The sequence below is a fragment of the Balaenoptera borealis genome (assembly GCF_965194805.1).
Source record: "Balaenoptera borealis genome assembly, chromosome: X".
NCBI classification, from domain to species: Eukaryota; Metazoa; Chordata; class Mammalia; order Artiodactyla; family Balaenopteridae; genus Balaenoptera; species Balaenoptera borealis.
In genome coordinates this window covers 44600101-44719018 of record NC_138881.1, presented here as the reverse complement: position 1 = coordinate 44719018, position 118918 = coordinate 44600101, and the positions used below count along the sequence as shown (strand labels likewise).

General features: G+C 39.3%; 1 protein-coding gene and 1 long non-coding RNA gene across 2 annotated transcripts; both read right to left on the bottom strand.

Annotated features, from left to right (window-relative positions):
- Nucleotides 1-12350: 12350 nt before the first annotated feature.
- On the bottom strand, nt 12351-12914 carry LOC309620146. The gene is made up of 3 exons (XR_014239445.1): nt 12865-12914; nt 12477-12567; nt 12351-12399 (listed from the first exon to the last, which is right to left on the bottom strand). It is a non-coding gene; the product is annotated as an uncharacterized lncRNA (long non-coding RNA).
- A 30169-nt stretch (nt 12915-43083) lies between these two features.
- On the bottom strand, nt 43084-103104 carry BMP15 (bone morphogenetic protein 15). The gene is made up of 3 exons (XM_082376038.1): nt 91586-103104; nt 78140-87563; nt 43084-61366 (listed from the first exon to the last, which is right to left on the bottom strand). Exons 1-2 carry the CDS (start codon nt 91911-91913, stop codon nt 86707-86709), a joined length of 1185 nt encoding a protein of 394 aa, XP_082232164.1. The 5' UTR covers nt 91914-103104; the 3' UTR covers nt 43084-61366; nt 78140-86706.
- Between the last annotated feature and the right edge of the window lie 15814 nt (nt 103105-118918).

The window sequence follows — 118918 nt, the reverse complement described above, 5'->3', positions numbered from 1 at the left end:
GGAAAGGTGGAGAGAGAGAGAGAGACACAGAGATACAGAGAGACAGGGAGAGAGGGAAAGGTGGAGAGAGAGAGATACAGAGAGACAAAGAGAGAGAAGCTATTAAATACCTTGCTTTTTCCTCAAGATCCCCTCCAGGCGCAGCTGCGGTAGGTTCACTGAAAAAAAAATAGTGACACTTTCAGACATCAGGGACCAGACCCTGCCCTGCCCCCCGCCCAAACTCCAACTTCTGGGAAGGGACTTGCTTGATGTAACGTCCAAGGTCTTGTACAGACCCAGGAGTGACCTGAGTGTCTTCTATCCCATCCCTTTTGCTACTAAAGATCACTCTGAGACCAGCCCTCTCCCCTATGTGTTCTCATATTCTCTGTAAGTGCTAAAAGGCATGGCTTTTTACAAATGGCAGTGTGAGTATGGTGCAGGATGAACATAGTTTTACACAAACTTTACATTGCATCGGAGAGCTACGATAACAAAGATGTAAATATACCAAGTCAGGTAGGGATAAGGGCTATAAAGAAAAAGAAGCAAGGTAAGGAAGAGAGGAATGATCGGGTAGGAGCAGCTGCTATTTCTTCGATGGGAAGATAAGTTAAAATCTGTATAAGGAGCTGAGGTTTGAGCTGAGAGCTGAATTCCTAGAGGCAGTAGGATGACATCAAGGGTGAAAAGCACTACAGACAGAAGAAACAGAGTGAAAAGTCCTGAAAGTGAATGTGTGCTCTGTGTTTGTTGTCATTTTAGTGGAAGGGGGGCTGGGGTGAGAGGTAGAAGTTGAAGCCAAAGAGGTGGCAGGACACCCAAGTGGGCCTTGGGGACCACATTTAAAAATCTGTGTGTCTGCCGGTCAGAATGGCCATCATCAAAAAATCTAGAAACAATAAATGCTGGAGAGGGTGTGGAGAAAAGGGAACACTCTTGCACTGTTGGTGGGAATGTAAATTGATACAGCCACTATGGAGAACAGTATGGAGGTTCCTGAAAAAACTAAAAATGGAACTACCATACGACCCAGCAATCCCACTACTGGGCATATACCCTGAGAAAACCATAATTCAAAAAGAGTCATGTACCAAAATGTTCATTGCAGCTCTATTTACAATAGCCAGGACATGGAAGCAACCAAAGTGTCCATCATCGGATGAATGGATAAAGAAGATGTGGCACATATATACAATGGAAAATTACTCAGCCATAAAAAGAAATGAAATGGAGGTATTTGTAATGAGGTGGATGGAGTTAGAGTCTGTCATACAGAGTGAAGTAAGTCAGAAAGAGAAAAACAAATACAGTATGCTAACACATATATATGGAATCTAAGGAAAAAAAAAAAAAGGTCATGAAGAACCTAGTGGCAAGATGGGAATAAAGACACAGACCTACTAAAGAATGGACTTGAGGATATGGGGAGGGGGAGGGGTGAGATGTGGCAGGGTGAGAGAGTGTCATGGACATATATACACTACCAAATGTAAAATAGATAGCTCGTGGGAAGCAGCCCCATAGCACTGGGAGATCAGCTCGGTGCTTTGTGACCACCTAGAGGGGTGGGATAGGGAGGGTGGGAGGGAGGGAGATGCAAGAGGGAAGAGATATGGGAACATGTGTATATGTATAACTGATTCACTTTGTTTTAAAGCAGAAACTAACACACCATGGTAAAGCAATTATACTTCAATAAAGATGTTAAAAAAAAAATCTGTGTGTCTGGAATCCTGGGTTGAGGGCGGACATGGGGAGTTACAACTTAGAGATGCCATGGGGCATCGCTGTGTTCTTCTCGAACCACTTACATGAATCTAATTCCTTCTGTTTGGTCTCCCAGAGGGCATGGACCTCTCTCACCTCATCACTGGCTTTCTGTTTCACTGGGCCAGAGAAGAGAAAGCCAGACATTGGGTAAGCAAAGCACTCAACTCTGCTCCCCCTCAAATTGCTGCATTTCAAATGACTTGACAGACATCCCCAGATTATGCAGATGAAGAAACAGAAGCTTCAAAGACCAGGCCCTTCTCTCTGAGCTAAGCCAGCCAGCCAAGGTCCCTGAGCTCACATTTTTGAAACTCCTTAATCCGGTTAACCAGGTCCTCAATCCTCGGATCCAGGCTTTCTGCTGCAGAGGGAATGGAAAATTGAGCTGGAGACAGCCAGCCATCTGAAGTAGGTGGAGATGGGGTGGGTGTTTACACAGTGTCCATCCTGCTTTCATTCAATATGCATTTATTGAGTATCTCCTGCATCACAAAAGATGTGCAGGACCTTCATGGGCTTCTGTGATGAGTGGTAGAAAAGGACAGTGAACAGAAAAACAGATCACGATATTTGACATCCTGTTGATAACTGTGTTGTAAAGTAACAATAATAACACAAGGCATACGGAGATAAAGAGTGAAGGGGTGGCAGGTGCTTCTTTAAGTACAGGAACAACTTTCTGGGCCCCAACTAACGAAGATGAGCAGACTCTACAATTCTCAAGGAGGGGAGGGTGTGGGGACATTTCCAGGCAGAGGGAACAGCAAAATGAAAATGCCTTGAGCTGGGGAGGAAGGAAGTACATGTTCCAGGGTACAGGGAGGATACCAGGTGAGCAAGTGGAGAGTACCAGGATGTGAGGTGGGGTGAAGGGAGAAGGGAGATCCTACAAGGCCTTGTGAACCGAGGTAAGGGCTTCTGGATTTTACTCTGTGTTGTGGGAAGCCAATGGAGAGATCTCCCTGCAGCCTCATCCTATTAAGATCCCTGACAAGGGTTGGGGAAGAACATGACAAATCTGTGACTAAGGGATTGGCCCCATTAGATAAAAGGAAAAAATGCTGCCCCCTTGCATGCCAGGTGGCAGATTGCAAACCCCATCCCCCCGAAAGGGAGCACACTGCCTCTTGGAGAACTCTTGCCACGGTCCTCTTTAACTTAATCTCTTCACAAGTTTCCCAGTTTCAATGATGTGAACTGAGAAGCATCTCTCCTCTTGCCCCTCTGGCTCCAGGATCATCAGTGCAAAGCTGGGCGTCTAAGCTTGAGGAAAAACATCCCAACCATCCCTGAGCCCTCTACCAATTCCCCAAGAACTCCTGGGCCTCAAGTACCCAGTTTTTCTGTAAGCCAGGGTTCTACCTGTGGGACACAGACCTTACAATTCTACTTCTGAGATGGGATTTAAACAAAACAAAACAAAACATGGAAATATAAGGAAAACACATCCCATCCATCTATTTAAAAAATACCCAAGGCCTTAAAATGCTCATCTCAACTCATTTTCTAGGTTGGATCCTCAACTCCTCGCATGGTAGGAACTAGGCGTCTTCATCTCTGCATCTGCCCAGGGCCAAGCCCACAGAACCCATCAAGAGTCCACAGAGTTATAAGCGCAAGCAAGGGATTTCTGAAGTCACTAACTGCTTATATGACCTTTGGGCCACAGAGCACTCTCTGAGGTGCTAATAATAACTTCTAATACCACCATCCCTGGGGCATTTTGTTTTCATGAGGTTAGGTGGTTTCTGAGGTTCCTGTCCTGTGGCCTCTCTACCTAATTTCTGCCCAGGGAGCAGGCCTGATGTGCCATTGAGGAAGAGGTGCCAAAATTCCTACTTATCTGGTTTTGGCTGACTTACCACAGCGTTTTAAACTAAGAATGGACTTGGCAGAATTCCTTTGCCCTAGTTCTGCTGTGGGCTCTGGGCTCATGTCATCTCTGTCACACAGCACAACAAAAGGAAGGTGCAAAGCCATCTACATGGTTTTCTGCCACTTGTGTATTAAAAAATGTGGGGAAGTATATATATTTATACCTATATATATTTTTACATATTTATATATAAATATTTATATATATTTATACTTCTCCATACTTGTATATATAAAAAGATCTCTGGGAGGATACATAAATTATCTAATAACAGTTGTTACTTGCCTGCCTGTGGGGAAAGCAAATGGGAGACAAGAGTTTAGGGAAATCATTTGCCATCTATCCTATCTAACTTCTTGAATTCTGAATTGGTTCAAAGAATTAAATTTTAAAATAAAAGTAGAATGGAATAATTTCCTGAGGTTTGAATTGTGAAGCTCTGAATCGTGTCCCCAAACCCCAGACCCGGACCCAAGCACAAGGAGACACATGACCTTGCTGCAGCTTTTCTACCATCTCTAGAAACTCTTCTATCTTCTTTGAGGTGGATTTCCCTGTGGAGGCAAAAACCAGAATTACAGGATCTTCTGAGTATGAGAGGGAAGTGAGGAAAGGGCCAAATCCATCTGGAAGTAGAAGGAAGGGACCCTAGTGGACTTTTTAAAACAAGCCCAGGCTTCCCAATATTTCAGATCCAAATACTTCAGAATGAATCTCTAAAAATTAAAGGTATTCTCTTAGAAATCCAGAACTTTATTATAACGGCCAAGAACATTCCTTAATATCATCCCAAACCTAAACCTATACAAATGTTCATGATTGTTCCAAAAATTTCTTTTAACAGTTGGTAGGTGCAACCATTTCTCAGTGTAGGGTTGGCAACAGATGTGACCTTCAGCCCTCCAGCCCATTATACTCCCCACCTTATTTCTAGAGTCAGTCACAAGCTATGGCTTAGTGTATTCTCATGTATTTCCCTAGGATGGTGTCATTATTTTATGACATCTGCTCAGGACAGTAGAAAAGATGTAATAAAATATTTTTAATTATAGTGCTTTAAAGGGAGTGTAGAGGAATTGATGAAAACAAGAAAGGCAGTAAGTCAATGACTGTTGAAGGTACAAAGGGCTTCATTATACATTATTCTCTCTACTTCTCTTTGAAATGTTTTAATAAAAATTATAATGGCATATCTTCTGAGGGATGAAATATAATTATGGGAGATGGTTATAGGATCCTATTTTGCAATGCTCTACCTTTTCTGAATAGCAATTTTCAGAAATTATCTAAAACAAAATGCACTAGCTATTAATTCCATAGGAAAAAAAATCATAATCCAAAAATAAAGGGAAAAATGTATTTGTGATAGTAGACATTCTTTTATTTTTTTAATTTATTTATTTATTTTTGGCTGCATTGGGTCTTTGTTGCTGTGTGAGGCCTTTCTCTAGTTGCGGCGAGTTGGGGCTACTCTTTGTTGTGGTGCGCAGGCTTCTCATTGCAGTGGCTTTTCTTGTTGTGGAGCACAGGCTCCAGACACGCAAGCTTCCGTAGTTGCAGTACGTGGGCTCAGTAGTTGTGGCTCGTGGGCTCTAGAGCACAGGCTCAGTAGTTGTGGCGCACAGGCTGTTGCTCCATGGTATGTGGGATCTTCCCAGACCAGGGCTTGAACCCATGTCCCCTGCATTGGCAGGCAGATTCTTTTTTTATATATATAATTTTAAAAAATTAATTAATTAATTTTATTTTTTGGCTGCATTGGGTCTTTGTTGCTGCACGCAGGCTTTCTCTAGTTGTGGTGAGTGTGGCTACTCTTCATTGCAGTGCACAGGCTTCTCATTGCAGTGCCTTCTCTTATTGCGGAGCACAGGCTCTAGGTGTGCGGGCTTCAGTAGTTGTGGCACACGGGCTCAGTAGCTGTCTCACAGGTTCTAGAGCGCATGCTCAGTAGTTGTGGCACATGGGCTTAGTTGCTCCACGGCATGTGAGATCTTCCTGGACCAGGTCTCGAACCCGTGTCCCCTGCATTGGCAGGTGGATTCTTAACCACTGCACCACCAGGGAAGTCCCAATAGACATTCTTGATTAAGAAATTCTTAAAAGACTCTATGCAACATGTGGACACTGGTTTGAAAAAATCTCACTTGTGAAAGCGATTGTGAGGACAAGGGAGGAAATCTATATAGGGGCTGCTTGAAAGATAATGATATTGGGGAATTGTTATGTTTTTCAGTTGTGGTAGTAGTATGATTCTTCTTGAGGAATATGTTCTTTTATTAAAGAAACATACTAAAATATTTCAGAGGAAATCAAAAGGATTCTATAATTATTTACTTTTAAATATTTAAAAAATAGTTGTATAAAAATACGGTAAAATTAACAAGATCGAAATCTAGGTGACAGAGTCAGAAAATGGTGATGGTGCTAACATGGTCTATCAATCTCTCTTAATCTACTCTTAGAAACAAAACAACTAGATAGCAAAAACAAGTATTACCGTCAACATTTATAATGCAACATGATGATACACTATTCTCATAGACCTTAAAATGCACATAGGTGGAGACAAATCACCACTAGCCACAGGACCTGTTGGCATCTGTGTGACAGTAAAACAAGGAAATAATGGCACAGAATCTGATGGACCTAAGACATGAGAAGAACAAGATAGCCAGCAGATATTCAGTGGAAAACACAGTAAGTCAAGATGAGAAAGGCAGCTGAAAGCGGTAGTGGTTTTGCCTTCTCCAATAACGGGTGAGTGTAAGGGACCAAGGTAAAGACAGCTGGAGCAGTTTAAACACTAAGCCTGTGGGAGGTGGCCAAGATGGTGGAGAGGAAGACCCTGAGCTCACCTCCTCCCACAGGCACACCAAAACTACAACTATTTACAGAGCAACTATCAATGACAAAATCCTGAAGACTAGCAGAAAATATCTTCTAAACAAAAAGATATAAAGAAGGAACCACAAGGAAGGATTCCATAAACCTACCTAAGGAGGTAAAAGAACTATACCAGAAAACTATAAGACACTGATGAAAGAAATCAAAGATGACATAAACAGATGGGGAGATATACCATGTTCTTGGATTGGAAAAATCAATATTGTGAAAACGACTATACTACCCAAAGCAATCTACAGATTCAATACAATCCCTATCAAACTACCAGTGGCATTTGTCACAGAACGAGAACAAAAAATCTTAAAATTTGTATGGAGACAAAAGACCTCAAAGAGTCAAAACGATCTTGAGGGGAAAAAAAACAAAAACACAAAAAACGGAGCTGGAGGAATCAGATTCCCTGACCTCAGACTCTACCACAAAGCTACAGTAATCAAGACAATATGGTACTGGCACAAAAACAGAAATATAGATCAATGGAACAGGATAGAAAGCCCAGAGATAAACCCACGCACCTATGGTCAACTAATCTATGACAAAGGAGGCAAGGATATACAGTGGAGAAAACACAGTCTCTTCAATAAGTGGTGCTGGGAAAACTGGACAGCTACATTTAAAAGAATGAAATTAGAACACTTCCTAACACCATACACAAAAATAAACTCAAAATGGATTAAAGACTTAAATGTAAGACCAGACACTATAAAACTCTTAGAGGAAAACATAGAAAGAACACTCTTTTTGACATAAGCCACAGCAAGCTCTTTTTTGATTCACCTCCTAGAGTAAGGGAAATAAAACCAAAAATAAACAAATGGGACCTAATGAAACTTAAAAGCTTCTGCACAGCAAAAGAAACCATATACAAGACGAAAAGACAACCCTCAGAATGGGAGAAAATATTTGCAAATGAAGCAACTGACAAAGGATTAATCTCCAAAATTTACAAGCAGCTCATGCAGTTCAATATCAAAAAAACCAACAACCCAATCTAAAAATGGGCAGAAGACCTAAATAGACATTTCTCCAAAGAAGTTATACAGATTGCCAACAAACACATGAAAGGATGCTCAACATCACTAATCATTAGAGAAATGCAAATCAAAACTACAATGAGGTATCACTTCACACTGGTCAGAATGGCCAGCATCAAAATATCTACAAATAATAAATGCTGCAGAGTACTTGGAGAAAAGGGAACCCTCTTGTACTGTTGGTGGGAATGTAAATTGATACAGCCACTATGGAGAACAGTATGGAGGTTCCTGAAAAAACTAAAAATAGAACTACCTTACGATCCAGCAATCCCACTACTGGGCATATACCCTGAGAAAACCATAATTCAAAAAGAGTCATGTACCACAATGTTCATTGCAGCTCTATTTACAACAGCCAGGACATGGAAGCAACCTAAGTGTCCATCAACAGATGAATGGATAAAGAAGATGTGGCACATATATACAATGGAATATTGCTCAGCCATAAAAAGAAACGAAATTGAGTTATTTGCAGTGAGGTGGATGGACCTAGAGTTTGTCATACAGAGTGAAGTAAGTCAGAAAGAGAAAAACAAATACCGTATGCTAACACATATATATGGAATCTAAGAGAAAAAAAAAGGTCATGAAGAACCTAAGGGCAAGACGGGAATAAAGACACAGACCTACTAGAGAATGGACTTGAGGTTATGGGGAGGGGGAAGGGTAAGCTGTGACAAAGTGAGAGAGTGGCATGGACATATATACACTACCAAATGTAAAATAGATAGCTGGTGGGAAGCAGCCGCATAGCACAGGGAGATCAGCTGGTGCTTTGTGACCACCTAGAGGGGTGGAATAGGAAGGGTTGGAGGGAGACGGAAGAGGGAGGAGATATGGGGATATATGCATATGTATAGCTGATGCACTTTGTTTATATAGCAGAAACTAACACACCATTGTAAAACAATTATACTCCAATAAAGATGTTTAAAAAAAAAAACTACAATGAGGTATCACCTCACACCAGTTAGAATGGGCATCATCAAAAAATCTACAAACAATAAATGCTGGAGAGGGTGTGGAGAAAAGGGAGCCCTCTTGCACTGTTGGTGGGAATGTAAATTGATACAGCCACTATGGAGAACAATATGGACCTTCCTCAGAAAACTAAAAATAGAATTACCATATGACCCAGCAATCCCACTGCTGGGCATATACCCAGAGAAAACCACAATTCAAAAAGACACATGCACCCCAATATTCATTGCAGCACTATTTACAATAGCCAGGACATGGAAGCAACCTAAATATCCATCGACAGATGAATGGATAAAGAAGATGTGGTACATATGTACAATGGAATATTACTCAGCCATAAAAAGGAACAAAACTGGGTCATTTGTAGACATGTGGATGGACCTAGAGACTGTCATACAGAGTGAAGTATGTCAGAAAGAGAAAAAGAAATATCATATATTAACGCATATATGTGGAATCTAGAAAAATGTTAAAGATGAACCTGTTTGCAAGGCAGAAATAGAGACACAGATATAGAGAACAAATGTATGGATACCAAGGTGGGAAAGGAGGGGTGGGATGAATTAGGAGATTGGGATTGGCATATATACATTAATACATATAAAATAGATAACTAATGAAAACCTGCTGTTTAGCACAGGGAACTCTACTTCACTTTGCTGTACAGTAGAAACTAACTCAACATTGTAAAACAGCTATACCTCAATAAAAACATAAAACTACATAAGCAACCAGAAAACAGTTAACAAGATAAAAATAGTACATACCTATTAAGAATGACTTTAAATTTAAATGGACAAAATGCTTCAGTCAAAAGACATTGATTGAAAGAATGAAATTTTGCCATTTGCAACAACATGGATAGACTTGGAGGCTATTATGTTAGGTGAAATAAGTCAGACAGAGAAAGACAAATACTGTATGATATCATATGTGGAATCTAAAAAATAAAACAAACTAGTGAATATAACAGAAAAGAAGCCGACTCACAGATATAGAGAACAAACTAGTGGTTACCAGTGGGGAGAGGGATGGGGGGAGGTGAAAATAGGGGTAGGGGATTAAGAGTTACAAACTATTATGTATAAAATAAGCTACAAGGATATATTGTACAAGACAGGGGATATAGCCAATATTTTATAATAACTATAAGTGGAGTATAACCCTTAAAAATTGTGTATCACTATATTTTATACCTGTCATTTATATAATATTGTACATCAACTATACTTCAATAAAAAAAAGAATGAAATATTGCCATTTGTGACAACATGATGGATGGATCTAAACTATATTATGCTAAGTGAAATAATTCAGACAGAGAAAGACAAATACTGTATGATTTCACATATGTGGAATCTAAAAAACAAAAGAAATGAACAAACATAACAAAACAGAAACAGAATCATAGATAAAGAGAACAAATGGGTGGTTGCCAGACGGGAGGTTTATAGAGGGAGGAAAGAAATAGGTGAGGGATATTAAGAGGTACAAAATTTCAGTTACAAGAGCAATGTTGCAGGGATAACAAAACTCCACAAATTGATCTATATACTCAGTGCTATCATAATCACATTTCAGCAGGCGGTATTCAAGACATTGACAAATTGGTTTTAAAAGCATATGGGAATGAAAAGGACATAGAATAGCCAATAAACTTTTAAAAATAATAGAGTTGGAGTACTCGTAGTACCTTATTTCAAGACTTATTATAGAGCTGCAGTACCGGGACAGTGAGGTATTTGCCTAAGACAGACAAATAGATCCATGGAACAAGACAGATCCAGAAATAGACCTAGGCATATATATATGGACAACTTATTTTCAGCAAATGTTAAGACAATTCAATGGAGAAAAGACAGTCTTTTCCACAAATGGTGCTGGCACATTTGGATACCCATATGCAAAAACAAACAAAAAACAAAAAACCAAAAAAGTTGGAATCACAACTCACAACATATAGAAAAAATAACTCAAAGTGAATCACAAACCTAACATTAAAACATAAAACTGTAAAATTTTTAGAACACCCAAGAAAACAGGAGAAAACCTTTGTGAACTTGGGTTCGGTAAAGATTATTTAGATACAAAAGCAAAGCAGTATCCATAAAAGAACAATTTGATAAACAGTACTTCAAATTTTTAAAACTGTGCTTAAAGACACTGTTTACAGAATAAGAAGACAATCTGGAGACTGGGAGAAAAGCTTTGCAAAACATTTATCTGATAAAGAACTTGTACTCACAACACAAAACAAATTCTCAAAACAATAACAAGCAAGCAAACAAACCAATACAAAATAGGCAAAAGGTTTGAGCAGACACTTCACCATAGAATGGTGATGGCAAATAAGCGCATGAAAAGATGCTCAATATCATTATTTGCTAGGGAAATGCAAATTAAAAACACAAGATATCACTATACACTTATTTAAATGGCTAAAATTAATAATGCCAGCCATGCTAAGTGTTGGTTAGGCTGTGGGAAATCTGGAATGTACACACTACTGGTGGAAATGTAAAACGTAAAAATTTTAAGTAGTACGACCACTTTGAAAAACCATTTGGCAGATTCTTAAGAAATTAATCATAATCTCAGCCTGTAACCCAGCCATTCCCATCTTAGGCAATTACCCACAAGTAAAACTATGTCTATAAAAAGACTTTTCGCCAAATATTCTAAGCAGCATTATTTGAGTAGACAAAATCTGAAAACAACCCGAATAAGAACACCTGAACAAATTGTATATTATACAATGGCTTACTACTCGGGAGTAAAAAGGAATGCGCTATTGATATGACCATGAATGAATTTCAAAATGATTATGCTGGTGAAAGAAGCCAGACCAAAGAATGCATATCACATTGTTCCACTTATTTTAAAAATGTCAAAATTTCAAACTGATCTACAGTGACAGAAAGCTGATCAGTAGCTGTGGATGGTGGATAGAGAGGAGGGTGAATTACAAAAACGAACAATGTGGGCTTCCCTGGTGGCACAGTGGTTAGGAATCCATCTGCCAATGTTGGGGACACGGGTTCGAGCCCTGGTCCGGGAAGATCCCACATGCTGCGGAGCAACAAAGCCCGTGTGCCACAACTACTGAGCCCACGTGCCACAACTACCAAAGCCCACGCGCCTAGAGCCTGTGCTCTGCAACAAGAGAGGCCACTGCAATGAGAAGTCTGCGCACCGTAACAAAAGAGTAGCCCCCGGCTCGCCGCAACCAGAGAAAGCCCATGCACAGCAACGAAGACCCAACGCAGCCAAAAATAAATAAATTAAATAAATAAATTTTAAAAGCTTAATATGCCATTATTTTAAAATTCATTTTTCGTAGTATTAGTATTTTATCCAGAGAAAGCTTCCTTCTTTAACTACATCCCTCACGCCTAAGCTCGTCTCTGCCGGATATGAAGTCCAGACTATTTTTCCTTGCCCACCTCCCAAACTTGTCACTAGAGGGAGGTCCTCCGTGGCCGCCCACTCTCCTTACCCTTAACCTGCTCAGTCAAGTCCATTGCTCCTGGAGCCCCCGATTTGGACATTCCTGAAGTTCCCGCCGCGATCCAGTGTTTTTTTCTGAAGATCCTCTCGCGTGCCTTGCCGTCCCCTCTGCTGGTGATTGGACCAAAACCCCGCAAGGGGTGGGTGCTCTGAAGCCCAAGCCTGCGCAGTGTACTTCCAGTCCTTTGTTAGTATCAGAAGCCCAGGAGCAAGAAGAACTAGTAGTTGGTCTCGGCAAGCGGCAGGTTATCTGGTGTGAGGAAGATGGAGAGTAAGAGTGCCAGGCGTATGTCCTCACCTGCTGTTCTGCGTCACCAGCTGTGCCTGTGTTGGGGGCTCCTGGGGAACAGATGGGGCCATTGTGGTGGGGATGCTGAGGAGCCCCCTGGGGGAGAGGGGAGGGGCTGGGGCCTCACCGAGAGGGGCGGGCAGGGCCTCCCTGCTGAGGATTTCTTTGTACAGTTCCTCCGCCTGCTGGTACTTGTTCTGTTTCAGGTAGGCTGAGGCCTGCGGGGAGGGCATAGCCTGGGTGATCTTGGCTCAAATCTGGGAGCTTCCCAGGCCCCAGCACTGCACCCAGGCACATCCTTCCAGCCCCCGCAGGAAGAAGCACAGGTTTACACCACACTCCAGGCCTCGGCCGACAGCAGGGTGGGCTTGGAGCCCAACCCCACCACTTCCCGTAGAGTAGGTGACTTCCTGACTCAGAGCAGGAACCTGTTCCCCACTCTACCTTGAGCCAGTGACACACCACTCTGTGCCTCAGTTTCCTCATCTGCAAAATGGGGCAACAGGAGCACCTACCTCATAGGGCCCTTGAAGAAACGGACAGTACAGGCAAAGTCCTAAGAAGGGGGTTTAGCTCAATAAATGCTCTCATCTGCAAAAAAAAAAAAAGAGTGCCAGGCGTAGATGCTTGTGGTTTGGGACAACTTAAGCACAGGATTCTCTTTTAAAATCGTCTCAGGCAGGCCGTGGGCAATGGTGTCTTTTACGTCTGGTCACCACCACCCCCCAAGCAGGCACTGTCTTCCAAACAGAATACCCCTTTCATCCAGAAGTGCCAGCCGACTGCCAGTGGGACCTTAGCAGGCCATGGATAATTCAGGCCAGTAATCTCCTCAGAAGGCAAATCTCTGATGTAGAGCCGAGGGTAGGCTGTCCAAGAGTAAAGGTGCAGCCCCTGCCAGAGGCTGGAATATCACTTGGTGGGGGGCTGAGGAAAGTGGGGCAAGGGTTTACCAAAGGCAGAAGGAATTCTCTCTGGGGGGCATCCAGCACGTCATGTGGTCTACAGTCATGCGGATTCCTTACCCACATTGTGTCCAGACCCTCAGAAACTGCCCTCCTGAGTGCAAAAGTTCCAGCCACAGGACCCTCTAGCAGTCTTCCTCTTCTCCCTCCCAACATGGTGCAGAGATAAAGGGTCAAAGCTGAGGCTAGTCCCTCTTCAGCTTGCTTCACATAGTTTCAGTTTTCAGAGATACATACATAAGTCATTATGGCTGGGTCACTTCTGCAAAAGCCAGGTGGGGAGGCATAGAGCCACTCCTATTATGTCTTCACCCAGGGGGTGTTTGTTCAGCAATTACAGTATATAAGGCCAGTTCTAAGAGACAGACCTACTTGGGTTGTCTTCATCCATAATAGGTGTGTAATACCAAATAAGTGAAAATGTATTAGATATAATTATACTCAAAGAGAAGTATCAGGGTAATATTAGTCTAAAAATAAGTAATGTTTCCTCCTCTTCCATTTTCTGGAAGGCATTATGTAAAACTGGTGTTAATTATTTTCTGAATGTTGGGTAAATTCTTCAGTGAAACCATCTGAGCCTGGAGATTTCTTTTCTGTGAGCTTTTTTCTATTAAAAATTTTTTTCCTTCTAGTTTTATGGAAATACAATTAATATACAGCACTGTATAAGTTTAAGATGTACAGTATAATGATTTGACTTACATACTTCATGAAATGATTACCCCAATAAGTTTAGTGAACATCCATTATCTCATACAGATACAAAATAAAAGAAAAAGAAAAAAAATTTGTATTTGTGAAGAGAACTCAGGATTTGCTCTCTTAACAACTTTCACATATAACATACAGCAATGATAATTATATTTATCATACTGTACATTACCTCCCTAGTACTTATTTACCTTATAACTGAAAAATATGGAATGCTTCACGAATCTGTATGTTATCCTTGTGCAGGGGCCATGCTAATCTTCTCTGTATCACTGAAATGAGCACTGTTGATCTTCCTTTTATTAGGTTGTCAGAGCTGTTTGCATATTCTAGTTACAAGTCAATTGTTGGGTATGTGTTTCGCAAATTATTTTTTCCCAGGCTCTCACTTACCTCTTCATTTTCTTAACAGTGTCTTTGGAAGAGCAAAATGTTTTAATTTTGAAGTTCAATTTATTGATTTTTTTCTTTCGTAGTTTGTTTTTTTGTGCTGTAATCAAGAAATTTTTGTGAAATCCAAGGTCACTAAGATTTTCTCCTATTTTTTTTAGAAGTTTTATAATCTTAGCTCTTTTAAAATTTTTTAATTGAAGTATAGTTGCTGTACAACATTATATGTTACAGGTGTATAATATACTGACTTTGGGGGTATGATACCAAAAGTGCAAGCAAGAAAATAAAAAATATACAAGTGGATCTACATCAAAATAAAAAGCTTCTGCTCAGCATAAGAAACAATTGACAGAATAAAGAGGCAAGCTGTGGAATGGGAGAAAATATTTGCAAACCAAAAAGATAAGGGTTTTATATCCAAAACGTATAAGGAACTCATACAACTCAATAGCAAAAAAGCAAATAATGTAATTTTAAAATGGGTAGAGGACCTGAATAGACATTTTTTTTTCCCAAAGAGGACATACAAATGGCCAACAGGTACATGAACAGATGTTCAACATCACTGATTATCAAGGAAATGCAAATCAAAACTACAATGAGATGTCACCTTCCACCTGTTAGAATGGCTATCATCAAGATGACAAGAGATAACAAGTGTTGGCAAGGATGTGGAGAAAAGGGAGTCCTTGTGCACTGTTGGTGGGAATGCAAATTGGTGCAGCCACTAAAAATACAGTATGGAGCTTCCTCAAAAATTAAAAATAGAACTATCATATGATCCAGCAATCCCACTTCTTTGTATATTTCCAAAGGAAATGAAAACAAGATATTGAAGAGATATCAACACTCCCATTTTATTGCAGCATTATTCACAATAGCCAAGATATGGAAACAACCTTAGTGTCCATCAGTGGATGAACGGGTAAAGAAGATGTGGTATATACATACAACAGAATGTTATTCAGCCATGAGAAATGAGTAAATTCTGCCATCTGTGTCAACGTGGATTGACCTTGAGGGCATTATGCTACATGAGAATGTCAGAGAAAAACAAATACTATACGATCTCACTTATATGTGGAATCTAAAAACATAAAACTCATAGAAACAGAGAGTAGACTGATGGTTACCAGGGGCTGGGTGTAGGGGAAATAGGGAGATGTTGGTCAAAGTGTACAAACTTTCAGTTATAAGATGAATAAATTCCAGAGAACTCATGTACAACGGGGTGAGTATAGTTAACAATACTGTATTGTAAACTTGAAAGGTACTATGAGAGGAGATCTTAAATATTTTTACCATAACACCAAGAATAACAGCAAAATGATAATTACATGAGGGGAAGGATGTGCTAACTAACCTGATTGTGGTAAACATTTTGCAACATACATGTGTAACAAATCATTACACTGGACACCTTAAACTTACACAATATATAGGGCAATTATATCTCAATAAAGCTGGGGGAAAACATAAAATCCCTCCCAAACGAAAGAGGCAACACTAATACGTATTACCACTCACCACAGGAATACATTTTCTCTAGCCCAGACTAATATTGCAAATTTTTTTATTTTGCCATCTGATATGTGAAAAAGTATAATTCATTATTGTTGTTTGTGGTTGCATTATTTCTTTATACAACCATTTATAATTATAATGAATGCTTCTGAGAATATTCTGTGTTTATCCTTAAGCATTTCACTATTGTTTTTTTTGGATTTACTAAATAGTTTGCATAAAATCATTATATATTTCATATGTTTATCTTTGGCATTTTTATACATTTCAAATATTTCTTTCCAATTTGTCTATTATCTTTACCTTTTTAGTTGTAAGATTTCTAAAAAAAAAGTTTATGCTTTCAGATTGATCAGTCTTCTCCTTTATGATGACTTTTATCTTCTTGAAGAAATCCTTCCCTATCTCTAGGTCATAAAATTAGTCTCTTATTTATTTTCTAAAAAATGTTTATAGTTTTGATTTTACATTTAGGTATTCAACCTATCTTGGTTTTATTTTTGTGAATTATATGAGAGATAAGCACACTTTTTCCCCAAGTGAATAACCTATTTCCCATTACAATAAAATATTCCTACTTTTCCCCATTGAGTTAAAATGCCATGTTTCTCAAAAACAAATTTCCATATCTAATGAGTCTGCTTCTGACACCTCTCTTTTCTCCCACTGATGCAATTTTCTATTAACAGACCATTACTGTACTCTTTTTAGAATTACTAGAGCTTTGATCCCTTGTTGTCAAACTACCCACAGTATTTAACTTTTTTTTCAGATTGTCTTCTCGTCTGTTTTTTATGACAGAAAAATTTTTAAATTGGCTTCTTAGGTTTCTTTTTTAAAGTTATTTTTTTTTAATTGTTGGTATATTGTTTAGGATTGTCTTGAATTAATGGATTAATTTGAAATATCAATCCATCTCAAGACACATGGTATATTTCTCAATCTATTATATATATATATGTATATATATATATATGTATGTATGTATCTTTTTTTACAGCCTTCAGTAATGTTTTATGCTTTTCTTGTTGTTCTGGCATATTTCCTATATGATTGTTTAAATATAATTTATGGATTTTTGACTGTTACTAGTGTATAGAACAACACTTGCTATTTGTATGATGATACAGTAGTCTTCCTAGGTTGTTTAATTTCCTTACTAGCTCTAAAAGTTTATTGGTGGCTTCATTTGGATCACCTACATAGAAAATAAATTCATATCTTTTATATATAGACTTATTAATTGCCAAGATGTCCAATACTAATGAATGGTAATGGCAATTGTGGTCACGATTGTTTTGGATATTAAGTACAGTGATTGGTATATCTTTTGATACATTCAATTTTTTATATAGTTAAGAACATTCTCTTCCAAAAGTTATTAATAACAAATATTCAAAGTTCTGTAACTATTGAGATTGTTACCCACACTATTTCTATTTTCTCACCTCCTAATCCTCTTCAATCCACGGCAAAATAAGTTTTAGCTTCAGCACTCCACTGAAATTGTACTTACCAAGGTCCTTACTGGCCTCCATGTTGTTAAATCAACTGGACACCTTTTAGGGCCAAGCTTTGCTTTGCCCATCTCAACTGTATGGACCACTCCCTCCTTCTACGAATATTCAGTTGCTTGATTTCCATACACCTAGATGTAATCCTACTTCTGACTAATATTTCTCCTCTCATTTTACAGCTCTGCTTCCCCTAACCAACATTTAACTGCAGAAGATAGATCTGACTCCTCTTCTCTCTTCAGTTTGCACTCCATGGATGATCAAGAACTCCCATGTTTTCTATTACTAAATAAATATATGTCTATGAGTTTACATTATGCGCTCAGTACACATACCTCATCCTAGTCAGATGTTATGATTACTGAGATGCCACACTCATTGATTAAATGCTCTATTAAGCTCAATAAGTACTATTAAGTGCTGACTAAAGCCCTTTGGGCAGGAAATTTAAACCCATTCCCAGAATATGTATTTTTTCATATGAGAGTGAACTATTGGCCCTTCCAGGATGGAAGGGAGCCAATGTAGCCAATTTGCCACCAAATGACCATTTGATTTCCTTAAAGAATGGTGCTATATTGGGGGTTTGACATTGGAGTCTCTTTTTAAAAAATATATTTTACTGAAGTATAGTTGATTTACAATGTGTTAACTTCTGCTGTACAGCAAAATGATTCAATTATACACACACACACACACACACACACACACACACACATTCTTTTTCATATTCTTTTCCATTATGGTTTATCAAGGATATTTAATATAGTTCCCTGTGCTATACAGTAGGACCTTGTTTTTTATCCATTCTATGTATAATAGTTTGCATCTGCTAATCCCAAACTCCCAATCTATCCCTCCCCCACATCCCTCCCCCTTGGCAACCACACAGCTCTTCTTTATGTGTGTGAGTCTGTTTCTGTTTTGTAGATAAGTTCATTTGTGTCATATTTTAGATTCCACATATAAGTGATATCATATGGTATTTGTCTTTCTCTGTCTGACTTACTTCACTTAGTATGTTAATCTCTAGGTCCATCCATGTTGCTGCAAATGGCATTACTTCATTCTTTTTTATAACTGAGTAGTTTTCCATTGTATATATGTACCACAACTTCTTTATCCATTCATCTGTGGATGTACATTTAGGTTGCTTACATGTCTTGGCTATGGTGAATAGTGCTGCTATGAACATAGGGGTGTGTGTATCTTTTTGAATTATAGTTTTGTCCAGATGTATGCCCAGGAGTGGGATTGCTGGATCATATGGCAACTCTATTTTTAGTTTTTTGAGGAACTTCTATACTGTTTTCCATAGTGGCTGCACCAATGTACATTCCCACCAACAGTGTAGGAGGGTTCCCTTTTCTCCACACCCTTTCTAGCATTTGTTACTTGTAGATTTTTAAATGATGGCCATTCTGACCAGTGAGAGGTGGTACCTCATTGTAGTTTTGATTTGCATTTCTCTAATAATTAGTGATGTTGAGCATGTTTTCATGTGCCTGTTGGCCATCTGTATGACACTGGAGTCTTACTGGCCAGTTGGATATTCAGAGGTGACATTAGCTAGATAAGCATTGATAGATTAGAGGCCATTAATAGCCTCCATCCCTGCCATCATGGCCACTGCATTCATATGTCCATTGTACAGGCACTGGGACGGCTGATGAAAGAGGCTAGCTGATGTCTTTTGTCCACTTGGTTGTTTAGTGCCTATTGTATGGTGGATGCTCTGTGGTTTGTGTTAACCTGTGATACCAAGAGTTGTACATTTCATGTACGTTCCCCTATATCCATCTACATTCCTCAAACCCCAGAATTCCTTGTCACCAATCTTCCAATCTTTTTCTTTTCAGGACCCTGACCAGCCAACTAGAACATTCACCACTGTCATGTGTCAATATATTCTAACCTCAGGCTACTTCTCTTTCCACACAAAGTGGATGGTCAGGTGTACTCCCTGAAGCTCTGCCCACTGGTTGGATTTTACCTCTATTCTTTCTTCTTAGGACACTCCTGAAAGTGACTGTTATGCACCTCCCATCCATTTTTAGCGTGCACTCACATACCACATACTAATCCAACCCACCTATAAACCAAGCTCAGGATTGTGCCTCCTTCTTCAGCTTTTGATACAGGGCTTCCCATGTGAGCATAGATGTGAGCCTAGAAAGGAGCACTGTTGCAAGTATGGTGAAATGAGGTTCTGGGTCACCTGCTTATGAAACATACTGGTCCTGCGTGAGCTCAATCCTAGATATACCATTTCCAATTTATGACAGATTGCTTCTAGACCTTCCTGACCTTAAGACTTAGTGATTCTAATAGAGCTTAGCTAGTGATGGGCATTTCTGGCCACATTGTCACTTGGTAGCCCATGGTCAAGTCTTTCATCTCTACCGGGGCCCAGTGACACACCATGAGTTGTTTCTTAAAAGGCAAATAATTCTCCGTTGCCTATGGCATGGCCCTGACTCAGAATCCCAGGGACCTGTCTTGTGGTTCTTCACTGGGGCTTACCATAAGCTCCAAACTGCGTATTTTCGCACTGCTTACACCTCAGACACCATAGAGTCTACTGAATCATATGGCCAAAGTAGCAGAACTGCTTGCACTACAGCATGGTCTTGTTGCACAGCAGGAGACTAATATAATAAGTAACTTTGTTTCCTATCTCCCTGTTGGGTTAGCAGAGACTTTCTTAGTTCTCCATTATGGTCTAAGGACATCCTTTGCTCAATTTACTTTCACAAGTGCGCCTTCCCATAAATCTTTTGCACTTCTAATTCCATTTCAGTATCTGCTTCTTGAAAAACTCAGCTGGCACAAATATTGTTGTCCTTTCCATGAGATTGCAATTTTTATGATCTCTTTTCTTATTGGAATATAAAAGAATTTTTTTTTACCACATCAATGGCTGCATGCCATGTGCACATTCATCTGCTCTAACGATGATACTATGTCCAGCAAGATGGCTGTTATCCAGGCTATGACATAAGATTGAATTTACAGTAGACTACAATCATCCTCCAGGATCCATCTGGTTTTGTAGCGGACAGCCTGGTGAATTAAATTAAAAATATGATAGGATCCATCACCCTTATATTCCTGAGAGTCTTAAGGATTTCACATTCTCCACTATTTCCCAGGGATGTGATAATGTTCAATTTACTATCCTGGCTAGGGTAAGGGAGCAATTTCAGAGGCTTACATTTGGCCTTCCACATAGACAAGGACCCAATGTGGAGATAATGACAAATGCCAAGTATATCTATCCCAATTTTACATTTGGGATCTGGGAGATTACCACTGTGTGAATCTTCAGATCCAAGTACCCACTGAAACTATACCTTGGCTAGGACTCCATTTATTGGTTCCTCTATGCCCCACTCTAACAGCGGGGCTGTGATGACACTGCAGATCTCCAGGTATCAATGTCAACACAGACTCTGTGTCCAATAATCCTTTAAGTGTCTGAGTATTCCTCTTTCCTCAGTGAACAGGTATCTGAATAGATGACCATAGGTCCCTTTGGGGAAAGACAGGAAGAGTCCTTACTGTGTATACTTGCCATGTTGTTGTAGGGACATGATGTCCTCTTTAGTCAGTGTGTTTAAGGGTCTAAAAACTGATTTAGGTGTAGAAACTGGCCAAGTGTTGTTGCCTTTTTTATTTGAGTGACTGCCATCAGCGTCCTGGTTATCCATACTTGATTTATTCTGTTGGCAAAAGCTGAGTAGTAACCTTGTCAACTCTCCATCTATTTTCCCTTAAGGAGATCATGTTCTATTAATCATCTCCATAATTCTTTACATGTTAGAGCTCCCTGGATGCCTTTGTGACCTTAACTATCATTATGGTAATGTGAACCCTTGACTTCTGGCAGCTAAGCATTGCCACCCTGCCTCTGTTGTTTCAGGGTCTTATATTTCCAACGTTATCAACAAGACAATCTCTTTAACAGAATCTCCTACAGTCATCTATGTCGACAGAAGAGAGTCACTATGAAACTTATTAGTGATTCCACTACCTCCCTCAGCAGTGTATTTTTTATGGCCTCAGTAAATGGTGTGTCCTGTGAGTTTTTGCATGGAATGTAATCATGGGAGGGGGCATGTTCATATCCCTGAGCCCTTTAATCCCTTCCTTCGTTATATCCCACAACAATTCTGGCATTTCAATTTCACTTAGCAAGAGTCATTATGTTTTCAATGTTTCTGGGAGCCATCCTACTAATGAGTCTGCACTATCTACTGGTGTCATTAGCAGTAAGTCTTGTATTGTAGGAGAACACTCCCAAGTGGACAAATTCTTGCTTATATAAGTTTAAGTTATGGCCCCTTGATCAAGCACCCTTGTAATATGGTCCTATCCATACTCCCCCAACTCCTTTCAGTATATACAGGCTAGGTTTTGCAGTCCATTTGGGGTATATTCCCTTTCCTTCCTAGTAAATTAGATTATGCCCCAGACGGGTTATGCAATGTCTTAACTCTAGTTATAAGTCTAGTGATCAGGAGCAGAGGTGCCTATCCCACGGGTCAGAGTCTCAGTCCTGCCTTAGTTGGAGTTTTACTGTCTTTGAGGTTTAGCCGCTCTATTAAGTCCTGGGCTTGTTCTACTTGGCTTTCTCTGCCTATCACTACAAAAGATGAGAGTTTCTTTGTATTATACCAAAGATGCTTCTGGTTTTCATGTTTGGCTTTAAGTTGCCTGTTACTCTCAATTGCTCATTATCTTTCTGATGGTTACCAATGATGCTTACCAATAGCCATCTAATCCCTTTATCTTTAAAATTACTGTTATATCCGTAAGTCTCAAACAACTAATATGCCTGCTACCACATCCCCTTCCATTGGTATACACTCCTAGTTTACTACTAATGAACGTTTTAATAACTGAACCACCACCTTGTTCCAGAAGGTGGCTGTGCTCCACCTGTCATCAATGATGGGGTTCTCATTGCAAGCTAGGTGGTGAGTGATCCAGCTCCAAATCCCATCTCATCACTTGCTTTATCAGAGCACTCCACTTCTAGTTCCAACAGTCATAGCTTGGGCTTACTGGAAACAGAGCTTGAGGTTGCGTTGAAGATGCAAGATTGCATTGAAGATCTATGTTTATTATAGATCATTCCCTGTGAAGGTAAAGGGAAGAAAGTAGGATTGGGTAGAGGGATAAGTTAAACTGTAGTGCAAGTCCAACAAAGCCTTGGGCAAATATAGCCCATCAGAGTGCCCCCTGTTGGACCCAAATAACCAGACCTTTATACCTCTTTCTTGCTCAGTCAGATGTGGGCTACCAGGGGAAGGGTGTGATCTCAGGCATGGTGGCTTTCTGCAGCTGAGCCAGACTCTGAAGGAACAGATATGTGGATGCTGTCTACTGACAACACTCCCTGTGGCTGGGCATTAAGTCCTTCCTTGAAAGGAGATCTGGGACATACATCTCCATGTCTACCACATCAAGTCTTATCAGCTATTCCTCCTAATGATTTCTTGCCCCTATCCACCTCTTTATACCTCCCTTATCACTAGCCTCGCCAAGTCACTATTATCTGTTTCCTGAATGATTACAATACTCTTCCAGCTGGTCTTCTTGAATCCATTTTTGCATCCTATCAATCCATCCTTCACACAGAAACCAGAGTGATCTTCCAACAATATGAATCTAACCATGGCACTCCTTTGCCTACCCATTGATCTCATGATGAAGTCTCAAACTCTTGACATATCCAACATGGTTTTGAAGGATCATGCCTGGCCTATCTCTCCCATGTTTTCTATTACCACTCTCCCTTCTACTCACTATGCTCTAATCATACTGAATGTATTGCTTTTTTCCTTCCAGTTTTATTGAGATAAAATTGACATACAGCACTGTATAAGTTTAAGGTATACAGCAAAATTATTTGAGTTACATACATCATTAAGTAATTATCACAAGTTTAGTGAACATCCATCATTTCATATAGGTACAAAGTTAAATAGGAAAAAAAAAGGAAAATTTTTTTTCTTGGGATAAGAACTCTTAGGATTTACTCTCATAACAACTTTCATATATAACCTACAGCAGAGTTAATTATATTTATCACGTTGTACATTACATCCCTAATACTTATTTATCTATTTATCTTATAACTGGAAGTTTGTACCTTTTGACTGACTTCATCCAATTTCCTGTAACCACAACTCTGATCTCTTTTTCTATGTTTGTTTGTTTTTGTTTTTGAAATATAATTGACCTACAGCACTATGTTAGCTCCAGTTACACAGCATAGTGATTTGATATTTCTTTACATTTCAAACTGATCACCATGATTTGTCTACCTACTATATGTCACCATACAAAGATGTTACATAGTTATTGACTATATTCCCCACACTGTACATTTCATACCCATGAAAATATTGTTTTTTATTCTAGCTCCTATAGGCCCAGGTCCTTCCTGGCTCAAAAGCTTCCAAAGAACTATGCTCTCAGCTTGAGGAGCACCTGCCAACTGCTTTGTCCACTCTTCTTTGCCTGACTCTCATATTCACCTTTCCACTTTCAGTTTAATTGCCACTGACTCAAACAAGCTCTCCCTGATCCTCCTACACTAGGGCAAGACCTGTGATATTCTCTCATAGTTCCCTGTACTTTTAACATATATGTTAATCTCAGTTTTAACCACTCCCTATGACTACTTTAATGGCTGCTTTCCCAGATAGACTAAAAGCTCAATGAGGGCAGAGACTTGGTCTGGTTGTTTACTCTTGTGTCTGCAAGCCTACACTATATACACAAAATATATTTGCTCCATTCCTTGACATAGAGCTTCTTAACACTTTCCTTTGGACCTGTAATCTTGGTTCTCATCCTCACGTAATTTAATGTGGGCCTTCTCCATGCTGGTCTATAGTTCCTTAAATAAAACAATAATAATTAGTATTATAACAAAAGAGATCACCAATAATGATTTAACATCCCAACTGAAAATTCCATCCCCTCCACAGAACAATAACCAAAACGATTGCTGCAAAGCTCAAAATGGTCCACCCTCACCTTGCTCTGACTCTATTCAAATGAATTCTCAATAATCACTGTTTCTTGTTGTTTGTGCCTTATCCAAAACATGCCTTGCCCAATAATATTTATTGTCTATTTTTTTCAATCTGTTCTTTATTTTTTTTTAATTTTATTTTTTTATACAGCAGGTTCTTATTAGTTATCAATTTTATACGTATTAGTGTATATATGTCAACCCCAAACTCCCAATTCATCCCACCACCACCCCCCCATCCACTTTCCCACCTTGGTGTCCATACATTTGTTCTCTACATCTTTGTCTCTATTTCTGCCTTGCAAACAGGTTCATCTGTACCATTTTTCTAGATTCCACATATATGCGTTAATACACGATATTTGTTTTTCTCTTTCTGACTTACTTCACTCTGTATGACACTCTCTAGGTCCATCCACATCTCTACAAATGACCCAATTTTGTTCCTTTTTTATGGCTGAGTAATATTCCATTGTACATATGTACCTCATTTTCTTTATCCATTCATCTGTCGATGGTCATTTAGGTTGCTTCCATGACCTGGCTATTGTAAATAGTGCTGCAATGAACATTGGGGTGCATGTGTCTTTTTGAATTATGGTTTTCTCCGGGTATATGCGCAGTAGTGGGATTGCTGGGTCATATGGTAATTCTATTTTTAGTTTCTGAAGGAACCTCCATACTGTTCTCCATAGTGGCTGTATCAATTTACATTCCCACCAACAGTGCAAGAGGGCTCCCTTTTCTCCACACCCTCTCCAGCATTTGTTGTTTGTAGATTTTCTGATGATGCCCATTCTAACCGGTGTGAGGTGATACCTCATTGTAGATTTGATTTGCATTTCTCTAATAATTAGTGATGTTGAGCAGTTTTTCATGAGCCTCTTGGCCATCTGTATGTCTTCTTTGGAGTAATAGCTACTTAGGTCTTCTGCCCATTTTTTGATTGGGTTGTTTGTTTTTTTAATATTGAGCTGCATGAGCTGTTTATATATTTTGAAGATTAATCCTTTGTCCATTGACTCGTTTGCAAACATTTTCTCCCATTCTGAGGGTTGTCTTTTCGTCTTGTTTGTAGTTTCCTTTGCTGTGCAAAAGCTTTTAAGTTTCATTAGGTCCCATTTGTTTATTTTTGTCTTTATTTCCCTTACTCTATGATGTGGGTCAAAAAAGATCATGCTGTGGTTTATGTCAAAGAGTGTTCTTTCTATGTTTTCCTCTAAGAGTTTGATAGTGTCTGGTCTGACATTTAAGTCCTTAATCCATTTTGAGTTTATTTTTGTGTATGGTGTTAGGGAGTATTCTAATTTCATTCTTTTAAATGTAGCTGTCCAGTTTTCCCAGCACCACTTATTGAAGAGACTGTCTTTTCTCCATTGTATGTCCTTGCTTCCTTTGTCATAGATTAGTTGACCATAGGTGCGTGGGTTTATCTCTGGGCTTTCTATCCTGTTCCATTGATCTATATTTCTGTTTTTGTGCCAGTACCATACTGTCTTGATTACTGTACCTTTGTAGTATGGTCTGAAGCCAGGGAGTCTGATTCCTCCAGCTCCATTTTTCTTTCTCAAGATTGCTTTGGCTATTTGGGGTCTTTTGTGTCTCCATACAAATTTTAAGATTTTTTGTTCTAGTTCTGTAAAAAATGCCATTGGTAATTTGATAAGGATTGCATTGAATCTGTAGATTGCTTTGGGTAGTATAGTCATTTTCACAATGTTGATTCTTCCAATCCAAGAACATGGTATATCTCTCCATCTGTTTGTGTCATCTTTGATTTCTTTCATCAGTGTCATAGTTTTCTGAGTACAGGTCTTTTACCTCCTTAGGTAGGTTTATTCCTAGGTATTTTATTCTTTTTGTTGTAATGGTGAATGGGATTGTTTTCTTAATTTCTCTTTCTGAGCTTTTGTTGTTAGTATACAGGAATGCAAGAAATTTCTGTGCATTAATTTTTTTTAAGTAATTTATTTATTTATTTATTTTTGGCTGTGTTGGGTCTTCGTCTCTGTGCGAGGGCTTTCTCTAGTTGTGGCAAGCGGAGGCCACTCTTCATCGCGGTGCGCAGGCCTCTCACTATCGCGGCCTCTCTTGTTGGGGAGCACAGGCTCCAGATGCACAGGCTCAGTAGTCGTGGCTCATAGGCCCAGTTGCTCCACAGCATATGGGATCCTCCCAGACCAGGGCTCGAACCCGTGTCCCCTGCATTAGCAGGCAGACTCTCAACCACTGTGCCACCAGGGAAGCCCGTGCATTAATTTTGTATCCTGCAACTTTACCAAATTCACTGATTAGCTCTAGCAGTTTTCTCGTGGCATCTTTAGGATTATCTATGTATAGTATCCTGTCATCTGCAAACAGTGACAGTTTTAACTCTTCTTTTCCAATTTGTATTCCTTTTATTTCTTTTTCTTCTCTGATTGCCATGGCTAGGACTTCCAAAACTATGTTGAATAGTAGTGGCCAGAGTCGACATCCTTGTCTTGTTCCTCATCTTAGGATGCTTTCAGGTTTTCACCAGTGAGAATGATGTTTGCTGTGGGTTTGTTGTATATGGTCTTTATTATGTTGAGGTAGTTTCCCTCTATGCCCACTTTCTGGAGAGTTTTTATCATACATAAATGGGTGTTGAATTTTGTCAAAAGCTTTTTCTGCATCTATTGAGATGATCATATGGTTTTTATTCTTCAGTGTTTTAATATGGTGTATCACATTGATTGATTTGCATGTACTGAGGAATCCTTGCATTACGGGGATAAATCCCACTTGATCATGGTGTATGATCCTTTTAATGTGTTGTAGGATCCTGTTTGCTAGTACTTTGTTGAGGATTTTTGCATCTATATTCATCAGTGATATTGTTCTGTAATTTTCTTTTTTTGTAGTATCTTTGTCTGGTTTGGTATCAGGGTGATGGTGGCCTCGTAGAATGAGTTTGGGAGTGTTCCTTCCTCTGCAATTTTTTGGAAGAGTTTGAGAAGGATGGGTGTTAGCTCTTCTCTGAATGTTTGATAGAATTCACCTGTGAAGCCGTCTGGTCCTGCACTTTTGTCTGTTGGAAGATTTTTAATCACAGTTTCAATTTCGTTACTTGTGATTGGTCTGTTCATATTTTCTATTTCGTCCTGGTTCAGTCTTGGAAGGTTTCACCTTTCTAAGAACTTGTCCATTTTATCAAGTTTGTCCATTTTATTGGCATAGAGTTGCGTTTAGTAGTCTCTTAGGATGCTTGGTATTTCTGCAGTGTCTGTTGTAACTTCTCCTTTTTCCTTTCTAATTTTATTGATTTGAGTCCTCTCCCTTTTTCTTGATGAGTCTGGCTAAAGGTTTATCAATTTTATTTATCTTCCAAAGAACCAGCTTTTAGTTTTATTGACCTTTGCTATTGTTTTCTTTGTTTCTATTTCATTTATTACTGCTCTGATCTTTATGATTTCTTTCCTTCTACTAACTTTGGTTTTTGTTTGTTCTTCTTTCTGTAGTTCCTTTAGGTGTAAGGTTAGATTGTTTATTTGAGATTTTTCTTGTTTCTTGAGGTAGGATTGTATTGCTATAAGCTTTCCTCTTAGAACTGCTTTTGCTATATCCCAGAGGTTTTGGATCGTCGTGTTTTCATTGTCATTTGTCTCTAGGTATTTTTTGATTTCCTCTTTGATTTCTTCAGTGACCTCTTGGTTATTTAGTAAGGTATTGTTTAGCCTCCATGTGTTTATGGTTTTTATGGTTTTTTGCCTGTAATTTATTTCTAATCTCATAACGTTGTGGTCAGAAAAGATGCTTGATATGATTTCAATGTTCTTAAATTTACCAAGGCTTGATTTGTGACCCAAGATGTGATTATCCTGGAGAATGCTCTGTGTGCATTTGAGAAGAAAGTGTAATCTGCTGTTTTCGGATGGAACGTCCTATAAATATCAATTAAATCTATCTGGTTTATTGTGTCATTTAAAGCTTGTGTTTCCTTATTAATTTTCTGCCTGGATGATCTGTCCATTGGTGAAAGTGGGGTGTTAAAGTCCCCCACTATTATTGTGTTACTGTCGATTTCCTCTTTTATAGCTGTTAGCATTTGCCTTATGTATTGAGGTGCTCCTATGATGGGTGCATATATATTTATAATTGTTATACCTTCTTCTTGGATTGATCCCTTGCTCATTATGTAGTGTCCTTCCTTGTCTCTTGTAACATTCTTTATTTTAAAGTCTACTTTATCTGATATGAGTATTGCTATTCCAGCTTTCTTTTGATTTCCATTTGCATGGAATATCTTTTTCTATCCCCTCACTTTCAGTCTGTATGTGTCCCTAGGTCTGAAGTGGGTCTCCTGTAGACAGCATATATATGGGTCTTGTTTTTGTATCCATTCAGCCAGTCTATGTCTTTTGGTTGAAGCATTTAATCCATTTACATTTAAGGTAATTATTGATATGTATGTTCCTATTCCCATTTTCTTAATTGTTTTGGGTTTGTTTTGGTAGATCCTTTTCTTCTCTTGTGTTTCCCGCTTAGAAAATTCCTTTAGCATTTGTTGTAGAGCTGGTTTGGTGGTGCTGAATTCTCTTAGCTTTTGCTTGTCTGTAAAGCTTTTGATTTCTCTATTGACTCTGAATGAGATCCCTGCTGGGTAGAGTAATCTTGGTTGTACCTTCTTCCCTTTCATCACTTTAAATATATCATGACACTCCCTTCTGGCTTATAGAGTTTCTGTTGAGAAATCACCTGTTAACCTTATAGGAGTTCTCTTGTATGTTATGTGTCATTTTTCCCTTGTTGCTTTTAATAATTTTTCTTTGTCTTTAATTTTTGTCAATTTGATTACCATGTGTCTCTGTATGTTTCTTGTTGGGTTTATTCTGCCTGGGACTCTCTGTGTTTCCTGGACTTGGGTGGCTATTTCCTTTCCCATGTTAGGGTAGTTTTTGACTATAATCTCTTCAAATATTTTCTCGGGTCCTTTCTCTCTCTCTTCTCCTTCTGGGACCCCTATAATGTGAATGTTGGTACGTTTAATGTTGTCCCAGAGGTCTCTTAGGCTGTCTTCATTTCTTTTTATTCTTTATTCTTTATTCTGCTCTGCAGCAGTGAATTCCACCATTCTGTCTTCCAGGTCACTTATCCGTTCTTCTGCCTCAGTTATTCTGCTATTGATTCCTTCTAGTGTATTTTTCATTTCAGTTATTGTATTGTTCATCTCTGTTCATTTGTTCTTTAATTCTTCTAGGTGTTTTTTCTTTAATTCTTCTAGGTCTTTGTTAAACATTTCTTGCATCTTCTCGATCTTTGCTTCCATTCTTTTTCCGAGGTCCTGGATCATCTTCACTATCACTCTTCTGAATTCTTTTCCTGGAAGGTTGCCTATCTCCACTTCATTTAATTGTTTTTCTGGGGTTTTATCTTGTTTCTTCATCTGGTACATAGCCCTCTGACTTTTCATTTTGTCTATCTTTCTGTGAATGTGGTTTTTGTTCCACAGGCTGCAGGATTATAGTTCTTCTTGCTTCTGCTGACTGCCCCCTGTTGGATGAGGCTCTCAGTCATCACTTTTGTATCTCAATATCTTTTCCAATTAAAGCAAAAACAGGAAACACAGGAAATTACCCAGAGCCATTCTGTTAATATATCTCAAAAAGTACTACTGCAGTTTATATGCACATACCCCAATGGGGAAAAAAAACCCCATCATTTGCTCAGCTGCCTAATTTTACATTCTGTGATGCTGGTACCTACAACTACCACAAAATGCATAAAATTTCACTGTGGTAATAATATTCAACAACAAAATTAACAAGAGTACCTAATTGCAGTTTCATGTTCACTTTATTGAGCAACTTCCTCACTGTGGCATTTTTGCAGCTCTCCATAGGTGCTCATAGCTTTTCTCTCTTCTGAAAAATCCTCTCTTGAAACTAAGAAATTCCCATTAGAAATTAGCTCCCAAGTGCTTTTAAATACCAGGAGATAAGATACCCATGTTGGTCTGCAGCCAAGTCTGGGACCAGCAAACCTTCAGCCTATATCTGCCCACTGCTGTGTAGGAGTCAGGATTAATGGTGAGTGACAAATCATCCCATCCCTCATCCTGAAATGTTGCAGGGGACAGGAGAATTTTTACTGCTTGTAAGAAAGAAAGGGAAGGATTACCTAATGAAGCATGAAATCTCTTTAAAATGGTATAAAACAAAATTTCAGGTATTCTATCATCACCCAATTACTACATCAAGGTGAAAGTGGCTTCATTTCTGCAAAGCATACACATATACACAAATTTAAGAGAATATTTCCTGACACAGATGTAGAGAACAGATATATGGACACCAAGGAGGGAAAACTGCTGTGGGGTGGGGATGGTGGTGTGCTGAATTGGGCGATTGGGATTGACATGTATACACTGATGTGTATAAAATTGATGACTAATAAGAACCTGCAGTATAAACAAACAAACAAACAAAACAACTAATACTAAACTTTCATTGGGTTATTTGTATGGAAATATGTTAATATAAATGTTTCAGACATTACATGAAATTTCTAAAAATCTTATATGTTCTGGTATAATGTTATAAGTCATAATTCTAGTTATTACTTTAAAATGTATATCTCAGAAATAACTAAATTTCCTTGTCAATTGCATTATTATGAACTTTCATCAAAAAAAAAAAAGAGACTATCTCCAACATTTAGCTATTTATCCTCTACTTAATGAAGATTCAGTTCCTAATAGCATTTTGAATTGAAACAGCCATGATGTTTTTTTTATAATGTCAACAATAGAAATACAGCAGTCATAAAAAACCACTGACACACTCGTATGGTTTGAATTGTTTAAATTCCCATGAAGGAGCAGACGAAAAAGGAAGCCAAAAGTTTATTTCACAACAATTTCTCACCTTTATATTCACACTGAAATATTCATCTCTCCCCACTATGAACACAGCCACACATTTAAAATTTGCTGAAATTTACCCAATAGGGATTTACTCATCCAGCTAAACATTATTCTTTTTGTTTTTATTTGCCTAGGAAAAAACCAACCTCCCTGAGCTCCCAAGTTCACAGGTAAAAACTACTCACAGGGCATTTCCTATGATGCACTATAGTCATCTGTTTTCAGGGTTGTCTCCCACACTAGCCTGAGAGACTCTGGAGCAAGGAGACTATGATTACACCATTCTGCATCCTCGGCACCCGGGACAGGCTCTGGACCAATGTATTTTCTCTGCCTTTCTTTAAAGCAGTGGTTCTTTAAGTATGGTCCCCTAACTAGTGACACTAACCTTGCCTCAGAACTTGTTAGAGAGATGCAGATCCTTCGGCCCAGACCTGACATACTGCATCAGAAACTCTGGGAGTTGGAGCCCGGATACCTGTGTTTTAATAAGCCCTCTACATAGAGCATGCATTCCAATGAGTGTTCAAGTGTGAGAACTACTGCTTTAAAGAATAAACACCAAATCTCAAGACAATGAGAATTACATATCGTAAAGACTCTGATTTATCTAAATGTTAAGGATATCACTATAGTTTTTGCATCATAGGAATATTCTGTTCCAATTATGATGAGCTTACTTACTAGGGGCTACCAAGTATTCTAAACAAATGGAGATGTATACTATAATCATGGATTACAAGTGTCAACATTGTAAAAATATAAATTCTCTCTACATTAATCTACAGATTGAATACAATCCTATTCAAAATCCGATAACCTTTTTGACCGAATTTGTGGAATTTGACATGTTTCTAAAATTGATATAGAAATTCAAAACATGAAGAGTAGGTAAACAATATTGAAAAATATGAATAAAGCTGGAGCACTTACACTACCAGATGTCATGAACTTTTACAGGGCTATTGTTATTGAGCCAGCATGGTATTCTTACGAAGATGTGGTCAACTTCATTAATCATCAGGGGAATGAAAATTACAACCACTACTCACACCACCAGAATGGTAGTACATAACTCAGGCTGGGGAGAATGTGAAGCAACCCTGCTGGTTGCTGTGAAGCAGTACATTGCTGGTGGGAGGGTACATTTGTAAAAATTTGTGAAGAAAAAACATTTTGGAGGGAACTCCCTGGTGGTCCATTGGTTAAGACTCAGCACTTCCATTGCAGGGGGCACAGGTTCAATCCCTGGCCAGGGAATTAAGACCCTGCAAGCTGCGATGTGCAACCAATAAATAAATAAATAAAATGGTGATTAAAAAAACATTTGGGAAAACTTTTAGGCAGGCTCTACTAAAGCTGAACATATGTGTAACCTATGACTCAGCAATTCCAATGGAAGAGGAGGGGGAAGAGGAGAAGAGTCTGTTATCTTAGAATGCACAAACAGGTTATGAAATAGAAGGTAGGGATTTCAAAGTGCCCCAGTGAGATAGGATTATCCCCTAACGCTTAAAATTTATCATCATCATCTGGGTTCATGGAAGTATCAGTACACAATATGGGGGCACTTTGTCTCAAAGACTATAGCCTGGCAACTAGCTCATGAAGGGGAAAGCCCTTTTCAAGAGAAAGGGCCTTATGGGGTTGTGCAAAAGAGCTCTGGAGTTATCCTCTTCTGCGGGTCACCAGGAAGGCAGCCCCTTGCTCCAAAATGGGCCTCCCTTCATTCCCTCACATCACCAGAAAGGCCTTCCAGAAAAGGTCATTAACTCAGCCCCTAACATGTTCCAAGCCTTCCCCGTCCAGATGTGCAGATGCCCACTCTCCATTGACAACTGACTCAGATTTAAGTAGAAGGTATCACACAACCTCCTCCATGAAATACTATTTCAAAATCAGCATCCTTGTGGGGTGGATATCACTGCCTTAATTGTCATCGAAGACTTCAGAAATGGCAATTTGAGAGCCCCAGGGGCTTGTAGGTGTTCCTCAGCACTCAACCTGACCTCTGCATGACACCATGGCCTACGTATCCTCAAATGGGTATCCTGTCTCTGAGATGCATGGGTTTCTATCTCACGGCCACCACCTTGTGACCTCCTTCAGCTGCTAATACCCACTGGCCCTTATCCCACTGAGATGGAAAGAATAGAGGTGTGCGTGTGTGTGTGTGGGTGTGTGAGTGATAAGGCTGCCTAGGAAGGGACCTCAGTTTTCTTTGTACCTGAGGTCCTTGCACAGTGCCTGGACACTGCATAAGTGATTGAGGAGTGACTGGAGGAGCCAGCATGCACCCAGTGTTGAAGAAAGAGGCCATCATTTCCAGGGTAATCACAGTGGAAATAGCGGGAGTGCTGTGAACAGCAGTCACTCATCATTCTTCTCTGGTCATTTAAGCAGGATCACTAATCGTTTCCACTTAAGCTTACATGCTGAAGGGTAATTTAGCTGTATGTCTTTAGAAGGTCCTGTCACCAGGCTTCAGCCTGATTTATGAGAAAAATTTCCCAGGTTCCTTTGCTTTGTCTTCCTCTGGGTTGAATCCAAAGCAGAAAATAGTGAAAACAACTCCTAAAGATGGTATATTAGGTCAGGGAAGCAAAAATATGAAAGTAAGAGGCGCCAAGCTCCCTACCCAAGTGGATTGTCTGATTATTGAAAGAATAAAACCCAGTCATGAGGAAGACCCTAGTCTGAGAACATTTTCAAAGAAGGGAAAACACAGGTGTTGAGACAGAGAATCCGTTGTGTTCTGAGGTATTGAGAAGCTTTCCATTAAAGGCAGTAGCAGAGATCTCTTTCGTAGAAGGGAGTTGGGAGCTGGGCCAGAAAGCAGGGAAGAGACGTGGATTAGCAGAGAGTAGGAAGCCAAGGCTTGTGAAAAATCCTGAGAGAAATGGGGAGTTGGAACAGAGTGTGTATCTGTGTATGGGAAGTGACGGTTAGGGATAGGTAAATTGATGAAATAAGAAAAATGATTGTGAGATACACCAAGGATGCAGGAGGGCATGCGTTGTTGGCAGTGCTTGAAAGCCAAGCACAAAATTAGAGTCCATGCAGGCAGATACCTGTACAGAAGCACGATGGGTGGCCTGCATCTGAAGAAGGCTCGCCCAACACAGGGCTTCCCAAAGAGTTCATAAGGGAGCCCTAGCATTCTGCGGGTGTCAGGGGTCACTAAACTGAGAAGGAAGAAGAGGTGCTGGCTGGGCAAGAGCCTAGGTTCACGGCCCTCCCTTCAGTTACAACTGCTCTGCCATCCTTGTTTTCATGGACTGGGGTACACAGTGAAATTATTGCTAGCCTATTTGGGGGAAATTATTCAGGTGGATAAAGGGATTATACTAATAAAAAATTGGAAACAACCGTATGCCATTTTTATATGAGTACTGGCCTCAAAGGACCATAGACCCAAGTTTACCCACCACATCTCTAATCAGGATAGCATGAGAACCATTTAGATATTTTGCAAAGCTGTCAGCTGCTTAAAGAGTGAGGACAGGGAGTAGAGGAGTGTTTTCTTTTTTTTAAAGGGAAATGAGTGTTTTCTTTTTTTTTTTTTTAGCCTTGGGCTAAAGAGATCAGTGTGGAAGGAGGGCTTATCTTCAGACAACAAATAGATAGAGCAGAAAAGATAGGATGCCTAGACAATGAAACTTCAGTGTGTATGGTGGGAGAGTAAGTGAAGGAAAACTGGGGATGACAGGTGTTTTGGGGCACAGAAAGAGGCAGGTTGCCTCAGTCATGGAAGGATGAATTATAACGTCAGGTATGACCATCTTATTGGCTTTCTGATTTTGGATTTGGAGAATATAATTACCTTAACTGTAGCATTCCAAGCAACTTACATACTAATGTGGGAAGAGCATTAGACTCTAAGCTATTTGTCTCTGAGCACATCAGGTGGCCAAATTACTGGGTCTATGATTGTCTAATACCAGTTCCAGGGTTCATAGTACAAGTGAAGACTAGAATTCAGTGGTATTCTGAATTTAACATTAAACTCTAACACAGTAGAATAGAAAATAAACATATGAAAATACATTAATCTTCATTAATCATTAGGGAAACTGTAAAAACCACAAGGTGATACCTGTCAATTGAAAAAATGCACAACTTAAAAGTTGAGAATTATGTTTTATTTGGCAGGCAAAACTGAGGACTTAACCCTGGGACACAGCCTCTCAGATAGCTCTGAGGGACAGCTCTGAAGACGTAAGGGAGGAGCCAGGACATATAGGAGTTTTTGCAACAAAGACCAGGCAGTCAGAACATCAAAAAATTACTGTTAAAGAAAATCAGATATCTCAAGGAAAGGAATTTAGCACTTTTCTATGTATGGGAAGATGCAAACTTCAGGGCTCATTGAGATCATTCCTTTGATAATGTACCTCAGTTATCTGGGGCCAGTATCCTGTGCTATCTCATCCTGAGTCTCCTGAGGATGCACTGTTGGTGGGTGGATGCAGTTGCTGATGGCTTGATGGCAGGCAATCCTGTTTCTATCCTGAGTTGCCTCAGGGCTCACTATTGGGGAGGCTGTAATGTGATGGCTTGATGGCTGCAACATCTTTTGTTTACTGATATGGCAGGCAACATTTTTTCACTCACATACTTTTACACAAACACCAGAATTGCTAAAATGAAATAAAAGAAAAACACCTTTTCTTTTCTGGTGAGGATATAGAGCAATAAGTATTCTCTTGTACTGCCAGTGAGAGTGGAAGTTGGTACAACCACTTAAGAAAACCATTTCCCTATGTTTACTAAGCTGAATAAATGCATGCCCTATGACTCAGCCATTCAACTCCTGGTATATATTCCACAGAAATTGGTATATATGTCCATGAAAGAACATGTAAAGGGGTGATCATAGCAGCATTATTTATAACGATCATAAACTGACAGCAACTCAAAGCTCCAGCAACAGTGGAATGGATAAACTGTATCACAGAGACACTGAGCAACTATTTCTGCTCTCCTTATCAAACAAGTTGCTTGGTTAAAGTTTATTCGTATTTTGTTGGTTTTTCACAATTAAATGTGTATTGCTTTAAAATAGTACTAAAACAAAAACCAAAAGAGTGAAATCCACATAAATCCTATACTTATTATTTCTATTGAAGGGAAGGTTCTGTGGTTCCATGCAAAAGGAACTTTGAATATTTGATCTTTCCAGGCCACACTGCTCAGTAAATCCCATGGTTTCCTATCAAAGTCCCCAACCTTAAGAGCTGCCCTCATAGGGCTCAGATAATTCCTTGTGCCTCTTCCATTTTCCACAGATATTTCAAGTTCATTCACTGGAAAGGACATGGGTTGTGAAGTCTATAATGCATTCCTATTTCTGAACACATCCTTCTCTCGTGCCAGCCTCCCTGCAATACTGCTCTTACAAACTCACCTGTTCTTCATCCACATGGGAACATCTATGTGTCCTGTTGCCCTTCACATGAGTGGCTTACTCAATTTCAGCATGATGGGCACTGAGTATTCAGAAGTACCTGCTGTACGGCTGCTGGGAATCAGAGACTTCCTTGAGGTTGACCTTGGGCTGCCTGGAGCACTCTTGTATTCTCTGCTCCTCTCACTAGGGTAGGCTTGCAGCTGACCTTTGAAACATTAGACCCCCATGACATATACACTGATTAATGCTATTTACTGTCTAGGATGTCTGAGGCCTTCTGTGGAAGTGGAGAAACCCTATCTTTGTGAGGGAGTGGTAGGAAAACTACCTTGGCATCCCTGCGTGGGTTAAGGAGACCAGCCAATCCTGAGCTTGTAAAAGTGCCAGATGATGCCAGCATGATGTAAGTACAGTCCCCAAGGTACTTGCTGATTTTTTATTGTAAGCCTTATCCTTTCTCCACCCTTCTGCCTGTATCCCACTGCTGAAGCTGACTTGCAGATCCTGTTTTTGGGTGTGGGCAACGAGTGGCATGCCCACTCTATAAGGGCTATGAACTGAGAAAGGGCAGAAATGAACTTTCCTTGCTGATGTCAACTATTTTCTGAGAATGGGAGAAGGGTGTGAATATGAACAAATTCCATGGAGGGGAGAGTATGGTACAACTGTCCCATGGAAGGTTATCATCCTCCAATCTTTGGAAATATTCCCCCATCTGGAAACTAAACTGGGTTGGAGTGGGATATTAGAGGTGGAAATATATATTGGAAGTTTCTTACTCAGAAATATGGATAATATGTTAACCAGGAATAGTACCATAATCTGAATTGAACCCTTTCCTCTGGCCTCTACATCCCAACCATGTCCACCACCTTTGCACCTCATAAGCAGTTGCTTTTGAGCTAGTTTTGTTCCTTTCTCTGATTTACAGCAGTTTCAAAGATTGCTTTTATTACTAAATATATTCATCATGCCTCAATAATTTATCTCATTTTCCAAAAAGCAGGAGCTGCTGATCTCTGATTTTCACATAATTCTTTCCTCACCTTTCTTAAATGATCTATCAGTGACAATTTTTACAAAGCTGTTATTCTCTCCCAAAGCCTAACATCTTTAAATGCTTGGGTCAAGTGGTCAAACAATTTCTAAGCAATAGTGATGACTACAGTACCTGCCAGGCTGCCTTACTACATTTCCGTAGATTGGCTAGTAAGGAGACAAGGAGCCCAAGAGGATTTAGGCAGTTTATTACACAGCAGGCAGCATGAGCATGAGCTTCACGTTCACATTAGTTCCCGCTGGTTCCTAAGTCCTTCATGGTGTCTTGTGTCACAGCTGAGGAACTCTGAATTTAGGAATCCCCCAACCTTATAAGGATACTGCTAGCAAATTGCCCATACTATGCCCTAGAGGAAAACATTATCATTATTATTCTGGTTAGGAGATAAATCTGTCCTCTGACTCAGAGAGAGACGTTAACTTTATCACTCTGGAATGTCTGAGAAGGGAAGTCAGACATTATTACCCTGGAATGTAAGCAAATATGCTCCTTGAATGGGAGCAGCTCTGCAAACATCTTTGATAAAAACTGTCAATGCCATTCACTCAGATGTGCAGAAACACCAGGTCCACGGAGAATTATCTTCCAATAGTTTGTCACTTCCTACATGGTTTGAGTTTTATCACCTTATTTGCAACAGGAACCACCTTCAGGAGGAAAAATATCACTTGGATCAAAGAAAAAAAAGACATTTAAAAATTTTAACATTCCATCTTAATAAAACCTCTCGGTAAACTATGAACAGAAGATACACATCCTTAACTTGATAAGCATATAAATGATAAAGAAACAGTATATAAGATGGTGAAACACTAGGATAATTCCAGCTAAGGTAAGGCAACCTGGATGCCTGATAGCACCATTTTGGTAAAGATTGCACTGGAGGTCCTATTCAATTCAATTAAAAAGGAACAAAAGCAAAAATAAATATAATAGAGAGATTGAATGTATAGTATGAAGACTATAGTAAATAATACTATATTGAATGATGGAAATTTATTAAGATAGTAGATTTCAGATACTCTCATCACACACAAATAAGTGGTAATTTTGTGAGGATATAACATGTTAATTAGTTTGACTGTAGTAATCATTTCACTTTGTATATGTATATTGTCATTACGTTGTGCACTTTAAATAGATATAATTTTATTTTTTAAATTGCCCCAAAAATAGGAAGAGCAAAATTTTATCATGTTGCTCCAAAAATTTGATTGTCCACCAAGAGAAGTGAAATGTAGGTGAAGCAATAGAAAAATACCAAAAGTTAAAAAACAGCACTTATTTAGTTGGAATTATGTCAAATAAATATATGAAATTCTATAGTTTTGTAATATGTGATCAGTCACAAAATGGAAAATAGTAAAAAAAAAAAAGAGTGCGTTTAAAACAATTATGAATTATGTCTAACAATAAACTTACGAAAAGTGTTCCATTGCTAAACAAAAGAACATACAAAACTTTACTGAAAGCCAAGAAAAATCTGAACATATACATATATCATATTCTAATAAGACCTGCATGACATATGAGAAAATTTTAAATTTTATAATTGACCTTAAATGTGATTTAGATGCATATGCATGGCTATATAAGAGATACATAACCAAGGTAGTACTGAAGAAAAGAAAATAATAAGTGTGAAATTGCCCTCAGTAATAGTAAACTTAATGCAGCAATTAAGCAATGTGATTCTGGCATAAGAATTGGCAAATTAATTAATGAAAAATATAGCGGGTCCAGAAATCAATCCAGGTATACGTGAAAAAGTCATATATATGCCATAGGGGAAGGAAAAGAAAAAGAAACTGGAAGAGATCATCTGCATTCTAGAGAAGCAACAGAATTAATTTCTGCAGGAAATTTTCTTATCTCTGAAACAGATGAAGCCCTATAGAGCCACATCACCTCCACCCCGGCTATCAGCTCTGGAAGATCCCAGGGAGGGATGGCCAACTGAATCCAGTGGCATTTCCTTATTCTTTCTCAGGTGACTGGGAGATAAGGACCTTGGTTTGAGATGGGGAGGCCTCAGACCAGCAAAGGATCCTAAGCCCTGACTGTAGCTAAGGGGATGACCCTAACATGAGGACAAAGACCATACTAACACCATATATATTGGACCCTATAGAGTCTGGTTGGTCCCTGCTCTCACCCCTGGGAGGTCCCAGGAAGGACTGTCAGGATGAAACTCCCCAACTTCCTCCTCAGAGTTCTCCTGGAGGTGAGAGCTAAGGTCTGAGGGGCAGGCCTCAGGTCAGCAGAGAAGAAGAAGCCCATTCTATTCCAGGACTCAAGTTGAAGGCTCAGGGGACCACCCACTCCGGAACAGTGAGGATATCACAGAATCCCACCCCTGCTGTCAGCCCCAGAAGGGCCCTGGCAGGGGTAGCAGAATGAAGTGGGTTTTTTTTTACTTCCTTGCAGAGATCTTAGGGAGGTGAAGCCTTGGTTAGAGAGGTGGGGGTGTTCAGGTCAGCAGATGAGAAGGAACTCATTCCCTGCCAGGAGCCAAGACGGGGATGCTGAGTGGGAATGAAAGGGACAACCCACTCCAGAACAGAGGGTGTCCCACAGAGTCTGATCCCTGCTATCAGCCATGGGAGGCCCCAAGCAGTGCTGCCCTTCTGAAGCTTCCCCTCACTTCCTCCTCAGGGGCCTTTGTGAAGCTTGGACTTGGTCTGAGAGGTCAGCCTCAAGTCAGCAGAGGGAAGAGTCCTAGATCCTGCCAAGAATCTAGGTAAGGGACTTGAGAGGGGATTGAGGACACCATCCAAGCCAGAAGGGAAATGGGTGTGGGGGAAGGTGCACAGATCCTCATTCCTGATATCTGCACTCAGAGGCCTAGAGTAGAGCTGACTGGAAGACATACATGATATTTTCTACTTTTTTTGTGAGGTGGGGCCTTTGTCTGAGAGGAGAAGCATCAGGTCAACAGAGGAAGGAATCTCAGGTCCTGTTAGGGGTCAAGGTGAAGATTTGCCAAATTCAGCAGTTCCTAAGCATCCTGACATCTGACACCAACTTCAAGTTTGAGAGTCCTCAAGACCATCCTCAGGTTTGATAATTCACTAGAAGGACTAACAGAATCCACTGAAAGCTGTTATACTCACAGTTATGGTTTATTGAAAAGATACAGACTAAAATCAGCCAAGAGAAGAGATGCATGGGGCAGAGTCCAGGAGAGTTATACACATTCCACATACAGAGCTTCCAGTTGTCCTCTCCTCATGGAGTCGTGGACAGTGCTAATTTCTGCTGACAGCAATGTGTGAAATATACATGGAACATTGCTAACCAGAGAAGCTCAATTGAGCCTTGGTGTCCTGAGCTTTTATTGGAGCTCAGTCATGTAGATGTGGTGACCACCCATGTAGCTAACTTTTCCTTCAGCTCCTCTTGAGATGGGACTCATACCATGTGCCCCCGCCCACCATAAAGCATTGCTAGCATAGACTACTGGTATGGCCCAAGGCCCCCAAATAAACAAAGACACTTTTATCAGGCAGGACATTCCAAGGGCTTAGGGATTACCTCCCAGGAGCCACAAGCAAAGTTCAGACCTTTCTTTGGGCAAGGTTAATTCTTTACCACACCACAGTACCCACAGAAGGATGAAGGGGACCACCCATCCGTGACCAGAGGGGTCCCCACAGAGCCCCACCAATGCTGTCATTCCTGGGAGACCCTGGGCACAGCTGCCTAGTGGAGGACCCCCCTCACTTCCTCTTCTGGAGTCTCATGGAGGTGATGCCTTCATTTGAGGGAGCTGGCCACAGGTCAGAAGATTGGATGGAGCTCAGTCCCTGCCTTGAGTCAAGGTAAGGTCCTTGACTGAGGACTGAGGGGACTGCTCACCCCAGATCAGGCAAGAGCCCACATAACATGGCACCTGTTGTCCACTCTGGGAGTGCCTCCCTGCTGCTTCCTTTTCAGAGGTATCCAGGAATTGAGAGCCTTGGTCTGAGGGGCCAGGTCTCAGGTCAGCAGATGGCAGTGGGTGCAGTTCCTGCCTGGAGTTAAGGTGAAGATCCTGAATGAGGACTGAGGGGACTACCCACCCCATAACACAGTTGGCCCAATAGAACCCCATCCCTGTTGTCAGCCCTGAGCCCTGGGAGATCCTGGGAATTACTGCCTTTAACTTGAGGTATCTCTTCACCTCCTCCTTGGAGTATCAGGAGATGGGCCAGCAAATAAAACAGGATATTTCTGGCTGTGAGCACCTTCAGAGCCCAGGAAATAGAGCTCAAGCTCTTCACTAACCCTGCCAAGTAAAGTCTTGGTGTCCAGGAGTATGAGGGACAAGGTAGGCAGCCATGACCCATGAGACTAACATGCACACAAGAAGGCTAAATCTACCCCAGTCCTTCCATATATTCTCACACCTCCACAGGAAATGGGGAGAGATCATTTAATCTTCTCTCCTAATTCTGCTATAGACATATGGGGGTTTGGGGTTGAGGAGCAGACTTGAGCATTCTCTGTGGAGAGTGGGGAGGGTGGTGGTTTAAATGGAAACAGCCTCAGTTGAGGGAGACAGGCCCTGCCAGGAGCCAAGGTAATGACCCCTGAATGTGGACTGAGCGCCCCACCATCTGCAACTACTTCTGTTAAGGCTGGGAAGCACAGGACAGGACTGGTAGTCTGAAGCCTGAGAAGCTTCTTTACTTTCTCTTTAAGGGTCTCAGGGGACAGGATGATCAGAAGGACCAGAGCCTTGCTAAGGTCTAGATCAGTATTCTGAAGTACAAAAAGCAGTGATGGCCTTCTTCCAAGTCATGGTGGAGATTCCTTGCTGAGGCCACTCACACCTCCTTCACTTCATCCTCCTGTTGCCATTTCCACCCTTCCTCTGGGTCCGCATCTCCAGCCCTGCTACCCACATTCTTCTCAAGACCCCTACAAGAGGCCTGCTTCAAGGTCAGAAGAGTTGATGCAGAGTCCACAAGAAATGCAAGAGTTGATGCAGAGCCCACAAGACACCAGAGTTTTCTCTCTCTCCCCATGCGCATGCACTGAGGAAAGGCCACGTGAAGACACAGCGAAAACGCAGCTGTCTGCAAGTTAGGAAGAGAGTTCTTACCAGAAAGTGACCATACTGTCACCCTGATCCAGCTACCAGCCTTCAGAACTGTGAGAAAATAAATTTCTGTTGTTTAAGCCACCATGGTATTTTGTGATGACAGCTCCACCATGGTATTTTGTGATGACAGCTTAATCAGATTAATAAAGTATTCCTATTACACTTGGGTAAATTAGTGATTTATCTGTTGTTTAGTATCTTTTAGCGTGTTGTCTAAATAGAATGTTCAATTCACTTCAGAATCTGTAGATTTACGTATGGAATGGGTCAAACGTTCTATTGTTCTTTCCCAGATATTGAGTAAAAGTTTTGCTATTTTGGGAAAGTTTCTATCATATTCTGTGATATGGAACAGATTACATGGTATTGAAAAAGGCTGCTTCTTGTGCAAGAAATTCACCAGTAAATAGTTGGGAATAGGGGAGAAAAATATAAGTATGATTATATCCTGGCTTTCCCCTTCTCTTTTAGTTTGTTGTTTTTCAAAATTGATATACACATGGATTTGCTTAAGTACTCAAAAATATAGAGAAAATAAAACCTGATAAATTAAACATAATGCCCATTTTATCATTTATTCATCAAACACTGATTGAATATTTGCTATGTGTAAGTGAATTTGCTAAGTGTTGGGGGTATAAGGATATATAATATATCACCAAAGACGAAGGTAGGAAATTGTAAGCCTCAAACTACTAATATTGGTTAAAGGGGATAGTGTAGGAAGAAGGTAAGAGGAAGTAGGGCAAACTGCTTTAATTGTTCACAAAAAATCCCAAGTGTGCCAGTTAATTACAGACACATACACACACATATTTGTATGAGTGTGTGTATATATAGAAAAAGAGGTACGTTAAAGGATTGTCACTATATTTGCTATTGCTGTCATTACAAACTACTACAAACTTAGTGTCTTAAAACAAAACCCATTTATTATCTCACAGTTTTCATGGTCAGAAGTCTGGGAACAGTATGGCTTAAATGGGTTCTCTGCTTAGGGTCTCAAAAGGCTGAGATCAAAGTGCAGGCAGGGCCACATTCCTTTCTGGAGGCTCTGGGGGAAGAATCTGCTTCTAAGCTCATTCAGATTTTTGGCAGAGTTTAATTTCTCGTGGTTGTAGGACTGAGGCTCCCATTTCTCACTAGCTGTCAGCCAGGGTCCTTCCTCCCAGGAACTTCAGACTGCCTGCATTCCTTCTCACATGACTCCATCCTCAAAGAAGCAACAGCTTATTGAGTCCTCGTGCCTCCGATTTTTCTGACTTCCTTTTCTGTTTCCACCATGTACTTTTAAGGGCTCATGTGATTACAGCAGGATCACCTTAAAAATCCAGGATAATCACTCTATCTTAAGGTCAACTGACCAGTAACTTTAATTACATCTGCAAAGTCCATTTTGTTATGTGATACAACATATGCATGGGAATGAATAACACTAAGGAGTGAAGATTATGGGGGCCAAGCTTGTGCCTCTCATAGTCAGCAAAATATTAATTGCTATCACTTCAAAGTAGAGAAATTTCAAAGTGGAGAAATACTTTGAAATGATCCTTACTTTTACTCACATGCATTCCTGAGTTGTTTGAATTTTTAAAATAATTCACATGTACTAATTATAATCAGGGGGAAAAAAGCTATTTATTCCATAGGGAAATAAAGTACACTAGGGTAAGAGGCCTGACTCTTCATTATGGATTATTGTTTGGTGGTGTGTGTGGGAATTCTACAGCTACCCAGTAGCCTTGCATCTAAAGGATGTTATTCCACTCTGTTACTCCCTAGCTTAAGATTATTCAATTGCTTCCCTCACTTTCACAGTCTGGGAAATGGCAAGATCCATTTTTGTGAATTAAAGCCTAGGTGGGTATCTGTATATCACTCCATCCCAGGTGCCCAAGATGGTGTACTGAGCCTTTGAAGCAGGTCACAGGGCTTGAATTTTCCAGGCCATTTCCAAGAGAAGATCATTTCAGCAGAGTCCTATGGAGATAAGCAGCCCCAGAAAAGCCCGTGTTTTCACCATCCTTTGGAAGAGAACAGGGGGACTAGTTCCCAAGTATCATGTGCCTGGTTAACAGGCCAATGTATTTCCTTCCCTGGCCACTCTCAGGCCCATGCAGAGGGAGAGGAGAGCAAACCCATATGTCTGCTGGTATTTTCAAGGTTAGAGGTTAGCATTTCCGGGAATCCAGTCTTCCAGGTCAAAATGATTTCCGTTTTCGCATAAGAGAGCATTATAAATGAGATCGTCAGGGAATGAAGCAAGTGCTGTATGTCCTTTTTGATAACTGGTGAGGTGACTGACTTGAATACTTTCTGTGGAGGAAGGGAAGTGTCGAATGTCCCACTACGAGCTTCGTGGGGTTACCCTCAAGTTACGAGCTCATCACTGTATGGGGATGAGCAGAGCTCTGAAATATAGCCAGGGCCATTCTTGGCCACAGCTGAGCACAGGCTGCACAGAAGACCTCTGTTCTGAGCAGGAAGGGTCTATTTGGGGCAGACTTTGCAGAGACACTATGAATTTTCCTAATATGGGAGGGGCCTACTACAGGTCTTCTTTTAGGTATAGGGTAGAATATAACTCCATGTAAGGAAAATGAAAAAAAATGTTGACATGTGGCTATATTTACACATCTAAATATCTAGCTCTGCAGGGAGTATAGGCTGGAGCGTTCATAGTTGTTACCTCCGGCAGTGGTGTTGGGGGTCAGGAGAATATGAGGGAGATCATCCTCATTTTACACTCATTTTTGCCATCTGAAATTTTTAACAGGTGCTTGTATTATGGAAGAGAGTGGCATTAATATCAAGGCCTAGCAGCTTGTCCCTTGGTTTTGTGAGACCTGTCCCTCTTCCCTGGTCTGTGGTCATGATCAGAGTCTTGGCAGTGTCTCCCAACCTTTGGCTGGACTCTCAGTGCCAGGCTCAGTAGCCTCTGCTGTTCGAAACATTGTTTGCTCCCTCAAATGGCAAGTTCTGCATGGAGCCCGTCACACCAACTAAGAACTTAGGGTAATTAGATGAGCTCTTTCATCCTACAGAAAGTGAAAAGCAATTCAGACTTACCATATGGGAAGGCAAGCAGCAAAATCACCAGTTGTACGTCATGCTTCAGGAAGATGTGATGAGCAGGGAAGTCTAGAGGGAATCCCTGGCAGCCACCAGTTGAGTTGCTTACTGTGCAGAAAAAAAGTAGTGAGTGGTCTATACCTTGCAATGATCTGCCTTGGCACACCCTTAGACTGCAGAAAGGACCTTGATCAAAAGTTGATATATTTCTGATGTGTGGCTCAGATCTCCTCATCATTCTTTCTCTAGTTTTTCTTTTTGCTGGGCCTCCTGGCCTTGTCTGAAATTTCCAGACTCAAAGTCATGTTTCAGCTTTGCTGAGCAGAATGGTAACAACAACAAAGCCCCAAACTGAAGAGATGATGTTGGAAATACTTCCATTGCATTTAATTGAGCTAAAGCCTACTGTTGTTTTTCAAATATCTAGTAGCCTATTATGGTTTGTAAAAGAAAATATACAAAAACACACTTATTATATGGATATGAGATTATTTTTATTGTGAGATATAATATTATATTATAGATATACACACGCATGTCTGTATATGTCAAGAAGTAGTCATTAGACCCTCCCAGATGTTTCCTGTGTTTCTTTCCCACTCACTAAGTCTTCATTTTTAAGGATAGCATTAAATATGTATCAGTAAATGGCAGTATACGATATAAAACATATGTGTGCACTCAAATAATAATTACAAAGCATACACTTGTGTAACTATGACCTAATTTAAAGATTACGTCATGTAATTTATAAACCCTTAGTGTGCCCCTTCTCAAATATATCCCCACTCCATCAAACCTAAAGGTACCCCTTTCCTGGCCTTTGTAAAAATCTTTACCTTGCATTTATTGATATTTGTACCATCTTCACATACACCCTTAAACACGATAGTTTTGTCTGTTCTTAAACCTTTTAATATGCAATCATACTCTATGTTTACTCCTTTTGACTTACTAATTTTGCTCACTCTAATAAAAGTTGTTTATCTTGATGCTAGTAGCTATAATTTCCTCATTTGTTATTGTTGCATAAATTCCATTCTATGAACATTCCAAAATATATGCACCAGTTCTAATAATGAGGAGTATTTGTGTTGTTTCCAGTTTGGGAGTATTACAAATAATGATGCTACAAATAGCATAAAATAACTTCACATTAAAAGAACTCTCAGAGATATTTGACACTTTAGTTCTCAGTATTTCTAATGTCTTAAATGACAGCTTTACTATTTAAAAAAATTCTTATACATGTATAACCAAAAGTAAGAGATTTTTAACTTTTGACAAAAATGTTTAATGTTCACAGAACAATCATAATTTTTCCTACTGATTATTACAATTGCTCTGCATAGCTTCAGCTTGAATGGTCTTCAACTACCACGCAAACAAAGACTGCCTGTGCTATTGAGTATCTTCCTACCTTTTTCTTCCTCTTTGGTATTCTTGACCTACTGCACTACTGCATAATATTTAAAATCACCTTGTCAAATGTCACATACAATGATTGTTGGGATTTTTGTTTGTGATTACATTGAATCTTTAAAATAATCCAGAGAGAACTGATATCTTTACGATATTGAGTTTCTCAGTCAGTGAACATAGTAAATTTCCCTATTTGTTGAACCATTATTATCCGTATTGCTTTCCTATGTATTAGTTTGCAGTTTAGTTTGCAGTAACAAAGTATCACAAACTGGGTTGTTTAAATAACAGGACTTGATTGTCTCATGATTCTGGAGGCTAGAAGTCCAAAATCAAGGTATCAGCAGGGTTGGTTCTTTCTGAGGGCTGTGAGGGCGAATCTGTCCCATGCCTCTCTCTTTTGCTCTTTTGCTTGTCTTCTCCTTGTGTGTCTTCACATGGTCTTTCTTCTATGTATGTTTCTTTTTCCAGATTTCCCCTTTTTATAAGGACACCACTCATACTGGATTAGGGTCCACCCTAATAACTTTATCCTAACTAATTATAACTGCAATGACCCTATTTTCAAATAAGTTCTCATTCTGAGGTACTGGGGGTTAAGGTTTCAACATATGAATTTAGGGCGGTGGTGAGGGGTACAATTCAACCTACAGCAGCATCTCTGAATAAAGTGTTATAATTTTTCCACATAGGTCTTTACTTTCTTAGATTTATTCTCTGGTATTTGTGTCAGTTATCAATTTATTGCCTCTCAGCTTGGAATGATACTTTAATATATGCTCTGTGATAAAAAATGTATTAATAATTCCATTAAGCATTTCTCCTTTTAAGTAAGCACAGTGTTAAGCTTTCCCAGTAGATGGCAATAGAGGGACATTGAAAGAGAGGCTTTCCTTCAAGTTCCAGCTGCGGCAGGGTGAGTCCACTGTGTAAGTGTGAGGTCAGCTAGTAGACTTCTGCCCCAGCCACAGGCCCAGAACTCAGGATCCCTCAATGACCTTGCAGCTTCTGTCTAGCAATAATCTGTCCACGGAACCTCTCAACACAGAAATGGGAACACCTAAGACTCTCTATGCCAGAATGCTTCTTTTTTTTATGTTTTTAAAAATTTTTATTTATTTATATTTTTAATCATGTAACATTTTTATTTATTTTTATTTATTTTAACTGGAGTATAATTGCTTTACAATGTTGTGTTAGTTTCTGCTGAACAATAAAGTGAATCAGCTATATGTATACATATATCTCCTCCCTCTTGGACCTCCCTCCCCCCACCATCCCACCCATCTAGGTCATCACAGAGCACCGAGCTGAGCTCCCTGTGCTGTACAGCAGGTTCCCACTAGCTTTCTTACCAGCATGTTTACTCAAAGGCTTCCCTCCTGTGCCTGTATCCCCGAAGGCCACTCACCCACACCAGTGCTCTGATTCTTCTGCAGGCCACAGCACAAGCCTGCCTGTGGCCTGAAGGGGTCCCATCCTCTCTATCCACCCACTGTACATCCAAGTGACCAGTTTACTGATCACCTTCTCCCTGCCTATGCTCCAGAGGGTTGTATTGCCTTCTACTTGTCCAGAGACTGTAGACCAGTAGCAGCCTGGCTAAACCAGCCAATTTCTCTGCTATATAGAGGATTGGACTCTTGGCCCTAGGGTATCATATAGAGTTTCTTAATATCTTATAGTTCTTTTTTCACAGCTAATAATAATTTGTATCAAATTTACCCTCTTTCTTCTGCTGTGTGATGTGTCTTTCCTGATTAGACCCATACTGACATAGTACTTCATATTTCTGATGAAATTGTTGTTCTTACATTTCAATTTTATTCATTCTCTATCTCTCATTTGCAGATGTATAGGGCTGCAAATTATATATATATATATATATATATATATATATATATATATATATATATATATATTCCAATATCCATAGTTTAGTCTATAGATTATTTTGAATTTTCTAGTTCATAATCACGTCACCTATGAGTAACGATAGATTTATCTCTCCATTTATAACCCTTATACTTTTTATTATTTTTGCCTTACTGAAAGAATTAAGATCTCCAGTAGCATTGTCAAGAGGAACTATTTCTCAATCTCAAAAGGAAAACTTTTAATATTTCACCATTTAGAAGGATGTTGTAGGGATTTTTAAGATAAACTTTATTGGGTTAACAAAGTTCCTTTCTATTCTTAAATATCTGAAAAAAATATTATGAATGAAGCTTGACTTTTGTCAGACATTTTTTTTACTGCATGTATATGATTTCCATGCTCTTTTCTGTTAATATGGTGGATTACAATAATTTATTTCCAACCTTGGTCTTGATGTATCACTTTGTTTATACTTGCTGAATTTATTTGCTAATATTTTCTTGATGATTTTTCAGCTATTTTCATGAATGTAATTCATCACTTACTCTCCTTTACTTATAATATGCCCATTGCCATATTTACTATGAAAATTATTCTTACCCCACGATATGAATTGGGGTAAGGATAATTCTTACATATGTTATAATTCTTACCTCTCCTATGTTCCTTGGAAGGCTTTGTAGAAGACTGGGATTATTTTCTCCTTTAATATTTGGTAGGCCTAGAATATTTTATTTTTGCTTGAATTATTTTGGAAAGATTTTTAAAAATACTTATTCATTTGTTTTAATGGCTATAGTCTATTCATGATTTCTGTATCTTCTTGAATCACGTTTGTTAAGTTACATTTTTCAAATTAAAAAAAAAATCTTTATTTATTTATTTATTTGGCTGTGCCAGGTCTTAGTTGTGGCACACGGGACCTTTGTTGCTGGTTCAGGATCTTTGTTGCAGCATGTGGGATCTTTAGTTGCAGCATGCGAACTCTTAGTTGCAGCATCTGGTATCTAGCTCCCTGACCAGGGATCGAACCCGGGCCCCCTGCACTGGGAGTGCGGAGTGTTAGCCACTGGACCACCAGGGAAGTCCCTCAAATATTTATTAATTGATTTAAATTTTCAAGTAGGTTGTCATAAAATTTTGCATATGTTCTCATTATTTTTAAGTTTTTATTTTGATATATCACATATATACAAAATGTGAAGGAAATATAGATATGCATATAAAAATGAACACCTATAGATTGCCACCAAGGTCAAGAAATAAAACATTGCCAACATTCTTGAAATCCCCATGTGCCTCTTCCTTGCTACGTGCATCACCTTAACTCCTTGAAGTATCCACTATTCTTTTTTTTTAAGAAGAAATTACTTCTTTTCTTTGCTTTGTAATTTTCCTACATATACATATCTCTGAAACAATATAGTTTCATTTTCCATGTTTCTTAGATTTATATAAAAGAAATCAGAATGTATGTGTAATTTGTGTTTGGCTCAACTTACCCAACATTATATTTGTGAAAAAAATTCATGTTATTGCTGCATAATGTTCCATTATATTAACATACCAAAATGTATTTGTGCAGCCCACTGTTAATGGACATTTGGGATTTTCCAGTTTTTAGCTATCATGAAAAATGCTGCTATTAATATTCACGTCTATGTATCCTTCTGCACAGATGCATACTTTTCTGTTAGGTACATACGTAGAAATGAAATTAGTGAGTCATAGGAGAGTGATAGTGAGTCATAACCTCAATTCTGCTAGAAAATGCCAAAATGTTTTTCAAAGTGGTTGTATCCTTTTACACTCCTGCCAGGAATATGTAAAAGTTCTTGGTTCTCCACATTGGTGACAACACTTAGTATTGTGAGATATTTTCATTTTGAGCAGATAGATGGTTTTCTCATTGTGGTTTAAATTTGCTTTTCCCTGTGGGGTCTGGATCAATAAGGAGGAGTAGGAAGATCCTGAGCTCACCTCCTCCCACAGGCATACCAATATTACAACTACTTACAGAGCAACAGTTTCTGAGAATGACCTGAAGACTAGCAGAAATGATTTTTCACAATTAAAAACACGAAGAAGGAACCACAACAAAATGGGTATGAGGGGTGCAGATGTGTTCTAGCCAGGAACCACACCCCAGTGCAGCAACCCACAAGGAGGAGGAAAATCACAACCATGGAAGTCCTCCCCAAGGAGCAAGGAATCTGATCCCCACATTTTGCTCCCAAGCCCAGGGGACCTGCACCAGGAAGACGAGCCCTCAAAACATCTGGCTTTGAAAACCAGCAGGACTTATGTTCAGGAGGGTCAGAGGTTATAGGAAACTAAGACTCTACTCTTAAACGGCATGCACAAAAACTCACTCACTCTGAGTCACAGTGCAGAGATAGCAGTTTGAAAGGTGCCAGGGTCAGACCTACTTGCTGATCTTGGAGAGCCTCTAAAAAGAGACGGGGCAGCTGGCACTCCCCTTGGGGACATAGATGCTGGCATCAGCCATTTTTGTGATCTCATTCTACTGTGCTGACACTGGTGCTGGTGGATCCCATTTTGGAATCCTCCTTCTAGCTTATTAGTCCTGGGGGCATGCCACGCCCACCAGCAAGTCTACAGCAGTTGTGTACCACTGGGCCACACAGTCAGCTGTCCCCGAAGGAGTTGCATGCTGCGGGGCCTCACAGCCTGCTGCACTGGGGGCCTGCCCCACCAAATAGTGCACCCATAGCAGTTGCACACCATTGGGTATCACAACCAGTTGCCCAGAGGCCTGCCTAGCCTGCCACCATGCCAGCAGTAGTAGCATGACACTGGCTGCACAGCCAGCCATGATGGGGGTCTGCCCTACACACCCATGTGCCTGGAGGAGTTGCATGCTGCCAAGACTCACAGCCAGCTGCAGTGGGGGCCTATCCTGCCCACCAGCAAGCTTGCAACTGTTGCATGCTGGTGGATCTAATGGACAGCTGTGCTGGGGGCCTGCCTTGTCTACCAGTGTGTGCATAGCAGTCAGCCTTGCCACAACAGAAAGGCACACACAACCCACATAGGGAATACTCTTGAAGTATTTGGCTCTGGTGGCCAGAGAGGACCATGCTGCTAGGCCCCATAGGACATCTCCTACAAAAGGTCACTTATCCAAGATCAGGAGGTGTAATGAAACTACCTAACAAAGAAATAAACACAGAGAACTAGGCAAAATGAGGAGATAGAGGAATATGTCCCAGATTAAAGAATAGGACAAAACCTCAGAAAAAGAACTAAATGAAATGGAGATAAGCAATGTACCCAATATACAGTTCTAGGGTATGATCATAAAGATGCTCACCAAACTTGGGAGAAGAATGGATGAGCACAGTGAGAACTTTAACAAAGAGGTAGAATATACAAAAAGAAACTAATCAGAGTTGAAGAATACAATACCTGAAATGAAAAATACACTATAGGGAATCAACAGTAGATTAGATGATATAGAGATCAGTGATCTGGAAGACAGAGTAGTGAAATTACCCAAGCTGAAAAGAAAAAAAAAAAGAATTAGGAAAAATGAAGATAGTTTGAGGGACTTTTGGGACAGCAACAAGCATACTAATATTTGCATTGCAGGCGTCCCAGAAGGAGAAGAGAGAGAAAAGGGGGCAGAAAACTTAGTTGAAGAATTAACAGCTGAAATTTTCCCTGATCTGGAGAAAGAAACAGACATCTAGGTCCAGGAAGCACAGAGAGTCCTAAACAAGATGAACCCAAAGAGGTTCATAACGTGACAAATTATAATTAAAATGTCAAGAAATTAAAGATGAAGAGAGACTCTTAAAAGCAGCAAGAGAAAAACAACTAGTTACATACAAGGGAACTCTGAGAAGACCATCAGCCAACTTTTCATTAGAAACTTTACAGGCCAGAAGGGCATGGCATGACTTATTCAAAGTGGTAAAAAGGAAAAATCCTACAACCAAGACTACTCTACTTGGCAAGGTTGTCATTCAGAATTGAAGGCAAGATAAAGAGTTTTACAGACAAACAAAAGCTAAAGGAGTTTATCAACACTAAACCTGTCTTACAAAAAATGTTAAAAGGACTTCTTTAAGAGGAAGAGAAAAGGCCATAACAAGAAATATGAAAATTATGAAAGGCAAAATCTCATTGGCAAAGGCAAATATACAATAAAGATAGTAGATCAACCACTTATAAAGTTAGTAGGAAGGTTAAAAGACAAAAGTAGTAAAATCATCTGTATCTACAATAAGCAGTTAAGGGATAAAAAATTGTAAAATATGACATCAAAAACATAAAACATGGGGAGATTAAAAATGTAAGAGTTTTAGAATGCATTGGACTTAAGAGATCATCAACTTAAAATGCTCAGTTATATACACAGGTTGTTACATATGAGCCTCATGTTAATCACAAACCAAAAATCTATAATAGAACCACAAAAATAAAGAAAAAGAAATGCAAACATAACACTAAAAATAGTCATCAAATTACAAGGAAGGAGAGCAAGAGAAGAGGAAAGAAACAGAGAAGAACTGCAAAAACAACCAGAAAATAATTAACAAAATGGCAATAAGTACATACTTAGCAATAATTTTTAAAAGTAAATGGATTAAATGCTCCAATCAAAATACATAAGGTGGCTGAGGGATTAAAAAAAATAAGACCCATTTATATGCTGCTTACAAGAGACTCACCTCAGATCTAAAGACACACACACAGACTGAAAATGAAGAGATGGAAAAAGATATTCCATGCAAGTGGAAACAAAAAGGAAGATTTTGTCTGATATTTTGTCTGATATAGCAATACCTAGACAAAATAGATTTTTTAAAAGGCTATAAGAAGATAGTAAGAAGAACATTACATAATGATAAAGGGATCAATCCAACAAGAGGATATAACATTTGTAAATATCTATGCTCCCAACATAGGGACACCTAAATACATAGAGCAAATATTAACAGACATAAAGGAAGAAATAGACAGTAACACAATAATAGTAGGAGACTTTAACACCCTGCTTGCATCAATGGTTAGATCATCCAGACAGAAAATCAATGTGGAAACATTGGTTTTAAACTATACTTTAGACCAGATGCACTTAATAGATACATACAGAACATTCCATCTGAAAGCAGCAGGATACACATTCTTTTCAAGTGCACATGAAACAATCTCCAAGATACATCACATGCTAGGCCACAAAAAAGTCTCAGTAACTTTAAAAAGATTGAAATTGTATCAAGTATCTTTTCCGACCACAATGGTATGCAACTAGAAATCAATTACAAGAGGAAAACTGGAAAACACACAAACACGTGGACGCTAAACAACATGGTACTAAACAAACAACCAATTGATCAATAAAGAAATAAAAAAGGAAATAAAAAAATACTTTGAGACAAATGAATGGAAACAAAATGTAACAAAATCTACAGGACACTGCAAAAGCAGTTCTAAGAGGGAAATTTATGGTGATACGGACTTATCTCAAGAAACAAGAAAAACCTCAAATAAACAATCTAACATTACACACAAAAGAACTAGAAAAAGAAGAAAAAACAAAGCCCAACGTGAGTAGAAGGAAGGACATAATAAAGATCAGAGTGAAAATAAATGAAACAGAGACTTAAAAAAAAACAATAAAAAAGGTCAGTGAAACTAAGAGTTGGTTCTCTGAAAAGATAAACATAATTGATAGCCCTTTAGCCAGACTCATCAAGAAAAAAAGAGGGCCCAAATAACTAAAATTGGAAAAGAAAAAGAAGTTACAACCAACACAACAGAAATACAAAGGATCATAAAAGATTACTATGAACAATTATATGCCAACAAATTGGACAACCTAGAAGAAGTGTATAATTTCGTAGAAAATGTACAAACTTATAAGACTGAATCAGGAAGAAACAGAAAATCTGAACAGACTGATCACTAGTAGTGGAATTGAATCAGTAATAATAATAATAATAATAAACTCCCAACAAAAGTACAGGAACAGATGGCTTCACAGGTGAATTCTACAAAACATTTAAAGAAGAGTTAATACCTATCCTCCTGAAGCTATTCCAAAATATTGGAGAGGAAAGATCACTCCCTAATTTGTTTATGAGGCCAACATTACCCTGATACCAAAACCAGAAAAAAACACTACCAAAAAAGGAATTTACAGGCCAATATCCCTGATGAACATAGATGCAAATCTTCAACAAAATACTAGCAAACCAAATACAAAATAAATTAGAAGGATCACACACCACGATCAAGTAGGATTTATCCTAGGGATGCAAGGGTGGTTCAATCAATGTGATCACCAAATCAATCAACATGATATACCACGTTAACAAGACAAAAGATAAAAATCTCATTATCATCTCAATAGGTACAGAAAAAGCATTGGAAAAATCCAACATCCGTTTTTGATAAAAACTCTCAACAAAGTGGATATAGAGGGAACATACCTCAACATAATAAAGGCCGTATATGATAAACCCACACATAACATCAAATTCAATGGAGAAACGCTGAAAGCTTTACTTCTAAGATCAGCAGTAAGACAAGGATGCCCACTTTCTCCATTTTTAACCAACATAGTATTGGAAGCCCTAGCCACAACAATAAAAAAATATGAAGAAATATAAGGAATCCAAATTGGAAAGGAAAAATTAAAACTGTCACTATTTGCAGATGACATGGTACTATATACAGAAAACCATGAAGACTCCACCAAAAAAACTATTAGAACTAATGATTGAATTCAGTAAAGTTGCAGGATACAAAATTAATATACAGAAATCTATTGCATTTTGATGCACTAACAATGAACTGTGACAAAGAGAAATGAAGAAAACAATCCCATTTACAATTGCAACAAAAAGAATAAAATACCTAAGAACAAATTTAACCAAGGAGGTGAAAGTTCAGTACTCTGGAAATTCTAAGACATTGAGGAATGAAACTGAAGATAACAAAAATAAATGGAAATATATAACGTGTTCATGGATTGGAAGAATCAATATTGTTAAAATATCCATACTAACTAAAACAATCTACAGATCCCATGCAATCCCTATCAAAATACCAGTGGTGTTTTTCACAGAACTAGAACAAATAATCTTAAAATTCTTATGGAACCACAAAGACCCCCAATAGCCAAAGCAAACTTGAGAAAGAAGAACAAAGTTGGAGGTATCATGCTCCCTGATTTCAAACTATACTGCAAAGCTATAGTAATCAAAACAGTATGGTACTGGCACAAAAACAAACATATAGATCAGTGGAACAGAATACACAGCCCAGAAATAAACCCACACTTATATGATTAATTAATCTATGACAAAGGAGGAAAGAATACACAGTGGGTAAAAACAGTCTCTTCAATAAATGATGTTGGGAAAACTGGACACCTACAAGCAAAATAATGAAAATGGACCACTTTCTTACACGATATAAACTCAAAATGGATTAAAGACTTAAATGTAGAGGAGGAGCTTCAAGATGGTGGAAGAGTAAGACACAGAGATCACCTTCCTCCCCACAAATACATCAGAAATACATCTACATGTGGAACAACTCCTACAGAACACCTACTGAACGCTGGCAGAAGACCTCAGACCTCCCAAAAGGCAAGAAACTCCCCACGTACCTGGGTAGGGCAAAAGAAAAAAGAAACAACAGAGACAAAAGAATAGGGATGGGACGTGCACCAGTGGGAGGGAGCTGTGAAGGAGGAAAGGTTTCCACACACTAGGAAGCCCCTTCGCGGGCGGAGACTGCAGGTGGCAGAAGGGGGAATCTTCAGAGCCACGGAGGAGAGCGCAGCAACAGGGGTGCAGAGGGCAAAGCAGAGAGATTCCCGCACAGAGGATCGCTGCCGACCAGCACTCACCAGCCCGAGAGGCTTTTCTGCTCACCCGCCGGAGCGGGCGGGGGCTGGGAGCTGAGGCTCGGGCTTCGGTTGGATCGCAGGGAGAGGACTGGGTTAGGCTGCGTGAACACAGCCTGAAGGGGGCCAGTGCGCCACAGCTAGCCGGGAGGAAGACCGGGAAAATGTCTGGAGCTGCCGAAGAGACAAGAGACATTTTCTTGCCTCTTTGTTTCCTGGTGTGCGAGGAGAGGGGATTCAGAGCGCCAATTAAAGGAGCTCCAGAGACGAGTGCGAGCCGCGGCTATCAGCGCGGATCCCAGAGACGGACATGAGACGCTAAGGCTGCTGCTGCCGCCACCAAGAAGCCTGTGTGCAAGCACAGGTCACTATCCACACCTCCCCTCCCAGAAGCCTGTGCAGCTTGCCACTACCAGGGTCCCGTGATCCAGGGACAACTTCCCTGGGAGAATGCACGGAGCGCCTCAGGCTGGTGAAACATCACACTGGCCTCTGCTGCTGCAGGCTCGCCCCACATCCGTACCACTCCCTCCCCTGGCCTGAGTGAGTCAGAGATCCAGAATCAGCTGCTCCTTTAACCCAGTCCTGTCTGAGGGAAGAACAGACGCCCTCAGGCGACCTACACACAGAGGCGGGTCCAAATCCAAAGCTGAACCCCAGGAGCTGTGCAAACAAAGAAGAGAAAGGGAAATTTCTCCCAGCAGCCTCAGGAGCAGCGGATTAAATCTCCACAATCAACTTGATGTACCCTGCATCTGTGGAATACCTGAATAGAAAACGAATCATCCCAAATTGAGGAAGTGGACTTTGGGAGCAATGATATATATATTTTTTTCTCCTTTTCTCTTTTTGTGAGTGTGTATGTGTATGTTTCTGTGTGTGATTTTGTCTGTATAGTTTTGTTTTTACCATTTGTCCTAGGGTTCTGTCTATCCGTTTTTTTTTGTTGTTGTTCTTATTTTTTATTATTTAAAAATTTTTTTTCTTAATAATTATTTTTTTATTTTTTATTTTAATAACTTTATTTTATTTTATTTTACTTTATTTTATCTTATCTTCCTCTTTCTTTCTTTCTTTATTTTCTCCCTTTTATTCTGAGCCATGTGGAGGACAGGCTCTTGGTGCTCCAGCCAGGTGTCAGGGCTGTGCCACTGAGGTGGGAGAGCCAAGTTCAGGACACTGGTCCACAAGAGACCTCCCAGCCCCACATAATATCAAACAGCGAAAATCTCCCAGAGATCCCCATCTCAACACCAAGACCCAGCTCAACTCAACGACCAGCAAGTTACAGTGCAGGACACCCTATGCCAAATCACTAGCAAGACAGGAACACAACCCCATCCCTTAGCACACAGGCTGCCTAAAATCATAATAAGGCCATAGACACCCCAAAACACACCACCAGCCGTGGACCTGCCCACCAGAAAGACAAGGTCCAGCCTCATCCACTAGAACACAGGCACCAGTCCCCTCCACCAGGAAGCCAACACAACCCACTGAACCAACCTTAACCACTGGGGACAGACACCAAAAACAATGGCAACTATGAACTTGAAGTCTGCAAAAAGGAGGCCCCAAACACAGTAAGTTAAGCAAAATGAGAAGACAGAGAAACACACAGCAGATGAAGGAGCAAGGCAAAAACCCACCAAACCTAACAAATGAAGAGGAAATAAGCAGTCTACCTGAAAAAGAATTCAGAATAATGATAGTAAAGATGATCCAAAATCTTGGAAATAGAATGGAGAAAATACAAGAGACGTTTAACAAGGACCTAGAAGAACTAAAGAGCAGAAAAACAGTGATGAACAACACAATAAATGAAATTAAAAATTCTCTAGAATGGATCAATAGCAGAATAACTGAGGCAGAAGAATGGGTAAGTGACCTGGAAGATAAAATAGTGGAAATAACTACTGCAGAGCAGAATAAAGAAAAAAGAATTAAAAGAAATGAGGACACTCTCAGAGACCTCTGGGACAACATTAAATGCACCAACATTCGAATTATAGGGGTCCCAGAAGAAGACGAGAAAACGAAAGGGACTGAGAAAATATTTGAAGAGATTATAGTTCAAAACTTCCCTAATATGGGAAAAGAAATAGTTCATCAAGTCCAGGAAGCACAGAGAGTCCCATACAGGAAAAATCCAAGGAGAAACACGCCAAGACACATATTAATCAAACTATCAAAAATTAAATACAAAGAACAAATATTAAAAACAGGAAGGGAAAAACAACAAATAACACATAAGGGAATCCCCATAAGGTTAACAGCTGATCTTTCAGCAGAAACTCTGCAAGCCAGAAGGGAGTGGGAGGACATATTTAAAGCAATGAAGGAGAAAAACCTACAACCAAGATTACTCTACCCAGCAAGGATCTCATTCAGATTTGACGGAGAAATTAAAAGCTTTACAGACAAGCAAAAGCTAAGAGAATTCAGCACCACCAAACCAGCTTTACAACAAATGCTAAAGGAGTTCCTCTAGGCAGGAAACACAAGAGAAGGAACAGACCTACAATAACAAACCGAAAACAATTAAGAAAATGGTGATAGGAGCATACATATTGATAACTACCTTAAATGTAAATGGATTAAATGCTCCCACCAAAAGACATAGACTGGCTGACTGGATACAAAGACAAGACCCGTATATATGCTGTCTACAAGAGACCCACTTCAGACCTAGGGACACATACAGACTGAAAGTGAGGGGATGGACAAAGATATTCCATGCAAATGGAAATCAAAAGAAAGCTGGACTAGCAATTCTCATATCAGACAAAATAGACTTTAAAACAAAGACTATTACAAGAGACAAAGAAGGACACTACATAATGATCAAGGGATCAATCCAAGAAGAAGATAGAACAATTGTAAATATTTATGTACCCAACATAGGAGCACCTCAATACAGAGAAGAAGAGCAAAACTTTCAACAAAATTCAACACCCATTTATGATAAAAACCCGCCAGAAAGTAGGCATAGAGGGAACTTTCCTCAACATAATAAAGGCCATATATGACAAACCCACAGCCAACATCATCCTCAATGGTGAAAACCTGAAATCATTACCACTAAGATCAGAAACAAGACAAGGTTGCCCACTCTCACCACTATTATTCAACATAGTTTTGGAAGTTTTAGCCACAGCAATCAGAGAAGAAAGAGAAATAAAAGGAATCTAAATTGGGAAAGAAGAAGTAAAGCTGTCACTGTTTGCAGATGATATGATACTATACATAGAGAATCCTAAAGATGCTACCAGAAAACTAGCTAATCAATGAATTTGGTAAAGTAGCAGGATACAAAATTAATGCACAGAAATCTCTTGCACTCCTATACACTAATGATGAAATATCTGAAAGTGAAATTAAGAAAACACTCCCATTTACCACTGCAACAAAAAAGCATAAAATATCTAGGAATAAACATACCTAAGGAGACAAAAGACCTGTATGCAGAAAATTATAAGACACTGATGAAAGAAATTAAAGATGATACAAATAGATGGAGAGATATACCATGTTCTTGGATTGGAAGAATCAACATTGTGAAAATGACTCTATTACCCAAAGCAATCTACAGATTCAATTCAATCCCTATAAAACTACCACTGACATTTTTCACAGAACTAGAACAAAAAATTTCACAATTTGTATGGAAACACAAAAGACCCTGAATAGCCAAAGCAATCTTGAGAACGAAAAACGGAGCTGGAGGAATCAGGCTCCCTGACTTCAGACTATCCTACAAACCTACAGTAATCAAGACAGTATGGTACTGGCACTAAAACAGAAATATAGATCAATGGAACAGGACAGAAATCCCAGAGATAAACCCATGCACATATGGTCACCTTATCTTTGATAAAGGAGGCAAGCATATACAGTGGAGAAAAGACAGCCTCTGCAATAAGTGGTGCTGGGAAAACTGGACAGCTACATGTAAAAGAATGAAATTAGAACACTCCCTAACACCATACACAAAAATAAACTCAAAATGGATTAAAGACCTAAATGTAAGGCCAGACACCATCAAACTCTTAGAGGAAAACATAGGCAGAACAGTCTATGACATAAATCACAGCAAGATCCTTTTTGACCCACCTCCTAGAGAAATGGAAATAAAAACAAAAATAAACAAATGGGACCTAATGAAACTTAAAAGCTTTTGCACAGCAAAGGAATCCATAAGACGAAAAGACAGCCCTCAGAATGGGAGAAAATATTGCAAATGAAGCAACTGACAAAGGATTTATCTCCAAAACATACAAGCAACTCATGCACCTCAATATCAAAAAAACAAACATCCCAATCCAAAAATGAGCAGAAGACCTAAATAGACATTTCTTCAAAGAAGATATAGAGATTGCCAGCAAACACATGAAAGAATACTCAACATCATTAATCATTAGAGAAATGCAAATCAAAACTACAATGAGATATCATCTCACACTGGTCAGAATGCCCATCATCAAAAATTCTAGAAACAATAAATGCTGGAGAGGGTGTGGAGAAAAGGGAACCCTCTTGCACTGTTGGTGGGAATGTAAATTGATACAGCCACTATGGAGAACAGTATGGAGGTTCCTTAAAAAACTAACAATAGAACTACCATACGACCCAGCAATCCCACTACTGGGCATATACCCTGAGAAAACCATAATTCAAAAAGAGTCATGTACCAAAATGTTCATTGCAGCTCTATTTACAATAGCCAGGACATGGAAGCAACCTAAGTGTCCTCTGACATGTGAATGGATAAAGAAGATGTGGCACATATATAGAATGAAATATTACTCAGCCATAAAAAGGAACGAAACTGAGTTATTTGTAGTGAGGTGGATGGGCCTAGAGACTGTCATACTGAGTGAAGTAAGTCAGAAAGAGAAAAACAAATACCGTATGCTAACACATATATATGGAATCTAAAAAGAAAAAAGAAAAAAAATTGGTCAGAAGAACCTAGGGGCAAGACGGGGATAAAGATGCAGACCTACTAGAGAACGGACTTGAGGATACAGGGAGGGGGAAGGGTCAGCTGGGACAAAGTGAGAGAGTGGCATGGACATATATACACTACCAAACGTAAAATAGATAGCTAGTGGGAAGCAGCCTCATAGCACAGGGAGATCAGCTCAGTGCTTTGTGACCACCTAGAGGGGTGGGATAGGGATGGTGGGAGGGAGGGAGATGCAGGAGGGAAGAGACATGGGGACATATATATATGTATATCTGATTCACTTTGTTATAAAGCAGAAACTAACACACCATTGTAAAGCAGTTATACTCCAATAAAGATGTTAAAAAAATAAGAGTTAAATGTAACCATAAAATTCCTAGAAGAAAACCATAAAATTCTTAAGCAGTAAATCTTTGACATTGATTTCTTAGCAACATCTTTTTAGATCTGTCTCCTCAGGTAAGGGCAATAAAAGCAAAAATAAACCCATGGGACTACATCAAACTAAAGTTTTTTTGCACAGCAAAGGAAACCATGAACAAAATGAAAAGGCAACCTACTGAGTGGGAAAAGATATTTGCAAATGATATATCCCATAAGGGGTTAATATCCAAAATATACAAAGAACTCATACAACTGAGTATAAAAAAATCCCTCAAAACAAAAAAACTGTCTGATTAAATAATGGGCATAGGACCTGAATAGACATTTTTCCAAGGAAGACATACAGATGGCCAACAGACACATGAAAATATGCTCAATATCACTAATTATCAGGGATATGAAAATCAAAACCAAAGTGAGATATCACCTCACACCTTTCAAAATGGCTATTATCAAAAAAACAACAAATAACTATTGTTTTAGACGTCATGGAGAAAAGGAAACCCTTGTACATGTTTGTGGGCATGCATATTGGTGCAGCCACTATGGAAAACAGTATGGAGGTTCCTCAAAAAACTGAAAATAGAACTACCATACAATCCAGCATTTCCACTTCTGTGTATTTACATGAAGACAATGAAAACACTAAATCAAAAAGATATATGTACACTTGGGTTCATTGCAGCACTATTTACAAAAGCCAAGATATAGAAGCCACCTGTGTCCATCAATGAATGTATAAAGAAGATGTTTTATAAATATTGAAAACCAAGCAGGACCCTATGGGGCCTTCCTAGGACAGACCTCCTAGGCCTTCCCTGAATTCCAAAGAATAAATTTTGTCAGAGAAGTGGGAAAATGCAGAAACAAAGAAAAACAGTCAAGCAAGACAAAATAATATCAGTTTAGCCATTAAACAAATTCAAGGACATTTAGTTCCTTTTCAAGGGCTATAGATAATATTCTGAGCCAAATTCTTTGATCCTTTTTGCAGATATTGAAACCACCACCAGGTGGAAGAAGTTAACTGTATGCTGCTCACAAGCACATTAGACCCAAGACTGGTTGGAACCAGAAGGTTGATGATGTTGACTCCCCATTATCTCACCACCAACCAATCAGCAGACCTTCCATGAGCTGATCACACACCCCGCAACCCTCTTCCTCACCCTATCTTTAAAAAGCCTTTCCCTGAAAGCCACTTGGGAGTGCTAGCTGCCTGGGCTCCTTGCTTGGTACCCTGCAATAAATGCTGCACTTTCCTTCACCACAACCTGATGTCAGTAGATTGGCTTTACTGTGCTTGGGTGAGCTGACCCAACTTTGGTTCAGTAACATTTTATATATATATATATATATATATATATATATATATATATATATATATATATATATATATATATATATATACACACACACACACACATAGACACACATATATATAGTTATATGTATATAATATATATATACATATATATTTCACACACACACACAGAATATTATTCAGCCATAAAAAAGAATGAAATCTTGCCACTTGTGGCAAAATCGATGGATCTGCTATTTTGCTAAGTGAAAGAAGTCAGAGGAAAACAAATACCATACGATTTCTCTAATATGTGGAATCTAAAAAACAAAACAAATGAACAAACAAAACAAAACAGAAACAGACTCATAGATACAGAGACCAAATTGGTGTTTGCAAGGGGGAGGGAAGAACAGACAATAGTTGAAGGGGATTAAGAGGTGCAAACTTCCAGGTATAAGTCACAGGGCTATAATGTACACGTAGGGAATATTGTCAGTAATATTGTAACAAATTTTGTATGGTGACCAATGGTAATTGGATTTATTATGGTGATCATTTCGTAATGTATAAAAATATTGAATCAGTATGTTGTACACCTGAAACTAATATAACATTGTGTGTTAATTATAACTCATTTTTTAAAAAGAGTTAAAAAAAACTCCTCTCCTCTTTCTTGATAAGTTTGTTCACCAGGAGGTTGAGTTTGGTGTAGATGTGAACCTCATAATCTGACTCCCTCAGATAGATCTGTCATTTACTGTCTGGGCTTGCCATATGAGGACTGTAATTACCTTACCTGGCACTCCCTCCACCCACCAGGAGGTGACGTGGACCAGAAACTTGGGGTGGGGTAGGGAGGATAGATCAAATGTGTAAGGGGGGGGCAACAATATCCTAAATAAGGGAGCTGTGAGAGAATATCCCTCCTCTCACATCTTTCTGGAAAGTTACATGACTCAAGGACATGGGAAGATAATTTCTTTCAGGAGGTTTACTGGTTATCCAAATTTTTAATAGGGGTGTGATCATCACCAGAAAGTATTATTTGCCTTTTGCTCCCCAGGAATGACCAAAGAGCAAAACCCAAATTAAACAAAACAAGACATTGTTATCTGAAGTCAACAGCAATCTCCCCGAGTCCTCCTAGCCTAACCTATGGAGTAAAGCTTTACTTGGAACAGTCTGTATTCTTGAAAAAAATTATATAAATTACACCTGTTCCTTTGGTTATGCATTCATTCAACACTGTTCAAGGCAATATATACATGTAGCAAATCATCGTATTGTACATGTTAAACTTACACAATGTTATATGTCAATTATATCTCAATAAAGCTGGAATAAAAAGTGCATTAACATTGGCTTTTGAGCAAGAAATTATAGCAGAATTTTCTTCCAACTCTGTACCAGCCAAATGGACCTTCAGCTAGAGTTAGGAACATATGATTCTGGAGGTAGTACTTAGGTCTTTAACTATGGCACTGTGGCCCACAATTAGCACCCTAGTTTTGTGCAAAATGTTCATATCTTGAAAAGATAAAATTAGAGGAGGGAACAACCATTTCTCTATTTAACATGAGAGTTTGAACTTAAGGCCAGGCTGAGAGCAGATCTAAAATGTGTGTTTTGAAAGCCATCTTTGGAAAATAGACCCTCTTTTTCATGAGAATGGACCCAGTGCAAATGACAAGAACCATAAATACTGTTGTTCCAAATTTTTTGTATTGACAACTTCTCTAGACTCCAGGAGACTTTTTATGGAGAAGAGGACCTTAGAGCATACTTGGAAACCTGAGCTCAGGTCCAGTCTGTAGGAAAACAGTGATTAATCTATAGAAAAATGGTACTGTCCCACCCCTATGCTACCATCTCACTCTAACACTCGCCATGTTGTCTGTCACAAGCAAACACAGGGACTCCATGAGATCTGGAAACTGTGTCATGATGTAATAGTAAGATTAGAGAAAGAGCACTGGATGAACAAAGAAAAAGCACTGACATTACTGAGCCATTACTGTCTGCCACACCCTTCACATCCATTTACTATTCACCACAATCCTATGAGATGGGTACTATTTTTCCACACAAGAAGTTGAGGCATGTAGATGTGAAGTAATTTGTCTAAGGTCAAAGGGTAAGTGCAAGAACAGGGACTCAAACCCAGGTTTGACTGACTTCAAAGTCATACATTTTCTGTGGTAGCATTAGGACATCATAATTCCACTCATAGGAGTGGCATCCTAATACCAGCTGAGTGGCTTAGAGTATGAGAAATATCCTTCTCTTGGGGCCTCAGGTTCTTCATCTATACAGTGAAGAAGTAGATATAGAGTTGGATTTCTAAGTGCTCTTTTTTTTCTGATCCCATTTGATTATCACATCATCCTATGAAAGAAATTGGGCAAATATTGTCTCCATTTGATAAATGAAAAATGGAAGTTCAGAGAGGTTTTGGGTCTTGCACACAGTCACATAACTAGTTTCTGGGAATCAGACTGAACCTATGTTTCTGAACTTCGAGAATGAAGCATCACAGGCCACTGGTCAAGATCATGTGATCCTCTGTTTCTTCTCACCATGGGAAAATTCCCCATTCCCATAGACCAGGGCTCCCATGAATAAAATGTTTGCACATTATAGTATGATCTGAAATCCTCACATATTTTCTCTGAATCTGAATAAGTCATCAGTTAGAGGTTTGTTCTTGCTGTTCCAGAGATAGAATAACCCATGACTGACACCTTTTTCCAAAGGGTTTTGATAGGAAGAAGTGATGTTTAAAATGCAAGAGCCTATTGTATATACTAGATCCTGGACATTATTTCTGCAGTTTCTAAGCTTGTTTGATAATCATAATACCTAGAGAACTTGTTAAAAACACAGATTCCTACAATCCACTGAGAGCTGCTGATTTGGAATAAGAATATGAATTTTTAATAAGTCCCCACACACAGTGGATCTTCGCCATGAGCTAGGGCTGTTTTTTAATCAGTATGGCTGACTAGTTGGTTTTTGGGCAGTGTACATTCTGATTGGTCAGAGCACATGCCATACCAGTTGTTAAATATTCTGAACACAATCAGCAAGGTAGAGGTCAATATGTTCATCTGAGGAACTAACGTCCCAGGAAGCTCAATAGCTTGCAGAGATATTAAGCAGGTAGGGTGGGGAGGTGAAAGTATAGCATGCTCATTTTTTTCAACTGCAATAAGTGGTCACTGTCAATGATAGCAGACCACAGAGTGTGTATCAGTCAGGGTTCTCCAGAGAAACAGGACCAATAGGAAATATATAAATAAAGAGATTTATTTTAAGGAATTGGCTCATGTGATTATGGGGGCTGGCAAGTTCAAAATCTATAGGCCAACAGGATAGAAACTCAGGCAGGATTTCTATGTTACAGTCTTGAGGCAGAATTCCTCCTTTCCCAGGAAACCTCAGCTTTTGCTTTCAAGGCTTGGATCAGGTCCAAGCACATTATCAAGGGTAATTTCCTTTTTTTTTAAGGGTAATTTCTTTTACTTAAAGTCAACTGATTTTACTTGAGAAAGAAGAAAAAAGCTTTAGGCAACTTGCTCCCTGATTTCAAACTGTATTACAAAGCTACAGTAATCAAAACAGTATGGTATTGGCATAAAAACAAACACACAGATCAATAGAACAGAATAGAGGACCCAGAAATAAACCATGTATACATGGTCAATTAATTTATGACAAAGGATCCAAGAATATAGAGTGGGGACAGGACAGTCTTTTCAATAAATGGTGTTGGGAAAACTGGACAGCCACATGCAAAAGAATGAAACTATACCCCTACTTTACACTGTACCCAAAAATTAACTCAAAAAAGTCTTTAGATTTGAATGAAGGGGTGAAACCATAAAACTCCTAGAAGAAAACATAGGTGGTAAGCTCCTTGACATTGGTCTTGGTGGTGACTTTTTTTTTCTTTTTTTTGAGATGACTCTAAAAGAAAAGGCAACAAAAGCAAAAATAAACAAGCGGGACTGCATCAAAAAGAAAATCTTCTCCACAGCAAAGGAAATCATCAACAAAATAAAAAAAAACAACTAAATGGGAGAAAATATCTGCAAATCATATATCTGATAAGGTGTTAAGATCCAAAATATATAAAGAACTCATACAGCTTGATAGCAAAATACAAAAAAAAACACCAATCCAATTAAAAAATGAGCACAGGACCTGAATAAACATTTTTTCAAAGAAGACATACAGATGGCCAACAGGCATATAAAAAGATGCTCAACATCACTAACCATCAGGGAAATGCAAATCAAAACCACAATGAGATACCACCTCACACCTGTCAGAATGGCTGTTATCAAAAAGAAAAGAAATAACAGGTGTTGGCAAGGATTTGCACTGTTAGTGGGAAGATTAAAAAGGGGGAGCGAGTTCTGTACACCCTCCGAGCATTAGGAATTACCTTTCCTGATCCTCAAGACAGTAATAGAGGACTTCTGGAGCTCTTTGTCTGTGCCATTGTGCCCACTTCTGTGTTTCAGGCTGTGTTAAGACTATGGGATACTAAAGGGGGAAAAAAAGGTTAAAAATGGTAAACTTACTGCTAAGAGGGTGATTCTAATTCTGGTATGCATTCTTAAAAAACTAAAAATAGAAGTACCGTATGACCCAGCAATCCCACTCTTGGGCATATACCTGGAGAAAACCATAATTCAAAAAGATACATACACCCCAATGTTCATTGCGGCACTATTTACAATAGCCAAGACATGGAAACAACCTAAATGTCCATCAGCAGAGGAATGGATAAAGAAGATGTGGTACATATATACAATGGAATATTACTCAGCCATAAAAAGGAACAAAATAGTGCTATTTGCAGAGACTGTCATACAGACTGCAATGTTTATATGAGTATGTGGAACCTATAATTTTGATATAAAGGAAAAATCATTATTTTTTTGCTCCTTTCTTCTGCCATTACTTTTTCCCCTTCACCTGCCAAAGCTATTGTTATTCCCTAATTTAAAGAAAAAGTACAAAATGTGTGCACCTTATTGTACATAAATTTTATCTCAAAAGAAACAAGGAACTGCAAAATATTGATCTCTAGTTAATTATATGCATCCAATAAAATATTCAGATGTAAAAAGAAGAATCTAATTCATGTATTTGTAGACTTGTTTATTCTCCTTTTTCCATGGAAATTTCAGTTCTCAGAGGGCAGAAATTCTCTTAGTCTTTCTTGTTCACTGCTGTATCCTCAGTATATAGCATAGCACTTTACACATAGTAGATTCTAGATGTGGCACATATATACAATGGAGTATTACTCAGCCATAAAAAGAAATGAAATTGAGTTATTTGTAGTGAGGTGGATGGACCTAGAGTCTGTCACAAAGAGTGAAGTAAGTCAGAAAGAGAAAAACAAATACTGTATGCTAACACATATATATGGAATCTAAAAAAAAAAAAAAAGGTTCTGAAGAACCTAGGGGCAGGACAGGAATAAAGACGCAGATGTAGAGAATGGACTTGAGGACACGGGGAGGGGGAAGGGTAAGCTGGGATGAAGTGATAGAGTGGCATGGACTTATATATACTAACAAATGTAAAATAGCTAGTGGGAAGTAGCCACATAGCACAGGGAGATCAGCTCGGTGCTTTGTGACCACCTAGAGGGGTGAGATAGGGAGGGTGGGAGGGAGACGCAAGAGGGAGGAGATATGGGGATATATGTATATGTATAGCTGATTCACTTTGTTATAAAGCAGAAACTAACACACCATTGTAAAGCAATTATACTCCAATAAAGATGTTAAAAAATAAATAAGTAAAAAAAATAAAAATAAAAATAATTTGTTCAGTGAATGAACATCTTTTGTATCTTACTTTTATGCATACATTTTAAAATTGTAAAACATTTTTGGTAAAGGCTATGTTTAGTAGGGCTTAATATTCTGTTTCATTAAATGTATTTCAACAACATCACCTCAAGAGCTGCTTCATTGCATTGGGTGCTTTTGCATGAAGTGGCATAAGAATCTGCATTCAGCCATTCCTCCAGTATCTAATTTGCTTTGCGCTGGAATTATAATCTTGTCTTCAGTCATCTTGTCATTTTCTCATCCTTTTAAGATTTTAGATGTCTTTTCATAAAGCATTTCTTCACTGAAATCATCTTGTTTATTAGATTACTTGATTATTTTTATGCTTACCCCTTAACAATATAAGCTTCAGAATTGCTATTTTGTTCACTGCTCTATCCTTAATTTCCAGAACAGGCACTCCATCAATGTTTGTTGAATGAATACATCATATTTAACTTCTTCAATTGCCTCACTTGTAAAACAGGGATGGTACTACCTATGTCATTGACTCTTAGAGAGAACAGTAGTGCTGTATCATGACGTGGATGCTAGAGGGCATATGAGACGCTGTGACTAGCTAAGGGTCTGGTTGCTACATACCAGCTTCCACAGCAACGCTAATTCAAATCTGTGTTTCAGCAAAACTGCAAACTCTAACCTGAAGTTGAACATTGGCATTGCACTTATATAGTTAAAACTGCAAGTGTGAAATCCCAAAGTGTTGTTTCCACTCCATACGAAGACAATGAGTCCTGTAAAGAACTTTATATGCTGGGAAATAGGGGTGAAATCGATTATGAAACACCTCATTTCTAAAATCAGGGAATTTCAGAACTTGGGCTTGATGTAGTGGGCACTGGAAATAATTTTAAATTTCTGAGCAGGGGGGCAGTGTTATAAAAATGGTGTTTGCACGAAGACTGCCTCCATGTCCTACCTGTCGTCTGCCGCACGTGGTGGGGTGTCTCTCCAGGACCTTGCTTCAGGCGTGTAAGCTCTCCCATCCTGTAAACCACTGATGTCTCAAAAAAATGGTGTCTGTGTGTGAGTATGTTTTTCATTGCCAAAGGAGAACCAACAGTTCCATGCTATTGATTCTGGTGGTGCTGTTGGTCAGGTAAATGGGAAGAGTAGGTAGGTTCTTTGTGGGACTTTCAGTATTGGGAAAAGCTTCCCAGCAGCAGTGTTTGGTGGTGGGGGAGGGGTGTGGAACAGAGTAGGGATGAGGGACTTTTTTGTAGCTGTGTTTGTTTGCAAATTTAGACTATTTTGCTATGTTTCATGATAGGTAAAATGCCAATAATATAAAGGTATTATGTGTTCTAAGCCTCCTCCCTTTCACACACATTCCTTGAGGCTACCTCAGCTTGGGTAGCTCTTTGCTTTTCACTCAATAATTACCTTTCTCAGTATGCTGCAGTGAGCTTGGAAAGTACTGATGTCTCATTCAGTGATTCATCCTATTTACTGCCTAATTTAGAAGGACAGTGAAAGCACTCATAATTACTTTGTGATTTTCCACATTGACAGCTTAGCTAAGATATGGCAAGTCCCAAAGTAATTCAAGTATTTTCAAGTTCTCTGCAGCCTGGCAGAGTGCGTGTCTAGAAAGAGAGAACTTTACAGGGATCCAGTCTTAACACTAGACTCTCCAGCAGTCTTTGCTGTCATTCCTCTGCCAAGCTAAGAGCTATAAGGAGACTTCCTTAATCTTCTGCCTCCACCTGAATTGGCTTGTCAGGAAGATGGCCACCTTAAGTCTAAGGTCTAGACTTTACACAAAGGTATGCTTTGGGAGCATCCCTAAAAGAACTCCTGCCTCCAAATCCCTCCCCCACTATCTTGCCACACTGCCTAAACATTCCAACTGTATGAATTAATTCCTGTATGACATTACCAAGAACATATGCTAAAATTATTTATAACAAGGAGAAAGATAACTTTAATTCTGGAAGGCATCCTTTTTTGTCCATGTAAAAAATCTATCTTCATCATGATTCTTTCCATAGCCTAAAGAAATTACAATTTAACTTCTAAAATTCCTTCTTTTAGATCCATGCTTTTTGCATCTACATGACTCCTGGTTTGAAATACAAACTCTGTTTAAGTTAGGAGTTAAGCCATTTGAAGCCATGGGTATCTTGGGATGCATTAGTGTGGCAGAGTGGACAAAACCCAGGCTTAAGTCCCGCATATCTGGGTTTGAATCCCTGCTATACCAGTTAGTAACTGTGTGGCTTTGGGAAAGTCCCTTTAACTCTTTGGGTTTCAGTTTCCTGAGGATGGTGTTACTTAATTCTTAGGGTTTGATTAGGAGAGGGAAAGAGAAGAGAGGGCCAGTTTATGTGGGTAATGTAGAGCTATTGTGTGGCCAGCTTTAGAGTCTCCATAATTTCTCTGTAAGAGGTTGATAATGGGGTGAAAAGAACAAAAGTGGTGGGCACAGGCTAGGGGGCTTGCTTGTCCTGTTTTAATGTGGCATCATACTGTTTTTACTCATATATCTATTGGGGGTAGCTAATGCTGATGTGGAGGAGAGGGGCTAAAGCCCTCCAAGTTTCCTGCTGTCACTGGATCTCAAGAACAGGCCAGGGCTTCCCTGGTAGCACAGTGATTAGGAATCCGCCTGCCAATGCAGGGGACACGGGTTTGAGCCCTGGTCCAGGAAGATTCCACATGCCATGGAGCAACTAAGCCCGTGTGCCACAACTACTGAGCCTGCACTCTAGAGCCTGCGAGCAACAACTACTGAGCCCGCGTGCCACAACTACTGAAGCCCGCGTGCCTAGAGCCCATGCTCCGCAACAAGAGAAGCCACCGCAATGAGAAGCCTGCGCACCTCAACGAAGAGTGGCCCCTGCTCGCCGCAACTAGAGAAAGCCCACACGCAGCAACAAAGACCCAACACAGCCAAAAATAAATTAATTAAATACATAAATTTATTTAAAAAAAAGAACAGGCCAATATCAAAAGAGGTCTTGAATACAAATTTGCTGACTTCACACTATTGCAGAGGTCTCTACCTAGGATGCTGCTGCTGCTGCTAATAATAATAGTAATAATAGTAATAATAGCAACAACAATAACAACAAAACCAGCTAATATACAGCTAACATTTATATAATGATTATTAATGTGCAAGGTATTGGTTTAAGCACTTTAATTCGATTTCATCCTCCCAAAACCCCTAAGAGGTAAACACAATTGTTATCTACATTCTATAGATGAGGAATGTCATCTGTTGGATGACAGATATATGACAAAGGTAGGAAACCTCTTATTTTTTAGGTCATTTGTAGGCAGGACTCTGATCTCTCTCCTTGAAGTATAATTGACATATAGCATTATATTAGTTTCAGGTGTACAACACAATTCAATATTTTTGTACATTGCAAAATGCTGACCATAATAAGTCTAGTTAACATTTGTCAGCATACATAGTTAGTTTTTTTCTTTTTTCTTTTTTATGATGAGGGCTTTTAAGACCTACTCTTAGCAACTTTCAAACACGCAATACAGTATTTTTAACAATAGTCACTATGCTTTTGATCCCCCGTTCACTTGTTTTGTCCATCTCCCCCTGCCACCCGACAACCACCAATCTGTTCTCTGTATCTATGAGCTTAAGTTTTGTTGTTGGTTGGTTGGTTTTGTTTTTAGATTCCACATATAAGTGAGAACATATGGTAGTTGTCTTTCTCTTTCTGACTTACTTCACTTCGTACGATAATCTCTAGGTCCATCCATGTTGCTGCAAATGGCATTATTTCGTTCTTTTTAATGGCTGAGTAATATTCCATTGTGTATATATACCACATCTTTTTTATCCATTCATCTGTTGATGGACACTTAGCTCTCACTTGCAGTATTTGGTTTCACATTCTATGGTCTAGTGCAAGCAGTCCCAACATATTTGCCATGAAGGATTCTATAGAATGTAGTCATCCTAGCCACCTGGAGATGATTGGTAGACCCATGCCATCTAATGGTTTTGCCACAGCCTCACTTACAGCTTCAAAAACATTATCTTCAGCTGGGTTTGAGTAAGGGTCTGAAAAAAAAGGAAAAAGGAGAAAGTAGATTCAATCTAGTGCTCAATCCCATCTCACCCACCTCCCAAGGCTTAATATTGTGAAGTTCTATCAGACTTACCAGCTGAGGTGCCAGCAGCAGTAGTAGCAGCAAAACATGTCATGATTCCAGTAAGGTATAATATGCATATAGTGCCAGAAAAGAATCCTGGCAGATTTCAGCTGAGTTTCTGTTATTTCAGTGAGAAGTAGTACAGTTACACTAAGCTTCCTTATGCTCCATAGCCCATCCCCCCACTCCCACTCTTGAGATTGCTCCTCCTACCTAACAGACATTGTTCAAGTATTTGATACATTTCTGGTGTATGGAAATCCCTTTGCCTCTGCCTCTCTGACCCAAACACCTCCCATCTCCTTTCTCTGATATTTTTCTGTTGGTACTCCCAGGGTCAGATAAAAGCACAAGGTTTAAGGTTAATTTTCCACTTGCTGAACATAAAAGCACTCAAAATCACAAAGATGAGAAAGTGATAAAAGCATTTGATTCCCATGTGTAGGGACACCGTCTTCCTCCACATTAACTCTACTTGCAAACGAATTCTAGCAATGAACTCTAGTTGCAAATGAGACTGCATATTGGACAGATGGATGGATAAATGAATAGATGAATGGATGAATAGATAGATGGACATATATAGGTTTATATCCATCTATAAATAAATCTATATATGTAGAAGGTGGGATATACGTGTAGGTATGCAGAAAAGCATAAAAGTATATAAACTCTCTGGTTTCTAAGTCTATTTAAAACTTAGAGAATGATTAGATATAGCTGAATTATAGGGGTCCTAGAAGAAGAAGAGAAAAAAAAAGGGACTGAGAATATATTTGAAGAGATTATCATTTAAAACTTCCCTAATATGGGAAAGGAAATAGTTAAACAAGTCCAGGAAGCGCAGAGAGTCCCATACAGGATAAATCCAAGGAGAAACATGCCAAGACACATACTAATCAAACTATCAAAAATTAAATACAAAGAAAAAATATTAAAACCAGCAAGGGAAAAGCAACAAATAAAATACAAGGGAATACCCATAAGGTTAACAGCTGATCTTTCAGCAGGAACTCTGAAAGCCAGAGGGAGTGGCAAGACATATTTAAAATGATGAAAGGGAAAAACCTACAACCAAGATTACTCTACCCAGCAAGGATCTCATTCAGATTCGACGGAGAAATTAAAAACTTTACAGACAAGCAAAAGCTAAGAGAATTCAGCACCACCAAACCAGCTTTACAACAAATGCTAAAGGAACTTCTCCAGGCAGGAAACACAAGAGAAGGAAAAGACCTACAATAACAAACCCAAAACAATTAAGAAAATGGTGATAGGAACATACATAGCGATAACTACCTTAAAAGTAAATGGGTTAAATGCTCCCACCAAAAGACGTAGAATGGCTGAATGGATACAAAAACAAGACCTGTATATATGCTGTCTACAGGAGATGCACTTCAGACCTAGGGACACATATAGACTGAAAGTGAGGGGATGGAAAAAGATATTCCATCCAAATGGAAATCAAAAGAAAGCTGGAGTAGCAATTCTCATATCAGACAAAATAGACTTTAAAATAAAGACTATTATAAGAGACAAAGAAGGACACTACATAATGATCAAGGGATCAATCCAAGAAAAAGGTATAACAATTGCAAATATTTATGCACCTAACATAGGAGCACCTTAATACATAAGGCAAATGCTAATGGCCATTAAAGGGGAAATTGACAGTAACACAATAATAGTAGGGGACTTTAACACCCCACTTTCACCAGTGGACAGATCATCCAAAATGAAAATAAATAAGGAAACACAAGCTTTAAATGATACATTAAACAAGATGGACTTAATTGATATTTATAGGACAATCCATCCAAAAACAACAGAATACACTTTCTTCTCAAGTGCTCATGGAACAGTCTCCAGGATAGATCATACCTTGAGTCACAAATCAAGCCTTGGTAAATTTAAGAAAATTGAAATCATATCAAGTATCTTTGCAGACCACAACGCTATGAGACTAGATATCAATTACCGGAAAAAAACAGTAAAAAATACAAACACATGGAGGCTAAAAAATACGCTACTAAATAACCAAGAGATCACTGAAGAAATAAAAAAATACCTAGAAAAAAATGACAATGAACACACGACTACCCAAAATCTATGGGATGCAGCAAAATCAGTTCTAAGAGAGAAGTTTATAGCAACAGAATCTTACCTCAAGAGACAAGAAACACCTCAAATAAACAACCTAACCTTAAACCTAAAGTAATTAGAGAAAGAAGAACAAAAAAAAAAATGCCAAATTTAGCAGAAGGAAAGAAATCATAAATATCAGATCAGAAATAAATGAAAAAGAAATGAAGGAAACAATAGCAGATATCAAAAACTAAAAGCTGTTTCTTTGAGAAGATAACAAAATTGATAGACCATTAGCCAGACTCATCAAGAAAAAAAGGGCAAAGACTCAAGTCAATAGAATTAGAAATGAAAAAGGAGAAGTAACAACTGACCCTGCAGATATAAAAAGGGATGACAGATTACTACAAGTAACCATATGCCAATAAAATGGACAACCTGGAAGAAATGGACAAATTTTTGAAAAGCACAACCTTCCAAGACTGAACCAGGAAGAAATAGAAAATATAAACAAACCAATCACAAGCACTGAAATTTGAGGCTGTGATTAAAAATCTTCCAACAAACAAAAGCCCAGGACCAGATGGCTTCACAGGTGAATTCTTTCAAACATTTAGAGAAGAGCTCACACCTATCCTTCTCAAACTCTTCCAAAATATAGCAGAGGGAGGAACACTCCCAAACTCATTCTACGAGGCCACCATCACCCTGATACCAAAACCAAAGATGTCACAAAGGAAGAAAACTACAGGCCAATATCACTGATGAACATAGATGCAAAACTCCTCAACAAAATACTAGCAAACAGAATCCAACAGCACATTAAAAGGATCATACACCATGATCAAGTGGGGTTTATCCCAGGAATGCAAGGATTCTTCAATATATGCAAATCAATCAATATGATACAGCATATTAACAAACTGAAGAATAAAAACCATATGATCATCTCAATAGATGTAGAAAAAGCTTTCAACAAAATTCAACACCCATTTATGATAAGAACCCTCCAGAAAATAGCCATAGAGGGAACTTACCTCAACATAATAAAGGCCATATATGACAAACCCACAGCCAACATCGTCCTCAATGGTGAAAAACTGAAACCATTTCCACTAAGATCAGGAACAAGACAAGGTTGCCCACTCTCACCACTACCATTCAACATAGTTTTGGAAGTTTTAGTCACAGCAATCAGAGAAGAAAAAGAAATAAAAGGAATCCAAATCAGAAAAGAAGAAGTAAGCTGTCAGCGTTTGCAGATGACATGATACTATAAATAGAGAATCCTAAAGACTCTACCAGAAAACTTCTAGACCTAATCAATGAATTTGGTAAAGTAGCAGGACACAAAATTAATGCACAGAAATGTCTTGCATTCCTATATACTAATGATGAAAAATCTGAAAGAGAAATTAAGGAAACACTCCCATTTACCATTGGAGCAAAAAGAATAAAATACCTAGGAATAAACCTACGTAAGGAGACAAAAGACCTGTATGCAGAAAACTATAAGAAACCAATGAAAGAAATTAAAGATGATAAAACCAGATGGAGAGATATACGATGTTCTTGGATTGGAAGAATCAACATTGTGAAAATGACTATACTATGCAAAGCAATCTACAGATTCAGTGCAATCCCTATCAGATTACCAATGACATTTTTTACAGAACTAGAACAAAAAATCTTAAAATTTGTATGGAGAGAAAATAGACCCCGAATAGCCAAAGCAATCTTGAGAAAGAAAAATGGAGATGGAGGAATCATACTCCCTGGCTTCAGACAATACTACAAAGCTACAGTAGTCAAGACAATATGGTACTGGCACAAAAACAGAAATATAGATCAATGGAACAGGATAGAAAGCCCAGACATAAACCCACGCACCTATGGTCAACTAATATATGAAAAAGGAGGCAGGGCTATACAATGGAGAAAACAGTCTCTTCAATAAGTGGTGCTGGGAAAACTGGACAGCTACATGTAAAAGAATGAAATTCGAACACTCGCTAACACCATACACAAAAATAAACTCAAAATGGATTAGAGACCTAAATGTAAGACTGGACACTATAAAACTCTTAGAGGAAAACATAGGCAGAACACTCTATGACATAAATCACAGCAAGATCTTTTTTAATGGAAAGTAAAACAAAAATAAACAAATGGGACCTAATGAAACTTAAAAGCTTTTGCACAGCAAAGGAACCATAAACAAGACCAAAAGACAACCCTCAGAATGGGAGAAAATATTTGCAAATGAAGCAACTGACAAAGGATTAATCTCCAAGATTTACAAGCAGCTCATGCAGCTCAATATCAAAAAAACAAACAACCCAATCCAAAAATGAGCAGAAGACCTAAATAGACATTTCTGCAAAGAAGATATACAGATTGCCAACAAACACATGAAAGAATGCTCAACAGCACTAATCATTAGAGAAATGCAAATCAAACTACAATGAGGTATCACCTCACACCAGTCAGAATGGCCATCATCAAAAAATCTAGAAACAATAAATGCTGGAGAGGGTGTGGAGGAAAGGGAACCCTCTTGCACTGTTGGTGGGAATGTAAATTGATACAGCCACTATGGAGAACAGTATGGAGGTTCCTTAAGAAACTAAAAATAGAGTTACCATATGATCCAGCAATCCCACTACTGGGCATATACCCTGAGAAAACCATAATTCAGAAAGAGTCATGTACCACAATGTTCATTGCAGCTCTATTTACAACAGCCAGGACATGGAAGCAACCTAAGTGTCCATCAACAGGTGAATGGATAAAGAAGATGTGGCACACATATACAATGGAATATCGATCAGCCATAAAAAGAACCGAAATTGAGTTATTTGTAGTGAGGTGGATGGACCTAGATTCTGTCATATAGAGTGAGGTAAGTCAGAAAGAGAAAAACAATACCGTTTGCTAACACACATATATGGAATATAAAAAAAAAAAAGTTCTGAACAACCTAGTAGCAGGACAGGAATAAAGACGCAGATGTAAAGAATGGACTTGAGGACATGGGGAGGGGGAAGGGTAAGCTGGGACGAAGTGAGAGAGTGGCATGGACATATATACACTACCAAATGTAAAATAGATAGCTAGTGGGAAGCAGCCACATAGCACAGGGAGATCAGCTCGGTGCTTTTTGTCCACCTAGAGGGGTGTGATAAGGAGGGTGGGAGGGAGACCCAAGCCGGAGGAGATATGGGGATATATGTGTATGTGTAGCTGATTCACTTTGTTATAAAGCAGAAACTAACACACCATTGTAAAGCAATTATACTCAAATAAAGATGTTTAAGAAAAAATGAAATAGCCTATTATCTGGAGAATTTCCTATGTGTTGAACAAATGAATGAGTAGAGAAGACATGGAGCTATAGATCTCTGGCGAAAGTCACAGTGAAATGGGGCTAATAGAAGACCACTTCAGCAATCGTGCAGCAAGGAGCTCCAGAAATCCACTCAATAAAATCAGTAAGAACATTGCAAAAAATATATATTAAAAAATCAACTTTTGGGGAATTCCCTGGTTGTCCAGTGGTTAGGACCCCGTGCTTTCACTGCCGAGGGCGCGCGGGTTCCATCCCTGGTCAGGGAACTAAGATCCCGCGGCACTGCATCCCCACCCTAAAAAAATCAACTTTTTCAGAATTCTGGATTTAACCAAAGGATTACAACAATCCAAAAAGCAATTATTCAAGGAATATGACTGAACCTCCATGAGAATACTGAGCTGTATGGCATTTTAACTTGTTCTATTCTAATCCCCATCTCGTCACCTCCATAGTAGCCTTGAAAAATAACAGCCTGACAACAACCAGTAGTTGTGAAAATCTGTAGCCTAGAAGCCACTGGAGGGGGCAGACTGGGTTTGAGGTCCCCAAAAAGCCCCATTCCCAGAGAATTGTCACAATTTGACCTGTCTGGCAGTTCTTGGAAACACCCACTCACATGACTCATCATTATTTGCCCTGGCTCAGAGCTCACTGCACACAAAAAAGCCTTTTTTTTGTTTTAATAGACTTTCTTTTTTTAAGAGCATTTTTGGTTTTAGAGAAAAACAGAAGAAAGTACAGAGAGTTTCCATATACTACCCTTCCTTCCTCTCCCCCCACCACAGTTTTCCCCTATTATTAATAGCTTGTATTATTGTGGTACACTTGTTACAGCTGAGGAACCAATATTGACACATTATTATTAACTAAAATCCATAGTTTACAGGAAGTTCACTCTTTCAGTTGTATATTGCATAGGTATTTTGACAAATACGTATGCCATGTATCTACCATTACAGTGTCATACAGAAGCATTTCACTGTCCTAAAAATACCCTATCCTCCATGTATGCATCCCCCACTTCCCTGCTTCTCAACCAGTGGCAATCACTGATCTTTCTTACTGTTTCTATAGTTTTGCCTTTTCCTGAATGTCATACGAATGGAATCATACAGTATGTAACCTTTTCAGACTGGCTTTACTTAGCAATATGCGTCATAGCTCATTTATTTTTTATTGCTGAATAATATTACCTTGTATACATGTACTAATTTGTTTATCCCATTTACCTATTAAAAGACATCTTGGTGGCTTCCAAGTTTTGGTAATTATGAATAAGGCTGCTGTAAACATTCACGTGCAGGTTTTTGTGTGGACATAACTTTTCAACTCATTTTAATAACAAGGAGTGTAGTTGCTGGATTGTATGGTGAGACTATGTTTAGCTTTGCAAGAACTGTCAGACTGTCTTCCAAAGCATCTGTACCATTTTGCATTCCTACCAGCAACTGGTGCTGTCAGCGTTTTGGGTTTTAATCATTCTAATAGTTGTGCAGTGGCATCTCGTTGTTTTAATGACGTATGATGTGGAACGTCTCTTCATATGCTTATTTGCCATGTATATGCCTTCTTTGATGAGGTTTCTATTCATATATTTTGCCTATTTTATAATTTGGTTGTTTGTTTTCTTACTGTTGAATTTTAAGAGTTCTTTGCATGTTTTGAATACAAGTCCTTTATCTAATATGTGTTTTGAAAATATTTCCTTCTAGTCTGTGGCTTATCTTTACATTCTCAACAGTGTCTTTTGCAGAGCAGAATTTTTAATTTTAATGAAATCCAACTTATCAGCTTTTTCCTTCTTAGACCATACTTTTGCTGTTACATCTAAAAAGTTATCATCAGGGCATCAGACAGATTCAGGTTAGGATCCAACTACCCACTCATTTGCTATGCTTTATGACTTTGGGCAAGTCTCCAGAAACCTTCGTTTCCACAAATGTAAAGTGAGATGATATTTGTTCAAGCCAAGATGAAATAAAATGATAAAAAGCCCTAAAAGAGCAAAAAGTAAAATATAGGAAAGAAATAAAAGTCATCACCAAAGCAAAGTTTACCTATGTTATCTTCTAGAAGTTTTATAGTTTGTGTTTGACATTTATGTCTATGCTCCATTTCCAATTAATTTTTGTAACAGGTATAATGTCTTTGTACAGATTCATTGTTTTGCATGCGGTTGTCCAGTTATTCTAGCACCATTTGTTGAAAAGATTATTTGTTATCCATTTAATTGCCTTTGCAGCTTTGTCAAACATTAGTTGACTATATTTGTGTGGGTCTATTTTGGGGTTCTCTATTCTATTCCATTAACCTATTTGTTTATTCTTTCACGAATAGCACACTGTGTTGATCACTATAGCTTTAAAGTAAGTATTGAAGTTGGGGAACTATGAAAAACCACAGTTAACAAATTTATTGGTAAAAGACTGAATGTTTTCCCTCTAAGATCAGGAAAAAGAATGTCTGTTCTCACTACTTCTATTCAACATTGTATTGGAGGTTCTAGATAGGGTAATTAGGCAAGAAATAAAGAAGAAATCCAGATTGAAGGAAGTAAAACTATATGTATTCACAGATGACATGATCTTGTATATAGAAAATTCTAAGAAATCCATACAAACTATTACAGCTAATAAATGAGTTTAGTAAGGTTGCAGAGTACTAGTTCAGTATACAAAACTAAATTGTATTTCTATATACTAGCAATTAATGGCCTGAAAAATTTAGAAAAAATCCTTTAATAATAGCATCAAAAAGAATAAAAAAACTAAGGAATGGATTTAAAGCGTGAGACATATACTGAAAAATGATAAAACTGTTGAAAAAATGAAAGAAGTCCTAAATAAATGGAAAGACATCTCATTTTTACAGATCAGAAGATAATATTAAGATGGCAATACTCCCCAAACTTATCTATAGATTCATTTCAGTCCGTAATCAAGAAAAACTCAGCTGGTATTTTTTTAGAAATTGAAAAACTGATTCTAAAATTCATATGGAAATACAAGTGACCCAGAATAGCCTAAACAATCTTGGTAAAGAGGAAAACATTTGGAGGAATCACATTTCCCAACTTCAAAACTTACACAAAGCTACAGTTATCAAGAGAGTGCTGTCTTGGCAGAATAGACATATGGATCGATGAACAAAACTGAGAGTCTAGAAATAAACTCTGATGGTCAATTTTCGTCAAGAGTGCCAAGATAATTCGATGGGGGAAAAAATTAGTCTTTTCAACAAATGGTGCTGTGACTATTGGACATCAACATGCAAATTAATGAAGTTAGACCTTTACCTCACATAATATGCAAAAATTAACTAAAATGGATTAAACACCTAAACGTTACAGCAAAAACTATAAAACACTTAGAAGAAGACATAGGTGTAAATTCTCATGATCTTGAATTATTCAATGTTTTTTAGATGACACCACAAGCGTAAGAACAAAAGATAAAAACAGATAAATTGGATTTCTTCCAAATTAAAAACTTCTGTGTTTCAGAGGACACCATCAGGAAAGTTAAGAGACAATCCACAGAATCAGAGAAAATATTTGCAAATCATACATCTGATAAGAGACTAACATCCAGAACATATAAAGAACTTTTACAACTCAACAATATGAGAAAACCCAAATAAAAACAAATGACTTGAATGGACATTTATCTTAAGAAGATATGCAAGTTGCAAATAAGCACATGAAAAGATGCTCAACATCATTAGTCATTAGGGAAATTCAATCAAAACCACAACGAAATACCACTTTACCTCCACTAGTATGGCTAAAATAAAAAAGGCAGACAAAAGAAGTGTTGGTGAGGATGTAGAGAAATTGAAACCCTCAGACATTTCTGGATTGTCAGATGGTACAGCCACTTTGGAAAACAGTTTAACAGTCCCTCAAAATGTTAAACATAGACATACCATATGATTCAGCCTTAATACTCCTAAGTATATATGCCAGAGGATTGAAAATATATGTCCACACAAAAACTTCCACATGAACATTCTTGTCAGCATTATTCATAATAGCTGAAGAGTAGAAGCAACTCAAATGCCCATCAACTGATGAATGGAAAAATAAAATGTGGTATATACTACAATGGAATTTTATTCAGGGAAAAAAAAAAAGGAATGAACAACACAGATGAACTTTGAAAGCATAATCCTAATTTGAAGTAAGTCACAAAAAGCCAAATATTGCATGATTTGACTTGTATGAATATCCATAATCTATAGAAAAAGAAAATGGATTAATAGTTGCCAGGGGCTGGGGTCAGTGAAATGGAGATTAACTGCTGCTAATGGGCATGGGGTTTCTCTTTGTGGTGAAATCACTTTGTAGTGTTTTTTGCACAACTCTGAATACACTAAAAACCACTGAATTGAACACTTAAAAATGGTGGCTTCTATAGTATACAAATTATATCTCAATAAACCATTCTTTTTTTAAATGGGGCTAATAGCGCCTGCTTTATAGTGCTGTTGGGAGAATTAACTGAAGACATTTGAAAACTTACAAAATTAGGCACCCAAATATTTGGTGAAACTGAAGATAAATTTCACCTGCTTCCTAACTTTGCCCAGAATTGGACAAAATATACTACCTAGGTAAATGTAACAGAGCTCCAGGGTCAGAAGAAAGCTTAATCGCCTGCTCCTTTTGCACCCACACATTGAACGGAGTTCTGGCCTATTCACTGGGGGAGCTGGGACAAGGTGGACTTTGTGCTCTGCTTTCCCTTTCTGGACCAAGTAACTATTTCTCCCCACCCACCTGGGCACAATCCCATACACACACACTCCTTCACTAGCAAGCATGTCTCCTTCCTCCTAGAGAAGGGTTTGAGGTATAGATCTCTCACTTTGGACTTGAGAAAAAGTGCTGAGCTGAAAGAAATATTTCAAAAGAAAAGAATCCGTAACATCAGCCACAACTGATTCTGTCCTGCCAGTGTTTTCTTTGGGTATTCTGACAACTCAGGGCTTAATGGATAATGGGGCCAATTAACCCTGAGCCCTCCATAAACAGATTAAGTTTCAGACATATTCAGGACTCAAGGCTAGGAGACCATGATTTCCTGAAAATTCCAAAGAACACTGAGATGCTGAATTCAGAATCTGGTCCGGTGACCAAGGTCTGTATTCAGGCCTGTTAGGTATTTGTGCCTACCCCAGCTAGGCTGGGGGAGTGACTGGCCTGGAAGCCCATATTTACATTCCCATTTTAACTCCCAACATATATAACAATTCCATGAACTGCCTTACTCAAGAACACAGCTGTCACATTCTATTGTAATCTGAATCACGATTTTGAAATAATGGGGCACAAGAATTCATCTTACTTTATATACAAAGTATATCTTGTATTGCATTTATTCCAATGGAAAATGAGATGTGAACATTGAAATAGTCCATGTTAGGAAGGATGCGTCCCTCACAAAAAAAAAAAGTGTGACTGTCCTATGTTTGTATCCATCAAGGACCTACTATGTGCCAGGCTCCAATAATATGGAAATGGATAAAACACAGTTGAAACTCTCAAAAGGAGCTCCATCTTTTGGCAACAAAGACAGTTACAATAGAGTGTGTTAAAGGAAAGCAAATAATGCTGTGAGCACAGAGAGGGAGATCCTACCTGAGTCTGGGGTATCATGGGGGCATTGAGATGAAGAGAAATGCCTGAGCCCATTCCTAAAGATACAGTAAAGAAGATAGATGGACAAAAGGATGTTAAGGAATAGCTCCTCAGGCAGCAGAATAAAATTTGTGTATTTATAAATATGTAAGGTGTTTAGCCTAGCTGGAACCAATTTAAGGGGGTGGTAAAAATGAGTTAATCTACAATGGATACGGGAGAAAGAGATAGGGATTTACATTTGGCAAATATATGAAGCCACCCTAAATCAGTCCCATTCCACTGATAATGACCATAAGACTAGTCAAGGAACAGTTGGGCAGGGGAAATGCCTTACTGGGTTTCCTCAGCGGGGCCCTTTGGTGAGGGCTGATTGCTAGCAGGGCTGCCTTAAGAGAGAACTTCATTGGCGCCTCCAGCCCCACCCTGGGGGATTAGGGTTGAGTTCCTGGCCATAGCTAAAGGGAACAAATGAAATAAATCCCTTCCACCCACTCTCTCCCAATCCCCAAAACATTCAAGATTTTCTTTAACAGCAAAAATTGATTTATTTGCAACACAGCCCAGTCCCCATCATTTCAATACAGCACAGGAGTAGGAAAGAGTCACACTGCAAGCATCATTTAGTCCAAGGCAGAGCTCCATACCTCCCAATACAGCAAGCCCATCTCCCCCAGAGACCCATGCCCGGAGCCCAGCTGAACACACAAACAGGCAAGCTCAGAATGAAGTGGGCCCCAGGCCTCATCACATTTCACCCTTCCCCCACAGCCCTTTTAAGCTTCCTAACTGCGGCCTTCTACCCCCTCCACTTCCAACCAGGCCAAGTCCCAGCCTCCGAGCCACCAGGGAGCGTTCTTTGTGGGATCATTAGCAGGGGTTTAAGGGTTACCTAAAATGAGAAAATACCCTGTGAAATCTATTGTTCCATAGAAAGTTTAAAACGACTCACCCATACATAATCCTAATCAGCAATGACAGCTCTTCATCTCTTCACTATAGACACAGGTGATTTTGAAGTGACTGTCATCTCAGCTCCATACACATTTCCCTACTGGCCTTATTAAAGACTGCTCTCCTCACCCTAGGGTATAAAGGAAACCCAGGTATTTCCCCCAGGTTCAGAGCCTGAGAGGAAAAGCCCTGATGGCTTAGAAAAAGATTCCCTTCCTTCTGTTCCCCTCAAAAGATTTTTATGGAGATTATTGCCTAAAAGTTCTCTAGTCCATCTGAGAAATGGTTTTAGATTTAGAGGGAAATCCAAACACAGAAGCAGGCAGTCTTTCCGATAAGGTACTAGTTTCTAGGATTCAGGAGGCAAGGAAGAGGAGTATAAAATCTCAAGTTGCTTTCTTCACCCCAAATCTTCTAGATCCTCAGAAGATGGACTCTAGGACGATTCCACCTCTCCCAGGACTTGGCAGTACGATTCCTAAAGTTCTACCATCATGGACTGGTGACGTTTGACAAAGTCACAATAAAAAAAAGACAAGGAAATAGAGAGGGCCTCTCCAAAGGAAGATCTTAAACATTAAGGGCTCTGACTAATGGTCAAAACATACTGATGTTTGATATCAGAACTATTTTTATAAAGTAAGGAGCTCATAAGTAGGGGAAGAGACTTAAGTAACAACACTGAAGGCAAGGAGTAGAGCCTATAGAATTGGGTAGAGCATCACTTGCAGCTTTAACATTAATATTAGTTTATTTTAAACCCTTTTCTAATTTCTCAGGCAAACCTGAGCTAGCTGTACTTCTGCTATCACCTGCACGTGCAGGACTGGGCAATCATATCTTCATATTCCTTGTACAGGATACTCCCATTTGCTTCAATAAGAAGAATGCTAATGGGAGCATACTTATAAGGGACACAGGAGGGCTGAGGGATGCTCTGGTCCACCAGCTCATTGACAAGGTTCTGGATGATGGCATGATTGGGAGAATTGAGACCATAGTGTAGTACCCGAGGGCAGACTCCCTTACAGTAGTTTGGGGTATAGAGATGGGGAGCAATGATCCAGTGATCCCAGCCCAGCTGCTGGAAGCTGACTTGGAAAGGGTGGAGGGAACACTGGTTACTTTCAGGCCCATCACTCTCCCTGGAGCGGCCAGGAACCTCAGATGCAATACTGCCTGCTTGACGAGCCCTCCGCAAGAGAAGAGAAGGGTCTCTTTCCGTAAACTCTTCCAGGCCTCTGGGGAGAAGTTTGGCCTTCTGAACACTCTGAGTGTCATTGAAATAGAGTAACAAGAAAGCAGTGTCCAAGGATGAAGTGCCATGCCACCGGAACTCAAGAACCTCGCTACCTCTTGGCTGCTGACACAGGAAGCGGAGTCGTAGAACCCTGCGCCCCTTGTGATTCCAGAGTTTTTGCCCAACATGTTGCGTGATATCCATCTCTGTCCAAGCTTCGGGCAGCAGGGAAGGCTTTGAGGAGCCTCTTCCTGAAGAAGAAAAGTGATCGGTTGGGCTTTTCTGGACCCAGGGCTCCACATGGCAGGAGAGGTGGGAGTGAGCTGGGTGAAGTTGATGGCGGTAAACCACAGTGGCTCTGACTAGTTGGTATGCTACCCGGTTTGGTCTCAGAGGAAAGTCCAGGGTCTGTTTGTGCCAGGGGCCTGCATCAGTAAGAGGGAACAAGAGCAGAGCATTAGCTTCTTACCTCCTAGCCTGAGTCTCGCTCACAAACCTGCTCAGTGCAAACTGACAAGCAGCCCTAAAATGAATTCAAGATCATAATAATAGCTATCATCTATTGAGCACTTACTAATGTATTAGATGCTTTACATGCATTAGCTCTTGAATCTGCAAGAGCCTTATGAGATAGTTATTTTCCCCATTTTGTAGACAAGGAAATTGAAGCTCAGAGAAGCTATGCCAGAGGACACACAGCCAGTGTGTTAGAATAAAGATTTGAGCCCAAGTATTTTTCCCTTAAGAAGACAAATTGTGTCTAACTTTTAGATCACTCACAGCACCAGGCTGAGAAAAACACCTCAAATGCAGAATTGTGTGTATATATTGTATGTATTAATAGCTGACTATTAAAAGTGACCAATTAGGAGGGTCATTGAGACATACATGAATAACAAATCCTCATGCTATATCACTATACAGATGCAGCTTTAGGGTGACAGTCCAATACTGGGGGCTATGGTCCGCCATCACTTCAAATCCAGGGCTGAGATGGCACAAAATAATTTTGTCTATCCACTCCTAGTGGGGGCAGGTATTTACCATTTCTGCCTTCTATTTGAATTTGTTCTTGAGCAGCTATTCCCTTCTTGGGCCGTTTTCCCCCTTAACCCTCAGTCTCTCCCTTTTCCACTCCTTACTGGAAATGATTCTTCATTTACCCCATTCATTGTAAATACCACTTTCAACAAGGCCCTGTTCATGTAAATATTTCGTTAGCTAAGAAGTCTACTTAGAAGCTACATGCCTCTTAGTGATTAAGAGTTTTAATCTAAACTGTGATGCTGACACCCAGTGGCCAAAGGGTTGGAAAGCTGGGCCTGCAGTGCTCTGACCTTCTGCGCCCTCTCCTGGCAAAGGTCAAGAGCAACAATTACAAAAACCACGCACAGCAAGAAAAAGCCTTCTGTCATCTTCACACATCAGTAAACATTCCCATGTTAATTTACATATTATTCACCTAACCTTCCTTCTCCACTGAATCCACGAGCCTGGAATTCTTCATAGGCCTGGGACGTTCAACATAGAAACTCTTTAATGTTTTGATGCATCAGGATTTTTTAAATATTATGTATCTAAGTTTCAAGTGTAAAGCATCATAGTTCAACATCTGTGTACACTACAGTGTTATCACAACACAAGCCTAGTTACCATCATCTGTTACCACACAGTTGACTCCCTTCACCTATTTCACCCACTCACCCCCCAACCCCTTTCCCTGGTGGTAACCACTAATCTAATCTCTCTATCTGAGTTTGTTTTTATTTTTTGTTGTTCATTTGTTTTGTTTTTTTATATTCCACATATGAGTGAAATCACACCTCAGGATTTTTTTTTAAGTTCATGTTCCAACTCATGCTTAATACACCCTCAAGTTTGGGGCACTTGGATATCATTCAGACAAGGCCCAAGCCAGGCTTGTATTTGCTTTCTCAAATTACTCCATACTCCCATCCTACAATAATCTTTCCAAGAGACCCACGCATACATCTGCCCCACCCTGCCTGAAAAGGAATCCAAACCCAGCCTCTAACAGGCTGTCTGGTGAGGAACTGCCCTTTCCTTTCAGACCCTGACATCACATATTTCCTGAAGCAGGGTGGGGTTGCTAAGGATCAGAGCCAAGAAGGGTCTGCTCAGAACTTTTCAGGGAAATGGCTGACTCACACATCCTGTGTGATTGAACCTGGAATAGCTCTCCAGGCAAGCTTGATTCAGCTGGGTCATCTCCTGATGGAAAGATCAGGCCCAGCTCTCTTGTCATCCATTTCTGGATCCTTTCCAGAGTCCCTAGATGCCGGTGTGTCCCACAGGCAGACCAGGGTACTGGCCTAATTCTAGGCATCTTCCTTTCTAGCCTCATATCGTCTGTACAGAATTGATTTGTGCAGCTTCCGGTTACACTTCGGAGTGAAACCCAGATCCCTTGTAATGACCTCTGAGTCTCATATCCCATTGCTCCCCACAGTCTCACTAGGTTCCAACCATCCTGATCTTCCTTCTGTTCTTCAAGTCGGACAAGCTTCTTTCCACCCTTTAGGCCTTTGCACATGCTGTTCCCTCTGCCTAGATCAGACTTCTCCCTCCTCTTCTCATGCAGAGCTTCTTATCTTACAGGCCTCAGCTCGAATATCACCTCTTCAAAGATGCCTCCCCTGACAATCCCATGCAAAGGGAAGATCTCTTTGCTATTCTCTATCAAAACCACCTATTTCATTCTTTGATAACGTTTACCACAATTTACAACTATCTGTGTTTACTTACTTGTCTCACCCACGAGAACCATGCCTATCTTGATCATATTCCGCCACCTAGTACAATGCGAGCACTTAGCAGTTGCCAAATAAATATTTGTTGAGTAAATCTCCACCCACACCAAGTTATCTTCTTTTTCCTTAATCAGAATGCATTCCCCTCCTTGTATGCATAATCTCTTTACTCCTTACGCAAAAGTCCAGCTCAAATGCCACCTCCTCAATGAGGCCTTCCGACTGTCTCACTGCTTCCCTCTCCTTGCACTAAGCAGCAACCTATTTCTTCTTTGGATTCCCGGAAGCCCTGCTGCTTATCCTTTTCAAAGCATTTGCCACACTGCACCACCACTGTGTGATTACTTATCTATCTATTCTACCATAGTGGGGGCTCCTAGAGGTCAGGGGAGCGGTTATTTGCCTCTTTATACCCAACCCAAACACAGTGCTTGGTGCTCAATTAAAATCTGTTAAGCAGTCAGCACAACAGGGTAATTAAAAGCACAGGCTCTGGAACCTGAAACCCTGGGTTAGAAACCCAGCTCTGTTAATTACTAGCTGTGTTACATTGAGCCTCAGTTTCTTCACCTATAAAATGGGTATGTTCATAGTACCTACCTTGTGTGATAGTGGGGAGGATTAATGAAAATAATGTTTGCAAAGTACTTTGCCCAATGCCTGGCACATGGTAAGCTCACACTAAAGGTTAGCTTAGGGAAATGGTAGTTGTTTTACTTGGAGGGAAGGAGGGTAAATCGTGTCTGTTGTCATCGCTGAGACTAGCAAAGGCTTAAGACTGATCTCACCAGGTTCCCAAGATTTCCCTGAATGATGGCTTTCTGCATTTCATAGAGAGCCCCACACTGCAGGAGCCCACTACTGCCCTGGAACAATGTCTAATGCAGATGTTTAAAGCAGAAGCAACCATAATGGGAACAAAGAAAACTCCAAAATACATTTGGTACCAAAAACCCAAAGTAGCAACCACAGTCTGAATAGAAAAACTGTTTGGTGTACAAGGATATCAGGGTACCACATTCAAACACAAGTAGTTACGGACAGACTTGAACTCAAATCCTGTCTCTGCCACCCACTGTCCTTGTGACCTCTGCAAGTTATTTAACTTCTGTGTTTTACTTTTCTTATCTTTAAAAATTAGGCTAAGTGCTCCAGGACAGCTAATGAGAGTAGCTGTCATTAAGGATTAAATACGATAGCAGATGCTCACGGAGCCAGGTATACAGGCTCTCAGATGTGAGCCTGTTTCTGTCCTTTCTGAGGCCTTGTAAATTTCCCCACTTCAGCATCCTGTACCCTTTGCCTTCTAAGAATAAAACAACACAAACAGCCCTGCACAGGAACATATATGGCTATTTCTCAATTATAGCTTTCAGTGATATAACAAGCATTAAGACTTTCTTTGAAAGATAGGAGCTGACACATCACTCAGTTGCCCTGGGGCCTGGGAGAGCTTCCTCAGGTAGGCCCCAAGGCAATCTGTTCTTAAATTGGGCCCCTGAAGGGAAGCAGGCTTGGAGCCAGCTTCTCCCAAGTTTGCCATCTTTTGAAAACCAAGCCTGAGAAAGCCACCTTCCGGGCAATGAAGCCTGACAGTAAACTCGCAGATCCCCTTTTCTCTATGCTCTTCTTCCCCATTTTTCTCCCCTCCAGGACAATATGGTATGATAACTCACCTCTGAGAGGTCTTGCTACATTAGCCAACGGCCTCACCAGCCTCACCATGGTGGCCCCAATGGTGCGGTTCTCCCTAGGGTGCCCACTCTCATCAGCTGAATGCTGGTACAACTCCAGCATATACCGCAAGGGAGGCCCCAGGACCCGTGGCTTCCTCTCCTGCTTGCCAGGGGCTTCTTCTAGCAGCTCCCAAATCAGGGGCAAGGTAGGGGCCTCAGGCTGGAGGGCAACAGAAGGCTGCCCTACCTGTACCATTTGGACCCCGTGTTCCATAAAAAACACCAGTCCCCAAAGAAGAAGGATTCTAAGGGTGCTCAGGAGGACCATCTTGAAAGGCTTGGTGTTCAGCAACACTTTCCGGCACAAGCCCAAAGGACGCCACTCTGACCCTTTCCTTTCACACAGGTAACAGCATCCAGGCTCCACTACCACAAAGGATAGGGCAAGAAAAAATGAAAGGCAGGCAGGCAGGTCCTATGTTGCTTCCTCTAGGAGGATCTCCTGGACCAAAAGGAGGTCTTCTAAATTGTCCTCTTTGCATCAAAACAAACAGAAACGCAGGTGGGACAAGGCAGCATGCCCCTCCTGCTCTCCAGGGCCAGGAACAAGACAGCACTTAAAAGGAGAGGTCCATCCCAGGACCTGCTCCCTTACCTTATCCACTAGGATGAAAAGAAGCAGCCCTATCCTGCTCCACTCCAGAGCTTTAAAGGCAGTCTCTTAATCAGTCCTTAAAGGGCCAGAGGCCTCCTGCTCCCATCCCACTTCCATGCAGTACTTTTCCTAATGCAGCATTTCCCAAAATGTGGTCTACTAAGGACTTGCAGTGAGACTATCTGAGGTGATTGTTAAGAATTCAGGCTCCGGGGCCCAGCCCATAACATGAACTCTCTGAGGGTAGGCTCCAGAAATCTGAATCTTAAATCCTCCAAGAAGTTCCCACTAAAATATGGGAACCTCTGTGTGAGTATGGCTGCTGGAGCTTGAAGAAGATGCCTTAACAGTGGTTCTCAATCTTGACTCTACACTGAAATCACCTGGGGAGTTTTAACTACTATGGATTCCTGGGTACCATCCCCAAAGATTCTGATGTTGTGGGTCTGGGGTGTTACAAGGGCATCAGGATTTTTTAAAGTTCTGCAGGTGATTTTAATGCGCAGCCAGGTTTGAGAACTCTGACTTAGAATTTTCTGGTTTCCCCATGGAAGGTGTTGAGATCCTGAGTGGGCTTCATCAGAGAAGCCTGGGGCAGTGGGAGATGAATCTGGAAGTTGGCTGGGAGCTGACCTAGATTGGCTGGTTAATGGAGGCATCAGGGCTGAGCCAGTTGAGGTTACCCAAGACCAGGATTCTTCAGAAAAGTGGTAGATGTAGTCCTGGCCCTGTCCAAGTAGAATCAGTTTGCTGGGGCTCTAAGGAGAAGGTGGGGCAGGAGGTCAAGACGTGGCTCTTGTGGAACAGGCATGGACTTTGTAAATAGACAGACCTGTGATTCTGTCTCTTATTAGCAGTCATTTAACCTCTCCAAGGCAAATCTCTTCATCTCCCTGAGCCTCAGTCTCCTCACCTGTAAAATGGAGATAACATGTTTTATCTCACAGCTTGTTGTGAGGATACAAGGAAATAATCTGTGTTAATTCCACAAAACCTAATTAGGTATATGATATATGGTTACATGCTAGAAATTGTTTCCTTCCTCTGTTTTTTCTAACATGGCCTTGGTCCCTGGCATGTATTGTAAAACAAAAGATATGGGCCCTCTAGTTCTGGACTCAAATCCCAAGTCAACAACCCATTAGCTGGTGACCTCAAGCAAGGTTACTCCCAGACTGAGTTTCTTCATTTGTACTGCTGGCTCCTACAGAGAGTTGTTGTGAGTGTTGTATTGTGTACAATGACATACAAGTAAAGGGATATAAGCAGATAATTCACAATAGGCAAAACCTGAATGGCCAAAACATGAAAAGATGTTAAAGAAATCAGAAAAATGCAATTTAAAACCACATGTGCTTCCACACCCATTGAATTGGCAACATATTAAAAGTCTGATGCTATTAAATCCAGGTGAGGATGTAGAATGCAGGTAACTCTCTTACACTGCTGGTGGGAATGTGATTTGGTACAATTGTTTTAGAGAGCAATCTGGCATTACCTCTACTGAGTTTGAAGATGTGCAATTCAGATATTGCTACTAGTGCTAGAACAGTAGCCTTTAGATATTTTGGTCTGTGATTCACAGGAATAAATATATTTTACATCAGACCCAATATAAACACAAGCACACACACACACACACACATATCTGAAGTAAACATTTCCTGAAACAATTTTTATCTTTCCAACATCTTGGGAGGGATAATATATCATGATGGGTAAGAACACAGCTCTGGAGTCAGGATCCTAATTTCAAACTCCAGCTCTACCACTCATTAGCTTGACTTCGGGTAAGTTACTCAACTTCTCTGTGCCTCAGTTTCCTCATCTGTGAAATGGAAACCATAGCCTCTCTCTGCTTCAATTTTCTAATATATATGTAAAATGAGGTTAATCAAAAGACTTACCTCATAGGATTTTTGTGAGTATTTAATGAGTTAACACATGTAAAGCACTTAAAAGAGTGCCTGGCACAAAGTAAGTACTAGACACAGGTTAATTATTATTACATTTGATGCAAGTTGTGCTCTCCAGAAAGCTGGGCTCACCCTGAAGTGCTAGTTCTGACCTCATACGAGCTGTGGAGAGGTGGCCCATAAGTTTCTTTGTCCTCCATGTCCACACCGCTTCTCCCTGCTTCCTTTCCCCCTTCTCTGCCTCCCGACATTCTCTTTGGCCCTTGACCTCTGTTACCAATTTAAACTTCCTATTTTCTATCCAACATAACTCAGTAAAAGAGCAAGTTATCAGGACAACTAGCAAAGGATCCATACAAGAGTTCCCAGCACAGTTTTCTTTGATGTTTCTGTGGTATTTGAGTGGGATTATATACGTCAAGAACATTTTTCTGCCATAGTAGTGAGATTTTGATACAGGATCAAAAGAAGTAAAAAGAGACAACATATTCACTGGAAATAACATGATTTGGGTTAGAATTCCTGGTTCTGCCATTTTTGTTTGTTGCTTAACCTCTCTGCATCTCAGCTTTCTTAACTGTAAATTTGGAATATTCTTTAGGGCTGTGGTGAGATTTAAATGAGATAATGTATACAAAGTATTAGCATATAGATACACTTAAATAAATGTTAAAATTTATCATTAATAACCTATGATTTTAAACTGTATGTAAAGTGTAACTGACTGAAGGAAATATCTACTCAGCATCCTTCTAAAGTTCAGCTGAATTTTTATTCCATCCCTCTACTCACCAGGGCTTCAGAAGACTCACCTGAATGAATAGGTCAGCTTTCTTATTTTCAGAAAAAGATCCCAAAACTAACTCCATTCTTACCACCAGAGTTGAAAGAAGCTGACATGATTATTTCCTGGAAATGCCCCCTGGTGGGCCCGATGTATGCTACTGCCCCAAACCCCCAGAAGAGGGCACCAACTGTCTTTCCAGCCTTTATGGTTGGAGGGGTGGGGTGGAGTGCAGGGGCAGGTTATAGGTGATTGGAACAGGATCTACTAAATGATATTTACCAGGCCTTTCTGCTTTAGAAAAAGCCAGTATGTGAAAACACTAATTATTTAAATTCGACAGTTTAGGAGGTGATTATTGACATGACTAAAAGGGTTCTTGACACAACAAAATAGGTCACCACGAGTTGCTTTGAGCAGCAGGAAACCTTAATGCACACTGTGGGTTAACTTTTCAAACTATGATATGCTGGGCACACTGGTAAAAGGCATGAAATTTACAAAAGAATAGATTTTTATCCAATTTGGGGGAGCATGGGTATTGTTTAAAGTCCATATGTACTTTAAACATCATCTTTTACATGATTATAATTTACATTTCCTTACAATTGTGTTCGTTCAACAAATATCTAATAAGTACCTCCTATGTGGTTGTGTAAGGTGTTAAGGGTACAGGTCTATTGCCAGACTGCCTGGGTTCAAATTCCAGCTCTACCACTTAACTAGCTTGGTAATTTTTGCAATTGACTTAACCTCTCTGTACCTCAGTTTCCTCATCTAATAACAAGAATAATAATAGCAATATTTTAGAAGACTGTTGTGAAGATTAAATGAGTCAATGCATATAATAAGCATACTATGTTCTAGATACTGTACTAGACGCTAGGAGTACAGAAATTAATAAGACAAGTTCTTGGTCTTTAACACTCCCAGTACTATGCTTGGCACTGCAGTAGGTTGGGGGACACCACGATCAAACAGTTTCTATCTCAAGAAGATAACAACCTTGATAGAGACATAAAAGATAGGAAATATTTCCCATAACCATGATATTTCCTCTGATTACTCTTCTGAGTTCTTAAAATATGGACCTATTTTCTAGATGTTCTGTTAAAAAAATCATTTTCCTTAAAACAGAGAGTATGGTATATTTTATAGAAATATTTATTTATTTGGCACTAGACTGTATCATTTTACATATTATATCTCATTTTATCTTCATTTCAACTCTGTGAGTTAAGTATTATATTCCCGTTTATAGGTAAAGAAGTTGAAAATCAGAAAAGGAAACTTGTCCAAGGTTGTACAGCTCACAAATGGTGGAATCCACTGGGATTTGGACCCAACTCAGAGGATACTTCAGAGCCCCTCTCTTTGTATCTTGTAGGTTGCTATATAAGCTGCCAATGAACATTTAGCCCCTTAAGAAGACTCAGTTCCCCAATAAGATAATCCCACAAGGATTCCTGAGTACAGAATTTTAACTCTCATCATTGCTTATAGACCATATCATTTCCAGACAACTAGAAGACCAGGTTTTCTTTTAGCCAAGTAAGCAAGCGAGAGCTAAGTAAGAGCTAAGCATGATACAATCTGAAGTTCCTTTTGGCCTCAGAGACACCTGCTGTCTTTGGAGCTTTTGGTCATTTTTGGGTAATCAAGTCATCAGTAATCATTGACCGTATTCCCATTCTATGGCCTCCCTCTGTTTGGTCCCAGTAGCTACTTGTATTTCTTTAATTTGATAATAAAGGAAATGACTAGGTAACTGATTTCCCACATTAAAGGTAGGGAGACTGTGCTTCCCCTGAAAGACCTGCAGAGACTGGTTGCATACGTATCACTCCATCTTCTATTGTATGTCAGCTTCGCAGGGATTGGCATGGCTGAGTACAAATGGATCCTGAGCCACAACAACTCAGTACAAGGAAGACATTCTGGATACTTGGGACAGGGAAGAAGGACGTTAAGAGTCACCTCTTCAAAGATTCAGCAGCCATTCTGCTCTGCAGGTCTACAAGCCCTGCTCTCATCATAAAAGTAGAGTCTGGTGTTAAAAAGGGAAAGATCTAGAGCATGGACCTAAGCCAAGCACTTGAGATCAACAGTGGGGAGTATAAGGGCTTTTTTATTTTATTTATTTATTTTTATTGGAGTATAGTTGATTTACAATGTTGTGTTAGTTTCAGGTGTACAGCGAAGTGAATCAGTTATAATTCTTTTCCCATATAGGCCATTACAGAGTACTGAGTGGAGTTAAGGGATTATTTTAGAATGGTCACTTTCTCTCTCTAAATAAATTGTTGGCACTGTCTTGCTGAGTCAGACAGGGCTAGAAATGACTTTATCTAACTTTTCACTTCTGACGTCAGGAAGAAAACGTGCAGGTTGATGTTTCTTCTGTCCATAAGAAGTATTCCCTTCCCCTACTACTATGGCAAGACTTCTGGAAAGACCAGAGCATAAGCCCCCATTGACCTGGGAGCCAGAATCTGGGACACAGACACTGTGGGTCATGAGGTTTGGAAGTACAGATTCCTTGTCTCACCTTTTACACCTTAGACTCTAAGATTTACTGCTCCACTGGGGCCATGAGGAGAGTCCAGTTCCATCTCTCACCCTGAAACAGAAAGTTGAAGGAGAAGCAAATTTGTGAAAGATAAATTAGTTGCATAAACTTGGAGACATCCCCAAACTTCAGCCAAATTTCAAAGCAGACTTCAAATCTTTTGGATTCTCAGGAAAATCTAGTGACCACTTTAAGGCTATTTTTCTTTTTATCTCTTCTCAGGTTAAGGAAAAGCTGGTAGATTCTATTTAACATAATATTGGAAGTCCTATCCACAGCAATCAGACCAGAAAAAGAAATAAAAGGCATCCAAGTTGGAAGGGAAGAAGTAAAACTGTCATTTTGCACATGACATGATACTATATATAGGAAACCCTAAAGTCTCCACCAAAAACTATTAGAACTAATAAACAGATTCAGTAAATTTGCAGGATACCAAATTAATATACAGTAATCTGTTGCTTTTATATATACAAATAGTGAATATCAGAAAAAGAAAGCAAGAAAACAATCTTGCTTAAAATCACGTCAAAAAGAATAAAATATCTAGGAATAGATTTAACTAAGGAGGTGAAAGACCTATACCCTGAAAACTATAAAGCACTGATGAAGATATGAAACCATAAAACTCCTAGAAGAGAACATAGGCAGAACACTCTTTGACATAAATTGTAGCAATATTTTTTGATCAGTCTCCTCAAGCAAAATAAACAACAGCAAAAATAGACAAATGGGATCTAATTAAAAGTAGTACAGCAAAGGAAACCATTGAGAAAATGAAAAGACAGCCCATGGAATGGGAGAATATAATTTGTAAATGATATGACCAATAGGGGTTAATGTCCAAAATATATAACCAGCTCATACAAATATCAAAAGTATTAAAATATCAAAAAACCCAGACAACCTGATTAAAAGATGGGCAAAAGACCTGAATAGGCATTTCCCCAAAGAAGACATACAGGTGGTCAACAGGCACATGAAAAAATGCTCAACATCGCTAACCAGCAGAGAAATGCAAATCAATACCACAATGAGATATCACTTCACACCTGTCAAAATGGCTATCATCAGAAAGAACACAAATAGGTTGCTTCCATGTCCTGGCTATTGTAAATAGAGCTGCAATGAACATTTTGGTACATGACTCTTTTTGAATTATGGTTTTCTCAGGGTATATGCCCAGTAGTGGGATTGCTGGGTCATATGGTAGTTCTATTTTTAGTTTTTCAAGGAACCGCCATACTGCTCTTCATAGTGGCTGTATCAATTTACATTCCCACCAACAGTGCAAGAGGGTTCCCTTTTCTCCACACCCTCTCCAGCATTTATTGTTTATAGATATTTTGATGATGGCCATTCTGACCGGTGTGAGATGATATCTTATTGTAGTTTTGATTTGCATTTCTCTAGTGATTAATGATGTTGAGCATTCTTTCATGTGTTTGTTGGCAATCTGTATATCTTCTTTGGAGAAATGTCTATTTAGGTCTTCTGCCCATTTGTGTATTGGGTTGTTTGTTTTTTTGATATTGAGCTGCAAGGGCTGCTTGTAAATTTTGGAGATTAATCCTTTGTCCATTGCTTCATAGCAAATATTTTCTCCCATTCTGAGAGTTGTCTTTTCGTCTTGTTTATGGTTTCCTTTGCTGTGCAAAAGCTTTTAAGTTTCATTAGGTCTCATTTGTTTATTTTTAGTTTTTTTCCATTTCCTTAGGAGGTGGGTCAAAAAAGATGAATGGATAAAGAAGATGTGGCACATATATACAATGGAATATTACTCAGCCATAAAAAAATGAAATTGAGTTATTTGTAGTGAGGTGGATGGACCTAGAGTCTGTCATACAGAGTGAAGTAAGTCAGAAAGAGAAAAACAAATACCGTATGCGAACACATATATATGGAATCTAAAAAAAAAAAAAAAGGTCATGAAGAACCTAGGGGCAAGACGAGAATAAAGACACAGACCTACTAGAGAATGAACTTGAGGATACGGGGAGGGGGAAGGGTAAGCTGGGACAAAGTGAGAGAGTGGCATGGACATATATACACTACCAAATGTAAAATAGATAGCTAGTGGAAAGCAGCTGCATAGCACAGGGAGATCAGCTCAGTGCTTTGTGACCACCTAGAGGGGTGGGATAGGGAGGGTGGGAGAGAGGGAGATACAAGAGGGAAGAGACATGGGGACATATGTATATGTATAACTGATTCACTTTGTTATAAAGCAGAAACTAACACACCATTGTAAAGCAATTATACTCCAATAAACATGTTAAAAAAAAAGATGTTAAAAAAACAAAAAAGAAAGAAAGAACACAAATAACAAATGTTGGCGAGGATGTGAAGAAAAGGGAACCTTTGTACACTGTTAATGGGAGTGTAAATTGGTGCAGCCACTATGGAAAACAGTATGGAGGTTCCTCAAAAAAGTAAAAATAGGACTGCCATATGACCCAGCAATTCCACTCCTGTGTATAATATATCTGAAGAAAACAAAAACACTAATACATGCACTCCAATGTTCATAGCAGCACTATTTACAGTTGCTAAGATATGGAAGCAACCTAAGTGTCCATCAATGGGTGAATGGATAAAGAAGATGTGGCACATATATACAATGGAATATTACTCAGCCATAAAAAGAATGGAATTCTGCCATTTACAACAATGTGGATGGACCTAGAGAGTGTTGTGCTTAGTGAAATAAGTAAGACAGAGAAAGACAAATACTCTGTGATCACTTATATGTAGACTCTAAAAGATAAAACAAACGAATGTATATAACAAAACAGAAACAGAGTCACAAGACATAGAGAACAAGCTAGTGGTTAACAGTGGGGAAAGGGAAGGGAGAGGGGCAATATAGGGGTAGGAGATTAAGAGACAAACTATTTAAAATAAATAAGCAACAAGGGTATATTGTACAGCACAGGGAAATATAACCTTTATTTTGTAACAACTTTAAATGGAATATAATCTATAAAAATATTGTACACCTGAAACTAAAATAATACTGTAAATCAAGTATGCTTCAGTTAAGAAAAGAAAAGCTGGTAAAAATCCCCAGGGAGAGATCTTGGGGCAAAAAAAGAATAAGGGAGTATAATAGCCAGATCCAACTTGGGAAATGATTAAAAAAATGTTTGGGAACTTTGTTGAGAACTGCAATGGGTTGTCAAAAACAGATGTCAATCTTTCCGACTATCCACTCATCAGATCCTGAAGTAGGCCCCCCAAACTCAGAAGGCCTTTCTTCTTTAGTAGGAGGGTGTATGCTCTTTGAGAAAAACCTGTACTCATTCACTCATTCATACCTATATTCACTGAATGAATATTTATTAACTACCTGATATGTGTCAGTTCTCAGTGTGGAGGACATAAAAGAGAACAATACTGATAGTGTCCCTGTCCTCGTGGAGTTTACAGTCAAGTAGGGGAGATAGATAGTGTGTAGACATCCTCAAAATATGAATAAATATTTCAAATTGTAATGGAGTGCTAAGAAGAAAAATTATGGGCCCCGGGAGTGTAATTCAGGGAGAGATGAAGGTGTGATGGAAGAGCCAATTTAGTCAGATGGGTCCAGGAAGGTTCATGCAAGGAAGCGACATTCAAGTTGAGACATAAAGGTTAAGTAGGAGCTCACCAGGTAAAAATTTGCGGAAAGAATGTTCCAGGAAGAAGATTCATCAATATAAAGAGTTTGAGGCAAAAACAAAACAAAACAAAACAAAAACCACCCGGGTGTCCTCAAGGAATGAAAGAAGGCAAGTTTGGCATGAGCATAGAACATAAAATGAGGCTGGAGAATTCAGCAGTGGCCAAACCATGCAGTCGCCATTTAGACTATATCAATTATTTTGTATTTGGGAAAGGAAGGTATCAAGAATAGTTGAATTCTGGTATGCTTCACTGGAGGAATGGTGTTCTTTTTACTGAGTTACAGAGCACTGGAAAATGAGCAAGTTTGAACAAGAGGGAAGATAATGAGTTTGATTTTGGATATTAATGATTTCGGATGCATGTCAAGTAAGTGATTGAATATACTATTTTGAAGTTTAGAAGAGAAATCTAGAAATACTGGGAGTTGTTGGCATATATGTTATTATTGAAGACATGGGGCTGGTTGAGCTCATCTGGAGGAGAAAGTACAGAGTGAGAAAAGGAGAGGGTCCAGGGTGAAACTTAGACGATTCCAACATTTTAAGATTAAGTAGAAGTTAAGAGGTCCGAAGAGGCAGGAAGAGAGCCAGGAAAAGGCTGAACCCAGAAGCTAAAGAAAGATAATATTTCAAGAAGGAAATAATGAACTGTATTGAATTATGCACAGAAGTAAAGAATATGAGAACAAACAAGTGATCATCAGATTTAGCATCAAGGTCATTGACAACCTTAGTGAGAGCTGTGTTTGGTGAAGTAATGGTAGCACTAATCTGATTGTATTGGGTTGGGGAGTGAACAGGAGGTGAGACAATAAAAATGTGAGACTAGAAATTCTTTTCAGAAGTGTGGTTGTAAAGGAGAAAAAAGAAATAAAGTGAGAGCTAGAGGAATGTGTGGGATCCAGGAAGTTTTTTTAATGGGAGAAACTCATAAGTGCTGATGGGAAAGTATCATGTACCAACTCTATTTTTCAGGCTCCAAGGACCATAAATTAGTCAAGGTCAGACCATAGATAGAATGCTTGGGCCCACTGCCAACAAAAGCAGATTCCCTTGGGGTGTCCTGAGCAGACACAACTGCACTGCTCTCAGCTGCTTTTAAATAAGCTATACTTTAATTTTTCTGATGACACCTATAAAGGAAGAAGGGTTTTCCTGTAACTTTTATAGGCTAAGGACCTATTTTTCACTTGGATGATATCTTGAAGCTGTCTTTCTCCACTACCTTCAAGACAAAGTCCCAAACTCCTCAGAATGACAAGCAAGGCCCTTTCTGATCTGACCTGTAACTATTTCTCAGGTCTCATCTATATTCACATGCACATTTGCATCTTGCACTTCATTTAAGCTCAAGAACTTACAGTTCTTGGAATCAGGCAAGCTCTCCCTTAATTCCCCCATCTTTTCTCATGTTGTTCCCCTTGCCTAGAATGCCTTCAGCTGAGGTGCTCAACAAAAGTTGTTAAATAAATGAATAAGTGAATGAATGAATGAATGTGTTTATCTCAGTTTCCTTGGCCATTTTTGAGAGCGGCTACATGGCTGTGCATGATCATGAGTGGGGTATTTATTTGGGGAAGTTGGAGGATATTTACATGGTAGGATTTCAGGGAATCATTGAGATCCTCACTGCATTAAACCATCACTCCTGTTAGCTTATCACTGGACCTTATCCCATGAGCTTTATTTCCCTGAACAAAGGCTTAGTGTTACTGGAAGTCTCTGAGGGAGGGAGGAGTGCTAAAAAAGAAAGAGGGGGCCAGACAGAGAAATTGGAAGTAGGAAGCAGCTGATGGGAAAAGCTAACAGTACCACTTTGCCCAGAACAGATATTGTTGTGATGACCCTGGAGCAGAAACAAGCCAATCTGAAACATAACAAAGTGCAAGGGGAAAAAATTGACTTAGAGCCTAAAATATACTGTGGGCAGTATTAAAAGTATTAAAAGGCAGATTAAAATCACGTATACTCCTAATCCCAGATACCTAAGGTAGAGAGCTAGGTGGAATGCAGCAGGGTTTTGGGCCATTTCCGGAGATAGATCATTTTCAGTAGAGCCCTTTGGGCTTGAGAAGGAACGGCATGGGGCATGGGTGGGTTAGAATCCCCTAGCAAAGCCAAGTCCATTAGACAAACAGCTCTAAAAAACCACAGGCTTTTTATAGTCCCTGTGGAGGGACAGGAGAGGCCTGGATCGCAGATATCAAAAACCTGGTGAAAGACCAAGATATGTCCTCTTCTGGTCACTTTCAGGCCTACCCAAAAGAAGATCAAACTCATCTAGTCTACTAGGCTTTTCTGGGATGGCTAGGATTGATGTTTATGGGAGTCCAGTATCCCAGGTCAAAAGATTTCTACCCTTTTCCAAGAGCCTGGACTGGAATAGTAGGTGAGAAATGAGAGAATCAAATCAAGCTCCATTGTACTTTCCCTCTATACTCTGCTCCCTGTCAACTACTAAGCATAACTTCCTTCCATTGGTGAATTTTATTGGTTCTTTGAAGAAACAGGAAATTGGAGAATTGAATAGGAGATAACACTTGGGAAAACATAGGATACAAATGAGCATTCCGGGCCTGGTTAAATAAAGGTCCCATAGAAGTTGTCCCATAGAGGGGTAGTGGAAAGCATACAGACCTTGGACTCATTTTGTTCAAATTCCCCTTTGCCAACTTATTTGGTACATAATCTTAGAAAAGCCCCTCATTGAGCCTCAGTTTCTCACCTGTAAAATAAAACTAATAGTACCAACTTTGCCCATATGAAGGTTGAATGCCTGGCACCTAGGTTGTAGTCAATCAATGTTAGTTAGTTTTCCCCTATTTGTGGAAAATCGTGGAGTGGTAGGTGAATCTGGTCCTGAGAGACAAGAATTTTGAAATCCTGAGGTCTGGGTTGAGCAGAAAGGGCTTGGCTAAGCACTCAGATCTTATAGATTTGGTATGTAGAGGGGAAGGTCATTGGATGGATGAAGTACAACTCTAGCTGGGAACTATTGTCTGGGTACTTTCTATATGGGTAAGCTGAGTTTGGGGGGTAATATGTAAGTGGATGATGTAATAGGGCGTGTGATACCATAAAATCTGGGCTTCTCATCCTGTCTGCCTCAGCTTTGCACTTGTTGTGTTATCTTGCATAAGCCACTATGTTTTCCCAATTCTAATCACTTTCTCTCCTCTCCTGCCCTCACTCCCACAGTCAAATCAAGATGTTATACAGAGTAATTATTATTTACAACTATGAAGCTCTGAATTCTCTGTGGAGAAGGATAAAGGAGAAAGGAGGGTAAAAACTGAGAGAGAACAGAAAAAGAGAGAGAGGCAGGGTGTCATCAGTGGAAGAAGGACGTTTAGAGAGGTGCTCTGGAAAGACGTTTTGCGTAAGAAGGAATATGGTTTGGCATTTAACATATGGAATTTGAGACCAGAAGTCATAACTATCTTCATCAAGAGTGGAATTTGATTGATTGGCCCAATTGGAGGGCCTTGCTTTGAGCCATGTAAGAAAGAATTTGAGAACATGAATTTATATTGTATGACATGTACATTTTTACAGGATTGGTAAGGGTTTGTGGTGTGAGTAGAGGTGGGGAGGACTGGAAAATAATATTTGCCATGCAATCAATTGGGTGATTTTTAAAAATTGCTCAATCACTTATGTAAGGAACTCTACAAGTAGCCATATTAAACAAGCTTGTCTCTCAACGTTTCTACTCCCTAGAGATATAGTCTGTCTCTTTCCCTCCTTTTGCCATCAAACTTCTGGCTTCATAATACATAATTGTATACTGACTTCTGGTCCTGCTATTCAACCAACACTATTATCTCAGATGTTTCAACAATCTTCACATAGTGTAAATCTCTGTCCTCCTTTTTCGTGATCCTCTAACGCTGCTGATTTCTTCCTCTTTGAAATTATTTTTTCTTCCCCCTAGGCTTCCATGAGCCAGCACACATCAGGTTCTCTTATTACCTTTCTGACAGCTCTTTCTTTGCCTCTCAAGGCTCCATTTTTCCTCTGGCCCACTCAGAGTAAATTTTCCTCATGATTCTCTTCCCAACTCTCTTCTCTTTCTGCAGATTCTTTCTTTGCCATCACATTCCCACAACATCAGCTATCCTCTCTGAGTGATTTTGGTCTCCTTATTTCAATCTCAACCTCCAGTTAGTATTTCTAATTGCCAGCTGGGCACCTCTGCCTGAATTTCCTGCTGTCATCTGCTACTCTTGTCCTAACAACACATATCTACTTTCCCAAGCCAGTTCTCCATCATGTATTCCCTTCTCTTATTGCACTACCACTTTCTCTGCCAAAAAAAAACCAGTCATCCTTGACTCGTTTCTCTCCTTCAGCCTTCATATTTGGTCCCCACATCCTATTGATTCTACCCCTCAAAAGTATCTTCTCCCCACAGAAATTACAATAACCTCTTTATACATTTCATTACTGTTACAACAACTCATTTCTTCAACAAACATATATTGAGTCAATTACAGGGTGCTGGGCACTGGGTATACCACTGTGTATCTGATCTCAAGGAACATGCAGTCCAGTAGGGAAGGCAGACAACTAAAAAGGAAATAAACATACAGTGATAAGTGTCAGAATAGATGTAAATATAGGAAACTGTGGGACACAGAAGGACAGTTCCTAAGCCATATTGCAGGGTTAAGGAAAGCTTCACAGAGAATTATAAGAGTTTATCTGGCACAGGAGGATTAATGGAACATTCTAAGCAGAGGGGTAAGCACGAGCAAAAGCATGGAAGAGAGAGCACACTTTTGGGAAATGTAACTTATTAGAGATGACTAGAGTGCAGGAAGAGAAGTGGGGCAGGACACTAGACTGATTGGCAGGGGTCAGATCATGAAAGGTCTAGTATCCCTGCTGAGGAGTTTAGAGAGTTTGGGAAACTCAAAATATTTTAATCAAGAGAAGAACAGCATCTGTTTTGTACTTGAAGTTTGTCCTGGCAGTAGTGTGGAGGCTGAATTGGATGAAGGCAATTCCAATGAAAATCCTAATAATAATAATTAGAATCCAGAAAAATACAATTGGAAAAGTAAACGGCAAAATAATTAAGAAAGTTGTACAAAGGGCCAATTAATAAGTGTCAAGGAGGGTGGGCACTAATAAAATAGTCCCATGGTTAAACCCACTGTGATGGCTAATTTTGTGTTAACTTGATTGAGCCAAGGGGTACCCAGACATTTGGTCAAACATTATTCTAGGTGTGTTTGTGAGGGTATTTCTGGATAAGATTAACATTTGACTTGGTAGACTGAGTAAAGGAGATTGTTTTCCCTAATATGGGTTGGCCTCATCCAATCTGTTGAAGGTCTGAATAGAACAAAAACGTTGACTATTCTGTGAATAAGAGGGAACTCTTCCTGCCTGAGTGCTTGAGCTAGGACATAGGTCTTTTCCTGCCTTTGGACTCAAATTGAAAAATCAGTTCTTTTGGTGTCTTGAGCCTGCTGGCTCTCAAACTGGAACTTACACCACTGGCTCTCCTGGTTCTCAGGCCTTTGGACCCAGGCTGGAACTACACCATCAGCTCTCCTGGGTCTCCAGCTTGCCTACTGCAGACCTTGGGATATCTCAGCCTCCACAAGCATGTGAGCCAATTCCTTATAATAAATTATATATAAATATAAATATCCTGTTAGTTCTGTTTCTCTGGAGGATGCTGATTAATACAGATTTTGGTAACTAGAAGTAGGGTGCTGATATAACAAATACCTAAGAATGTGGAAGTGGCTTCAAAATTGGGTAATGGGTAGAGGCTGGAAGAGTTTTGAGGAACATGCTAGAAATATGGATATTAAAGGTGATTCTGGTGAGATCTCAGACAGAAATGAAGAATAGGTTATTGGAAACTGGAGGAAAGGCGATCTTGTTATAATGTGGCAGTGAACTTGGCTGAATTGTGTTCTACTGTTTTGTGGAAGGTAGAAGTTGAGAGTGATGAAATTGAATATTTAGCCAAGGAGATATCTAAGCAAAATATTGAAGATGCAGCTTGGGTCCTCCTTACTTTTTATAGTAAAATGTGAGAGAAGAGAGATGAATTTAAGAAGGAATTGTTAGGTAAAAAGGAAGTAGAACTTGGAGATTTTGAAAATTCTTAGTTTAGCCATATTGCAAAAAAATGAGAAAGGTTGTTCTGAAGAGAACAGAAAGGGGGTGGCTGAACAATCATTTGATCAGGAGATCATGGGCGCAACTCATAAATTTGATCAGTCATCTCAGCAGAAGCTAGGAATAGAGATGGGATTACACCAACAGAAACGCTGCCAGTTGGGCCTAAAGAGGACAGAAAAAATGAAATGAAGGAATTTTGCCTCAGGATAAATTGTACCTCAAGTCTCACCCATATCTTATTTAGATGATATTTAGATGAGACTTTGGACTTTAGACTTTAGAGTGATGCTGGAATGTATTAAGTCTTTTGGGGGCTATTGGAATGGAATGAATGTATTGTGCATGCAATAAGAACAGAAATTTGGGGGGGGGCAAGGGACAGAATGCCATGAACTGATTTGTGTCCCCCTAGATTCATATGTGGAAGCCCTAATCCCCTGTGTGACTGTATTGGAGATAGAATCTTTAAGGAGATGATTAAGGCAACATGAGTTCATAAGTGTGAGGCCCTGATCTGATAGAATTGGTATCCTTAGAAAAGAGACTGAATCACCAGAGATATCTCTCTCCACTATGCAAGGACACTGCGAGAAGGCTGCTGTCTGCAGCTCAGGAAGAGAGCTCTCACCAGAAACTGAACTCTGCCAGAACCTTGATCTTTGACTTTTCTGTCTCCAGAACCATAAGAAAATATATTGCTGTTGTTTAAGCCACCCTGTCTATGGTATTTTGTTATAGCAGAGTGAGCAGACTAAGACACCCACAGACTCTGCTGCATTGCTTGAGTTCAAGTCCCAGCTTTATCATTTACTGACTGAGTGAACTTGGAGAACTGACTTGGCTTTCCTGTGTTTTAGTTTCTTCACCTCTAACACATAGTTTCATGTTTCTGCACAGTTTTCGTAACTATCATTTAAAATTTGAATAGCCTTTACCGTGTTGTTGGGTTTTAGGTGTTTTCTGTACTCTTACTATTATAAAAAATATTCATACATTTAGCTTTTTTGTTTTCTATTGAATTTTCCCCTTAGGATTGACTCTCAGGAGTAAAATTACTAGGTCAAAAAATATTTTTATTGCTGCAGATCCATATTGCCAAATTGCTTTCCAAAAGGACCAAACCATTATGGACCGATTTAATAGATATAAGAAACTTCCTATTTATTATTTCACTTCACATTTCCTTTGTTATTAGTGACCTTGAACTTGCCCCCAAATGTTTGTTTACTCTTTATATTTCTTATTTTGTGAATTATCTTCATGTTCTTTGTCTATTTATCCATTCTCAATACCCCATACATGTAGGTATTAATCTTTTACTATCATACTTTATGTACATATTTCCTTAACTATTTATTCCTTACTTTTTAGTTTTGTTCCTTTTCTCTAAACAGAAGATTTAAAATATATAGTAAATTCTACTGAGCTCTACCTTTATAATTTTTAAAAGCAGAATTAAAATGTTAAAACAATTCCAAAGGATATCTAAAAATTATTCCAATCCTCCTTTTTCAAAGTTTCTTATGATTGAGTTTTAAAATGTATTCTTTAATCTACCTTGAATTTACCTTTGTGTACATCATAAGGTTTAAATCTAAATTTTCTATTCCTGATTGTTAAATAATAATTCTAATATCAATAATTAAATATCCTGGGGCTTCCCTGGTGGCGCAGTGGTTGGGAATCTGCCTGCCAATGCAGGGGGCACGGGTTTGAGCCCTGGTCTGGGAGGATCCCACGTGCCACGGAGCAACTGGGCCCGTGGGCCACAATTGCTGAGCCTGCGCGTCTGGAGCCTGTGCTCCGCAACAGGAGAGGCCGCGATAGTGAGGGGCCCGCGCACCGTGATGAAGAGTGGCCCCCGCTTGCCACAACTAGAGAAAGCCCTGGCACAGAAGCGAAGACCCAACACAGCCATAAATAAATAAATTAAAATAAATTAAAAATAATAAAAAATAATAATTAAATATCCTTTCCACACCCCCATTGGTATACATTTTTTACTTCATCGTATAGGCAATTATGTTAATAATAATTAATATAATAATAATCATATATATTTATGTTCTAGTGATCTGTATTCGGCTAAGAACCACCATATTTGCACAATGGTTACTTCCTTTTTTCATTCCAATATTATTTATTTAATTTTGATAGTTCTCATATGGTTATTATTTTTTTAACATCTTTATTGCAGTATAATTGATTTACAATGGTGTGTTAGTTTCTGCTGTATAACAAAGTGAATCAGCTATACATATTTCCCCATATCTCCTCCCTCTTGCGTCTCCCTCCCACCCTCCCTATCTCACCCCTCTACGTGGACACAAAGCACCGAGCTGATCTCCCTGTGCTATGCGGCTGCTTCCCACTAGCTATCTATTTTACATTTGGTAGTGTATATATATTTTTGCCACTCTCTCACTTCGTCCCAGCTTAACTTTCCCCTTCCCCGTGTCCTCAAGTCCATTCTCTATGTCTGCATCTTTATTCCTGTCCTGCTCCTAGGTTCTTCAGAACCACTTTTTTTTTTTTAGATTCCATATATATGTGTTAGCATACAGTATTTGTTTTCCTCTTTCTGACTTAATTCACTCTGTATGACAGACCAACTCACTACAAATAACTCAGTTTCTTTTCTTTTTATGGCTGAGTAATAATCCATTGTATATATGTGCCACATTTTCTTTATCCATTCATCTGGTGATGGACACTAAGGTTGCTACCATGTCTTGGCTATTGTAAATAGAGCTGCAATGAACATTGTAGTACATGACTCTTTGAATTCTGGTTTTCTCAGGGTATATGCCCGGTTGTGGGATTGGTGGGTCGTGTGGTAGTTCTATTTTTAGATGTTTGAGGAACCTCTATACTGTTCTCCATAGTGCTTGTATCAATTACATTCCCACCAACAGTGCAAGAGGGTTCCCTTTCCTCCACACCCTCTCCAGCATTTATTGTTTGTAGATATTTTGATGATGGCCATTCTGAACGGTTTGAGGTGATACCTCATTGTAGTTTTGATTTGCATTTCTCTAATGTTTAGTGATGTTGAGCATCCTTCCACGTGTTTGTTGACAGTCTGTATGTCTTCTTTGGAGAAATGTCTATTTAGGTCTTCTGCCCATTTTTGGATTGGGTTGATTGCTTTTTTGATATTGAGCTGCATGAGCTGCTTGTATATTTTGGAGATTAATCCTTTGTCCGTTGCTTCATTGGCAAATATTTTCTCCCATTCTGAGGGTTGTCTTTTCGTCTTGTTTATGGTTTTCTTTGCTGTGCAAAAGCTTTTAAGTTTCATTAGGTCCCATTGGTTTATTTTTGTTTTTATTTCCATTTCTCTAGGAGGTGGGTCAAAAAGGATCTTGCTGTGATTTATGTCATAGAGTGTTCTTCCTATGTTTTCCTCTAAGAGTTTTATAGTGTCCAGTCTTACATTTAGGTCTTTAATCCATTTTGAGTTTATTTTTGTGTATGGTGTTAGGGAGTCTTCTAATTTCATTCTTTTACATGTAGCTGTCCAGTTTTCCCAGCACCACTTATTGAAGAGACTGTGTTTTCTCCATTGTATAGCCTTGCCTCCTTTTTCATATATTAGTTGACCATAGGTGTGTGGGTTTATGTCTGGGCTTTCTATCCTGTTCCATTGATCTATATTTCTGTTTTTGTGCCAGTACCATACTGTCTTGATTACTGTAGCTTTGTAGTATGGTCTGAAGCCAGGGAGTCTGATTCCTCCATCTCCATTTTTCTTTCTCAAGATTGCTTTGGCTATTTGGGGTCTTTTCTGTTTCCATACAAATTGTGAAATTTCTTGTTCTAGTTCAATGAAAAATGCCATTGGTAGTTTGATAGGGATTCCATTGAATGTGTAGATTGCTTTGCGTATTAGAGTCATTTTCACAATGTTGATTCTTCCAATCCAAGAACATGGTATATCTCTCCATCTGTTTGTATCATCTTTAATTTCTTTCATCAGTTTCTTATAGTTTTCTGCATATAGGTCTTTTGTCTCCTTAGGTAGGTTTATTCCTAGGCATTTTATTCTTTTTGTTGCAATGGTAAATGGGAGTGTTTCCTTAATTTCTCTTTCAGATTTTTCATCATTAGTGTATAGGATTGCAAGAGATTTCTGTGCATTCATTATGTATCCTGCTATTTTACCAAATTCATTGATTATGTCTAGTAGTTTTCTGGTAGAGTCTCTAGGATTCTCTATGTATAGTATCATGTCATCTGCAAACAGTGACAGCTTTGCCTCTTCTTTTCCAATTTGGATTCCTTTTATTTCTTTTTCTTCTCTGATTGCTGTGGCTAAAACTTCCAAAACTTTGTTGAATAGTAGTGGTGAGAGTGGGCAACCTTGTCTTGTTCCTGATCTTAGTGGAAATGGTTTCAGTTTTTCACCATTGAGAATGATGTTGGCTGTGGGTTTCTCATATATGGCCTTTATTATGTTGAGGTAAGTTCCCTCTATGCCTACTTTCTGAAGAGTTTTTTTCATAAATGGGTGTTGAATTTTGTCGAAAGCTCTTTCTGCATCTATTGAGATGATCATATGGTTTTTCTCCTTCAATTTGTTAATATGGTGTATCACATTGATTGATTTGTGTATATTGAAGAGTCCTTGCATTCCTGGGGTAAACCCCACTTGATCATGGTGTATGGTCCTTTTAATGTGCTGTTGGATTCTGTTTGCTAGTATTTTGTTGAGGATTTTTGCATCGATGTTCATCAGTGATATTAGCCTCTAGTTTTCTTTCTTTGTGACATCTTTGTCTGGTTTTGGTATCAGGGTGATGGTGGCCTCGTAGAATGAGTTTGGGAGTGTTCCTCCCTCTGCTATATTTTGGAAGACTTTGAGAAGGATAGGTGTTAGCTCTTCTCTAAATGTTTGATAGAATTTGCCTGTGAAGCCATCAGGTCCTGGGCTTTTGTTTGATGGAAAATTTTTAATCACAGTCTCAATTTCAGTGCTTGTGATTGGTCTGTTTATATTTTCTATTTCTTCCTGGTTCAGTCTCGGAAGGTTGTGCTTTTCTATGAATTTGTCCATTTCTTCCAGGTTGTCCATTTTATTGGCATATAGTTGCGTATAGTAATCTGTCATGATCCTTTGTATTTCTGCAGTGTCAGTTGTTACTTCTCCTTTTTCATTTCTAATTCTATTGATTTGAGTCTTCTCCCTTTTTTTCTTGATAAATCTGGCTAATGGTTGATCAATTTTATTTATCTTCCCAAAGAACCACCTTTTAGTTTTTTTGATCTTTGCTATCGTTTCCTCCATTTGTTTTTCATTTATTTCTGATCTGATCTTTATGATTTCTTCTCTTCTGCTAACTTTGGGGTTTTTTTGTTCTTCTTTCTCTAATTGCTTTAGGTGTAAGGTTAGGTTGTTTACTTGAGATGGTTCTTGTTTCTTGAGGTAGGATTATATTGCTATAAACGTTCTTCTTAGAACTGCTTTTGCTGCATCCTGTACGTTTTGGGTTGTCATGTTTTCACTGTCATTTGTTTCTAGGTATTTTTTGATTTCCTCTTTGATTTCTTCAGTGATCTCTTGGTTATTTACTAGTGTATTGTTTAGCCTCTATGTGTTTGTATTTTTTACAGAAATTTTCCTGTAATTGATATCTAGTCTGATAGCCTTGTGGTCGGAAAAGATACTTGATACGATTTCAATTTTCTTAAATTTACCAAGGCTTGATTTGTGACCCAAGATATGATCTATCCTGGAGAATGTTCCATGAGCACTTGAGAAAAATGTGTATTCTGTTGTTTTTGGATGGAATGTCCTATAAATATCAATTAAGTCCATCTTGTTTAATGTGTCATTTAAAGCTTGTGTTTCCTTATTTATTTTCATTTTGGATGATCTGTCCATTGGTGAAAGTGGGGTGTTAAAGTCTCTTACTATGATTGTGTTACTGTCGATTTCCCCTTTGATGACTGTTAACACTTGCCTTATGTATTGAGGTGCTCCTGTGTTGGGTACATAAATATTTTCAATTGTTTTATCTTCTTCTTCAATTGATCCCTTGATAATTATATAGTGTCCTTCTTTGTCTCCTGTAAGAGTCTTTATTTTTATATCTATTTTGTGTGATATGAATATTGCTACTCCATCTTTCTTTTGATTTCCATTTGCATGGAATATACTCTTCCGTCCCCTCACTTTCAGTCTGTATGTGTCCCTAGGTCTGAAGTGGGTCTCTTGTAGACAGCATTTATATGGGTCTTGTTTTTGTATCCATTCAGCCAGTCTATGTCTTTTGGTGGGAGCATTTAAACCATTTACATTCAAGGTAGTTATCGATATGTATGTTCCTGTCACCACTTTCTTAATTGTTTTGCATTTGTTTTTCTAGGTCTTTTCCTTCTTTTGTGTTTCCTGCCTAGAAAAGTTCCTTTAGCATTTCTTGTAGAGCTGGTTTGGTGGTGCTGAATTCTCTTAGCTTTTGCTTGTCAGTAAAGGTTTTAATTTCTCCATTGAATCTGAATGAGATCCTTGCTGGGTACAGTAATCTTGGTTGTAGGTTTTTCCCTTTCATCACTTTAAATATGTCATGCCATTCCCTTCTGTCTTGCAGAGTTTCTGCTGAAAGATCAGCTGTTAACCTTATGGGGATTCCTTTGTATGTTATTTGTTGCTTTTCCCTTGCTGCTTTTACTATTTTTTTCTTTGTATTTAATTTTTGATAGTTTGATTAATATGTGTCTTGGCGTGTTTCTCCTTGGATTTATCCTGTATGGGACTCTCTGTGCTTCCTGGACTTGATTATTTTCTTTCCCATATTAGGGAAGTTTTGAACTATAATCTCTTCAAATATTTTCTCAGTCCCTTTTTTTCCTCTTCTTCTTCTGAGACCCCTATAATTTGGATGTTAGTGTGTTTAATGTTGTCCCAGAGGTCTCTGAGATTGTCCTCAATTCTTTTCATTCGTTTTTCTTTATTCTGCTCTGTGGTAGTTATTTCCACTATTTTTTCTTCCAGGTCAGTTTTCTATTCTTCTGCCTCAGTTATTTTGCCATTGATTCCTTCTAGCGAATTTTTAATTTCATTTATTGTGTTTTTCATCATTGTTTGTTTGTTCTTTATTTCTTCTAATTCCTTGTTAAACATTTCTTATATTTTCTCCATTCTATTTCTAAGATTTTGGATCATCTTTAGTATCATTACTCTGAATTCCTTTTCAGCTTGACTGCCTATTTCCTCTTCATTTGTTTGGTCTGGTGGGTTTTTACTTTGCTCCTTCATCTGCTTTTTATTTCTCTGTCTTCTCATTTTGCTTAAATTACTGTGTTTGGTGTCTCCTTTTCACTGGCTGCACTTTCATAGGTCCCGTTGTTTTTGGCATCTGCTCCCAGTGGGTAAGGTTTGTTCAGTGGGTTGTGTAGGCTTCCTGGTAGCGGGGACTCGTGCCTGTGTTCTGGTGGATGAGGCTGGATCTTGTCTTTCTGGTGGGTAGGACCATGTCTGGTGGTTTGTTTTAGGGTGTCTGTGAACTTAGTATGATTTTAGGCAGCCTCTCTGCTAATGGGTGGGGTTGTGTTCCTGTCTTGCTAGTTGTTTGGCATAGGGTGTCCAGCACTGTAGCTTGCTGGTCTTTGAGTGGAGCTGGGTCTTAGCGTTGAGATGGAGATCTCTGGGAGAGCTTTCGCTGTTTGATATTATGTGGGGCCAGGAGGTCTCTGGTGGACCAATGTCCTGAACTTGGTTCTCCCACCTCAGAGGCTCAGGCCTGACACCTAGGCAGAGCACCAAGACTCTGTCAGCCACACGGCTCAGAAGAAAAGGGAGAAGAAAGAAAGAAAGAAAGAAAGAAAGAAAGAAAGAATTAAAAAATTAAAAAGTAATAAAAAAAAGAATGAGAGAAAGAAAGAAGAGAGCAACCAAACCAAAAAACAAATCCACCAATGATAACCAGTGCTAAAAACTATACTAAAAAAGAAAAAAAATAAACGGACAGTCAGAACCCTAGGACAAATGGCAAAAGCAAAACTATACAGACAAAATCACACAAAGAAGCATACACATACACACTCACAAAAAGAGAAAAAGGAAAAAAAAAAATTTATATATATAAAAGGAAGAGAGCAACCAAATCAATAAACAAATCTACCAATGATAATAAGCTCTAAATACTAAACTAAGATAAACCTAAAACCAGAAAGAAATTGGATGCAGAAAGCAAACCCCAATTCTACAGTTGCTCCCAACGTCCCCTGCCTCAATTTTGGGATGATTCGTTTCCTATTCAGGTATTCCAGAGATGCAGGGTACAACAAGTTGATTGTAGAGATTTAATCCGCTGCTCCTGAGACTGCTGGGAGAAATTTCCCTTTCTCTTCTTTGTTTGCACAGCTCCTGGGATTCAGCTTTGGATTTGGTCCTGCCTCTGCGTGTAGGTCTGTTCCCCGCCCAGAAAGGACAGGGTTAAAGGAGCAGCTAATTACGGGGCTCTGGCTCACTCAGGCCAGGGGGAGGGAGGGGTACAGAATGTGGGGCTAGCCTGTGGTGGCAGAGGCCAGCATGATGTTGCAACAGCCTGAGGCGTGCCGTGTGTTCTCCTGGGGAAGTTGTCCCTGGATCACGGGACCCTGGCAGTGGCAGGCTGTACAGGCTCCCGGGAGGGGAGGTGTGGATGGTGACCTGTGCGTGCACACAGGCTTCTTGGTGGCTGCAGCAGCAGCTTTAACGTCTCATGCTCGTCTCTGGTGTCCGTGCTGATAGCCATGGCTCATGCCTGTCTCTGGAGCTCGTTTAGGCGGTGCTCTGAATCCCCTCTCTTCACGCACCCTGAAACAATGGTCTCTTGCCTCTAGGCAGTTCCAGACTTTTTCCCGGATTCCCTTCCAGCTAGCTGTTGCGCACTAGCCCCCTTCAGGCTATGTTCACGCAGCCAACCCCAGTCCTCTCCCTGGGATCCGACCTCCGAAGCCGGAGCCTCAGCTCCCAGCCCCCACCCACCCCGGCGGGTGAGCAGACAAGCCTCTCGGGCTGGTGAGTGCTGGTCAGCACCGATCCTCTGTGAGGGAGTCTCTCCCCTTTGCCCTCTGCACTCCTGTGGCTGCGCTCTCCTCCATGGCTCTGATGTTTCCCCCCCCACCCACCCTCCATCTCTGCCAGTGAAGGGGCTCCCTAGTGTGTGGAAACTTTTCCTCCTTCACAGCTCCCTCCCAGAGGTGCAGGTCCCGTCCCTATTCTTTTGTCTCTGTTGTTTCTTTTTTCTTTTGCCCTACCCAGGTACGTGGGGAGTTTCTTGCCTTTTTGGAAGTCTGAGGTCTTCTGCCAGCGTTCAGTAGGTGTTCTGTAGGAATTGTTCCACATGTAGATGTATTTCTGATGTATTTGTGGGGAGGAAGGTGATCTCCACCTCTTACTCCGCCATCTTGAAGGCCCATTATTGTTACTTTATAAGAGGTTTTAATATCTTTTTGGGAGCCTACCTCTCCCCATTATTGCCCTGCCTTTTCCAAACCTTCTTTGATAATATTTCCTGTTTATTTCTCAGTTATATTTTAGAAGTCATCCAGAAGCATAAAGACTGGAACATGGTCCCAGTGCTTTCTTCTATATTCTTCTTCCTCTAGGCACTCAATAAACATTTGTGGAATTAATAAAAGATAGAAGAAAGTATACAGCATGGTGTTTGCTGAAGGATGCCAAGGTAAAAACAAGTTTACACCTGCTTCCCGAAAGCCCTGACACTTCCAAAAGACACTTGGACTCTAGGATGTGTATTTGAGAAACCCTACTCTGCTGTTGGAGGATTACTGTTTGCTCATGCATGCAACAAATATTTATTAAGCACCTACTTTATCCCCAACATTGTTCTAGATACTGGGGATAGAGCAAATGAACAAAAGAGACAAATAAAATAAACAAATGAATATATTATATAAACCATTTATATATAGTTTATGAATATACTTATATAAGTAAACACACATGTACAAATAAAGTATAAAATAAATATATAATACAAAAATAAATAACTATATAAAATAAATATTAAATAAAAAATATAACCTCAAGTTGATATAAATGCTCTAAAGTAAAATAAATCAGGGTGAGGACATAGGGAGCGACAGAGTTGGGGATAACATTAGAAGGGACAAAGAAGGTTTCTCAAGAGGTGCCTTTGGGCTAAGACCTGAATAAGAGGAAGGCATGGGAAGACCTGTGGGAAGAGCATTCTAGTCAGAGGGAACAGCAAGCATAAACATTCTTAGTCAGAAATAAACTTTATGATCAAGGAAGGAAAAGATAACTATTGTGGTTAGAGTCTCATAGACAAGAGAAAGACTCTCAGCAGATGTTGCTCAGGTCTGGGTTCCTCTTTGGCCCATAGACTCCCTAGTCCTGAGCTTCTCTTTTGATGGCAAGCTTGCTGGGCTTGAATGAGGAAAGTCCTGGGGAAGGGTTGTTTTTTCCCCATGGTTATAAACCATTCAAGCCACGCTACACGACAAATGTCATGGCTGGCCCTTTCAGGCTGATGTTTGCAAGTCAGCATCTGTTGAGTTATTGGTTTGGAACTATCAGGCCTAGGATCACCAGCCTTTCCTCTGTTCCAGGAGAGGCAAAATCAAAAGTTGCTTTCTGTCATCAAAAAGTATACAAATAATAAATGCTGACGAGGTTGTGGAGGAAAGGGAACTCTTGTACACTGCTAGTGGGAGTGTAAATTGGTGCAGCCATAGTAGAAAACAGTAGGGAGGTTCCTCAAAAAACTAAAAATAGAACTACCATATGACCCAGCAATTCCATTCCTGGGTATATATCCAAAAATAAAGCCCCACTAATTTGAAAAGATACATGCACCCCAATGGTCATGGCAGCATTATTTACAATAGCCAAGATACGGAAGCAACCTAAGTATCCACCAATAGATGAAGGGATAAAGAAGATGTGATATGTATATATCACACACACACACACCCCCACACACACTATATATAGAGAGAGAGTGTGTGTGTGTGTGTGATATATATATAATGGAATCTAATTCAGTCATAAAAAAGAATGGAATTCTGCCATTTGCAACACGTGGATAGACCTAGAGAGTATTATGCTTAGTGAAATAAGTCAGAAAGAGAAAGATACTCTGTTATCACTTATATGTGGAATCTAAAAAATAAAACAAACCGATGTACATAACAAAACAGAAACAGACTCTTAGATGCATAGAACAAACTAGTGGTTACCAAAGCGGAGAGGGAAGGGGGGAGGGGCAATTTAGGGATATTTGATTAAGAGGTACAGACTACTATGTATAAAACAGAAACAACAATGATATATGGTACAGCACAGGGAAATATAACCATTGTTTTGTAATAACTTTAAATGGAGTATAATCTATAAAAATACTGATCACTATGTTGTATACCTGAAACTAATATAATATTGTAAATCAACTATACTTCAATTAAAAACATGAGTTGTTATTTGGGAGAAGATGGGTTCCCCCTCTCCCCAGTTGTTTCTTTGAGCCTAGATAGAAAAATCAGTGGAACTAGTTTTAACTGTTTTGCTCAGAGTGACTAGTTATCAGCTACCCATAGTCTTTGAGAAATCAACTTCAGATCTCAGAGTT

What these genes read in the sequence shown, in the direction of transcription:
- BMP15 (XM_082376038.1), bottom strand. Translation starts at nt 91,913, where the DNA reads ATGGTCCTCCTGAGCACCCTTAGAATCCTTCTTCTTTGGGGACTGGTG. An exon ending in TGTAGCAAGACCTCTCAGAG is followed by an intron (nt 87,564 to 91,585) that starts GTGAGTTATCAT and finishes TTACTGATGCAG; the next exon opens with GCCCCTGGCACAAACAGACC.